Source organism: Amblyomma mixtum, chromosome 4 (genome assembly GCF_055824585.1).
Source record: "Amblyomma mixtum isolate Tamu chromosome 4, ASM5582458v1, whole genome shotgun sequence".
NCBI lineage: Eukaryota > Metazoa > Arthropoda > Arachnida > Ixodida > Ixodidae > Amblyomma > Amblyomma mixtum.
The window spans coordinates 43683754-43826408 of record NC_143015.1 but is presented as its reverse complement, the minus strand read 5'-3'; the positions used below and the strand labels follow the sequence as shown (position 1 = coordinate 43826408).

General features: G+C 50.1%; 5 protein-coding genes across 5 annotated transcripts; 2 read left to right on the top strand and 3 right to left on the bottom strand.

Moving 5' to 3' along the window:
- Positions 1–36089: 36089 nt before the first annotated feature.
- Positions 36090–45105, bottom strand: LOC149346347 (uncharacterized). Its single transcript, XM_089541304.1, has 2 exons — positions 44778–45105; positions 36090–36862 (listed from the first exon to the last, which is right to left on the bottom strand). Exons 1-2 carry the CDS (start codon positions 45103–45105, stop codon positions 36090–36092), a joined length of 1101 nt encoding a protein of 366 aa, XP_089397430.1.
- Positions 45106–55133: 10028 nt separating this feature from the next.
- Positions 55134–71471, bottom strand: LOC149346346 (BTB/POZ domain-containing protein 1-like). Its single transcript, XM_089585387.1, has 4 exons — positions 71336–71471; positions 63691–63770; positions 58878–59101; positions 55134–55850 (listed from the first exon to the last, which is right to left on the bottom strand). The coding sequence occupies exons 1-4, from the start codon at positions 71340–71342 to the stop codon at positions 55262–55264; spliced, it is 900 nt and encodes a 299-aa protein (XP_089441513.1). The 5' UTR covers positions 71343–71471; the 3' UTR covers positions 55134–55261.
- Positions 71472–81449: 9978 nt separating this feature from the next.
- Positions 81450–87660, top strand: LOC149346345 (uncharacterized). The gene is made up of 3 exons (XM_089541303.1): positions 81450–82456; positions 82803–83219; positions 87405–87660. The coding sequence occupies exons 1-3, from the start codon at positions 81450–81452 to the stop codon at positions 87658–87660; spliced, it is 1680 nt and encodes a 559-aa protein (XP_089397429.1).
- An 11000-nt stretch (positions 87661–98660) lies between these two features.
- LOC149346344 (BTB/POZ domain-containing protein 2-like) lies at positions 98661–122210 on the top strand. Its single transcript, XM_089586371.1, has 4 exons — positions 98661–98780; positions 106442–106524; positions 118190–118410; positions 121234–122210. Exons 1-4 carry the CDS (start codon positions 98774–98776, stop codon positions 121817–121819), a joined length of 897 nt encoding a protein of 298 aa, XP_089442497.1. The 5' UTR covers positions 98661–98773; the 3' UTR covers positions 121820–122210.
- A 9985-nt stretch (positions 122211–132195) lies between these two features.
- On the bottom strand, positions 132196–137847 carry LOC149346343 (uncharacterized). The gene is made up of 2 exons (XM_089586370.1): positions 136394–137847; positions 132196–132390 (listed from the first exon to the last, which is right to left on the bottom strand). The coding sequence occupies exons 1-2, from the start codon at positions 137567–137569 to the stop codon at positions 132247–132249; spliced, it is 1320 nt and encodes a 439-aa protein (XP_089442496.1). The 5' UTR covers positions 137570–137847; the 3' UTR covers positions 132196–132246.
- Positions 137848–142655: the final 4808 nt, after the last annotated feature.

Here is a 142655-nt window from a genome sequence, read left to right as displayed (position 1 = left end):
CGCTGGAGAACTCGAAGACGCCATCGAAACAATTTAGCTGTCTCGAACATAAACGAACCCGAATGTCTTATACGTAAGGTTAAACGAGCACACTCTATGCTAACTTTTACGCACCCTGCACAGCTCTGTTGCCTGATATTATGCTTCACTCAAGGAAAGACTGTTTCGGCAGGAAATACTGGCGACACTTTAATTGTGCTTTGAAAGACTAGGATGCAATCCTTCGCAAAATGTCTCTTTCACAAAATTAAAGGAAAATCTACGGTAATCATCTCAAGCTACTTTTTTTGTCAGATTCAGGTTACTGAATTTTTTAGCAGCATGTGACTGTAATATATGTGGTTGAGGTGGCAATTTTGCATGTGCCTAAATAATAAAGGCGCGCGCCCAAAACTAACATAGCTGATGTCCTGTGCATTTTCGTCTACTTTGTGCAGGTCATGGACCGAGACTGTTCCGGGCTAAAGCGTTGTTTGGAGCTGTTATGAGGGACTGTCACAAAGAAATCTTACATGTGATGCAATATATACCCCCCACAAAGTTCAGAGTGGTAAGCAGCGTAATCTTCTTCTCCATTTTTCATCGAAACACTTCCGGAAAGGTATCTCATGCACTTTGCGCTTTTACTGATTTTCACGGATATGGCGCGCTTGTTTCCTCCAACATTCCACATTTTCCGCTAAAATCAATCTGGAGCATAGAACGATGGTTTTTTCTTGAATATTTCATTCCTTTCGCTAGCGAACTAAGCCAGCGTAAAATAACGAGAATTATTACAGCTAACCGCTACGGCATCGCCTGACCGATGGATTTCGGGGACCACGACAGCTACGGCATGCCGATTGTGCATGCCTTAAATCATGCCTGTGACAAGGACTGCATTCATGGCGGCTTAGGGGCGCATTTGATAGCCGCCAGTCTGAATGCTCTACCTCAATTCCTGGTTCACCACGGGGCCAGTAATTTTGTTGAGCACATCTCCCTTACTGAATCCTGTGACGTGCTTGTCCCGTTCAAGCAGACTGTCTTTCCTTTTTTTACGAAAAACACATATGCCGACACAGTTCATGAAGTGAGGCGTCTAGTGTTCATGTTTCCAAAGGAATGCCTACCAGGTTTGAAAGCTGTGTAACGAATTATGGTATGAGCATGTGGTGAAAGACAAAAATTTTCACTGCAGCACTTCCGGTATACCTGCGCAATAATGGAAAGCTGCATGGATACCATACCAGAGAACACTACACTGGTGGCAAGTACATCATAATTCTTTTTACTAATGATAGAAGTACACTGCAATTCACGTTAAAGCTTTAAGGGTGGATTGGAATGTCTATAATTAAAAGCATTTCACCCCTAGGAAAGGGCAATATTTAGGGGGCACAGCTTCCTTATAAAGGAAGGTTTTCTCCCAATTTCACCCTTTCTGACCAGGAACCGTCAAACATGTCACTGATACCCTTTAAAATGGGTGTAACAGTCATAATTCACCTTTCACAGTCTTTTTGCATTTTGCACTTTTATGCAGTGCCAGTCACCCTAGAAATATTTCATCGCATCAGTCGACACTGTAGCCGCCCACACATGCACTATGTGGTAGAGACAGTAGCTCGTTTTTTCTCTGCGTCCTGAACGGCCAAGAGCATCCCAAGAACATTCAGTAAGGGCATGCACATGACACATGCATTACTCGGTAACTATTTATTGATGTGAACCAGCAAATGAAACTTGATGCACTTACAAACAGCGTCGGCTAATGCCCTTTATCTCAGGCACAGTCACCCAAAAGTAGCTGTTTGAATATGCAACACACTTTATAGCCTCCTCATTCGTAGCTCATGTCCAAAAGAGAGAGAGAGAGAGACTCTTTAATGAAAAGCAGAGAATTTAGCCGGCGTTTAAAAATCGCTGGCATGCTACTCTGCGTAGGAAGGGGAATTTGGGAGAAAAAGACAGAAGGAGAGCAGCGTGGAAGAGGTAAAAAAAAAACCCGAAGATAAAATGCGGCCATGAAATGGGTACTAAGGATGCAATGGCGAGTATTGATGTAACCTATGGAATGATGGAGCGCATAGTCTGACAAATGGGCTGACGAAGTTCCCTGCATGAAGAATGCATGAAGGTAACGTGCAAGTGAATTTAGAGCTTATCAAGATGTCCAATGTCTTTTAAATATGTAAAAAGAAAGTTCATTGCAAGTCTCTGTTGCCTGAAGCAGGCTAAGGGACCTAAAACTTTGTCCATTGTTAGGGGCACTGGGCAGAGCTTCTGCATGCAATGTTCATAGTACGCACGCTCGTTAGCATACGCAGGGCACACAAGTAGGATATGTTCCACAGTTTCTATAGAGGCACAATTGTCACAATGCGGACTGTTCGTTTGTCCAAAACGGTATCGCAAGCCGTTTGTATATGCAGAATTCAGACGAAGTCGGTGATAAAGTGTTTCCAGTTGTCGAGGAATTCTGGGTGAGAGTCTTGATCTAAGATGTGGGTCGATTGAGTGAAGAAATTGGTACTGATGTGTCGGCAAACTCCAAAGCCGATACGTTTCTTCGTAAGCAAAACTTTTAGCCATTTGGGACGCATCCGATTTCGTGAAAAAAGTTCGCATGTATCTCCGATGTTGATGGCCTTTACGGGCCGCCTCATCTGCTTTTTCATTAGCCAGAATGCCACAGTGAGCAGGTACCCACTGAAATGTTATGCAGTGGCCTGCGGCAGTAGCTAAATGATGTATATACCCGATGTCGAGGGAAACTGGCTGGTGATTCGTTTTCTTCAGCAGGTTGGCCAGGATCTGCAGAGATGCTTTTGAATCGGTGAAGATAACCCAATGGCCGGCGGTTCGGCGCAGGATGTAAGAAACAGCTTCCTTAATGCCGTGAAGCTCAGCTGTCGTAGAGGATGTCCTCCGCTGCAGCCGGTAAGAAAGGGCATGGTTTGTTGAGGGCACATAAAGGCCACAAGAAGAGGTTTCTTTAGTAGTTGACCCATCGGTGAAGATATGGATGTGCTGCGTATATTTCTCCGTTAAGTAGGCGAGAGAGTAGTTTGCAGAAGCGCTGCCTGTGGCATGTGGCTCTTTGCATTCACACCTGGAACAGCCTTCTTCACCTTTAGAGGAGAGAGTGTCCATGGAGGAAAGGCCAGAGGTAGTAGCTTCTGTGGCTGATTAATAGTAGGAAGGGGCAGGAGATGTACTGCCTGGCCAAAGCTAGAGTTGCTGTGAATTAGATGGACACGATGTAGGAAGTGTTTCTTCCCTTGCAGGACATGGCGGAGATGGGTACGCATAGTCTCCTGGGCGGAAATCACCTCTAGTGGGAGACATCCTGCCTCCGCTACTGTTCCTGACGCAGAGGAACCTTTTGGGAGGCCAAGACATATTCCCAGGCAGTTGTTCCGTGCGGCATTGAGAGTCTTATTGCTAGATGTAGATAATCTTTGAAGCACTGGTAGACAGTAGCGCAAGGTTCCTTCAACGTAGGCTTTTTCAAGCAGAAGCATTGATCGGCAGTTGCTACCCCACCTTGTTCCCGCCATGAACCTGAACACTTGCGATGCTGCAGTAATCCTCTGGCGGAGTTTTTTGATCTGAGGTGACCATGACAGATTGTAGTCGATTACAACACCCAGGAATCGCTGAGATCGTACATATGGCAGCGATCGTCCGCCTAGGAGCAGCGGATATCGGGTCATCGTTTTTCTTGTAAACGCCATTGCAACACTCTTTTCTGGCGATAGACGGAGACCTCTGGAAGCCAGGTACATTGAAACGTGCATTAGCGCTCGCTGAATACGTTGCTGGGTAATATAGCGCGAACGTGATGCGGTCCAGATGCAGATATCATCAGCATAAATTGTTATGCGGACCCCTCGCGGAAGGTTTCTTGTTATGTGAATAAAGACAATATTGAACAAGAGAGGGCTGAGCACCGCTCCCTGTGGTACGCCCCTCTCCACTGCGTGAAAGCGTGTTGGACCGTCTGGAGTGGACATAAAAATTTGCCGTTCTTTTAAATAATGCCCAATCCACTTGTATAGCCTTCCTCCAAGGCCAAGACTGCCAAAGGCTGCGAGAATTGCATGGTGAAAGACAGAGTCAAAGGCGGCCTTGATGTCTAGGAAAACGGCTGTCGGGATGTACCCAGCATGAAGGTACTGGGCGATGATATTGTCAGTCGCCGACCTGTTTTGACGGAACCCATTCATTTCTTGGGGGAACTCATTTCGGCTTTCTAGGAACCAAATTATGCGCTTGGAGATCATGCGCTCCATGAGCTTACCTACGCAGCTCAGTAGGGCAATGGGCCGGAATGATGCGTAGCTTGTTGGCTGTTTACAGGGCTTCAAAACAGGCACAATTTTTGCCAGCTTCCATTCCGTGGGCACCTCACCAGCCATCCAGGAAGAATTGTAATACTCCAGGAGTCGAAGACGGGAGGTGTGGGGTAGCTTAGCAATGGCGTCATAGGTCACCTCATCATGACCCGGAGACGTGTGTCTGTCTCCGCGATAGCTGTGGATAGTTCTTCCATTGTGAAAGGCAGGTCTAACGCTGGCACTGCCGCCTTTGGGATGCCTGTTTGACCATCTGCGGAGAGTGTCGAATGCCCTGACCCTGTCGACAGTAGCCTGCAGTATTCTTCTGAGACTTCTTTTATAGATTTTTGCTCGTGAAGGGAGAGTGCAGCGAAGGGGTGGAGTTGTAGAAGTGGCGTGCGCATACCTCTAACTATCCGCCAAATGTTGGTTACTGGTTGGCGCACATCCAGCGTAGAACAAAAGTCACGCCACTTTTGCCGATTCAGTTTATCCATGTAGCGTCGAATGTGACGTTGTGCCCGTCGGCATGCACGTAGGTCATCGAGGCTGTTTGTGCGCAGAGCTTTCCTTTCAGCTCGCCTGCGTATAGCGCAAAGCCTTTGGAATGTGTCATCATTTGAAGGTAGGTTATCATTTTTAGCTGTAATTTGTGTACTCGCTCTCAGGCAATACGCCATTGTCGATGCTAATTCCTCATTGCGAGTTGCCGCAGTAACTCCTTTGCTTACAGCGTCCTTGTATGCGTCCCAGTCTGTAGATTTTATAAGGAATTTCTTTGGGTTCCTTAGCGCATGGAAAGCCGATATGAGGATTGGGTAATGGTCGCTTCCGCGTGTCTCCAAATCAGTGCACCAGCCAAAGTTGTTGGCGAATGAACTTGTGACAAATGTCACGTCGATGCTGCTGGTAGTCGTCGGGCCTCGGAGGTAGGTGATGCTGCCGTCATTTAATGGCTGAACTGAATGCTTGGAGAGAAGTTTTGCAAGCTTGGCACCTCGGGCACATGTATGTGAGCTGCTCCAAATTTCATTATGAGCATTGAAGTCTCCGCAAATAATATGCGGAGAGGGCGTCCTTGATATCAAATTTTTGAAGTCTCAAAGCATAAAATGGCGTGCCTGGCTCAAGATATACTCCAATCAAAGTGTACTGTTGTCCGGCAATAACTGTGACAGCGCACACGTATTCATTGTCGCTGTGAGGCGGGACATCAACCGGTGAGGCCGGGATATCCTTGCGAAAGCCTATCAGCAATCTGCTGACGTTATCTGGTGATTGTGAATGATGGAAATAGTATCCATGGAGTCGGAAAGTTTCCTCGACGCGTGATTCACAGATGACTATGAAGGGGAAGCGTTACGCTCGCACGAGCTGTCGGAAATCTGAGAGTTTAGAGCGTAGCCCGCGAGCGTTCCACTGGAAAATGGTGCATGTACGAAAGATGTTGTTGATTGTCAGCTGCGGTGAAGTTCTCGCTGTGGAAGCCATGATTACTGAAGTGTGGTATTACGCCCCTGCGGAGCGTAGGAGACCGACACCAACGGCTCCATTGCAAGGACAGCTTCTACTTCTGGGAGTCCTCCTGACGAGGGGTTTGCACGGATAAGAGCTTTGATGGCTGCAAACAGCATCGGAATCAGCAGGCATGTGACATCTTGTTCAGAGCTTCCGGTTTGCTGCCTGCCGCTGATCTTCCTGTCATGTTGTGGCGCCTTAGGCTCAGAGCGAGCGCCGCTGTTTGTCGGGTCTTGTGCAGTGCGTTGCAGCAGCTTTGATGAAGGAGGAGAACCAACAGACTTCCCACGCTTCTTTTTTACCGCATCTGCGTAGGTCTTGTCAGCTGCTCTGCCACGCTGTGTTGACTGCTTCTCGGAAAGAGCTGCCGTAGGCGTGAAAACCACGTCGGGGTTAGGTGGTGGTTCATGGCGCTTAGGGGGTTTCCCTTGTGTTTGCTCTGCCGTGCGAGCAACTGTGGCTGCTTTTTTTTTTATAACACCCTCCATAGGAAGCAGGGTGTGGGCCACCGCAGTTAGCGCATTTAGGTTGCGCTCTCGAAGTGCATTCTTTGTGCGAGTGGGGGCCAGTACAGACTTCGCAGCGCACGGGGCCGTTACAGTGTCTTGATATGTGGCCATGCCTCTGACATTTATAGCATTGAGTTGCTGCTCCGACGTATTCAGTTACAGGGTAACTACAGAACCCAAGCGTTACTCGTTTTGGTAGCGGCGCATCTTTTGCGAATTCCAATATAACTGCGCGACGGCGTACCTCTTTGATCTTTCCACCATCCTCAGGAGTGTAGGCGGTTAGCCTCCTCGCTGACAGGACACCTTGGTCGCGTAGATATTCGTGCAGATCTTCGTCTGTGTAGGTGACAGGTACATCTTGTATTTTGCCATAGCTTGCCATGTAAGAGTATGGGACTCGGGCCTCTACAGCCACTCCAGCCAGCTTAGTTACCGTGAGCAGACGGTTGGCGGCGGGCAGCGTCGATACTGTAACCATCAGGCTCCCATCCCTGTGAATGCGATGGCTGAGGACTTTTTCTTGAGCCGATGCTACAACCGCCGAAGCCACAATGTTGGGGTTGGCTTTCCATAGGCTTCCTCCTTCCTCGGTGGGCCTGAAGACGACAGGAACACCGGTAGCTCTCTTTTTCTTGTACGATACAACTGTAAATGATGCTTGATCCATGTCCTCTGGATGGTCGGTCAGAGGCTCGTTGCTGGCTTGGTCGTCACGCCGTCTCTTGTTTGCCGGGCCCTGGTCTGTAGCCGCAACTACAGGGGCCGCTGGACCCGCCGCTGCCGTTGCTGCCACCAGTGCAGCATGGAGTTCAGCTGGTGGTGATGTTCCGTGTCGGCGTTGATACGGCGCACAGCGCCGAGGAGGTCGCTTGACGTGCTTTTGCCGGCGGCCAGGGACCCCCAGGTCGTCGCACGTCGAGGACACACTCCAAAAAAAAACTGGAAAACCTTTGAAGTGAGAAAATAAAGCCGAAAATTACGGACCGGTGTCAGACAGCCGGCCCACTAATCATCGTCTTCTTCTTCCTCAACTGCCAACTCTCATGTCCAACTGCCCGAAAGCACCCACAATGCGTCTGCGCCCTGAATAGCGACTTTTTTTATTCGACTGAATAGCAGTTTTTTGTTTTTATACAAAGAGTTTAAGCTTTTTCGCAGATTCAGGAACTTCAAGCTAATTCGCCGGCTGCACAGCTCCTTTATTTAACTACGAAGTTTCTGAGAAATGTGTATAGCTTTCCTTTGAAGCCGTATGGCTGCGCTCGGGTGGATGTCAATGAGTAATTACTCGCTTATTATAAATCTACTTCATCATGAGCGATTCTCCTAAATATTTCACCAGCACAGTTCCCACATCGAGCTATTGATCAATCCGCTATGGCCCTACCATACAGTTGCCGTCCCGGCTAGCTGAATTGGTAGAGCGGCTGGTCCAGTGAAGCGGTGGTCCCAGGTTGAAACACCGGACCAGGGCGAATTTTACTTCAACTACAAAGTGTCGTAAAAAGATCTACAGCTTTCCTTCGTAGCCGAATAGCTGCGGTCGAGTGGATGTCAGTGAGTAATTACTCCCTTATTACGTTAGAAGCATTATAGGACTCCACTAGGCTATATTTGCGTCCTTTTGAGATGCCACAGTTGCAACGCAGAATGCTGTAGTACTACAATGCACAGCCTTCGTAAAGCAAAAATGGTTGACCTGCTGATCGGACAGACAAAAAGAAGAAAAAGAACATCGCACACGGATGTCAAACTGTTGCGGCAAGTTTGTTTTTGTTTTCAGTTATTTATACATTATATATGACTTATATCGAACTTTTCTGTGAATTTCATAGCTTGTTTTCTTTTGGTTATACTTGCTGCTAGTGCTTTTTTTCATATTGATCAACCGGAAGAAGGGGCTGAGAGGAAAGGAAGCCACACCTTCTCGGGCATATTGACGCCAGTGCTCGTGCAGATGGAAGCGCCTCTCAAGAAGAAGAGGAAGTGTGTGCGTGTGTGAAAGTGGAAGTGATCTGGAAGCGCACGTCTGTTGACCCGCTGTGGACCCTCAGCCGCTGCTTACCAACGTGACATCTGGTGGAGGTGCGGGGTACGTCGTTAATGCACCGTACGCCCCCTTCAAGCCGCAATTCGAGCCCCGTACAAATACCGAAGGTAGACACGCCAGTCCACCAGGGCAGTCGCCGATTACAGGGCTTACCTCCCGAATTTGGACTGCTCCCTGTTTCCCATTGTTCACGGAGGGCAGGTCCTACAACGATGAATCCTTCAGCTACGGTGTCGCCGGTCCTGCTCCACCACCAGCGAGAGCCACCCCATTTTCGCGGTCAACCACACGAGGACGCCGAAGACTGGCTGGACCAGTATGACCGGGTGGCCATCTACAATGGTTGGGGCGCTGACTGTAAGATGCGGCATGTTTATTTCGCCCTTGAAGACTACGCGAGGACCTAGTTTCTGAACAATGAATCTGGCCTTGGAACGTGGGATACGTTCAAGACAGAGTTCCTCCAAACCTTCAAGGACAGCACGTCGCGCAGGGAGAAGGCCGACCTGCTTTTAAAAGCCAGACATCAACTCCCCAGCGAGAGTGTGACGGTGTATGCCGAGGAAATAAAGAGGCTGTTCCGGCGTGCCGACCCAAACATGTCGGAGGAGAGGCAGGGGAGCTTCCTTATGAAAGGTGTTAAGGAGCAGCTGTTCGCCGGCCTGGTTCGAAGTCCTCCAGTCACGTTAGCTGACTTCGTAAAGGAGGCGAGCACCATCGAAAAGTCTTTGGACATGAGGGCCCGGCAGTACGATCGTACAACAGCGTCGATACTCACGGCCACTGTGGAGAACGCCACGGTGAAGTCGGCAGACTCCTTACGTGAGATGATACGATGTATTGTGAGGGAGGAACTGGCAAAGCTCTTTCCGGACAAGGAAAAACCTCCGCCTAGCACTCTTGCTGACGTTGTCCGTGAGGAGGTGCAGCAAGCTCTAGGCACTTGTACAGCACTACCTGTTGCCGGCCCTGTGCAGCCTCAGCTCCAAATCTCAGATACGCCGCCGTCACACGCCGTTTTATTCCATCGCAGCCGAACCGACGTTACGACACACCTGCCTCCGCCGCTGCACGAGCTCCACCTCCCCAGCCGAATTCTCCACAGCGGCTAGGACGCCGCAGAACGGATGTCTGGAGAGCGACAGACAATCAGCCGCTGTGCTACCACTGCGGTGAGGCTGGACATGTTTATCGTCGCTGCCCATACAGAGAGCTGGGCCTTCGAGGATTCCCCGTCGGTTGTCATCGTCCGATGTATGGAGAACGACCGCAGGAGATCGCGGACTACATCTCGCAAGCGGACTCCGTACAGCGCCGTTTCTCTCGATCTCCATCGCCGCGTCGCTACAGTTCCCCAAGGCGAGGCCAGTCTCAGAGTCCCCGCAGGGAAACTAGATGCAGCAGCCTCTGGAGGTGCGGCTGCTCAACGACAAAGTATAAAAGATCCTCCACCGCCACACGACAGTTCTCAACCAACGCCGAATTCCGTAGCCGTACCGACGATTCTTGAGCCCACGTACCTCAAAACTAGCCGATGTCATGACGCACCCCTCCATGGCCACGACACCCTTCCTCGATGCCGAACTTCTTCGACGCACCGCAGCCGAAACCGAACGCCTCGACATCCCCAAAGCAAGACACCACCAACCGCCGACTTCGATATTTTGGTTGACGGCGCCGATGTAACCGCGCTGGTGGATACAGGTGCCGATTATTCAGTACTTAGTGGACAATTCCCCGCGGCACTAAGAAAGGTCAAAACCGCTTGGGATGGCCCACAGATGCGTACTGCAGGAGGACATTTAATTACACCTTCGGGAACGTGCACGTCGAGGGTAACCGTGCAAGGCCAAACATTCTTGGCGACGTTCGGAGTGCTCCCGAGACGTCATACTCGGTATAGACTTTCTGACCGAAAACGGTGCAGTTATTGATCTGCAATCGCAGTCCGTCAAGTTCTCGACCGAGAAGGCCATATCCGTGGGTGTTCTCCCAGCGGCGCTGCACATTCTGGACGAACACGTGACCGTGCCTCCACGCTCCAGTGTGATGGTAACCGTCGGTTCAAAGGACATACGGGAACTTGAGGGTGTCGTCGAAAGCAAGCAGCTGTTGCTACTGGACAGAGGAACTTCCGTCGCCAGGGCGGTTGTCTTCCTTGAAGATGGGCGGTTGTCTTCCTTGAAGATAGCAAGGTCAACGTTCTTCTCACCAACTTCAGCAACGAACACCAAGACCTTAACCAGGGGACGACTGTGGCGTATATTGACGCTCTTAGTGAAAATAGGTATGTGCATAGTTTAACACCTGCTTCAACAACTGAGCCCGACGGACCTGCTGGTGTTAAGTACGATATTAACCCAACCTTGCCACCCGGCCATCGAGACAAAGTACGGGAACTGCTCAGTCGCTACCGTGTTGCCTTCGCGTCCTCGCCACGCGTCGGGCGGACGCATCTTGCGAAACATCGCATTATTACAGACGAAAATGTTCCGCCACTCCGACAGTCACCTTATCGAGTGTCTACCAAAGAACGTGAGGCTATTACCACACAGGTGAAAGAAATGCTCGCAAACGACGTTATTCGCCCTTCTAGGAGCCCGTGGGCGGCACCTGTAGTGCTTGTGAAGAAGAAGGACGGCACCTTACGATTCTGCGTTGACTACCGTCGGTTAAACACCATCACTAAAAAGGATGTGTATCCGCTGCCCAGAATTGACGACGCCTTGGATCGCTTATGCACACCAGATATTTTTCTTCCATGGATTTGAAGTCTGGATATTGGCAAATTGAGGTAGACGAAAGAGACCGCGAAAAGACGGCTTTCATCACTCCAGACGGGTTGTGCGAGTTTCAGGTGATGCCATTTGGTCTTTGCTCGGCACCCGCGACTTTCCAAAGGCTCATGGACACCATCCTTGCGGATTTGAAGTGGCAAACTTGTCTGGTCTACCTGGACGACGTCATCGTTTTTGCCCCGTCTTTCGAGGAGCACCTTCGTCGCCTCGAGGAGGTCTTGCAGGCCATAACATCATCAGGCCTTACTCTCAAAGCCAAAAAATGCCATTTTGCTTATGAAGAGCTAAAGTTTTTGGGTCATGTCGTCAACCAAGAAGGGGTTCTTCCGGATCCTGGAAAAACATCCGCCATTGCCAATTTTCCACCGCCGCGTGACCAAAAGGAAGTTCGTCGCTTCCTCGGGCTATGCGCATATTACCGCCGCTTCGTGGAGAATTTCTCTAAAATTGCTTCACCCCTTACTGATCAGACAAAAGCGCATGTACCGTTCAAGTGGGAACCTCCGCAGCAGAAGGCGTTTCAAGAGCTTCAACGCCGCCTGCAGTCACCCCCCGTGCTGGCGCACTTTGATGAGCTTGCTGACACACGGGTCCACACCGATGCGAGGAACGTTGGTTTGGGTGCTGTCCTTGTTCAAGTTCAGCGGGACCAAGAACGTGTCATCGCCTATGCCAGCCGTGCACTCTCCAAGACAGAGGCCAACTATTCTGCCTCTGAAAAAGAGTGCCTCGCCATCGTGTGGGCAGTTTCCATGTTCAGACCATACCTTTATGGCCGATCCTTCAAAGTAGTGACCGATCATCACGCACTATGCTGGCTGACCAATCTCAAGGATCCTTCCGGCCGCCTAGCTCCGGAGCCTCCGACTTCAAGAATTCGATATCACCGTCATCTACAAATCCGGTCACACACATGCAGACGCAGACTGTTTATCTCGTGCTCCCGTGCAAGCTGCTCCGGATGATGCCGCTGACGACGAAGAAATATTCCTGAGTGCTGTCCATACCAACGATTTCGCCGAGCATCAACGCGCCGACCCCGATCTTCGCGACGTCATTCGTTATCTTGAATGAGCCAGCAGCACAGTTCCTAAAGCCTTCAGGCGCTCTTTGTCGTCTCTCTGCATACGTAACGGTGTTCTCTTTAAGAAGAACTTCGCTGCCAACACTAGGCCGTACTTGCTGGTCGTCCCCGTGTCCCTACACAATGAAATTCTTCACGCCTGCCATGACGAACCAGCTTCCGGCCACCTTGGGATTACTAGAACACAAGCCAGAATTCAAGAGGAATACTACTGGCCGCGCCTGGGTCATGACGTTGCACACTACGTCCGCACTTGCCGGGATTGCCAGCGCCGTAAGGTCCCGCCCGTGAAGCCAGCCGGATTCCTCAAGCCCGTTGAGCCGCCTTCGCAAGGATTTCAACAAGTCGGCATGGACTTGCTGGGACCTTTCCCTACATCAGGCTCCGGGAAAAGGTGAATAATAGTAGCCACTGATTATCTCACGCGTTATGCAGAGACAGCATCCCTTCCGAATAGCACCGCCCTCGAAGTAGCCCAGTTCTTTGTGCATCAAATCGTCTTACGTCATGGAGCTCCACAAGTTTTGATTACGGACAGAGGGGCTGCCTTCTCCTTTGAGCTCTTGCACCATATTCTAGTTTTTAGTCACACCAGTCACCGTAGGACGACTTCTTATCATCCCCAAACTAACGGACTGACGGAACGTCTAAACAAGACGCTTACAGACATGCTTTCCATGTACGTGGACGTGGAACATAAAACATGGGACGACGTCCTGCCCTATGACACGTTCGCGTATAATACAGCCGTACAAGAAACCACCAACATAACACCCTTTAGCCTCGTTTATGGCCGTCAGGTGACGACAACACTCGATGTCATGCTGCCCCATGACGAAGACCACCCAAATGACGACGTTGCATCCTTCTTACAACGCGCCGAAGCTGCCCGCCAACTCGCACGGCTTCGCATTCAAGATCAACAGGGCCAGGACGCGCAACGCTACAACCTACGGAGACGGCTTGTTGAATACCTCCCAGGTGACCTCGTCTGTGTTTGGTCCCCAATACGACGACGCGGCCTAAGTGAAAAGCTCTTGCGCCGCTATTTCGGTCCTTACCGAATTGTGCGACGCCTTGGAGCCCTGAATTATGAAGTCGTCCCTCACGAGCCCCAACAATCTCGCCGCCACTCCCGCCCCGAGGTGGTCCACGTCGTTCGCCTGAAGCCCTACTACGAAAGGGCGCACTGACTCTTCTCGAGACCACCCCTGCGCCCGTGGCGGCATCGGGACGATGCCTTCGCAGGAGGGGGGCTAATGACGCCAGCGCTCGTGCAGATGGAAGCGCCTCTCAAGAAGAAGAGGAAGTGTGTGCGTGTGTGAAAGTGGAAGTGATTTAAATGCCACCTGGTCTCGTTTGCATATTCCGCAGATATGTTTCGTGCAGTCTCTCCTCGATCCCTTAAACATTAAGCTCACAGATATCCATCCACTGCATACCATCTCACCTTCAGTCGAGATTGCATTTGATAACATTTTCTCATCGAATGCCAAGCTCCAGCCCTTTCCTCTCCTTCTCGGTTTGTTACAGGACCACCTAAGATCCTTTCCTTTTCATATTCTCATTGCTACCGATGCCTCGCAGGATCGTGAAAAGGCAGGTGTGGGCATTTTTTCACCTGCATTGGGATGGTCCTTTTCTCTCCGTCTCCCTGACTTCACTCCAATTTATCTGGCCGAATTATTAGCTGTCATTCTAGCTTTACGTAAATTAGATCCTGCCGTTTCAAAAGTCATGATAATGACGGACTCTCTATCTATTTGCTTTTCATTATCATCACCCTCTGAGTCTCGGGCATTACGCCTCTTTAAGCAGCTGATCCCGCTTCATCTAAATTCGGTGAGGTTGCTTTGGGTACCGGGTCACGTGGGCATTCAGTTAAATGAGGTTGCTGATTCATTAGCAAGGGCCTCTCTCTGTGGCCCAATAATTGCGGTCCTGCCAACCTGCGCATATACAGCTGCGGTGCGGTTTCGCAGTTACACAATATTTCAGGAATTTTCAGCCTCGGCGCTTACTTCATCCCCCGAATACAAGCATCTTCTACACCCTTGGAGCAGCAAAGACTGGAGTTCGCGCAGACTGGAGGTCTCTTTCACGCGTTTGCGATGCCGAGTTCCTCTGCTAAATTTCTACCTTCACAGATCTGGTCTGGCGGTTTCTCCACTGTGCCCATTTTGTGCCGAGCCTGAGACAGTGGATCACTTCCTGCTGTTCCGCCGCCGATTCTCTTCTTTGAGGAGGCGCCTATTAGAAATTCCGTTTCATCAGCTGGGTCTGCCTGTGTCCACTGAGGTTGTTCTTTCCTTTGGCGCTACTTCGCTTGGACGAAGCAACAGGAGTGCGCGCTGTGCAGTTCAAAAATTTCTTTTAGAAACACAGCGACTCCCATGCTAATATTTTTTTTACTTTCTTTTTCTTCTCTTTTTTTATTTTTTTTTCTTTTTTTATTTTATTTATTTATTTATTTATTTATTTTTTCTATTTGTTTTCATTTTTATGATTATCAAACTTTTAATTTATTATTATTATTTTTATTTTTGGTGTCTCCCTTTCAGTCAATACAAAATTGAACCATTCCAGATGTTGCATTCAAATTTGCACATAATGCCGTCCTCCCATCTTCGATCTCCCTGCTAACAGGTCCCCTTTCGTTGCGTCGTCCAATCTGTCAGCCTATACCCTATTAATACTCCTTTTCCTCTAAAACTCGTAATCATTCCAGCAGTTCACCGCCTGTGTCTTGGCCACTCCCCCGTAGTGGGTATGTGCCATTCTACTTGAGGCCAACCAACCAACCAATCTGGAAGCGCACGTCTGTTGACCCGCTGTGGACCCTCAGCCGCTGCTTACCAACGTGACAATAGGTACTATGGTGAGATACAACTCAAGAATGAAGGGGCATATGTCCCTCGGAGGAGGTCCTTAATACAATGGCATAGGCCATAAGCTGTGGTTAAGCCCCTCTTATCTGCCAAGACTTGCAATGACATGCTAAATGTTTAAATGATATTCTCGTCAGTGTCATGAAAATCGGTTTACCCCACTCATTTCAGCGGTTTATGGCGTTTTTCTTGAGTGTATTGGACTATATGGTACTGTATGTTGAAGTCAATTACAGTGTGCCCCGCCGCGGTGGCTCAGTGGTTACTGCGCTCGGCTGCTGTGCCGAAAGACGCGGGTTCGATCCCGGCCGCGGCGGCTGAATTTCTGTGGAGGCGAAATTCTAGAGGCCCGTGTACTGTGCGATGTCAGTGCACATTAAAGAACCCCAGTTGGTCGAAATTTCCAGAGCCCTTCACTACGGCGTCCCTCATTGCCTGAGTTGCTTCGGGACGTTAAACCCCAATAAACCAACCAACTAATCAATTAGAGTGCTTTGTACACAAAATATATGTGCACCAGTAGATGGGCTCTTACATTGCAAAGAGAGATGGAATATCTCTGCATATACAAATCTCAACAGTACTGCAATTTCACTCTTAAGACACGTGTTTTGTAATGGGTTGTAGTTTCACAGCATTTAAAGTGAAGTAAATGCATTGGAAGTTGAAGAACTGGCATGGCAGCATAGCCATGGCGGCCAGGACTATTTAACTGCTGTGGTGTCTTTAGTGTGTGAGGTGAGGGAATGAGGAGCCTATTGCACAATGCAAAAAAATAGAGTATATAAGATACCAAAAATGATGGGAAAGCTTATCTCAGCGCAGTAACGTTCTGCAGTGCTCTTCGATTTTGTGGTGCCATTCACGCACTCATTTTTTTTAATTCCTTAGTCCCATGGTGGCCGCGGTGGCTCAGTGATAATAGCGCTTGGCTGCTGACCCGAAAAACGCTGATTCAACCCATGTGCGGCGGTCGCATTTCTATGGAGGCGAAATGCTGTAGGCTCAAGCATTGCGTAATATCAGTGCACGTTAATGAATCGCAAGTGGCCGAAGTCATCCGGAGCCCTTCACTATGGCGTTTCATAGTCTGAGTCGCTTTAAGACGTTAAATCCCGTAGACCATAAACCATACCCCCTGATTCTTTTTTAAGCTGTCTTCCTCATGATAGTGTAGTAGCAACCGCCGAAGACTCTGCAGTTCCGAAGTCACTCTTCCTGGTATGTTTTCGAATCATAGAAGAGAATTTTCACGACTCCTCCTGTGTCGAAGGAAGCAATGCGGTTCTTCCCCATGCACATCATTCAAGTTCGGGCTGGGTAGAATCTCTCCATCATCTGAACTGAAGGGAAGAAAACCCGGCACCACGACAGAGGGTTCCACCTAAGTCTTTCTGCAAATTCTGAAAATAGGTGTAATGATTTACACGAGCGGTTTTTAGGCATAGCAGTCTCAGCGTTATAAGCCACCGGATTACAGCTAAGACTTGCCAACTAGCAACCTGATTAATTAATATTCAGTCGATAACTTTTTAACTATTACTCTAAGGTCCTCATTATTAAAAGTCATTCGGAAACACAGTAACCGTCTACGCTATGACGCAACAAATACTGGCTTATCGGGTTCCTTGCAGTGGAAAGGTTACTTTGGCCGCAAGCTTCTCGAAAGCGCACGTATCTTGGCGCGATGTCACCAAAATTTGTTCGGCCACAGCGCCAAGGGTAACCGCGTTTACCAAATCGTAAAAACTGACATGGATATTAATTAGGGGAAGGGGGCGGGGTTAAAAGAGACAGCGTCGTAGGCTGCTGAATCAGACTGAGTACTGTTGAGACCCATTTCGCCTAGTCAGCGCTATTTTCGCATTGGGGGAAGTTACTTTATTATTGAACACCAAGTGGCTAATTTTTAACTAATTGGTTTGCACTTAGTGTCAATTTGAAAGTTGTAGATTTCACCCAGAAAACCACTGAGAAATATGTTTAAACACATGTAACAAATATGACAAATTATTAAATGTCAGTGTCGTGTCCGGTCGCTGTGTTGAATGCAGCGAAAGACGCACACGGTACTTTTAGACTTCGTTTATTTAAAGCCGATGAGGGTGCGACCAGCGTCGACCGAGGCAGGAACCGAACTGGCCGCCCGAAGAAAGGAGGGAGTGGAGAAGCGTCCACGGCAGGGAGTGGCTTCCCAGAACAGGAGGAGGGTGCGGGGGCGCACCGTGGGGGGGCATCCGGCGACAGCGTGCGACGAGGGGCAAGCGGTCGTTAGAAGGAGGATTGAGTGGTCGTTAGGAGGAGGATGCGAACTGTCGTTAGGAGGGGAATGCGAGTGGTCGTTAGGAGGGGGCGCACACACACAAAAGCAATACGGGGACACAACACTTCCTTCCCCCTTAGAAAGTTGCCTGGTATCGTGCAGGGGGTCGGCGCTCACGCGTGGAGGCGCGCTGGCTTTGTGCGCTCGGGGGAGAAACACTTGTAGGCTGGCTGTTGTTCGCTGTGTCTCCTAGGTCTGTCCTGGGCGAAGTCTCTTTTTCCGAGAAGAGGTGCCAGGCTATGTGGGAAGATGGTGCACGTGTTCTCTCCGCTGGCGGACAGCTCTCAGACGGCGTCGTAAATCTACGCAGCTGGTTGAGATGTCGGCGTGCTACTGTGCCATGTATGTTGACGAGCCAAGAGCGCAGGCCTATGCGTCTGACAATTGTAGCTTCCTCCCAGCGTGGCTTTTTCAGAAACTGTCGGGCGAGGACGCGCTGCCCCTCATTAAGCGTGCCGCAGCGCGGAATTGCTTTTTCTTCCCGGAACGTCTCTGCCTTTGGCTCGGGGAGGATGGCTGTGAGCTGGGTTCGCATTTCACGCTCGAACATCATTTTCGAGGGGGTCTCGCCTGTTGTGCTCTGAACCGTCGTGTGCTGCTTGAAGAGAAAGCGCGCAAGGCGGCGCTGCAGCGAGCCTGTCTGATCTCTTTCAAGGGCGCGTTTTAGCTCGGCTACGTAGCGCTCGGCTTGTCCGTTTGTCGCTGGGTGGTAGGGGGCCGATGTAACTGATGAGATCCCGTTGTCGCGATAAAACTTGAGGATCTCCGCAGACACAAACGGTGTTCCGTTGTCCGACACTACCTTGCGCGGCAGGCCGAACGTTGCAAATAGTGATCGGAGGTTGTCAATGACTGCTGCCGAAGTCGTCTGTCCCATTTGCCTTATCTCAAGCCACTTTGTGTAGGCATCTACGACCACAAGGAAAGTGCAGCCCTCAATTGGTCCTGCAAAATCAATGTGCAGTGTGTGCCATGGTGTGTCTGGCTTTTCCCATTCTGGGACAGGAGCTTTCGGCGGGGCGCTCCGGCTGCTCTGGCAAGGCTTGCATTCTCGCACCACTGTTTCGATGTCGTTGTCAATGCCAGGCCACCACATGTAGCTTCTGGCACACTTTTTCATTGCAACGATGCCCCGATGTCCGGCGTGGATGAGAGACATAGCTTGTGCGCGTAGTTCTCTCGGCATCACAACTCGGGACCCAAATATGATGCAGCCGCGATGGGTGCTCAACTCTGTAGCTCGCCTGCGGTAAGCGTCGAAGTTGTCCCCTTTGAGTTTATGCACGTTGCCTTGTTGAACAGCTGTGTAAACTAGCCGGAGAGCTGCGCACTTCTGCGTAGATGCTGCAACTGTGCCTGCTGTAAGCGGAGGTTCTGGCAGTGCTTCGAACATCAGAACGTCTCCTGGTGGAAATGGTTCGTCAACAGTTGCGTCTAGTGGCAGACGGCTTAGCGCATCGGCGTTTTGATGTTTACTCCCATTGCGGTAGACCAGAGCGTAGTCGTACGCTGAGAGTTTGATGCACCAACGTGTCATTCGCGGAGACAAAGTTGGTGGCATAGGCCTTTGTGGTCCCAGAATGCCCAATAGCGGTCGGTGATCGGTTATAAAGGTCACCTTCCGGCCGGCAATGTACTGGTGAAAATGTGTCGCCGCGTAGACGATGGCTAGCCCTTCTTTGTCAAGTTGCGCGTAGTTGCGTTCTGCTTGCGACAACGTACGTGAGGCGAAGGCGATGGGAGCTTCCCTTCCTTGCTCGTCAGTTTGCGATAGAACCGCGCCGACTCCGTACGGTGATGCGTCGCAAGCCAAAAGCAGAGGCTTCCTTTCGTCGTAGTGGCGGAGGACTGTACATCTTCGAATCAGGTCTTTCAGGGCATCGAATGACTGCTGATGGCGTGGCGACCATGTCCATGTCACATCTTTCCGAAGGAGTTGGTATAAGTCGTTGGCCACGGTAGCTCTTTGTTCCAAGAACCGGTCGTAGAACGTCAAGAGTCCGAGAAAAGCCTGTAGCTCCTGCTTGTTTGTTGGAGCTCGTGCTTCTGTGATCGCTCGCACTTTGTCCTCGGTAGGGTGAATGCCTTCCGCATCAATTCGGTGTCCCAGAAATTGCACCTCTGGCACCGCAAAACAGCACTTCGATTTGCTTATGCACAAATTAGCGTTTGCTAGCCTTTCGAGAACGAGCTCTAGGCGCACTGCATGCTCTTCAGTGGAAGTGCCACTGATGATGACATCGTCAAGGTAGACACAAACTCCTGGGATGCCCTGAAGCACTGTCTCCATGAATTTTTGAAATATGGCCGGGGCTGCAGCTACGCCAAAAGGCAGTCGCTTGACTTTGTACAAGCCTTTCAGTGTGTTAATTGCCAATAATTCAGCAGTTGACTCGCTCACCTTCAGCTGCTGATACGCCTGGGTGAGGTCCAATGTGCTGAAGACTCTTGCGCCACGTAGTACACTGAATACTTCTTCAGGTGTCGGTAGCGGGTAAGAGGACGCTTTAGTCGCAAGATTGACGGTGCTCCGGTAGTCTCCGCAGAGGCGTATGGTTCCGTTCTTCTTGCGAACTACGACAAGTGGTGTGGCCCATTCTGAATGCTGCGTCGGCTCGATGACACCTTGCTGCTCCAGTTTGTCCAACTCTTTTTCAACTGAAGCTCGGAGAGCAAACGGCACCGGCCTGGCCTTCAGAAATTTGGGTTGCGCGTTGTCCAACAACTCCAGTGTGACCGGGGGCCCTTCGTTTCCTGGAATCTCTTCCGAGAATACTCTTTCGTATTTCTCTTGCAGTTGCTCAACCATGTTCTGGCTCGGCGTCTGGTGTATGCCGCATATCATCACGCCTAGTGGAGAAAACCAGTTTCTCCCTAGAAGGCTTGATCCTGTGCCCTTCACAACAAGCAGAGGTAGCGTATGGGTCTGGCCGTTGTAGTTAACCTGCACGTTGGCAGAGCCCAATAGTGGCAGATTCTGTCCTGACCACGTTCGCAGGTGCGTGTCGTCTTGTTGCAGGGCGGGTGCGTCAGATGGCCATGAAGTTCGGAACGTGTCCTCACTGATCAGAGTACAGGCTGCGCCGGAGTCCACCTCGAACTTAATCAGCTGGTGATGTACGCTTACTTCTGTAAAAATCTTCGGTCGCGTGCCGAGATTCATGGTGTTCAGGTCGTACAACACAGATGGTGTTGCTGATGTTGTTCCATGGAGATCAGATAGCGGCGTATTCTCTGAGGCGTTGACGCTGTGATTAGGCTGGGAAGGTGACTTTATCTTGGCAAGTCTCCGTTTCGTAATGCATGCTCTTTCGATATGCCCTCGCTTGTGGCAAAAATTACACGTGGCTGACTGGAATCGACATCCCTGGGGGTTGTGTTGGTCGTCACACCGCCAGCAGCGTTGTGCCTTTTTGACCGATTTTACAACAACAGAAGGCTTGCGCACCTGGTTGCTTGTCTGGTGTACCGGCTCGGTGTTCCGGCGAATCCCTCTCTGCTGGTGACCGGCGCTCTCCGCTCGAACGGCGATGTCGTAAGCTTTGCTGAATGTGAGGTCCTTCTCAGCGAACAGGCGCTGCTGCAGTGACTCGTCACTCAGTCCGCACACAAATCTGTCGCGTAACATCACGTCCAAGGGAAGCATGGTGGTGTTAGCAGAAGAAGCTGCGTCTCCCTCCTGCCCGGTAGCTGTTGTCGACAGCGTTCCAAAATTGCAGTCGGCAGCGAGCTTCTTGAGCGCGGCTACGTAGGCGCTCACAGTTTCTCCTTCCAGTTGATCTCGTCGTTGGAAGCGAGCCCGGCTGTAGACCTCGGATGGCCTTGGGTCGTAGTGCTTTTGCAGCGCTTTTACGATGTCGTCGTAAGACACTGCCGCTGGTGTGCTTGGCTGAATAAGGGCGCAGACAGTATCGTAGGTCTGCTCCCCGCACAGCGTCAGCAGGTTGGCCCTCTTCAAGGCTGGGTCTGTGATGTTGTTAGCTTCAAAGTAGAACTGAAGGCGTCCAACCCACGATGACCACGATGAGCCGTTGAATTCTGGTATCTGATTGGGAAACCCTCGCGTAGCCATGGCTTGTCAATAGCGTTGCGTAGCGCGGGTCGAATCCACTTTCTCGTCGCCACTGTCGTGTCCGGTCGCTGTGTTGAATGCAGCGAAAGACGCACACGGTACTTTTAGACTTCGTTTATTTAAAGCCGATGAGGGTGCGACCAGCGTCGACCGAGGCAGGAACCGAACTGGCCGCCCGAAGAAAGGAGGGAGTGGAGAAGCGTCCACGGCAGGGAGTGGCTTCCCAGAACAGGAGGAGGGTGCGGGGGCGCACCGTGGGGGGGGCATCCGGCGACAGCGTGCGACGAGGGGCAAGCGGTCGTTAGAAGGAGGATTGAGTGGTCGTTAGGAGGAGGATGCGAACTGTCGTTAGGAGGGGAATGCGAGTGGTCGTTAGGAGGGGGCGCACACACACAAAAGCAATACGGGGACACAACAGTCAGCAAAGTGCTTTTTAAGGAAATCTTTTTACTGGCTAAACCATCCCGTCAAAAACCAAAACTCGCACGCGGTAGCCTTCTCCAGAATCCAATCCGCTCATCTCCGTAGCTCTGTCACCAAGGTGGGTTTGCGTTTGCAGCTGCGGGAGAATATGCGCGAGCAGATGTGTAACTCAATGGCAGGCGTTCTTCGTCGAGCGCTAAGAATACCTACATGAATGTTAGCTTGTAGAATTTAAGTACGCTGTTTCTGGACTCGATATACAACTTCGTTATTGATACTTTTGCGAAGTTAAACTTAGAGAGTCAGCTAATTAGGCTTTAAATGTTAACTTGCCTTTCAAAATGACAAAAAAAAATTCTTGTAGTAGGCCCCACAACTTTCATCGGCACTCATTTGGTCTCACACACCCCCGACTAATCCGTACCTTTTTCTCTTCGCGGTCGAATTTCGTTGGAGGCGAAATTCCAGAGGCCCGTGTACTGCGCGATGTCAGTGCATATTAAGAACCCCAGGTGGTCGAAATTTCCGGAGCCCTTCACTATGGCGTCTCTCATAGCCTGAGTCGCTTTCGGACGTTAAAGCCCATAATCATAATGGATAAACCAGTCTTTTAGGTACCATTGATTTTCGACCCCCCTTATATTGTGCTGATGTGGCCGTATTGCCTGTGTCTAGAATTTCCATATTTCTGCCACTAACCAAGGTTCCGCACACAATCACGTGGGTATGAATTTGAAGCTATTTAGAAGCGCTTCCTATATATAATACATAACGTTAATGAATAAAATGGCACTTTAATCAGATACCGTTTCTATATTAACATGTGAATCCTATCTTTCAGCTTCTGGACTGCCTCGACAGAGCGTTTAGTAACAAGGTATGTTCTTTCTGCGCTACCCGTGCAGGCTTGACTTATTTAACACACTTTGACGTCCCCAGTACCTTGTTCAGATCTAATACAAATGACTACAAATCTGCACAGGTGGGGTTATTTTGGCAATGTTGAGAACTTCAGCACATCTTACCGTGCTATACCCTCAACACTTTCAGCACAGTGTGTCGACAAGACCTCTCGCACGCAGTATTAGTGCTGCCGCAACCTAAGTATTTTAAAGACAGTTTCTAGGAGTATATAGGCTCCACGTGGTACTATGGCCATCATGCTTTTAGATGTGCACAGAGTATTCCTCAAAACAGTATGCAGTAACACGATACAATTTATAACTCAAAGGAGGGAAAACCGTGATGTCCTAGGTTTTGCAGGAGAAAGCAGCAGATATTTAATGGATAGCAGCCAGCGAGAAGCGACATCTGGCTGCTTCGTATGTCTATGAAACAGACTGGAGCGTGCTCTTTGTGCTATGTAGAGATGCTCCTAGTTACATATGACAGCACTGCACTGGAATAATAAATGAGTATATGCAGCCAGGCTCAAGTGTGCAGAAGAGGGGTAGAACGCAGTGGTCTTCTGTGGTGAAATATTGCAACGAGAATAGATTTTATTGCGCGTATCTGCACTTGCGTGCTCCCGGTTCTGTGGCAATAAATAACAGATACGAAAAAGGCGGTAAAGTTTGGAGTAACAGCTTCCCAAAAAGTGAAAAAGATTTATTGCTAGCATTGGGGACAGAAAAATTACAAATATCTACCGGTGAGATACTGACTGCCGGCAAAAGTAAATGTGCATTGCAGACACCTGCAGTGAACATACACTCATGCATGATCAACAGATATTGTGCACAATGTAGCGCGTGCGCAGGCTGCCATAATAACAACATATTCCATCCCATCAGACAGAAAGAACAACTAACGCATTTTGCACCGTTCTGTTCGGCTTAGGGAGCTATTAACAGCTTTTGCGAATTATGCAACCTAGCCTTTAGCCACAGTCGCTATATTGTAAAAACATTGACGGGTTTGGTTCCGTGAAGTTTAATGTCGCAAAGCGGCTCAGGCTATGAGGCACGCCCTAGTGGAGGGCTCCGAAAATTTCGACCGCCTGGTCTTTAACGTGCACTGACATCGCACAGCACACGGGCCTCAGGCATTTTGCCTGCATCGAAATGCGACAGCCGCGGCCGGAACCGAACCCGCGTATTTCGGGTCACCTGCTGAGTACCGTAAACGCTGAGCCACCACGATGGCGTAAACTGCCAGATTTCAAATTTCCACAGTGCTAATACATAGATAACCTCAATATGAGCTTTTCGTCGGCTCGTAACGCTTAAACTTTCTATTGCTTCTAAAAACACCTTTTTCGGAGATGGAAGCCTCTCCATCTTAATTAAAACGAGGTATGAAGCTCCATTATGCAAATCTCCAAAGCGAATGAAATTAAAGGGGGTCTAACAGCTCCTGAGGAGACTGAGCATTAGCAGGGGGAGGGGGGGGGGGGGGGGCGGACATTCAGGTTTTTCTTGCTTTAAGATTACACAAAAGGCAGAATATTCTAAGCTACTGAAGCCAATTACACTGTTCTGCACCATGCACAGCTACTGCGTACTCTATGCACAACTGTAGTCATTACGCACAGTACGGCTGTTTTCGGTTGTGACGGTTCTGCATAGCAAAGTCATTCGACTAATTCTGGCGTGCACACGGCTAATCATTTCACTTTTAATACTTTGTCGAAGATCCCTTGACTCCAAGCAACATCCCTGAAAAAAAAGTTCGGTCAGACGCTTGACTTCGATTCCGTAACGTGTGGTACCAGTCAAGAGGGATCTGTTTATGCCGCTATTCCCCCAGTGAACGGCCCTGCGCATTACCGAGAACTTGTCCAGGACTCCTTCCACTCCAAAAGCATGATGTGCAGTACTTCTAAGGAAAATGTAGAGGTTTTAGAATACGACGAGCTTAAAAGGGTCGAATTTCTTTAACTTTCAAAGAATGCGAGGTCGTTTTGGGCTAGCATATGAAATGGCGACGCAATTGCCGATTAAAATCCCACCCGCATTTAAGCTACTTCGCAGAACACAGCACCAATGGGGGGCGCATGATGAAGTCATCTACGATAATGGCACATTTCCAACTCATAAACGCTTGCTTTACTTACGCCACTAAAGACAGAGCCTGCTGAGTCATGTTTAACAGCATCCAATGACGCGTGGCAGGGTATTGTTAACGGCAGCGGAAGTTTAAACCCTTACCGTCTATGACTTTAAAGTAAGCTTCACTGCCCGCCACGTGTACTGTGAGAATGAGCATAAAATTTAATCGCCGAATATATAATCATTGTAAAATCTACCGCCAAAAAAAAATCTTGACATGCTTTACCTACAGCGTATACACATCCTTGAATATCTGTCGCAGAGTTCAGAAAAAGTGATGCAGTAGACCTTTAAAAACCATGGGATACAAGGGATTTAAATTATTTACATGCTGAGACTCTCGTTATCGCGTATGTTCCTTGCCCTTTCCTATCCTCCAATTCGTCCTGAAAGCCGGTTAAATAACTCTGGAAGGTCCAGGATGCAACTATCATTTAGCATTCATTTGAATGTGCCTACGCCTAAGCTAGTTGTTTCTATACTCTCATTTAGACGACATCAAATAATCCAGCGGTTCTTGGCTAGGACGCCATCGCCGTCGTGCAAACTGTTGAGTTCCCCGTGTTCGGGAGCATCGGATGTGAAACTTGAAAATCATTCTCTTGCAGCTCGTGCAGTGACATTTTGTCGCAATCAAGGCGCCTTGTCTTCAGGGCAAGTTGTCTTGCAATACAGATAAATTGTACACGTGTCGTGGAGACACCCCCTTTGTTGGGATAGGTCCAGGTGCGCATGCGTCTACTAGTGAGACATTACATTAGAAGAAACGGCCGAACTCGCGTCCGCTCCGTGGCCACACATGTGAAAGCGACAGTGTTTCTTTTTTTGTCTGTGGTGATTTCCCAGAATTCAAAACCCATTTAATGAGTGCTTCGCACAGATAAATTATGAAACGGTACTTTTGTCCCATGCCACTGCCTTCCTTTATTGGTGTTAATGGAATATAATATGCAGTGGTTGTGGGGAATAATTTTTTTAACTTTCTTCTGTAAGGTGGGATTTATTCGGTGAAGCCTCTCAACGGGATTAGGGCTGACAGCAGTCCGAGGTCAGGCAGTGGAGCCAGGAGCGTGCACCAGGCGATGGCCATGCGGCTCGCGCGTATAGCCGCCGTCTTCCTTACAATGGCCCCCGGACAGAAGAGGAGCGATCCTGGCGGCTTAAGGGGTGGACAAAACAGCGGGGTCGTGGTATGTCTTGAGTCGGTTGATATGGACAGCCTCACGGCCGCGGCGTCTGAGATCGGGTCACGACGTGAGGGGTTCAACTATATTGTCACGTTGTAGTGACGGCACTCCAGCGGTCAGCAAGACACCAACCAGTCTTGGAAATTTAAGCTCTTTATTTGGGCTGACTTGCGCCTGCAAAAGAACTGAATCACTCGGCGGCGGCGTAAGCTGCAAACGTGCTCGTCGGTCGTCGAACTACGAATACTTGCCGCTCGCGGCGTCGCTCAATTTAAAGCCAGCAAGGAAACTTCGAGATCATCTACAGTAATCTAGAAAAACATAGATGCAGATCTTCGTGGCTGTGATCAATCGAGATTAGTCCGGTCGCTTCTCGAGTCACAAACAAAAATGATAACAGCCCTTTCCTGCGGCCTTGAGCGCGAACGAACGGACACTACAATGATACGTGGAATTACCCCCCTTCCAAAGAAGCGTCGCCTCCACGCTTCAAAAGTGAAAAATAAATGCGGAGAATGTAAACATCGAGTCCATTAGCGTTCATAGTAAGGTTTAAGCCGTACGACATGTACGACTTCCAGGCGTGTGCGCCGTCGTTGAGAACCTGTAGTGCCGTCGGGGATGACTTCACAGTCGAGGTCACCGATGCAACGGAGAACCCTGTACGGGCCAAAGTAGCGTCGCAACAATTTTTCACCCAATCCACGGCGGCGAAATGGCGTCCATATCCAAACACGATCACCTGGCTTGTAATGTGTGTCTCGTCGGCGCAGATTGTAGGGTCGGGCGTCGGTGTGCTGCTGGTCTTTAATGCGAAGCCGCGCAAGTCGTCGAGCTTCCTCGGCGCGATCAAGTTAGGCGGCGACGTCGTGGTTGTCTTCGTGTGAAACGTGCGGGAGCATTGCGTCGAGTGCTGTCGTGGGCTTCCTGCCGTATACAAGCTGGAATGGGGTAAACCTGGTAGTCTCCTGGACGGCAGTGTTATAGGCAAAGATCACGTACGGCAGAATGGTGCCCCACGGCTTGTGTTCGGCGTCGATGTACAGCCTTTGTCAAAAGTTTGGAGCCCAGGGGGTTTGCTTCTGAGCCACACTGTGTGGTTCGTAACGCATCTCCAGCGCTCCAAATTTCCTGAAGATAAAAAGATTTCTGGTCCTGTCTTCTCCAATGGGTAGGGCTGCCACGAATGCTTCAGGAGTCCCACTACAAGGCTTAGAAGCAAACCCCCTGGGCTCTAAACTTTTGACAAAGACTGTACATGGAGAGCATATCTGCGATAGTTTTGTTCCGACGTTCTGTGAGTCCGCTGGTTTGCGGATGATAGGCAGTTGTCCTCCGATGGCTTGTCTGACTGTAGTTGAGAATGGCTTGCGTCAGCTCCGCTGTAAACGCCGTTCCTCTGTCTGTGATGAGCACTTCGGGGGCGCCGTGTCGCAGGAGAATTTGTTCGACAAAAAATTTAGCGACTTTTGTCGTGGTACCATTAAGCAACGCTTTTGCTTCGGCGTATCGGGTCATGTAGCCGGTGGCCACGATGATCCATTTCTTGCCCGATGGTGAAGTCGGAAAGAGGCCGAGGAGGTCCATCCCAATTTGCTGAAAGGGCTTAGTTGGGGGTGGTATGGGTTTCAGGAATCCGGCTGGTCTAGTCGGAGGCGTTTTGCGTCGCTGACACTCACGACACGTTTTCACGTAATGGGAAACATCGGCAGCTAGCCGCGGCCAATAGTACTTCTCCTGGATACGGTGCAACGTGCGAGCAATCCCGAGATGTCCTGCAGTCGGCTCATCATGGCATGCCTGCATAATTTCTTGCCTGAGATTTTTGGGCACGACAAGAAGATGGACTGTCCTGTTGGACGCGAAGTTCTTCTTCAGGTGGACATTATTGTGAACGACAAAGGACGACAGTTGGCGCTTGAACCCTCGAGGAGGCGATGCGGTCTTGCCTTTGAGATAATCAACTAGGCTTTGCAACTCAGGAGACATTCTTTCTCGGTCGTCGAATAGCTGGCTTCGGCTTTCGACAGTGAACGACTTGCGTACGCGATAGCTTTCTCCTGTTTGCCATCTTTCTGAACGAGGACCGCTCCTAAGCCCACACTGCTTGCATCTGTATGAATTTTGGTTTCGGCGTTTTCATCAAAGTGTCCGAGCATAGGAGGGGACTGTAAGCGGCGCTTCAGCTCTTTGAAAGCTTCCACTTGCGGCGTTTCCCATTTAAAAGGCACGTCAGCCTTTGTAAGTTGGGTCAAAGGTTCAGCGATGCGCGAAAAGTTCTTGATGAATCGCCTGTAATAAGCGCACAGTCCAAGCAATCTGCGTATAGATTTCTTGTCATTAGGTTGTGGAAACTGTGCGATCGCAGCCGCCTTCTGAGGGTCTGGGCGAACACCAACCTTGCTTCCGACGTGACCAAGGAACAGCAGCTCCTCGTAGGCGAAGTGGCAGTTCTCTGGTTTCAGTGCTAGTACTGAAGACTTGATTGTTTCCAGCACTGTCCGAACCCTTCTGAGATGGTCTTCAAAGCTTGAGGAGAAGACAACAACGTCATCCAAGTAGACTAGACAAATTTTCCGCTTCAAGCCTGCGAGCACCATATCCATTACTCGCTGGAACATCGCTGGGGCAGAGCAGAGGCCGAATGGCATCACCTTGAACTCGAAGAGTCCATCTGGTGTGATGAACGCAGTCTTCTCGCGATCTCTTTCGTCGACTTCAATTTGCCAGTACCCGCTCTTCAGGTCCATCGATGAGAAGTACTTAGCGGTGCATAGCCTATCCAATGTTTCGTCGATGCGGGGGAGGGGGTAGACATCCTTCTTCGTAATGCTGTTCAAGTGGCGGTAATCGACGCAAAAGCGAAGGGTGCCGTCTTTCTTTTTTACTGGGACGAATGGAGCTGCCCAAGGGCTCCTCGATGGCTGGATGACGTTGTCATGAAGCATTTCCTCAACTTGCTTGCGAATAGCTTGGCGTTCTAGCGGCGATACGCGGTAGGGGCTCTGTCGCAAGGGTCGGGCGTGTTCGTCCGTGACAATGCGGTGCTTGGCAAGCCGGGTTCGTTGCACATTCGATGCTGATGAGAAGCAATCGCTGTACTTTTGAAGAAGACTGCGTATTTGGTCTTGTCTGCTCCGTGGTAATGCCGGGTTGATATCAAACGTTGGTTGATGGCCTTGGTCAGATGGTTCTTCGGGTTGGTCGGGTAGGGCAAATATGTCTCCGATGTCTGCCAGCTCGTCGAGGAAAGCGATCGTTGTACCTTTGTTTACATGCCGGTATTCTTCGGTAAGTTGGTTAGCAGCACCTGGCTTGGCCATTTCGGATTTGGGCGACTCCCCTTGCGACGCCCAGTCCTCGATCAAGGAGTAACTGGGTGTTCCCCTCGACGACGCCTTCGGCAGTTTCGATGTCTCCTGTATCAATGCAGGCGACGATGCTTGATCGGGGCGGCACGCTCAGTGCTTCGTCGAGGACGTTTAAGGCAACGCGATGAGTCGCTGTCGTCGCTTCAGATATGGCTTTGTCCGTGGAAAGCTTGATCGACTTGGCTCGAAGGTCGATGATCGCCCGATGTTCATTCAGGAAGTCCATTCCCAAAATCACGTCTCGCGAGCATTTCTGTAGGACCAGGAAGGTTGTAGAATAGGTTCGCCCATTTACTGTAACTCTCGCAGTGCAGCGTCCTGGCGGCGTAATAAGGTTACCACCTGCGGTGCGGATTAGCGGACCATCCCAAGTTGTCACTTTCCTGAGTCGGACAGCGAATGGCCCGCTCATGACGGAGTAGTCAGCTCCCGTGTCGACCAAGGCAGTAACCGCGTGACCGTCGACCGTAACTTCAAGGTCATTTGTTCGCGTTCTTGTATTGCACGTTGTCTTTGGTGTCCGATCTCGGCTTCGTCGGGTAGTGAGGCTGCGGTGGGCGCGCTCCAACGTTACTGCTATGGGCATCGGTAAAGGCGTCAAGTCTGGCCGCGTCGTCGTCGTCATCGGTGTTGTCGTCGAAGTTGTCGTCGAAGATGTCGTCGAAGTTGTCGTCGTAGGTGTCGTAGGAGGTGTCGTGGGAGGTGTCGTCGCAGTTGTCGTCGGTGCAGGAACTCTGTCCTTGCGCTTAGAAGCAGCCTCACCTCCAGAGGCTGCTTTATTCAGTTTAACCTTCGGGGGCTGGGGGAGCGACCACGCACGGTGTAGACTCGGCTAGGAGATACGAAGCGCGGTGACGATGGCGACGGGGAACGTGATAGGCGGCTGGGCGTTGAGTATTCTTTCCGAAGCAAGAACTCTTCGATTTCGGCTGGTCGCTGGCCGGGTCGGGGTCGTGGGGCGTCGTAAGAAAACCCTCGGATGCCCATTTTCCTGTATGGGCAGTACCGGAGAATGTGACCGGCTTCGCCGCAGTGGAAGCATAGTGGGCGGCGCTGGTCGGGAGTTCTCCACTCGTCACATTTCCTCGGCTGTGTGCGACGCTCGTAGGACGGGCGGGTTGGGGCGAGAGGGCGGCGGTCAAACGCAGCTGGCTGAGGGCGATAGGGGCTTGAGTGCCGTTGTCGAGGTGCAGGACGCCGCACAGCTGCGGCGTCAGTCATGGCTGGGGGCTCCATAGGCTGCGTGGTGGTCGGCGTCACACCCAAGGCCTATTGAACTTCGTCCCGGATTACGTCAGTAAGTGATGCAACCTGCGGCTGCGTTCCATTTGGCGGCAATCGTCGGAGCTCTTCTCGTACAACTTGGCGTATAATATCCCGCAGGTTATCGTTGTTAGCGGTGTCCAGGCAGCTTGCTGAGAAAACGCTCTGCTGGCGGTCATACTGGCGGGCTCGGGCATGAAGAGTTTTTTCCATCGTGGATGCCTCTGCTACGAATTCCGCGACGGTTTTCGGTTGGTTGCGGACGAGGCCGGCAAAGAGTTGCTCTTTAACTCCTCGCATAAGCAACTTCACTTTCTCTTCTTCCTTCATGCTCGCGTCGGCCCGCCGGAAGAGACGCTTCATTTCCTCAGTGTACACTGCAACGGTCTCGTTTGGGTGTTGTATGCGAGACTGTAGCAGCTGCTGGGCTGTCTCCTTTCTCACGAAGTTTGTGAATGTCTTGAGAAGCCGCTCCTTGAAGGATTCCCAGTTGGCAAGGCTGTCTTCCTCATTCTCGAACCAGACTCTTTCTGGTCCTTCCAGGGCGACGAAGACTTACCTAAATTTCATGGCATCGTCCCAGTTGTTAAAGACAGCCACGCGGTCGAACTGCTCCAGCCATTCTTCGGGGTCGGCGCCAGGCGAAGCGTCGAAGGTTGCTGGCACCCGGGGCTGCTGCAAAATGATTGTAGTGGTCGTCGGGGGCAAGCTCATGGTGGACGTTGCTACTTGCTTTCGCTTCCGAGTAGGGTTCAGCAGAATCCGTAACTCAGGTGCGTCCCCTAGCAGACGTCGGCTTGCGCGGTGGACTGGACTCAGGTCCTGCAGTGAATGACTCAGAGGGCTGGCGTCACGACTTGTAGGGGGTGTCCGGAACATGGAAGGCTACCCCGCACCTCCACCAGATGTCACGTTGTAGTGACGGCAGTCCAGCGGTCAGGAAGACACTAACCAGTCTTGAAAACGAACCTCTTTATTTGGGCTGACTTGCGCCCGCAAAAGAACTGAATCACTCGGCGGCGGCGTAAGCTGCAAACGTACTCGTCTGTCGTCGAACTACGAATGCCCGCCGCTCGCGGCGTCGCTCAATTTAAAGCCAGCAAGGAAACTTCGAGATAACAGGTCAAGATCATCTACAGTAATCTAGAAAAACGTAGATGCAGCTCTTCGTGGCTGTGATCAATCGAGATTAGTCCGGTCGCTTCTCGAGCCACAAACAAAAATGATAACAGCCCTTTCCTGCAGCCTTGAGCGCGAACGAACGGACACTACAATGATACGTGGCAATATAGTTGACTGGAGATGTTTGCTTCAAGATGTGGTAGGGCCCGTGAAACCTAGACAGCAGTTTCCTGGAGAGGCCCGGAGTACGGTGAGGTATCCACAGCCAGACAAGAGAGCCGGGCGAGAAATGCTGGGGAGGTCAATCTTCATCGTGGCGGGTTTTCTGAAGGGTCTTGGTAGCTGTCGTGAGTGACCGGGCGATGTGGTGGCAGTCTTCGGCGTGCCTGGCGGCTTTGGAAACGGCGGTGCACTCAGATGCGTCATGGTGGTAGGGGAGAACAGTATCATTGGGGACGGAGGGATGTCGGCCTTAAAGGAGAAAGGAGAAAATCCGGTTGTAGACTGCGTAGCCATATTGTACGCGAACGTAATATACGGGAGAATGAGGTCCCAGTTCGTGTGGTTCGAACCAACGTACATAGCCAGCATGTCCCCCAGAGTTCGGTTGAAGCGTTCAGTGAGACCGTTTGCCTGAGGATGGTAAGCGGTGCAAGTCCGATGGATGAAGTTGCACTCGCGTAGAAGAGCTTTGATGGCGTCAGATAGGAAGACGCGGCCTCTGTCGCTGAGGAGTTCACGCGGGGCATCGTGTCGAAGGATGAATCGACGCAGAAGAAAGGATGCCACATCCTGTGCCGTGGCAGCAGAGAGCGCGGCGGTTTCAGCATACCTCGTTAGGTGATCGACGGCAACAATGACCCATCGTTTGCCTAAAGCAGTATACGGGAGGGGCCCAAATAAATCAATGCCAGCGCGGTCGAAAGGGGAGGCGGACAAGATAGCGGCTGCAGCTCACCAGCAATACGGTTGGTGGGTTTCTTACGGCGTTGGCAGCCGAGGCAGGAGCGTACGTACTTCAAATCAAAATTGTACATGCCGTGCCAGTAGAAGCAGAGCTGGAGGCGCGTGTAAGTCTTGAAAATGCCGGCGTGACGGCATTGCAAATCAGCGTGAAAACAAAACATGAATAGATATAGGACCGGAGGTGTCGAGGTATGACGAGGAGTCATTTTCGTCAATCAGAATGATAATTAGGGCGATAAAGCAGGTTATCTCCGATCTCAAAATGTGAAGCTTGACGGCGCAGGGCGCGGGATGGTGCAACCGCCGACGGGCCGGAGAGAATGTCGAGAAAAGCACGAATCCAGGGATCCTTGCGCTGCTCAGAAGGCAGGTCACTGATGGTGGGAGACGGAACAGGGGCGTCGATTTCGCAGAGGCTGGCAAGTTCGGCGGGGAGCGGGCAGCGAGACACTGCGTCGGCGTCCTGATGCTTGCGGCCCGACCAGCACACGACTCGGATGTTGTATTCTTGAAGACGCAGTGCCCATCGCGCCAGGCGGCCGGAAGGATCCTTTAGTGAGGAAAACCAACAAAGGGCATGATGATCCGTAACGACGTCGAAAGGACGGCCATACACGTAAGGGCGAAACTTGCCTAAGGCCCACACAATGGCAAGGCACTCTTTTACAGTCACAGAGTAGTGAGACTCAGCCTTGGTAAGTGTATGGCTGGCATAGGCAACGACATATTCGTCGAAGCCAGATTTGCGCTGGGCGAGCACTGCACCAAGACCAATACCACTCGCATCCGTGTGGACTTCAGTGGGGGCCGCCGGGTCTAAATGGCGCAAGATTGGTGGTGCCGTGAGGAAACGCCGCAAGGTGCTCTAGGCGTCGTCGCATGTGGGTGACCAATCCGAAAAACCTACATTGGTGCCGAGCAGTGAGTCAAAGGGCCAGCAATTGAGGCAAAGTTGCGAATGAAACGCCTAAAATAAGAGCAGAGCCCTCAGAAGCTGCGAAGTTGCTTAGTTGTGGAAGGCTTGGGAAACTCAGTCACGGCTCGAAGTTTCGCAGGGTCAGGGCGTACACCATCTTTCGCCACAACGTGAACTAAAATTGTCAGTTCGCGGGCAGCAAAGGTGCATTTTTTTAAGTTCAGCTACAGGCCTCCGTTTCTGAGGCATGTCAAGACGTGCTTCAGGCGACATAGATGCGTTTGAAAGTCGGGCGAAAAGATAACTATATCGTCCAGGCAGCACAAGCATGTCTTCCACTTGAGGCCACGCAAAACGGTATCCATCATTCGCTCGAAAGTAGTAGGAGCGTTACAGAGGCCGAAAGGCATGGCGTCAAACTCCTAGAGGCCGTCAGGGGTCACAAACGCGGTTTTGGCACGATCTGCAGCTGCCATTTGGACCTGCCAATAACCAGAGCGCAAATCAAGGGAAGAAAAGAGATCCGCCCCTTGTAGACAGTCCAGAGCGTCATCAATATGGGGCAAAGGGTAGACGTCTTTGCGTTTGACCTTATTAATGCGGCGGTAATCGACGCTAAATCGAACGGAGCCATCCTTCTTGACGAGGACAACCGGTGATTCCCAGAGGGTGGTGGAAGGTTGAATAACGCCGCTCTGAAGCATGGTGTCTACCTGTTCTTCAATAACTCGTCGCTCAGTGGCGGAAACACGAAATGGGCGCTGTCGCAGAGGGGCATGGGCGCCGGTGTCAATGGGGTGCTCGACAGTCGTCGTGCGCCCCAAAACAGGTTGGTGGCAATCGAAGGAGGAGCGAAACTCCTCAAGAAGCGCAAGAAGCTGGGTTCGCTGAGTTGGCGGAAGAGTGGCGTCAATAGAGCGAAGGAATAGGTCGGTCGACAACGTGGCGGGCGCAAGCGTAGGTGAGCTAAGGGCGTCCATGGCGACCGGCGGTGGTTCTGCGGCAGCATCGGGGTGGTTGAAAACAGAATCAAAGAGCTGCGCGGTTCCGACGCATTCCCCGCGGCGCAATGCGAAGGGGCTGGAAAACGTGTTTAAGACCCACAGTGTGGTGAGACCGGCGGATAAAGTGAGCAGGGCATAAGGCAGCGGCCGACAGTGGCGGCGTAGAAAAGTAGGAGACGGCGTGAAGATCACACTGGCATCGCGAAAACTGTCACAGGAGAGAGTCATAATCACGGAAAAGCACGCAGGAATATCGGTACTGTCAGCGACAAAAGCTTTGGCAGAAACAGGGGCACCACAAATCTCAGTCTCTGGCACGGGATAAGGCAGCGTAGAGAGCGCTAATTGAGCCCGAGCACAGTCGGTGACCGCGTCGTGGAGCGATAGGAAGTACCATCCCAAGATAATCGAATGCGAACATGACGGCAAAACGATAAACTCGACCAAATATAAAATGTCTTCTAGGACTACTCGAGCAGTACACGCTGCTGACGGCTGGATAGAGGTGCGCACTTGCAGTTTGTAACGAGAGGCCAGAAAGGGGCGTCTTCACTTTCCTCAAAGAGCGGCAAAGCGCTGCATCCATGACAAAAACCGCAGCACCGGTGTCGGCAAGCCCCATGACAGATACGCCCTCTACAAAAATTTCAATCAAATTTGCGGCAGACAAACGAGGCCTTTTCAAATTTCGACGACTGCACCAGTTTTCCTCTTGAGTGGTCGAGGGACGCCATCGCATTGAAGAGATGGAGCGCCGACGTGGAGAAGGCGAACGGCGTCCAGAGAAGGCGGTGCGCTCAGGAGACAGAGAACGGCTTAGAGGCGGCTCTGCAGGAGGCGAATACTGTCGCTGGGACCAGTAACCGGAAATTTCAGGAGGTGGTCGTGAGGCATTCATGCGTCGACGGCAAAGCCGCGCCACATGACCTGGCAAGCCGCAGAAGTAGCAGATCGGGCGGTTGTCAGGCGTGCGCCAGGAGTTGCCCAGTTGAGCTGGCGGTCGAATGTTATCAGGCGTGCCCCAGGAGGTTCGCAGATGAGCAGGCGGTGGAATAAAAGCAGCAGGCTCTCGAACAGGACAAGGAGGTGGAGCATAGATAGGTGGTCGAGGTCGCGCAACAGCTCCGCATACGTCAGCGGGACCGCGAGAGGTGTAGGCTGAGGGGCTTGCGGGAGAGCCTCAGCGACCTGTTCTTGAATGATTTGCCTCAGATTTGGAGTTATGTGTGGTAATGGCTCTTGATGGCTTGAAATAAGCGAGAGCTGCGAGCAACTTCTTCACGGATGAAGCTCTTGATGTGCGGCAGGAGCGATGACTGGCATCTTGCATCGTTCAGGCCAGCAAGCGAGTCGATGCTCGTGGTGTGTTCGCGTTTCAGAGCCCTCTGCTTGCGTAGTTCGTCGAAGCTCTGACATAGGGTGACGAATTCGGCAACGGTGCGCAGGTCTCGCGCCAACAACATCAGAGATGCGTCGTCATCAATCTCCTTGAGAATGTGCCTGATCTTGTCGGCTTCGGACATCTGTGCGTTCACCCTCTTGCATAGGTCCACGACATCCTCGATGTAACTCGTGAAGTTCTCTCCCACCTGCTCCGACCGCGCACGCAAGCGCTGTTCGGCACGAAGTTTTCTGACAGCCGGGCGGCCGAATACCTCTGAGAAGTTCGTTTTGAAAACAGACCATGATGTAATGTCCGCCTCGTGGTTCGGATACCACACATTTGCCACGCCCGTCAGATAGAAAATCACATTGTTCAGCTTGGTTTCCGCGTCCCACTTATTGTATGCGCTCACCCACTGATACGATGTGAGCCAAACTTCAACATCATGGCCGTCCGTGCCGCTGAAGATAGCAGGGTCCCGCTGGCGGAGAGAACCAGCACAGGCGACAGCGGCCGGGCTCACTTGTACGGCTTGGTGGTTCGAAGACACCGCGGTAGGAGGTAGCGTTCGGCTGCGGAGATCCAGGGCGAGAGGATATTCTCCACCACCTGCACCAAATGTAAGGTGGGATTTGTTCGGTGAAGCTTCTCAACGGGAGCAGGGAGCAGTCCAGGGTCAGTCCGAGGTCAGCCGGTCGAGCCAGGAGCGTGCACCAGGCGATGGCCATGCGGCTCGAGCGTATGCCCGTCGTCTTCCTTGCACTTCAAATAAATGTGAATAACAAAGAAGTGTCTCGTTTTTCACCATTTCAATCCAGGTTGCTCCTCCCCAGCTTTTATGGGAACTTGCAACTAGCGCCATCTGTCGGCGGCATGTAGCTAAGAACGCGCATTTTATTGCGGGTATTTAAATTTTGCAATTAAAAAAATAGAGTCCGAAATGATTCTGTGCTAGCGTGGTAATTATCATGGCTGACTCCTCTTCCGCGCAGCAAAAAAATCCTCCCTGCGCTCACGCCGACTATTTCAGACGGCCATAGATCAATGGGATCGACCAAACGTTCGAAATCCCCGCGTTGCGTTTATGTGTTCACCGCCGCTCGGCATTCCAGCCGTGCTAAATACAAGCGCTTGTCCAGATATCATGTGCTCGTATTCGCTTTTTGTTCTTCCTAGCGTATTCATTTTTTCCTGTGGTGAAAACTTCATCACTTCGGCAGCGCTCGCACTTATCGAGGATACCGGTTGCAGTAGCTTGCTAATATTTGCAGAAGACCACCATATTTCTTGTGTAAAGGGGCTTTCCTAGCTCATTTGAAGACACGAACCGCACAAACCAGAACTATGCAATTTCGCGCAGCTTTGGCAAAAGTATTATTAAAGCGGCCTAGCGACATCCAAGGGCGGCTAAAATTTCACAAAAGCGTCTCATGGATCAGAACCAAAGCCTAGAAATCACCCTAAAGTAATATCGAGAGATACGTAGGGAAGCCACGAAAGAAGCAGACTTGTTCTTTTCACATTTAACTGAAAAAAAAGGCTTCCAAAGCGCTTGCAGAGATTCTGCTATGGTGCTAACTAGAATGCAGCCGCACGCTGTCAATATGATTACCAACACATGAAGGTTACTCTATTTATTATATAACACTGTACCGACGCGCGTGGCCAGCGTCAGCGAGGTGACGAAGAGGACGATGTGTCTCCAGTACGCCTGGGTTAAAAAGCTATAGTTGGATACAGCCTAAGTCTGCAGTGAAGCTCCGCCTACATTCAAGCCCGCCGCAAGGAATTCCTCCACGACGAAAAAGTAGTCAATTGTTGAAACTTGTATACGTGAATAAAAAGCTTATAACAAGAAAAATTATAAGCTCTAGAGTTTTGATATCTGGCTTGTTTAATAAAGTTAAAAAGCTGACTTACGACAAACGTTAAACAGCTGACTTCGATTGCTGTTACGACTGGCCAGCGGAGTAATAAAGGACGCCGCGGTCGGTGACCTAGTGTTAGCAACTCCTGTTTTTTTTTTCAGTTGTGTCCTACAAAAAAGATCTAGGCCTTATCCGAACGCTGCCGTAACCGCTCCGCTGAACTCTGTTATTCTCCAAGTCTTCTAATAAATGAGGCCATGGTCTCATAACAGGTGTTTTCCACGGTATCTAATAGCTGTAAAAGAACAAAATACCATCTCATATATAGATATAACTTCATAGTTTCAAACAAAATGATGCAAGCTTTTATTGTTTCGCTCGAATCAAAATTTGCCCAAGATCTCTCCTGATGTTAAATATACAAACGCGTCAGATTTTTTTTTTTTTTTGCATGCAGTTAGTTACCTTTCGGACGTTTTTGTAATCTCCTAATTCCAGAAGGTTTCAATAACCCTAACAAAAGTAATAAGGGAGTAATTACTCACTGATGAGTAGTAATTACTCATCCTAACAAAACATACAAGTACGCGTTTTAACTTTACTTTCCATGAGGGCAGCACAAAGAACAGATCAGTACTCAAGGAAGGCTTCAGCATCAAATTCTTACTCCATGTTATCCATAACAGTCCTGAAAAATATTCATTGGTCTTTTTGAACACTGCACGGTTTTAGTGTTGCAAAGGCTAGTTGATTATATGAAAGGCAAGACCGCATCGCCTCCCCAAGGGTTCAAGCGCCAACTGTCGTCCTTCGTCTTTCACAGTCATGTCCTCCTGAAGAAGAACCTTGCACCCATCAGGACAGTGCATCTTCTTGTCGTGCCCAAAAAGCTCACGCAAGAAATTATGCAGGCATGTCATGATGACCCGACTGCAGGGCACCTCGAGATTGCTCGCACGTTGCACCGCATCCAGGAGAAGCACTCATGACCGCGGCTAGCTGCCGAATTTTCCCATTACGTGAAAACGTGCCGTGAGTGTCGGCGACGCAAAACGCCTCCGATTAGACCAGCCGGACTCCTGAACACCATACCACCTCCAACTAAGCCCTTTCAGCAAATAGGGATCGACATCCTCGGCCCTTTTCCGACTTCGTCACCACGTAACAAGTGGATCATCGTGGCTAACCGACTCCATCATCCGCTACGCCGAAGCAAAAGCGTTGCCTAACGGTACCGCAACAGAAGTCGCAAAATTTTTGGTCGAACAAATTCTCCTCCTCAGGACGGACTGGCGGGCTAGTTGGTTACGGATCTCAAAAATTTTAACGAGCGCACGAGAATGAAACAAGGACTGAAAGAAGACACACATCACAAAGCGCCGTACTGCAAATGATTTATTTTGCATGCGAAGCGCCAAAATTTATGCAATGCATCACTGGCAAGGAGTAGCCAGACGTATCACCGTGATGTTTGTTTTATGTTTGTTCTTTTTCCACGAGTGCCAGTGATGCATTGCATAAATTTGGGCGCTTCGCATGCAAAATAAATCAGTTGCAGTACGGCGCTTTGTGGTGTGTGTCTTCTTTCAGTCCTTGTTTCATTCTCGTGCGCTCGTTAAAATTTTTGAAATTCTCCTGCGACACAGCGACCCCGAAGTGCTCATCACAGACAGAGGAACGGCGTTTACAGCGGAGCTGACGCAAGCCATTTTAACAACAGTCAGACAAGTCACTAGGAGGACAACTGCCTATCATCCGCAAACCAACGGACCCACAGAGCGTCTGAACAAAATCATTGCAGACATGCTCGCCATGTACATCGACGCTGAACACAAGACGTGGGAAACTATTCTACCCTACGTGATCTTCGCCTATAGCACCGCCGTCCGGGAGACAACCAAGTCTACCCCATTCCAGCTTGTATACGGCAGGAAGCCCACGACAACACTCGACGCAATGCTGCCGCACATTTCAGACGAATACAGCCTAAACGTCCGCGCCTACCTTCATCGCGCCGAGAAAGCCCGAAGACTTGCACGGCTTCGCATTAAAGACCAGCAGCACACCGACGCCCGACCCTACAATCTGCGCCGACGAGACACACATTACAAGCCAGGTGATCGTGTTTGGATATGGACGCCATTTCGCCGCCGTGGATTGGGTGGAAAATTGTTGCGACGCTACTTTGGCCCGTACAGGGTTCTCCGTCGCATCGGTGACCTCGACTATGAAGCAATTCTCGACGGCACGAAAGCACCTCAGTGATGACGCACCTGCCCGGAAGTCGTACGTGTCGTAGGCCTTAAAAACGATATTGTGAACGCTAAATAACTCGAAATTTTCATTCTCCCTGTTTATTTCCATTTTAAATCATCGAGGCGACGCTTCTTTGGCAGGGGGGCAATGCTACGCGTCATTGTAGTGTCTGTTCGTTGCGCTCAAGGCCGCAGGAAAGGGGTGTTATCATATTAGTTCGTGACGCGAGAAGTGACCGCACTAATCTCGATTGACCAAAGACATGAAGAGCTGCATCTACGTTTTTTTTTTTTAAGATTACTGTAGTAGATCTTGACCTGTTATCTAGAGGTTTCCTTGCCTCTTTTAAACTGAGCGATGCTGCGAGCGGCGGGCATTCGTAAGTCCGACGACTGAGGAGCACGTTCGTTGCTTACGCCGCCGCCGAGTGATTCAGTTCTTTTGCGGGCGCAAGTCAGCCCAAATGAAGAGTTTCGTTTGCAAGCCTTGTTGCTGTCTTCCTGACCGTTGGACTGCCGTCACTACAACGTGACAATATTTCAAGGGCAAGAAATGATTTCTGTGTTGCATCAATCATAAACACAAGCAAAATCAAAAATGCGACGTTATCCAGCTGTTCAGATATATGATTTTTTAAAACAAAAGTACATCGTTCCCTACCGAGCTTAGGATCATTAATTCCTGCTAACACATTTTACAAACACATGAAAATGTTACGAAGCACAAAATGATCACATGACCTTGATTACCGACCTTATCTGAGCTCATCCAATAAGGTCTACGACATCAAGAGTGTAATGTCCTCAGCGAACTTCTTCCCGTAGATATTGTAGCAGATGATGTAATTCTTTTTTGTGTTGCTCATGTTCTCCGGCAGAGTGCTGAAGCGTACACAGTGGGCAAGATTCCCTATGCCCGTGGAAAAGGAATACTCCGCCTATTGGTGAGTGTTCTTTAATTGATTTTGCCGGCTGAAGAAGGCCCCATGTCATTCACCGAATTTGTATCTTTTGCTTGTATTTTTGTTTGCTGACCTTTTTTTTCTCACTTTTATCGTAACAGGCGTGTTTTCGAGAAAGATTTGGCAACACATCCTTTGAGACTGTAACAGACAGCAGGGCCTACGCGGTGAAGGCAGTCAAGGAATTCGGTTGGATGTAAACAACGTTCTGCGCTCCAACGATGACTTAATAAAATGTGCAAGAGAATGCCACCTGACACGGTGTATTCGACGCGGTATGGGGTGTCCGGTTTAACATCCCGCGTTAACAAATGGACGGTGACAGACCGTGTTGTGGACAACTCAGGATTCATTTTCACCAACTAAACTTCGTCATGTGTGCTGATTGCGCAATAAGCGGGCATGTCCGCATTTCGACTTCATCTAAATGCGGCTAATGGGATGAATTCGGCGCAAAAACCAGTCGAGGGGCACAAGGAAACACATATGACACTGATATACATCTGTTTTACCTTCTGTAGCTGGTTTGTATTTCCCTTAATTGATCCAATATGCAGCACAAACTAGTGTAATGTGTGTTAAGGCGGAAACCTTTAATGCCTCATCGTTGTAAGCAGGGGTTGTCGAAAGAAATGTCGCGCTTTTCAGTTGGTCGAAACGGTTATGGCATCACAGTGCGCGAATTTCAAACGGGACAAATTGTATCTTGGCTAGTAACCACGCAACCAATTAAGGCGATCGTATATAATAGTGATGCACCAAGCAAGTGGAAATAAGTTTAGTTAATTGCTTAATTACCCAATTAGCCTAATTAACCTGTCTACTCAGGCCAGATAAATAAATAAAACCGAGTAGGAAATTGGTCGAGTTCGGGAATCGAACCCCGGTCTCTGGAGTACGAGACGAGCATGCTAACCACTCCGCCATGCCAGCTCGATGGTTTGGAATGAACAAAGGCGCGTCTAGTGAATACCGTGTCTTCGGTCACTCCCATCTTCTTCCCTTCCGGTTGCGGCGAGGTTCAGGTGTCCACCGAGGTATGCGAGACAGATAAATTTCCATTCCCCAAAAACGAATTTACCGGCGAGCATCCTGGGGTTGGAGCCATCGTCGCCCTGCATCTGCAAATCGATGGCAGGTGCGTAAACTGCATGACACCTTCGTATGCGCCTCAGGGCATTCCCAGTGATTTGCAGGCCGACTTTGCACACTTGTTCGCCGGGAAGCTAGGGCTGGCTAAGAACTTCATTCACAAGGTGCGAGTTCGTGAAGGCGCAACTCCAGTTGTTGCGAAATTGCGGCGATTGCCGTTAGCAGTAAGAGACCAGGTGTCTGAGGAACTAAATCGTCTTGAATGTGAGGGTATCATTGAAAAAATTGACAACTCTGAATGGGTATCGCCGCCTGTCATTGTGCGGGAAAAGGACGGATCAATATGCTTATGCGTGGATTTACGTGAGCCCAACAAGGCAATTGTCGTCGACAAGTTCCCGTTACCACACACAGAAGAGCTCCTGAATAAGCTGCATGGTGCAAAATACTTTTCGAGATTGGATTTGGCTGCAGCGTACCACCAAGTTCCACTGAGCCCAGAAAGCCGTGATTTAACAGCCTTTATCACGGACCATGGATTGTACAGATTCCGACGTGTATGTTTCGGCCTTGCTTCAGCACCGGCAGCATTTCAGAAAATGATGACTGCGATTTTACAATCTTGCAGGAATACCTTCTGCTACATTGATGCCATCATCGTTTTTGGCAGCTCACTCGAAGAACATAACGCGAACCCTAGGCAAGTTTTGCATCGCATCAGTGACAACGGGCTGAAGTTAAATCAAAAGTGCATTTTCAGTGTGAGCGAACTTCCATTCCTTGGTCAACTCGTGAGTGATAAGGGCGTGCGACCATCGCAGAGCAACATGGAAGCCATTCAGAACGCGCCTGCGCCGACGGACAAGGCGACGCTACGTTCCTTTCTTGGAATGACGGGCTATTACGCGAAGTTCATTCCGCGATACGCCGAGATGGTCGAACCTCTTCGTGAGTTGCTGCGAAAAGATTCAGAGTTCCAATGGGATTCGAAGTGCCAAACTTGCTTTGATGAAATGCGTCGTTTTTTGTCTGACAAATGCTTGCAGCTGTTTGATCCTGCCCTTGAGACCATCGTTACAACTGATGCGTCCGGAATTGGCCTCGGAGCAATACTGCAGCAGCGGCGTGGTCACGAAGTGGTTTCTGTTGCTTTCGCTTCCAGGAGATCGACAGATGCGGAAAAGAAGTATTCCACTGGCGAGCTTGAAGCTTTAGCGTGTGTATGGGCCTGCGAACATTGGCGTGTGTACCTGTGGGGCCGTTCGTTTATTCTGCGCACGGATCACCAGGCCGTGGTAACTCTGCTGACAACAAAAGGGGTGGGTCGCAGACCCTTCAGAATTGCAAGATGGCATGCTCGGCTACTCGATTACAACTATACAATAGAATTTCAGAAGGGCAGTGAAAATGTTGTGGCGGATGCGCTGTCACGAATACCCCAATCTGCACTCGGGGGGCACATGGAACCGGAAGGGCCTGATGACGCAGTGTGCGTTGTTTCGTCCTGCATAAGCCATGAAGAGTTCGTGGCTGAAACTTCGCAGGATCGAATGCTGCAGGACGTCATGCAGTGGACTACCTCGTCATGGCCGCCAAGTAAGGATCTACCATCATGGGCACACCCCTTTCAGCGTATCCGAGACGAGCTGTCTGTCGCTGGAGGGATTCTTCTTCGTTGCGAGCAGTTTGTTGTGCCTGCATCGCTAACTGGGCGCCTCCTGTCAGCAGCTCATTAGTCGCACGCAGGTATTTCACGGACTACGCAACGGCTACGTGAGACGTACTGGTGGCCAGGAATGGACAGACAGGTGGAACATCTGATTCAGTCTTGCGCTGTCTGCCAATCCGTGGACAAATCGGCGCGACGAGTAGTGCCCCCGTTACAGCCGGTAGAGTTCCCTTCATGTCCATGGCAGAAATTGTGCATTGGTATAGTTGGCCCATTTGCGTATGCGCCCGCAGATAACCGGTTTGCCATCACACTAATCGACTACTTTAGCAAATGGCCCGAAGTGTGTTTCACGGCTAACGTCACGTCTTCAAACGTTGCATCATTTCTACGCAGTCTATTCAGCAGGGAAGGCTGCCCCGAAGAACTTGTGTCCGATCATGGGCCTCAGTTCACATCAACCGAGTTTGAAGAATTCCTGCAAGAGAGAGGTATAAAGCATACTTTTTCCGCTGTCTACCATCCACAAGCGAATGGACAGATCGAACGGTTTAACCGCGTGCTTAAGGATTACGTCCAGGTGTGCTTGCAGGAAAAGCGGCCCTTAACGGATGCCATCACAGAGTACCTTGGAGTATACCGGTGCACCCCACAAGCGACGACAGGAGAAAAACCTGCCCTGCTTTTGCATGGGCGTCACCCAAGAACTAAGCTGGATGTAGTCGGAGCTCCAGGTGCCCAGCTCTTCCAGAGGCCAGACATTGAGTTGCAAGCGTTGCGTCACAGAGTGGCCGAACATCAGCAGGCAAGCAAACAATAAACGGATAGGCGACGAGCTGCCCAACACGCGGCGCTTCAGCTTCAGCCAGGCCAACGAGTACGGATCAAGTTGCCAGGGCACATTCCCAAAGGTGCTCTTTGGTATTCCCAGCCCTTGACGGTTTTTAAGCAGTGGCACCAAGACACCCACGAACTGGAAGATGGCCGCAGGTGGACCCGAGAGCATTTAGTGCCGTACCATAGGGAGCATCTGCCCGCTGCCGTCGCGAGTTTTCAGTTCGGCGCTACCCGGAACTTCCTTGGGCCTCATTCGACAACAGCACCGTCAACAGAAAGCTGCACAGCTCAAGCATCACCGGCGAGAACGGAACCACCCGTAACTTTGCGACGATCAACGCGAGAGCGAAGGCAATCCTCGTGGTTCGCGCACTATGAAATGTGATTGCTGACAATGTGAAGAAGTCAAATGAGCCGCCACCTTGGCTCATTTTTTAGAAGGGGGGATGTTATAGTTATGTTAACCTATCCTGGAGGGCGCCACGGGCTACCCTAGCTGTGTATATAATGACGAAACTAATCTGTTAAAGAGGCCTTCTTCGTTCGGCTACTGGCGTCCTGCTTGTTTGGCTGGCTGCTGCTCTGCGTGTGCCAGCCGGCGATACAACATTATTCTCCATATCTAAGCAACTTAGGCCTCTGTTGTGAATATTGATACATGCATTCGAAGAAGAGACAGAAGTAGTGCATGCGCTAGAAGAGGAAGAAGTTAGTTGGCTCTCTCGCGCGCGCTCGAACCACTGGGTGACCGCCGCAGGTTTTTCGTCTCTGCGCGGGTGTTCTTTTTGGCGTTGCACGCTACAGTTTGGTGGAGCAGTGCTGGGTACGCTTCCCGACCTGCAAACTCCGTACAGCGTCACTACGGACCTCACACCGGTTCACCAGCGACCCAGCCGCCGTCTCCGCGGAGAGTCGCCTGAATTTGGGCCCCTTCCCCCGCCAACAAGGACGACGCAGCCTCGACCGCCGAGTCCAACTGACATGGCCACTGACACCAGGACCCAGCCGCCGATGCAGCCTCTACCGTCGAGTCCAACTGCCATGGCCGCTGACACCAGGCCCCTGGCGCCGATCCTTTGCCACCCACCGCGAACACCGCCATCTTTTCACGGTGACGTGTTCGAAGACGCTGAGGACTGGCTGGAGACGTTCGAGCGGGTCGCACGCTACAACGGCTGGTGCGACGAGCGCAAGCTGAATAACGTCTACTTTGCCCTGGAAGAGTCTGCTCGGACGGGGTTTGAAAACCACGAGGCTACACTTCCCACCTGGGAGACGTTTTGCCGGAGTCTCCTGGCTACGTTCCCCAACGCTGACCGCCGGGAGAAGGCTGAAGCTGCGCTGCACTCCCGAAATCAGCGCACGAACGAAAGCGTGCGCATGTACACCGAAGACATGGCCCGTCTTTTCAAGCGCGCCGACCCCAACATGACAGAGGAGAAGAAGCTGCGCCATCTCATGCGTGGGGTTAAGCAGGAGCTGTTCGCGGGCCTCGTGCGCAGCCCACCCCGCACGGTGGCGGAATTTCTAACCGAGGCGACCACGATGGAGACGACGCTGCAACAACGGGCCCGCCAGTACAACCGGGACATCAACTGCATGGTGCCCGAAGGCTTTTCGTCGTGTCTCGGCGGCAGTGCAGACACCTTGCGTGAACTAATTCGCTCCGTTGTCCGGGGGGAACTGCAACGGATCCATCTGCCTCAGGTTGCACCTGCGCCGCTGGCAGCGCTGTCCGAAGTTGTCAGGGACGAGGTGCGACAGGCTGCGCAGGCACCTCCTGTCCCCGAAGCGCCATCCCGGTTCGATGACCGACCCACGTACGCATCTGTTGTACGTCGCACGACAGGCTACGGTCCCATTGCCCCAACGCCTGGCGTGAGCAACATCGGCACATGTCACGCAAGCGTGCCTGGCTACGGTGTGACCCCGTCGACCTCTGTGAGTAACATCGCCACGTATTCTGCAACCGCATCTGCTACAGCTGGGCCACGCCCTCGCAAGTCGGATTTGTGGCGTACACCGGACCGCAGGCCTCTCTGCTACCACTGTGGGGAGCCTGGTCACCTCTACCGCGCCTGTCCGTACCGCCAAGTGGGCCTTCGCGGTTTCCATCCCGACGCACCCTGCCCTCAGAACGGCGAACGACCGCATGAGATTGCACAGCATCTCTGGGCACGCCAGAACCCTGCCTACTCTGGAAGGCGCGAGTCCCGTTCCCCTTCGCCTCTCCGTTATCGCTCTTCCAGCCCTGGCCGCCAGAGTAGCTCTGCTGGCCGTCGCTCGCCGAGTCCGCGTCGGGAAAACTAACACCAGCGACCTCTGGAGGCAAGGCCGCTGACGTCGGGACGTGTCAAGATCCTCCATCGCGGAACCCTCGAGCCGACGATACCCGGACAGAGATAGGCAGCGACAGTATCAGATACGCTGCATCCGATTTGCGTGTGACAATTGATGGCACTGACATTACCGCGCTGATCGATACCGGTGCTGATTACTCTGTTATGAGCCGTGCCTTCGCTGGAGAACTTAAGAAGGTTCTGACACCGTGGACGGGGACCCCCATTCGCACCGCTGGTGGCCACCTAATTTCCCCTGTAGGCAAGTGCACGGCTAGAGTTGGGATTAGTGGTTTTACGTACGTTGGTGAATTTGTCGTACTCCCCGAGTGTTCCAGAGACTTGATTCTGGGGATCGACTTCCTGCAGTCGAACGGCGCTGTGATTGACTTTCAGGAGGCACGTGTCACGTTCTCGACCAAACAGGCCGTGGCGCGCTTTGACTCCCGCGATCCCTGCAGCAACGCTCTGCGCATTGTCGAGAACGACGTCACGGTGCCGCCGCGGTGCAGTGTTCTGGTGCTCGTGCGGAACGACCTCTTTCATGACTACGAGGGCCTAGCGGACAGCCATAGTCCACTGCTGCTTAAGCGGGGACTTGCCGTTGCAAGAGGTCTCGTCCAACTACGTGACGGCCGCACCCACGTCCTCCTGACTAACTTTGCCAACGAATATCAGCACCTGGCCAAAGGCATGGCTATTGCCTTCCTCCACGACGTTGCTGAGGTTCCAGGTTTGTGCAACGTGGGAGGGCCCTCTCCGGAGTATGCTGGCCCACATCACGTTCTTCAGTCAGTCAGAATAAATCCTGCCTTGCCGTCGGTTCAGAGGGATCTTCTGTCGGCCCTCTTGGCAGAATTTGCGGACTGTTTCGCTACGTGCTCGAAGGTCGGCCGAACTCCACTCGCCAAGCATCGTATCATCACTGACGAGACTACGCGACCCGTCTGCCAGCGCCCATATCGTGTTTCCCCGGTGGAGAGAGAAGCCATTCAGAATCAGGTTGCCGAGATGCTTGCAGACGATGTCATTCAGCCGTCCACCAGTCCGTGGGCATCGCCTGTGGTTCTTGTCAAAAAGAAGGACAATACTCTGCGTTTCTGCGTGGACTACAGGAAACTTAACAGCGTGACCAAAAAGGACGTTTACCCGCTGCCCAGGATAGATGACGCGCTCGACCGATTGCGGAACGCCAGATACTTCTCGTCATTGGATCTTAAAAGCGGGTACTGGCAAATCGAAGTGGACGAGAGAGACCGGGAGAAGACGGCTTTCGTGACGCCTGACGGCCTCTATGAGTTTAAAGTGCTCCCATTTGGTCTGTGCTCAGCACCGGCCACTTTCCAACGCGTGATGGACACTGTCCTCTCCGGCTTGAAATGGCAGTCCTGCCTGGTGTACCTGGACGATGTCGTTATATTTTCGCCCACCTTTGACCAACACTTGGAGCGGTTGCGCATTCTGCTACAAGCGCTCAAATCCGCGCAACTCACCATCAAAGCCGAGAAATGCCATTTTGGCTTTGAGGAACTTCGCTTTCTTGGTCACGTTGTCAGCGCACAAGGTGTTCGCCCGGACCCTGACAAGACTGCTGCCGTCTCAGGTTTTCCACGCCCAACTGACAAGAAGGCCGTTCGCCGGTTTTTAGGCCTGTGCTCCTATTATAGGCGCTTTATTCAAGATTTCTCGAAAATCGCGGAACCGCTGAACGCACTGACCCGTGACGACACGCCCTTCCTGTGGGGGACCGACGAAGAGGCTGCATTTGTCGAGCTTCGCAGCCGTCTGCAAAGCACTCCGATACTCGGCCATTTCGACGAGCATGCTGCCACGGACATCCACACTGACGCCAGCAATGTTGGCCTTGGTGCAGTACTGATCCAGTGGCAAGACGGTGCAGAACGGGTCATCAGTTATGCTAGTCGGACACTTACGCGCTCCGAGACCAATTATTCTACGACGGAGAAAGAATGTCTTGCAGTGATATGGGCCATCTGCAAGTTCCGACCGTACCTCTACGGACGACCCTTCCGTGTGGTAAGCGACCACCACTCCTTATGCTGGCTGGCGAGCCTCAAAGACCCCTCAGGACGCTTGGCTAGATGGAGCTTACGCTTGCAAGAATACGACTTGACAGTAGTTTACAAGTCTGGCCGCAAGCATCAGGATGCGGATTGTCTGTCGCGCGCGCCTATCCCAATCAATACCGAAGAAACCACCGATGATTTTCCTTTCCTGGGCTCTGTTAGTACCACCCAAATGGCGCAGCTTCAGAGGGCGGACACGGAGTTGGCGGCGCTCATCGATTACCTCGAAGGCAGTGAAGCTCCCATTCCGCGTGTTTTTCTTCGAGGGCTTCACACCTTCACTTTACGGTCTGGTGTTCTCTACAAGCGCAACTTTGCCAACAGCGAAGAAGTGTTCCTACTTGTCGTACCATCACAGCTGCGGTCTGAGATCTTGAGTGCCTGTCATGATGCACCATCCGCCGGCCACCTTGGAGTCAGCCGTACACTCGCGCGGATTAGACAAAAGTATTATTGGCCCAGGTTACTCCCATCGGTGCGGGCCTACGTCAAAACATGCCGTGAATGCCAACGTCGGAAGACTCCTCTATTGAAACCGGCCTGATTTCTTCACCCCGTCGATCCACCGAAGACCCCTTTCCATCAAGTGGGCATGGACCTCCTTGGCCCATTTCCGAAGTCTTCGTCTGGAAAGCGTTGGATAGTCGTTGCGACTGACTACCTCACACGGTACGCTGAGACCACGTCTCTTGCCAAAGGCACTGCTGCTGAAGTGGCGCAGTTCTTCGTCCACAACATTGTCTTGCGTCATGGAGCACCCGCCGTTGTTGTTACTGACCGGGGAACTGCTTTCACGGCCCGCTTAACCCAGTCCGTGATGACTCTGACGCACACGAGCCACCGACGTGCTACGGCGTATCACCCGCAGACAAACGGGTTGGTAGAGCGACTCAACCGCACACTAGCCGACATGCTATCAATGTACGTTGACGTCGAGCATCGAACTTGGGACGCCATTCTGCCGTACGTAACGTTTGCGTACAACACCGCCCTGCAGGAAACAACCCGACTGACCCCCTTTCAGCTTGTCTTCGGTCGCCAGGTGACCACTCCGTTGGATGCTATGTTGCCCGTCGACCCTTACTGCGACTCTGACGCTGACATCGACGTAGATACCTTCGTTCAGCGTGCTGAGGAAGCGCGTCAACTGGCCCGCCTGCGCATCCACCGTCAACAGGAGGCTGCCGCCACTAAGTACAACTGTGGACGCCGTTTCGTCAGTTATGCTCCCGGCGACCTTGTGTGGATTTGGATACCTGTTCGTCGCCGCGGGCTCTCTGAAAAGCTGCTGCGCCGATACTTCGGCCCTTACGAAGTAGTGCGCCGCATCAGTGATGTGACTTATGCAGTTGCTCCCGCCCCGACAGCTTGTTCATCGCGCCGGTCGCACCGAACTGAAGTCGTACACGTTGTTCGCATGAAGCCTTACCACGACCGGCTACCTGACTGAACTGCGGTCCACTGCAGCTGTGTTCTACCCTTTCGCTGACTTTTCTCTCCTAGCCGCATCGTGTCGATGCTGCAGACGAGGGGGGCAGTGATACATGCATTCGAAGAAGAGACAGAAGTAGTGCATGCGCTAGAAGAGGAAGAAGTTAGTTGGCTCTCTCGCGCGCGCTCGAACCACTGGGTGACCGCCGCAGGTTTTTCGTCTCTGCGCGGGTGTTCTTTTTGGCGTTGCACGCTACAATATTATTTTTTTGTGACATAAGGCTAGACGTAAATACGTCAAAACGACCGCAAAGGGCAATAATTGAACAAAGAAATCGGATCTTTCCGGTTAGTTCGGTTATGGGCCATAAACAGCCTTGGGTCCATGTTGTTCTAATGGCTTATTAAACAGTCATTTACTGGAAAATGCGAATTTCCGAAACTTTTATTTGTTCGGTTTTTTTTTCTTGACACACTCCACGGTTTTGTGCCAGAGGTTGTATCCAAGTGCTCTATTATTGACGCTGCCTGCCTCGTATTTAGCACATCCGCGACATGGTTCTAAAGTTGAACTTCAGTGAATCAGTTTCAATATACAGACACACGGTTGTGGCTGTATAAAATTTTTGTGCGGTAAAATTCTGAATAAAGCCTTGTATCGACCGTCGTGTAGCCATCTGTGTTCACTGTAGCTGCGAACAAACGACTCTCCATAGCTTTCCATGGTGGGATCCGACAGCCATAGCTCAATTGGTAGAGTACAGGACGTGAAATTGGGACGCCGTCGGTTCAAATTACACCAGCGGCATGTAGATGTTTTTTTTTCTCCTCTTAATATCCACAAATTCATGAAAAACTACAAATCCAAAAAAAGGCATCCCCTATGACCCTTCATTTCGGTGACAGTTGCCTTTTGTTATGTATATCATAACGAGCACGACTTTCCATTCCCTTGCCTGCTCGATAGTTTCAGGGCCTCGAACCTGGCACTCTTGATGCCACAGACAGCATAAGAGGGATCTTGCACAGCTTCCACCCTCGCCATTCGATCACTTGCCTAAGTGCACACTGGACTTTTACGCAGCTATAGACTAGAGTGGCGCTGCTTAACACTGAAGAAGTTCAGTTACAATACAGACAAATACCACCATAAGCAGAATATTAGACAGAAAGCGTACGCCAGAGTACAAGGTCATCCTGTAAGCTGGTAAATAGATTCTAATAGTTTACTTTTTAAGTGTAGCAAACAAAGTCCAGGTGGCGATTCGATATTTGTAGGAGGCTGTCGATTATTGCCATTAAGTCTTACAATTTTGAAGATGCTATTACCGTTGGTGCTGTGGCTTAACAAATTTTGCTCAACTCATAACAGAGAAGTGAGCTCGTAGCAATTTGGTTTATTGTTTTATTGGGGTTTAACGCCCCAAAGCAACTCATGCTATGAGTGACGCCGTAGTGAAGGGCTCCGAAAATTTCGACCAAATTGCGGGATCTTTAACGTGCACTGACATCGCACAGCACACGGGCCTCTAGAATTTCGCCTTCATAGAAATTTAGCCGCCGCGGCCGGGATCGAACCCGCGTCTTTCGGGCCAGCAGCCGAGCGCCGTAACCACTGAACCACCGCAGCGGGGCATACGTAGCAATTTAGTCCCGCACATGCCACGCGATTTCATGGGAATCCCTGATCGCGCTATTAGAGCGAAGGCTCCACTTCTCGCGTACAAACCTTGAAGGTAGGTCATATTACGGTGCAGATATCACCTTGAAGCGGCCTCAATAAAAAAAAAAAAAACAAGACAATTGCGGTGTAAATCGAAGCATTCCGAAGTCACCCGGGAATCATTCTTAGCTAGCTCGTCTTTCATTTGCTACGGCTACGCACCATATTCTCGATTTAAAGCACAAATACAGTGAGTTGACCTGTGCATGAGTGGTCGCTTGAAGTTTGTTTAACAGTACGTCGCACTACACATACTTGTCCTGCAGAAGGTTCACTGCTGCCGGTAACAACCTCGAACATTTACTTATGCTGCAAAATCGACACCGCCACGAGTGTTCTCAAGAGGGACGGTAGGAAGCAACCGCAAATTCTACTTCTAGCAAAGCAGGCAGCTTGTCACCGTTGCATCAGGCAACTATAGCTGAGTGTTTACGTACTTATAAGCTTGAATGAAAGTTTTTCAGGAACCGAATGTTGAAGACGAAGGTGCCTGTTGTGCTGACAAAAGTGTGCTAAGTGAGATCCGCACGCGTTACAGTTTTCTACCCTACGGTGCACACTAAACGTATGAATTTTCCTCCACGAACAGTAATGGGGGAAATGGATATTGCACAGTCCTGAGGGACCGGCACAGCCGAGCAGCCGTAACCACCCGCTATACTTACCTCCGTTTATTATTGGTTTGTCTTTTGGTCGTCCTATATCAATGCAGTGCAATGGGCAGCTGCAAACAAAACGTAAAAGCCTTATATTTGTATTGAATGTACAACTGAGGTACAGCCAAGACGTCATCGATAAAGGCGCGAGCAAGAGCGCGTGCCACCTGGCTGGACGCCAAGGCAAGAGAGAAGGTACCACACCACCACAGCCGGCCGACAAAATTTTTTTTTAAAAACGCGGCAGACAGCACGAACAATCAGAGGCCGCCGCATTTTTTGTCTCACTCACATATTCTCCCATCAAGAGACTTAAACAAATATAACCGGACTGCATTTATTTGGCAGCCCTTTCCACCTCTAATTGTACTGAGAGTGACAATACTCCACAAAAGGAAGAAACTCCCGCCACCTGGCGTTAGTGATGGCTCGCCTTGCCGCAGTTTCTTCAAAGTTGCAGAGAAAAACTCTGTTTTTAGCAGTTTGTTACGGCTTTGTTGAAATCGCGCAGGTTGGTACACTGTAAAAAATTTTGCACCCTAATGGATGTATTTCCGTGTCTATAACTCACACCCTCTCAAAAGGGTGCAAAGTATGATTGTCGCACCCATAGTAAGGGTGGGATCATTGGAGCTACACCCTTTTTCCGACTACTTGACTTTCATAGGCTTGGTTGCTTTAAAAGGCGCTGATAGATGTTTTTCGGGTGCACTCTGGAAGGGAAGCTCAGCATTTCCTACGGAGAGCAGCCGACGGCCTGTCTAACTTTGCGCTACAGTTACGGCATCTCCAACAATAATTACAATACATATGTTTTTCGCGGTGTTTCTCAACCTCCTTGCTGTGGAGTCACATTTGTTAAAAATGAGACAGAAAAAGGGCTTGCTAAAGGAGGCGAACTTTCAGCAAACCCGCTCGCACAGTAACACGATGCTATAACGTGGAAAATATATTTTGCCAAAGGAACATAAACAGATGTTAGGTTAATTGCAATGAGTCATACAAACTACTGAGGGAGCAAATTCAACACGGAAGGCACAACTGCTCTGCGCAGTACTTGCCTTAACGCGCACACTTTCTCCAATTTATATATGCCATTTCAGCGAGCCCCTATTTGGAGTCAGTGACGCTTAGCGCTTCACCTAAAATAATTCAATTAATTATCACATTATGGGGGCTCAAATCACAGTCATAGCTGCTCGCATCAAGGCTGAAACTGTCATTTAATGAAAAGCTCGAATAGCTCACATCATTTTGAAAGCACGCTTGATTGAACTACTGGAATGTTGATCGGCAAGTCAAAGAACACCCGTACACCCTCATACACCCTTGCACCCGAAGGAGCTACAACGGCTTTGCACCCGTGCACCTTTGAAGGGTGCATGGGTGTATTAAAGGTGCTAATGCGGTCAGCAAACACTTTAAAAAAATAAAAAGAAATAAGGGTGTGAAAAGGATGCAGTCATCAGCCCTGCATCTTTAAGGATGCAAATTTTTTTTACTGTGTACCTTTTTCCCATCGCTGAGCCATACAAAAAAAAAACGGCCCATGAAACATCGCATAATCAGACATAAGACCTGAAAAGGTTTTCTTTTCACATATGTCAGGAAATCCATACCTTACCTTGAGGCAACAAATTACGCCATGCACCGAGAATATACCTGAGGGGTTACTGATGAAGGCGCTAGCGACTTTTACAATGGCAATAAAAAATAAAAGCGCAAGCAGGAGAACAACTCTTTATTTTTTTGGCTTATACACGCCAGAAAGTCTTCGAAACATACTATAAAAACGTGGCATCAGGTATGCTTTGACACGTAACAGGAATGGTAAAATGCCGTCTCGCGTGAAACACTATACTATTCGCGGAGAATGCACAGGAAACAACATTCCAGAGCTCCACCATATCGTGTAGCACCAAAGCAGAATGCTTATTTTGAAAACAAGTTCGTACAAAAAATGCTGGATATTGGCTATTAGGACGCATACCCTGTACACTGAAGAAAGCCTAGGAAGTATCTTAAACCATATACAGATTCGTAACGTGCTTTGCTGAGCACTTTCAACCAACCTTGACCTAGCCCGGGTCTAAGAGCGCATCTCTCGAATTTTGCAGAAACCGGGAGGCACATTGCCGGCGTCGTGGTCAATGATGTTGCTCAGCAATGTCAGCGCCTCATTGTCATCGAATATACCCCACGAAGCGGGGCCTCCTGCGAAGTCAGTCGCTGAAACAGCGAGAAATCGAAGCTTGCCGAAGAAACCCCGCATCACTTCTCGAACGCCGACAGTTGGGCCATCGTCCTTCTGTTGCCCATTAACGCACTGCTTTTGCGCCCATTGATGCACAGCCGAGATCACAGCCATTTCAGGGACACCGGCGACGTGGTCCAGCACGTAATTGACGGTGCACTCTAGGCACGAGACGAAACTGCGCGAGGTCAATACCTGAAGGCCTTGCTTCCGGAGCACGTCTCTTGCAGGCGCATCTGCCTCTTGTTCACCCGTCGTGAGAATGTTGTCTAGAAAGGGGCACACGTCATCAGGCTGTATATGAAAGCCCACATACTCTAGGCATTCCTGTGCAAGTTCTGGTACCATATACTTGACAGCCGCTGTTCGAGTGTAGAATGCTTCGCTGACATTTGCTGCCTGCAGTCTGCCACTGTAGAAGTACCTGCGATGTAGAGAAAGGCCAGGATTTCAAGATGAATACAGGTGATATACTGGAATTTCCGACAAAATGAAAGCCATGAGATAAATGTGAGAAAGGAAGCACAATTTTTTTATATATTTTGCAGACATTTCAAGCTGTCAACGGAATGTTTCTGCGATTTACCATTTTGTGCCAATACTCAGATTTGAAAGCGGCACAGTCTGTCGAAATGCCCATCGATACTAATTGGTTCATCAAAAGGTGGATTTTCAAGATGGGCCAAATACCGTTTCATTTCTGCCAGAACCGAGCGTCACGGTCCTCACTGGAATCGCATTATCCCGGGACATGATGCTTGGCGATCGCACTTTTTGAGCTTTATTACCGCCTCTTTACTTTACTCGCGCGCTGACTACATATTTTACCCATATACGAGGGGTGTTCAATAAAGATTTCTTCTGACTCACTTCTAGTTATTGCAGGATGCTGAAACTGCGCATGATTAATGACTCAGGTCACTATAGGCCACGTGCTATTGTGCAACTCTTAAGTAATAACGGTCTTTATTTTATAGGTGCTGAAGTGGTGTGAGGTGTGAAAATGGATGCAGTGTAATACAGAGCAGTCATCAAGTTCCTGTATTTGAAAGGCCGCACTTGAAGGGAGACGTTCGGTGAGATAAGAGGTTTATGGTGAGGATTCCCCACCATATGATGTAGTGAAGAACTGGCATCGTCAATTCAAATGTGGTCGGATTTCGGTGGAAACAGCTCCGATTGCAGGACGACCCCACTCCGTTATCGATGAACACGCCATCCAGCAAGTGGAGGCCGCCATATTATAAAATCGCCCCGTAACCGTTGGATACCTAGCCGAAAATGTCAAGATTAGTGTGGGGTCCGTGTAAAACATAATCTTCATCTGCTTAAGGTATCCGCTTACTGGGTTTCCCGGCTGCTGACACCTTTCCAAAAGCAGGAACGAGTCGAATGCTCCCAGGCTCTTTTGACCATATGCCATGGAAACCAGGAGGATGTTTTCAACAGACTGAATACACGGGATGAAATCTGGACCCATCACTATGATCCGGAGACTAAAGTCTAGTCGATACAATGGAAGCACTTGGACTCACCGCCTCCAAAGACCACACGCGCCCACCCCTCGGCGGTCAAGGTCATGCTCACAGTCTTTTGGAACCAGCACGGAGTAGTCTTGATGGATTTCCTAGCAAAGGATGCCAGGTTATTGGGGCATACTATGCTTCACTGCTGCGGAAGTTGCGGAAGGCCATCAAAAGCAAGAGACGTGGCATGCTCACCAAAGGTGTCCGCCTTCTGCAAGACAAAGCCCCAGTTCAGAACTCACATGTTGCCCAGATGGAAGCACGCTGCTGCGGCTTTCAAGTTTTACCGCATCCGCCTTATTCACCCGACCTCGCACCATCGTACTTCCACCTCTTCCCAACAGTGAGGTCATGTTTGAAGGGCAAGCATTTTCCAGATGATGAGACTTCTTTCTGAAGTCACAACATGGCTTTTGGAGCAACCTGTCGACTTCTACAAGCGAGGTGTTTGCAGTTGCATAAAAAGATAGGAGAAGTGTGTGTCCCTGGTTGGCACCTATGTAGAGAAGGACTAATAAATCTGCAAAGTTTCGTTGCTCTCCGTCCACATGAAGTGGGTCGAAATCTTTATTGAACGCCCCTAGTACTTCGGATCTGCCGTTTATAGAACATGATAGAAGTCAGGCAAGACGGTGGTAGAACAGAAGAAGACTATCTTCTGCTTTTTATTCGTTGTAGCGTCCTTTTGCCTGCCATCCGCCATACACACCTACCAAATCGCCCAGTACATATTTACTCCTGCAATGCACATAAAAAGCAATGACATAAAATAACTTGAAGCAAAGAATGATGAAAAGTGTTGCATAAAATAAAGATGAGCCTGATACTCGCAAGAGCTTTAGTGGAGTAACTAACAAAGTACAAATTCGAGCGGCAACCTGGTGGAGGTTACCCGGCTACATTTTTTTTTCTTTGGCGAGCCTTAAAAAAATTAAAACTGAGGACAACTCATATGGTTATTCTTCTCAGAAGAAAATTACAAGGGTCTTTCTTGGTATTTAACGCTTTTCCGGCAACCAGAAAATAGAATAAAATTTATTCTCGCTTACTAGATTCAAACTGGCCACTTCTACACCGAGAAGGATTGATTTCCCTCGTTGTGGAGTGAACAGCACTCTAGCTGATCCTAAGGGATCAGCGCGGAAAATTTTTGTGTGAGCCCAAGCAGGTTTATAGCAAACTGGACGGTGATAGTAATACGTGATTTTGGTGTTTTTTGTGTTTTCTAACTCAAAAAGCCTCTGTTTTCGTGAGGGTCGTCTTTCTCTCATTCCAATATGGCAGTCTATCGATAGAGGCAGACCTCGAACTGTCATCGGTGTACTTTAAAACACAATATGGACAAAAACTGACATCGGGACCGATGGCTACCACTGATGACGTTGCCTTAAACCCTCACACTCGCTGCGTTGATCATAAACACCACGCAGCGAGCGTGAACGCGCAAAGCAACGTCATCAGCGGTAATACCAGAGCAAGAAAGCGCCAGCAAGCGCCGGCGAACGCAATGCCACCTAATGACCACGCTCCCACTCCCAGACCGTTCGCGCCTTTCTGGATACTTTTGACAAAGACGGTTCCGTTTGAAGCAGTGCAGTGCCTGCATCAATAAAGAAAATTCAATTTAGCTGCTCTTAGAAAAATGAGTATACAAAAAGAAACATGTAAACAGTGACATTTTAGGCTCTGTGTGAGCCGCAGCAAGCGTGCCAGTTTGCTGTCTTACCGCAAGTGTAGCCTTGCATCTATTTAACCAATTTTTCGTTTTTGCAGAGAATAGAGGTGGTATAATCCCCAGGAGAAACCTCTAAGAACCCTGTCGTCAACATTTCTCCTTTGCAGAATGTCGCGCAATAGCACTCAAGAACAAATCGATGGCAATTCATAGCTATTTTCAAGTTCCCCCCAGAAAGATTGACTCATACCGAAGCAAGCCATGGAATCCATCTGGGTGCAAGTCAGTGATCTCGATCTTGTCTTCCACTTTAAATCCGCCGTAAAACATTGCTCTGAAGGCTTCATTCTGCAACGCCAGGATGAGACGATGGGCTTTAAATGAGCCTCGATTTCCGGGATAGTGTTGCGATTCGACGGTGAACTCCACGTCAGCAAGCTCTTGAGATCCAAGAAACGTCGTCAGGGAGAACTCCTGTAAAAAATAATTCACGTTACATTTGTCCTAAAGGAGGAATGTGCAGATAATGAAAGCACTGAACAAGCGTCTCCGGTGCCCTGTTCTCCAATAGCAAGCGAGCGTAAATGTTATCAGCAGCGCAGTTTGTGCTCCAGCCTCCCACTCATAAAAATGGCTGCCCTATGAGAGGTGTTCTTGATAATGTAAACTTATGGACCTTGACACCAGAGCTTGCTTGAATTATTAGCCTCACGGCAGAGGCGATAACATCCCACGGATTTTGCTCGCATTTAAATCGGAGGAAACTTTTCAATTCGCGGAGAAACAATACAGGGCTGTCTCTTTTGCAATAAAAGGGGGTGAGCTCTCGTTTAACCCTTGAAGCACCAATGTCGAGCAATGATGCGGCATGCATGGCCCATTCCAGGTGGCATGTGATCTTTTCTTGTCAACTTGCAGCTGTAATCGCAATCGCATCAAGCACCTTAAGTGGTTGCTGATGTCAAGCGCTGAGCGTTAGCATTAGAACTTGCCATTGAGCAAGCCATTATGCGATGTGGCTGGTTAATGGCCAGAACTGTATCCAATGCGACCGATCATCTCATGTTTCAAATAGTTTATTAGAATTTTAAAGGTGTAGGGTGCGCCAGTAAAAAGCAAGTGGAAAGGCTTCATAGAGCTCAACGTACCCGACCGAGACTAGACAGTAGTGTCTTATATTACTCATGCATGAATACCGCAGCAGAACAGCATGAGAGCATTTAGAGATCAAAATGCTAGCAAAAACCATAATGACATGCCAGACTAAGCAGTGGCTACCCTTAAATAGGGAGTTTGCGGTATAAGGTGGACGCAGCTCGCACACTAGGGCATCGGAGAGATATGGGAGTGGTCTTTCTCCTCCTGAGGGTTCAGGCTGATGATGACGACCTATCATCGATTCCGGTAGATTAATTAGTTGATGACGAAGAGTGTAGGACAACATTTGGCAAGCATTATTTTTGTGGCAAAGAATAAAATGAACAAGGCTCGAGGAGGAGCCATAGTTATCTAGCAACAAGAAGACATGCTTCGTCCGGGCGAACGGATGTCCACATTCCAACACGTTGGCAAGCGGACTAAGGCTGTACTTTTGCTCTTGTTTTATTTTAAGGCGACAGCGTTGAAGGCTCCGCTCAGCTCAAAATCCAGTGTCGGCGTTGTGAAGTGGTACCTGGGCAATGTGACCCTGCAGCGGCAAATACAGCTTGCCCACCAGATAGTAAGATGGCAGTTAAATTAATGATCGGTCATTCGGGAAGAACAGCCTAGCCTCCATAAGGCCCATCGCTGGGGGAGCTTGCCATTTCAGGGCAGTGGCATAACGCTTAAACGCTGCACCACTGCGCCAGCAGGGGAATGAGGACTCCCAGGGATCTATGAATGTAAGGCAGAGAATGACCTTTTTGCAGATACGGAAATTTACCCATTACTCTATCGCGTCACACCCTTAATGCGGAGCTGAAGTGTCCCCTATTATTGCTCTCTTCCTGCCTCCTGTCTGCCGTCGATAAGTTGCAAGGGTTCTAGCTGTAAGCCATGAGAAACCAGCGTGATACGTGTACCTATGCTGCTTAGGTTTTAAAACTGGCAGGTTCAGAATATAAAAAGATACTTTGTCTGAGATTTGGTTTAGAGTGCTTCAAAAGTACACCTTCACATATCTGTGGAAGAAGGGTGACGCCACATGCCGCAGATTGACTCGGTACGTTCAAATCACGAACAATTAACAATATTTATGACAGTTTTATAATAAAATAGATCCAAATATTTATATCACTAAATTATTATATTACGAAATTATAACCTAACTTTCTGCCATCCTCTTCTACGCTTGCGTTCTTTTCGAATCTGCTCCATTATCCTTAAGGACCAGCGGTTATCTTGACTTCGCGTTACATGCCTTGCCCAAGCCCGTTTATTCCTCTTAGTTTCGACCAGGAAGACACTAACCCGCGTTTGTTCTCCCACCCACTCTGCCCACTTCTGGTCTGTTAACTGTACACATGTCAACTTCCTTTCTATAGCTCGCTGCGTTGTCCTTAACTACACTTTTCCTTAGCCTCTACGTTTCTGCCCTATAGGTGGGTACCGATAAAATACAAGTGTTGTATACTTTTCTCTTGAGGGATACTGGTAAATTCGAATTCATGATCTGAGCGAAGATGCCATATGCGCTCCACCCCATTCTTATTATTCTAGTTACTTCCCTCTTATGATCCGGATCAGCGGTCACTACCTGCCCTAAGAAGATGTACTCCCTTACCACTTCCAGCACCTCACTAACAAATGTGAACGTCTGTTCCATTGCTAGACTGCTGAAAATTACTATGGTTTTCTGCATGTTAATTTTTAGATCCGCCGTTCTCTACTCTGCCTGTATAACTCCTTGATCACGCTTTGCAGTTCATCTCCTGACTGACCTACCAAAGCAATGTCACCAGTGAATGGCAGATTACTTAGGTGCTCTCCATTAACTCTTCACATCAGACATCTACTCCCTGATTCAGAGTAATTCCGCAATGCTTGCATGACTGCTGAGGTTTCCACTAGGTCAACTGCTTTCTCGTAATCAATGAAGGCTACATATAGGAGTGGATAAAATTCTGCACATTTCTCTACCATCTTACTGATAGTGCGAGTATAGTATATTGTAGGGTATCATTTACAAAAGCCTGCTTGATAATTTGGTTGATTAAGTCAAGTCTAAGCTTGTCCTCACTCTATTAGAGATTACCTTAGTAAATACCTTGCAGGTAACAGAGAGTAAGCAGATCGAACTGTAATTTTGTTGCAAAAGCAATACTCCGACAGCCAAAGCGAGACCTCGGTTGGCCGCCATAGTTATGCTTACCTTGTTTCAATTGGTCGAAATGGTCGTGACGTCACAGTGCGCGAATTTCAAGCGGGGCTAATTGTACTTTGGCTAGTCACCCTGCAACCAGTTAAAGCGATCGTGTAGTGATGCTCCAAGTAAGTGGGACTGAGTTTAGTTAACTGCTTAATTAATCTATCAGCCTATTAACCTTTATACTCGGAACAGATAAATAAATAAAATCGAGTACGAAATTGGTCGCGTTGGGGAATCGAACCAGGGTCCCCGGAGTGCGAGACGAGCACGCTAACCACTCCGTCATGCAAGCTCGATTGTTTGGAATGAACAAAGGCGCGTCTAGTGAATATGGTGTCTCCGTTCACTACCATCTTCCTCCCTTCCCGTTGCGGCGAGGTTCAGGTGCCCACCGGGATATGCGAGACAGATACATTTAATTTCTTCAAAAACAAATTTCCAGACGAGCAAGGCGTAGAGCCGAACGGGCGAGGCCGTTCTGTGGACTCCCTGGCAGCGCTGCAAGGCGCTGTCGCGTTCCACTCTTACAAGCGAAGCTTAACATCTTAACTACAGATCAGTGACGCAAGCAGCAAAACCGGAAGGCTTTCGCCTCTACCGCACTTTAGGTCAACAAAGTGCCCCCGTGAATTTTTCCAGTCCTTGACGTCTCTTTTCTTATGAATTAAGATATTGTTAGCGTTCTTCCAAGCTTCTGTAATGCTAGAGGTCTAATCCATTGCGCAGGTTGGCTAGTTTTCTAACACACTCCGTCCTCCGTCCTCCACCAGATCTGCTGTTACATGCCCCTCACTACCTGCTTTCCTGCCGTGCACAGCTCCTAAGGCTTTCTTTACTTCCTCTTTCGTTTATGGCGGGATGTCCCATTGCTCTGTCCTACTCGCTTTCTCATTAACGTGCTGATTACATTGACTACAATTGATTACTTCAAAATTTCACCAGCGCTGCGACGAGGAACAATAACAGAGAAGGAAGGACAAGGACAAGCGCTTGTCCTTGTCCTTCCTTCTCTGTTCTTGTTCCTCGTCGCAGCGCTGGTGAAATTTTGAAGATGTACCAACTAGCTCAAACCACGATTTTGTTCCAGTACAATTGATTACGATTCATATCATTGTAAACTGGTGCAATGTGCTGTTCTCTGGAGTGGGCCAACATTTAGTAACGCTTACAGTTTTTGCATAATTTTAAACCATATGCATTTGTTTTTGCAGCAAATATAACAAACAGCCAGGTAATTAGGCGTGGCAGCCACAAACTATAAATTCTCTGATGCCTGGTGATATTTGAAAAAGCGCTTGACCCCTGCCAATAGCGAACACGTAGTAAAGAGAAGCAACGCTTTAAGCTAAAGTCCCAGGCTGCATTGGGTACGCGCGGACAGTACTGACAGAAATATCAGTACTGCACTCCCCATACTCCCATGCTTATACCTCAAGCGGCACAGATAATCGGCCCGACATTGAAAACGTATTGGCAAAGGCCGGTCCTACAAAGAACCAGAGTAGCACCATCCATTTGCAATAGTGGTTCGATTGCTTGCGCTACTTCGGTACTTCTCCAGCTTAGTCCCAGCTGGATAAAATTCAGTTCAGCCAGCTCAGGAACGCACGACCATTCGGTCACCACACAACAGTGTAATTTCGAACCCATTCATACTGTATTAAATCGCTCCTAAAGCCCCCTGAGTAATGATATAATTGGATTTAAGACTCACCTCAGATTTGCACGTCTGGGTTGCAGCATTGTAGAGGCTGACTCCTTCGCTGTAACTGCCACATACTTTGCAATAGTAAGCTGAAATGAAACATCGCAAACGCAAAGTGCTAGGGATCACATACGAAATTTCTAAAGCTTGCGTGCTATGATTATCAAGTACGTATAACATGACACCAACATTAGCAAAAATGTTCCAGTTTTGCTACACCTCTGGGGAAGAAGTGCACCCACTTAATATGTAAGTGGTACGTTTGCAGTATAAGCGAAAAATTATCAAGGCATTTTTTGCATCGCAAAACCACGCTATTAAATATCCTGGGAAGTGTTTTTTTTTGTCTTTGTAATCCCAGCGATGCCAAGGCAGGAACTAGGAAAACGTTCTCATTTATTCCACGTGAACAGTTCTGACATTCTGAATATATAATACCCAACAACCGCAAGCAGTGCTTTTGTGCCTTTCATGTTCGGCTGCTGACAGCATGTTCACAGGTTCTACAACAAGCGGCACCGGCATTGCATTCGAGACGAACTGCAAAAAAGAAAATCATTGTTCTGTGCGAAATCGAGCACGTTTAGAGAATCCACGGCGGTCTTAATTACTCTGAAGTCCTCCGTAATGCAACCAACCCCTCATAGGCCACCTGGTGTTCCGGGACGTTACATCCGACATTCCTTACCCTGCAAGTATTGCAACCCAGGCACCCTTCAGAGCGTGCAGAACGATGATTACCGATCACATACGCCTGCAAGGGGTAAGGACGCTCTGTCCCGCAATTGTCCGCGAGAATGAAACGTTGGGGCTCCCTTCGCAAAGCTCAATTTTACTGCGTAAAAGAAGAGCGCTGTTTTAAACACCAGTGCCAACACATCATCGCGATTTCTCGTCAACATAAAAATAAAAAAAGGTTGAGCGAAAGTAGAATAACCGAAGAAACCGTAACCGAAAGTAGAGTAAGCATGAAATGTTTACGGGCATAACACATTGGTTGTAGATGGTACTAGTCAAAATTTTGAAATGGGTCTAGTGTTCAACCCACCACACCACACTCTTCTTGTTGCGTCGAAGCGATCACCTGCAATAGTGCGGGCTTAGGTAGGCAGCCGCGAACCGTGGCGGCCTTGTCGCTTTCGGGAGCGGCCGCATAATCATGCCGTTGTCGGCAGGGGTGAGCAGTCTTCGACTGTGGCATATCACACGCAAAGCGATCGCTTTCCGCAAGACGCTTCCTACCTCTCCTTTCATCGGGCTCCATTGCTCGGCTTAACCAGCTGTGACGGTGGCGGCACTGAAATGCAGGACGATGCAGAAGCGTACGCGGACACGACGAGACGCAGGCCTGACAAGAATGTATATGCAGCGCGTTCGAATACTCCGCGTGCGTGTATACATCTGCCTGCCAAATGGGGAAGCGTCATGAGCTGAAGGCCCAGCGGCCGGTCTTTTACATACGTGAGTGTGGGACCGCAGCGCCATCCTTGGGGACGGCGCGGAAGCAGTTTTTCCGCCGAAAGCCCTTTTCTACCTGGAGCTCCTCCCTTACTCTAACTGGCCCTCTCTCAAAGCCCCTAGCAGATCACATATGAGTCTCGCTAAATCTCGTACGGTGCCCTAATGTTCTCGTTTCAGTGCCCGGATGAGTGGAATTCAGTGTCGGGATGTTGGCTCTCGGTCTCGGCGTGACGTCACCACACTGCCGACAACGGGAGCTAAAAGCATTTCATGCTTAAAAAGCACCCTCCGCGGTGACTCCGAGTATAGTGCTCTCATCTACAGAGCTGGAGGGCCTGGGTTCAATCCCAGCCGCGCCTACTGCGCTCTTGATGCCTGCGCAACAGAAAAGGCGTCCGTTTGCTGTGTGATGACAGCGCACGTTAAACAACCCCAGATGGTATAATTTAATCTGGAGGCCTCCATTACGGCTTACCCACCATCCAGTGAGGCGATTCGGGACGTTAAACCCACATCATCATCAGCCAGAATATGCCTACTGCAGGCCATAGGCCTCTCCCGTGTCTCTCCATATTAACCCTGTCCTTCGCCAGCTGCGGCCACCGTATCCCAGCAGACTTCTTAATCTCATCCGCCCACCTAACTTTCTGCCGCCCCCTGTGACGCTTGCCTTCCCTTGGAAATTTCTGAAGAAGAGAGTTATGCTACAGGAAGTAAGCCCCTGTTGTCCAATGGCCTCAAGAAAAGCTCTATGTGATGCTGTCAAGTGATGTTGTTGCAATGCATGCAATTTTGCTTCGTTATGTATGGCGGAGGCGTCACTTAAATTAAAAATTACCGACGATTACGTTACTTCCTAATGCGAAATTTGAGCGCAGCAAATAAGCTGTTTCACCTTTTCGATAGATTGAGGCAAAGAAATGGAGCAACACATGTATGCGCTATCACAGAATTTTTTTTTTAGCAGACGGAGGACTTCCATCGGTCGTCTCGCTCATGGCTCAGAAAGAACTGGCAGATAATTTCGCAGTGGCGAACGGCAGCGGCAATTTCGGCTCGGGCGGTGCACATATACAGATCCGCCGCCACCGATCTGGCTCTCTGATTGCCACCGCACAGGGCGAACAGCAGCGGCAATTTCGGCTCGGGCGGTGCACATATACAGATCCGCCGCCACCGATCTGGCTCTCTGATTGCCACCGCACAGGGGTTGCATTGGAGGAGGAGCGAAGAAAGGAATTAAGTTCGAGCCGGCGCTTTGACAACCGGAGACTCGCAGGAAGAGGGGGGAGGGGGGCGGCGTGTACACCCAGCGGCAAACGATGGGGGCAGAAGCGCGCGCAGCAAGCGGACAACACGATAAAGGGAGGAGGGAAGAGATAGCAGCGACTGACTGATGCCGCTGACGCCGATAGTGAGTCAACCCCAGCTGCGGATGAAAGGGGGGCGGAGCTGGTTACGAGGCCGACGACAACGCCGACGACGACGCGAAACCCAGGAACGGACGCCAAAGAGCTGCGCTCTAAAATTTCGAGCAGACACGCTCGCTTTAACACGATTGCAGAGCCGCGCTTCCAACGCAGCAGTTTGGCAGTTACCAGTGGTATTTGTGCACGAAGGAAGGAGGAGGTTGCCAGGGTGCCGTTCAAAGAATAACGAAGCAGTGGATGCCAACAGAGGAGCATTTTCTGGCTTTTATTTTCGAGAATTCTAGAGCAGCCGTTTGTTCCGAGATGTTCCGTTCTAAATTTTCACCTCCATCCGCGAAACTGGGCATGCAAGAGGGCGACGGTATGCCATAGTGTAGAACACGGCCTTTTAAAACAAATGAATATATTTTTAAAAGTTGTTAGGACTTACGTGAAACATCCGGTATATATCTCCGGTATATATATATATCTCCGGTATATATCCGGTATATATAAAGTAACTGTAAAAGGGTTCTGTTGAACAAGCGTTACCTGATCGAACTGCATTCATAATCTTCTTGGCCATCGGAAAAGCAGAAAACGCACATTTAATGCCACAATAACCTGACAGCTGTGACAAAACGAAGTTAGCACACCGGCAGCCAGCGCTGACACCACAGTGCGCTTTTTCAATCTTGTGGCTTGCCGCAGGCAGTTAGCGAGACCTCTTCCAAGCTGCTCGGTTAGGCGGCTAATCTATGCTACGTCCATTTTTTCTGACATCGCTAGGGATAACCTTTGAAAGGTTAGAGTAAAAGTATTGACCTGACTTGGAGTGTTACGAGCCGTGTATATCACATTTCAATACACTACGTTAAACATGTGTGTTTTGCCGCACGTTAGGTGAGATACCTGTCAGTGAAAAATGTGCTCAAAACCATGACTTCAGCCAGTGCTTGTGATGAAGGGAGGGCATGAAAAAAATTGGCTATGGTTCAGCTCAGGTTAAACCTGGTAGTTCCTACGACGAGCCCTAGCTTCCTCCGAGCTGTCCATTTCTACCACAGGCTCCGCATCATTGTAATATTTATATACCCTCCACATTTCAAACGACACTCCGCCCATGCGCACAACTGACAAGGCAGGCAGCTAGAACTTTGAAGGAGGCTAAATTCCAGAGGCCTGTGTACTGTAAAAATTGGTAAATTGGTTTTTGAGGAAAGTGATTGGGGCAGTATCTGTCTCGCATATCTCGGCAGCATGTGCTGTAAGTGAAGGGGGAAGGTGGGAGAGAGAGAGAAAGAGGTGCCGTAGGAATAATTTCGACCACCTGGTGATCTTTAATGTGCACTGACATCGCACAACGCACGGGCGCCTTCTGCGTTTCGCCTCCATCGAAACGCGGCAGCCGCGATCCCCAGGTGGTCGAATTTTCCAGAGCCGTTCTCAACGGCGTCCTTCAGCCTGAGTCGCTTTGGGACACTAAACACTCATAAACCATTTCTTTGATCATACTGTTTATCCCTTCTTCTATGGCGTGGTTCTGGTGTCCATAGAGTAATGTGAGATAGTTACTGCGTATTCCTTTTCCTCAAAAACCAATTTTCAATTTTACGAAGGAACTTCATCGCCCGTTCGGCGCACCGCCATGCCCGTGTTGCCACGGCTCAGCGAGCAGTCACGCTGAGCTCGCAAAGCGGCTGGCGTAGTGAAGCTCTCACTACAATATCAATCAATACAATATTATACAATATCCAGGCTATTAGTAGCGAAAGCTACATTGGCCGCGAACGTGGGATTTCGCTGTGGCGGTGCTCCGAAGAGGCACAGAGACCGACCTTGAGACGTTGCTAAGCAACCGCCGCAGCTGGCGGACGCCGCGCACTCGACGCCCCATCTGGCATGACGTCACACCGCGCGCCTCGCCGCAGAGCCGCCGCCGTTTGGTATGATGTCTAATCGCTGCGCTCGCTTTCGCTACGTATATCCTGGCATAGCCGAGCTAAGCCACTTCCAACAAAGCCGCGCGGAAACTAGAATCCAGGTTTCCAATATTTTAGAAATAAGTGTGCATTTCGTTTCTATTTCACTAGTTCATTTGCGATTAGCCGCTGTATTAGCCGGCGGGTGAGTTACACTGGTCGTGGCGCAGGGCCATGATGTGGCTTGTCTGCATCAACCCAGTCCCACACCCATGTTGTGTGCTAGCGCGGCGCCACGATCAGACCGGCCGCACCTGTGATTGGTCAGTCGCTTCTACACCTCCAGTTGCTCTCCTCACGATTAATGTCACCGTCAAATAGGAGTTAATCCAGAGGCCTTATTATGCATCAACCCATTATCTATTTCATTTGGTGCCACGTCAGCTTGACGGCTGCATCAGATCAATGCAGCGAGCGGCTAATTACATAAATCACAACATTTCCGGTCCCTGCTGTATCGAAGGACGACAAATAGAGTAATCGTAACGCAAGAACAGAACGAAAATATTGCAGTTTTCCGCGCGCTATATTTGTCGTAATGAGTTCCGAATTGCTCCAAACAGCTACCCTGTTACCGAATTTTTTCAGTAAAAATAAATAATAACAAATTAAATAAATAAAAAATAATCATAAAAGAAATAAATGAATAAATAATAATAGATAAATTTCGTGAAACACATCAAATAACATAAGGAAGAAAAAATAACCCCTATTTCTTGTCAATGTAAATTGGTTTTTGAGCAAAAGAAATGGCGCAATATCTGCCTCACAGATCTCGGTAGACACCTGAACCAAGCCGTGAGGGCTGGGAGGAAGGTGAAAGTGAGAGAAGAGAGAAAAAGCTGTCACAGTGGAGGACTTCGGAACGATTTCGACCAGCCACCATCCGCTGCGATATACCGTTCTGCAGCTATTTAAAGCCGCGGCTGCACCACTCTACAAGAATGACCAATGCCAGAGGATAAAATGAATCCGAAATGAAAAATTATAGACAGGAGTTAGACTATTAGGTTCAAATGGAAAAAGAAAACATAAAAGGTTAGGTTAGGTTTATGTGGTTTAACGTCCCAAAGCGACTAAGGCTATGAGAGACGCCGTAGTGAAGGGCTCCGGAAATTTTGACCACCTGGGGTTCTTTAACGTGCACTGACATCGCACAGTACACGGGCCTTTAGAAAACATAAAAGTACGCCGAAATAGTTTTTAAGAAACGGTTTTAACCAAGAAAAGGTCAGTATTCTTGCCATGCAAAGCATAGCTAGCTGGCTGCTGAGTAGGCGTTACACTCAGTCAAAGCTGGAAGTTAATTAAGGAAGCCAGGGCCGTGCTGCGACGGTGGTTTTTGTCGGATACGCCGTGCAGTTCGATTTGAGGCATTTTTTCGTTTGATTACACGTATGTGCACACCAGGAAGCACCATCTTCTCGCAAGCTATAAGCACTGTTTGTTCACTATCGCCGCTCGCTTAGCGCAGTTAATTGGTTAAGTAGGTTTACCAACAGCATTTAGGGTATACTGATACGAAATCGGCCATCGTCGTCAGGAAAAGTATCGTGTTTGGGCTGCCGTTACAAACGAGCCCCAGTTCCATTGCTGCCGTAAACCGCAGACCACGTGATGCTCCACAATCTCACGCAACTCAGCACAACCAAAAGCTAACCTGTCAGCCTACTCCTTGAATTTAAACATCGTCTTGGGTTTTCATCTGCTTCTGTCTCATTAAACTTGCGTTACTTTTTCAACCACGAAAGCACCTCCAAGTGCGAATTACTAGTAAATTATGCTAATTACTGGCAAACGAACTGCTTATGCTGAAAAAATGACAAGCTACACTGTAGGTGATTTTTGATATCAAATAACTGCTACTTTAAATCACCGAAAGGAATGAGTAATTCATTCGTCGAAAATATCACCCGCAGAAAAAAAAAATTGCACTCTCAAATAAACATCGCAGAAAGTCCGCCGAATTCTCGAAAAATAACCAGACTGTGAAAAAACCGATACCTGTATTTATACAATATGGTCCCAGATGAATCGTTAGGAAATGCAGCCCCAGTCTGCTTCGATATACGGCTGTAGTGCAATAGTGATAGAGTGCTAAGGACTCCTGCCGTGGCCCCCTCATGCTTGATTGCCACCATAGGCGTGCACAGGTCTTTGCATAGGAGGTGGCGAAGGTCATGGTAGTGCCTCTTCACGTCTTCTGGGTAGCAGGAAAAACTGGGTAAAACTTGCGTCCACTTCCATCATACCGATTAGGGGGTGGGGCACTGCACCCCTTTGACCCCCCTCATACACGCCTATGAATGGCACGAAGTCAACTCGCCCTGTGATAATTCTAACGGCAATAATACGACTTGCTTATCACCCAACGTGTTGACTGCAGGGCATTCAGCGCACTAACTCATCTTCGTTGCGGCCAATATTGCGCTTAGACAATAAATCACTCAGGCCAAACCGAGCAGCCTAAGGATCTAACGAATGCTAGCGCGACCACGCTACGCTTTCTAACTTCTACTAACGCCGGCTATGACAGGCGTTTGGCGATGCCGCTGCCCTGACTACTGCGCACTGATTGAAAACATCTCAATCGATAAGGGATTTCATCGATGAGCCCAACTGATGGCACTACAGCCACGAGCGTTTTCTATAAGAAGCACGAATACGTGGCTAAGAATTTAGCATTCCCTGAATGTATACATTCCATAGGGAAAATGACAAAAAAACGGACACCCGAAACCGTAATGAAACAAGGCATGGCAAAATCCGAAGAGAAAAGAAAATTAAGCAATTTTTACTCACAGGGCATTATTGCTTTAAGAAAGAATGTTCCCAGAGCTCTATGAAACCGGTGTTGGTCATGCGAAAACGCCGCAACTACGCCCGTTCCTCGTCGCTCGAGCACAGCGCACGCCACTCCAACAGAACCGACCGACCCAACGCCACGTCGAACGGCAGCAGACGCCTGATGCAACTTGCAGTGGTATTAAGCAATACCAAACAACCTCAACCGAACTGTTTCTCAGGGCACGGCGAACCTTTCTCCTCAGCATCGCTGCCGCCGATTGGCCCGTGGCCATCACGTGACCTTTTGCTCACCTACTCTCTAAGAGTAAGGCTTCTGTATTTTGCTTTTTCTAAACCATGGTTGAAAAACTGCGACGACAGACGCGCCGCGGCGCGTTCTTGTGACCTCGTGTACGGCGCGGCTGTTGAGAGGAGCAAACTAAACGAAGACGGTCGCTCTGCTCGTACACTATAGAGCTTCTTTGACTGCGCTTGGCCGAGGCGTTTGATTTACCACGGTGGAAGGAAGAAAGCTGATCGAAGGTAGCGCGAGCGCGGCCATTTTGTGTGTCTTTTACGCACGGCGCGCGGCAAGGACATGCCCTCCGTACGGGGGCCTCGTTTGGCGCTCGTTTTGCTGCCGCTCCTATGGGCGCGCCTGGAACGGGCACTTGATTTCGATGCATATATCACGATCGCCTGCTTGAAACAACTCTTCTTGGTTGGAGAGGCGTCCCCTATATTTCTGCCCACATTCCGGGCTATAGTTCGACTCGAGGCCGCCTAAGTAGCCGCTAAACAGGTGGCGCTGACACCTGCCCTCTCAGCGCACAGTTGCGTTTGACTGTAACATTGAAGCTTCGGAGAAACATGGTTAATATAATGATTGAGAGCAGTCAATTGAGCACAGTGTCACATGCGTTCAGACGGGCGCGAGGGCACCAAAGAAAAAGCCTACACAGCTGCCAACATGTTAAAGCCGTGCTTTGCTCCAGTTGTCACGGGTCTCGTTTTACGGCACAGACTGAAAGGTGTATTAATTGATTTCTGAACTGCGTACATAATGCAATAACCAGAAGAAACCTTGTAGTAGCTATGTTTTAATTTTATGTTGAGAAAAGTAGTGTCAAACATCACTGACCTCGTGTAAGGAAACGGGCATCCGTCTACTTGAATGCTTAAAACAAAACTTCAAAACATCACTCATCTTGTGTAAGGAAACCGGCATCCGTCTACTTGAATGCTGAAAACAAAACTTCAAAACATCACTCATCTTGTGTAAGGAAACCGGCATCCGTCTACTTGAATGCTGAAAACAAAACTTCAAAACATCACTCATCTTGTGTAAGGAAACCGGCATCCGTCTACTTGAATGCTGAAAACAAAACTTCAAAACATCACTCATCTTGTGTAAGGAAACCGGCATCCGTCTACTTGAATGCTGAAAACAAAACTTCAAAACATCACTCATCTTGTGTAAGGAAACCGGCATCCGTCTACTTGAATGCTGAAAACAAAACTTCAAAACATCACTCATCTTGTGTAAGGAAACCGGCATCCGTCTACTTGAATGCTGAAAACAAAACTTCAAAACATCACTCATCTTGTGTAAGGAAACCGGCATCCGTCTACTTGAATGCTTAAAACAAAACTTCAAAACATCACTCATCTTGTGTAAGGAAACCGGCATCCGTCTACTTGAATGCTGAAAACAAAACTTCAAAACATCACTCATCTTGTGTAAGGAAACCGGCATCCGTCTACTTGAATGCTGAAAACAAAACTTCAAAACATCACTCATCTTGTGTAAGGAAACCGGCATCCGTCTACTTGAATGCTGAAAACAAAACTTCAAAACATCACTCATCTTGTGTAAGGAAACCGGCATCCGTCTACTTGAATGCTGAAAACAAAACTTCAAAACATCACTCATCTTGTGTAAGGAAACCGGCATCCGTCTACTTGAATGCTGAAAACAAAACTTCAAAACATCACTCATCTTGTGTAAGGAAACCGGCATCCGTCTACTTGAATGCTTAAAACAAAACTTCAAAACATCACTCATCTTGTGTAAGGAAACCGGCATCCGTCTACTTGAATGCTGAAAACAAAACTTCAAAAACAAAAAAAAGCTAGAAGCGAAGCACAGAAACACAACCAACATCACAAACAATTGGTTTCTTTGGCCCATGCACGTATACACTGAGCTAAGGTTTGTCCGTTAAACACATCAGCGAGCACATTCCCTCGGTGTCTTAGTGATCTTTTAAAGCTTGTCCGCAGCTGTTCGATTTCACGCTACCGCGCACTGTCATGCGAATGAGGGGCCCTTGGGTTGGCGACTCTTTCGGGCCCGCAGGTCCCGTCACCGAAGGATGGCGCCGAACCCTGTTATGAAGGAAACTGTGCAATAGGATTATTTTCACATATTCCCAGTCCTGATAGAAGTGTATCGGTAACAGACCATCAGCCCGTTAAATACAGTTAGTATTCATTAAATCCCTGGCTGGGGAATAAAGTTCGGTGAACTACGTCCAATCAGGTGGGCAGTTGTGGACACCGGTGGTACCTCCCCCGCCAGGGGGTGGTGCTGACCCTCTCTCGCAGCTTGGTAGATGGAAAGGGGTAGACACGGAGACATCGAACACTGTTATGTCGATTTCACCACTGTAGCAAGTCTTCTGTTCGGTGCCTCCGTGGGAAAGGAATTCCCCGCATTCACGTAGCAGGTGACTGAAAGACCTCGTAATCCTCCGTACGATGTCGGAAACACAAGAACCCTGACGAGGCCCGCAGCCGCCTTTCATTTAACACCACCAGCTTGAGCTTTCAATAGCATCAAGCTCCGTGCACGACCCGAGGGCATAATCGGCCACTTGAGGTTGCCGCCGGCAGTCCATGCCGCCTCGTTGTTTCTTGGTGACTCATCCACCTGCACCTGGGTGTGCTCAAAAATTTTTTCCGGGCCCGAGTTTGAAGCCTCGTCGAAACCGCGGGAGGTGGCATCTCATTCGACCCTTCGAAGGTCGGCTGTTTTAACGAAGATCGTATTTCAGATTTGACACCTCAGCTGCCAGCTTCCGAGCTTCCTCAAATTGCGCGACTTGCTGTTGACAGATCCCTTTTTTTGTTCGGCGAATTGCTGCATCCTCATTGAAACGCAGCAATTAAGAAGATGCGCTGTTATACCCAATTTGTGTTCAGTGCATGGAATGCGATGCAATAACATTTCATCGATGGTGAGGTTGTACACCTCAGTTTTCGCCGAGTCCTTTAGAAAAACTGCTTCAGCCGACGTAACCAAAGTCGAAATTATTTGTGCAACCGTAGTCACGAGAACACGGTGGGGAATGGGCTTTCGATACGATTCCAGGGAGCTGCTTCTCTGCCAGGCACAACAAAATTTTTGTCCCCATATCATAGGTGCACTAAAGAGGAATCTGAACTCGTAGTTTTTACCGCACGAGCTCGATTACACGTTGCGAGCATTCTTAGAAACAAGGAATTATTGCCCTATGAGGCCGATTTCCCTAATTTAAATTGGATTAAACGTCCCAGCTCCCACCTTTTTTTGAACTCACCGCGTGAAGGTAGGGGAGTCAACTGAGGCGTGGAGTGCCTTTTAGGCAGTCGCGTGGCGGCTGCGCTTTCACTTTTATTTTTTTTAGGTTTCCGTGAATAAATAGATCCAGTCAAAAAGTACATAGCTGTAAATTAGGCCCGCGGAAATAAAAAAACATTGGCTGTTGCTTAATTCAGTTATGCCTGCATGTGTGCAGCGAAAGGTACGGTTGATCTTATTGTTTAGCTTGGTGCTTTGTTATCTCTATCGTTACATCGTTATCGTTTAGCTTGGTATGTGTCAGTGTTTAGGTTTTGTTGTTACCTAGCGCTAAGCTATGGTGACACCGAACACTTTATTCTTCTGTCTCCGCAGCTCGTTGCCTCCTCCTGGTTTCATTCCGTCGTTGATCCGCGGCCCTGGCAGGAGATGCCCAACTAGACAACGAACCATCCTCATCGGAATCCACTCGCCTGGCCTCTTCGTACTTACGACGCTTCTGGAGGCGTGTGGGTCGTTCTTCCTCCGTCTCCTCGGCTCGCTGCCTCCTCCTCCTGGTTTCGTTCCGACGACGAAGCCTGGCTTCTTTCCATCTCTTCGACTCACTTTCCATATCTGCTGACGAATCCCACCGAGCCGCCCCTTCACTATATACGATGCAACTCCGGCACATCCTCTGTTGTTGCGACGCGGTTTCACCAGCTCCTCCTCTGACGTCATGCCAGATGGCGCGGCGAGCGGCGCTGCCAGCTAGATGACGCGTTTCTAGTGTCCGAAATCGGTGTATTTGGAGAGTGAGCAGCACGACAGCTTCTACCTGCTCAGAAATAGGCGCTTGGTTATATAATAAAAAAAGCATATCTATAGTTTGGGGTGTTTCAACGCTGACTGGTGCTTTGTGCGAGTGCCGCTCCTCCATAGAAAGCACGCAGAATCAGCGGAGAGGGTAGCCCATACAGCCCATAGCCACCTCAACATGTGCTGCCCCTAGCGGCGGCGCTCACTTCCAGTCACAATATAAGGCCGGACTCCCGCCCACCTGCCGCCTCAGCGCGCCCGCGCCGTGGGAGCACCTGTATCTTCCACCATGCTTTGGTACATATTTTGGCGAACGCCAGCTTCTAACGGCTCCTCTAGGTTGGAAGGTGTTAGTTCCTCACCTCAACTCTGCATCGCCGGACGACTAGCGCCAGCTACGAATAAATGCGAAATCGAAGGGGAGGGAATGAACATCCAGGAAATGTACTCACTGTATATGTTGGCGATTTTCGCGAACTGTAGGCAACGCCGCAGTCGAGCCATTATGGCAACCGTAAAGAGGATTCCGTCTATGATCAGCCTGGCCGCATTAACAAGTTTCCTTCAGTGCACGCTCACTCTTTTTCATTGCGTTTGAGCGCTTACTTTTAACCAAACATTCTGTACTAGTCAGCGCAAAGCACGGAACCGGTGACAACTGCTATCGTCGACATTTGGCTGCAAACGTGCGCCGCGCAGTCGGAACCGCACACGGTCGTCGCTCGCCTCCAGGACATTTTTAGAGATGTCAAAACCGCCGGCGCTGAGTTAAAATATGGCGGGAAAGTCAGAACATGCAAGCATGTCTTGGTTTTCCTGTTGAATTGTTGCAGGTAAGCAAGGCTTTGCAAAATCATTGCAAAACGCTGAAAGCTGAAACGGTTCGCGGTGGTATCGCTTTCGACCGTCATGCACTTGGGTTCCAGTCCAGCAGGCTAACCCCTGTAGCATTTACTTGTGGCCATCAATTTACCTGAGAAAAAACATCCTTGCATATACATTCGTAAGCAGACCTATTTACAGAGCTGGAGCGTTGCGCTGCGGAACACATCCTACAGCGCACGTGCTGAGGGTTGTGCACTTATTTGTTGCTTTTAATTTTGTTGCAGCTTCACTTTAGCCCAACCACTTGCCCTGAAACCCAGTACCTGATGAGAAATTTTGCTTCCTTTACTCTGACAGGACCTCTCGAGCGCTCCGAAATAAGCTTGTTCACATTTTTGCGTGCGCCGTGGCTCCCTTGGAGAAGCGATGGCGTGTGTGAGACGCAGGATCCTGCACCTGCCTTCATTTGCCAGTAGCCCAATTCCCAGTGTTGGAGCTGATGAAATGTGATTTACTGAACTGGTCTAGCGCATAACCCTACCCCTTCCCAGCAGGTTAACTCGACCTGCCTCGATACTTTATTTTTTATTTCCCACAGGCTCACTTCTTCTCAAATGGGCGTGTTTCTCGCCGCTTTGGACTTTTCGCGTTCGGATTTTACTTCAATAAAACTTGGCGGGCCGCGAAACGCCAGTGCTTTGAATGAACGACAGCAATGCGAAAATGTAAAATGCAGAGAGGAAAAAACATAACGCTGGTGCTTTAGCTGCTGCTGTGGTTACGACGAGGTACAATTTTGTGTGTATTACGGTGGAATCGCAGCAGCAATTACAGCGGCCATACACGATTGTTGCCATAGTCGTTAAAAGCAACGAAATTAAAAGAAGAAAAAAAATTTAGAACAAAGAAAGCTATCCCGAATAGCACTGAGTCCTTGCATGGAGGAAAGAGGTCTACCTGACGCGAATCTATGCCCCCTAACAGCCCAGTATTGGAAACGAAAGGTATCACTCTGGTCCTTTGTAAGACCGGCCTGAGCCAATGCATTTCCAATACTGGAAGTGTGTTGGTTGTTGAAATTAGGTTTGGTTTGGTTTGATTTATTGGGGTTTAACGTCCCAAAGCAACTCAGGCTATGAAGGACGCCATAGTGAAGGGCTCCGGAAATTTCGACCACCTGGGGTGCTTTAGTGCGCCCTGGCGTCGCACAGTACAGGGGGCCTCTAGACTTTCGCCTCCATCGAAATTCGGCCGCCGCGGCCGGGATTGAACCCGCGTCTTTCGGGCCAGCAGCCGAGTGCCGTAACCACTGTGCCACAATGGCGGGGCTCTTGGGACTACCATCGACTCTGACACTAGCTTTCTAATCCGCAGTTTCTGCACCCACAGCTTGCCTTCTGTTCAGGTTGCTAGCTAGCGGTGATAAAGCAGCAGAATGATACGTCCTGGCTTTTCCGTCTCGCTGACAAACAAAAATGAACGCAGCAGTGCTGCCGAACATTCTTTTTGTCACCACGCTCCGAGGGCGGCATCCGAAGTTGCCTTTTATACGCAGCACCAGAAGTACGCAACGCGAATCGGTTAGGGGAGCTCTCTTTCGACCGTATCGCGGGGCTTCTATGTCGTGCAAATAGCCAACATTTTTGACCGAAAACTATGGCAAGGTTTGAATGCTCCGACGAAGCTCCCGCAGCGTGGCATCGACTTCGTGAAGAAGAACAGATCTGCGGTGGAAGTTAGTAAAAAGCAATTGGAAGATTGGTGGCTCAAAAGCAGAGAGGTGACATGAATTTGAAAGTTTGGTTTGGTTTGTTGGGGTTTATCGTCCTAAAGCGACTCAGGCTATGACGGACGCCGTAGTGAAGGGCTCCGGAAATTTCGACAACCTGGGGTTCTATAACGTGCACTCACATTGCACAGTACAGGGGCCTCTAGAATTTCGCCTCCATTGAAATTCGGCCGCCGCGGCCGGTATCGAACCCGCGTCTTTCGGGTCAGCAGCCAAGCGCTGTAACCACTGAACCACCGCTGCGGGGCGAAAGTTTTGGAAAACTTATTTAAAATAAAAATGGCGAATTTTTATGACACTTTACAGCATAGTTAAGACGGATTCCCAGCTTTACATTCGCCGCAGTGGTCGCATTGTTGGTCTGCCACCTTGTGTGCCTATGATGTCTCTGGACGGCGACACTCCGAGGCCTGTGCCCAGCAGTTTGCGGCAGCATTACCGGGAGCCACAGCCGTTCACGGGCTCATCCAGCGACGACATCGATGAATGGCAAACCCATTACCTGCGGGTGAGCTAGTTGCTACAACAAGTGGAACTCTTCCATCCGGCTTGCCAACGTCGTGTTTTTCTTAACCGACACGGCCCTAACGTGGTATGACAAACACGAGGATTCTTTGACAACATGGGACCGCTTTGTAGAGGAGCTCAAGAAGTGCTTCGGTGACTCAGTCACAAAGAACAAGCGTGCGGAACAAGTGCTTGCACAAATGGCTCAGCTTCCTGAAGAGAACTGTACCAAGTACACTGAGGAAATCGTGAAGCTGTGCAAGGTCGTCTCTCCTGCGATGACAGAGAAAGACAAAGTTGCCCATCTACTTAAAGGGTTTGCCGAAGACGTCTACAATTTTCTTATCGGAAAAGAAAGTCTCGAGTCCGAGTCTGACGTCATCCAGCACTGCCGCACTGTCACAGAAGTGGCGGCAGCCAGTAAATTACTTTTGTTTGTATAAAACTGATGCGTCCGCGTTTCTTTGTATGTTTCTCGGGAAGAGCAAGAATGCATGCACGCTTTTTTCAGTTATGTAGACAACCCCTCGCGTTGCGAAAGCGGAGGCGGCTCAAACTCATCCCCGATACTGCTGGTCTAGAGCTGACCATTAGCGGGAAAGACGTTGCGGCCTACGTGACTGGCTTTTTGGTTGTGTTTTACTTTTTTGCGTTTCCAAGGTCACCGAATCGAGAGTCGAAGCCTGGGGCTTCTTTTTAGTTGTGCGTTAATTTTTTCCTCCTCCAAGATGGCAGCCATGCAGAGTCAAAGTGTAGGTGCCTACGTGCTCTCGTTGCGCTTTTTGGTGTTTTGTTTTTTTGACGCCGACGCTGTGGCGCCGCGAGTGCTCGCTCGCTAGCGCCCGAGGGCTTTAAAAGGGGGCCGTATGGAAACGAACTTCAGTCCGCTCGTCGGTGGAAACGCTGCCGCCGCGAACTCCCGGGTCTCCGAGCCGCCGCACCGCATCCTCGAAACCGCAAGCTGCCCTGGACGGACGTCGCCTTCGGGGGCCGCACTGACTGCGTGTTTTGTGGATGGACTGCAGCCGCGCTTCCCGGTTGACTGTATGTTTGTTCACCTTCCGACTTTTGATCGACTTTATCTAATTGGCGTATCACTTGTGTTCTGACCTGTGTAGAAATATTCAATGTATAACTTAATTCAGTGTGTTTACTGCTATGTGCTTTCCGCAATTGTTTTGTAGAATGTAAATTATGTGTCTGTAAAAGCTGCCGCATTGTTCAATCGAAACTATAAACGTTGTTTTGTTGTTGTTACCTCTTAAACACGCCTCGGTCTCAGTCACTGCGTTTGCTTACCGGCTACGCCGGGCATCAAACGGCCACCCCCTCATTGTCCGGACTCGGTGATGATGTCGACTAGTCACCGAACCCGTGACAATTAACTGGCGTCGGCGACAGGACGTTTGATGCGAAGAGAACGTGGTGAACTGAGAAGGAGACTTGTTGAGGTGTTGAACTGTGCCGACTTTAGAGAGGTGTCGTGTATCAACAGGATTTGCTTTGTGCTGAGCTTGTGGCTGTGTTATTGAAAGTGTGCTTGGAGAAAGAAGCATGGATTTGGAAGGGTTGATAGCTATGGGTAGCCAGTTGGGGCTGACAAACGCTGAGCTCAGAAAATGGGTCGAAGATAAGCTGCGCGAAGAGTGAAAATGGGCCGAAGATAAGCAGCGCGAAGAGCGGGCGTTTGCCAGAGAGAGAGCGGAGCAGGAGCGCGCAGCCGCGGAGGCGGAGCGCGCGGCCGCGGAGGCGGAGCGCGCGGCCGCGAAGGCAGCTGACGAACGTCAGATGGAGATTATGCGTTTAAAAATAGAGAGTCAGCGACTAGAGAAAGAGACAAGAGAGAAAGAAGGGAGCCAGGACAAAGGTGATTTGAGTTAAACACAAGTAAACTCCTGATCCCATTTGACGACCGGAAGGATGATTTAGATGCGTATATCAGACGATTTGAAAGCATTGCGAAGAGCCAGAAGTGGCCGGAGAGCCAGTGGTCGACAGCGCTAGCTACTTGTCTGAGTGGGGAAGCCCTTAGTGTTTATGGGCGTTTGCCGCCGGGTGATGCAGCGGATTATACGAAGGTGAAAACCGCCCTTTTGAAGAGATTTCGTTTCACCGCAGAAGGAATTCGAGAGAAATTCAATACAGGAAAACCGGCGGATGGCGAAACTGCAGCTCAGTTCTCAGCGCGTCTCAGCCACTATTTTGACCGCTGGATCGAACTTTCAGGCATCAAGACAGAGTTTCAGGAACTCAGAGAGCTCCTCATTAAAGAAAGATTCCTACAAGGCTGTCATTCCAACATGGCACTTTACCTGAAGGAGAGGAAAGCAAAATCGCTAGGAGAGATGTTGGACCTAGCTGATCAGTTTTTAGAAGCACAAGGAAGCCTGAATCTCTCCAAGTCAAAGACAGACAGCCGAGACGATGCCGGGCGGCCCGAAAGCGAAGGAAAGAGAATCAATCAACGAGCACCGCTTCGCTGTTACCTTTGCAACCGCATTGGGCATCAGGCTTCACAGTGCCGTACCCATACCAGTAACAGTACTAGCGTCACCTGTTTCAAGTGCGGTCGAAAGGGACACAAGGCGGATGCGTGCCGCTCAGCGGTAAAGGATAGGCCACAGGCATCGTGCGTCTACTCACCCGCCATGAACGTTGATGAGGCGAGGATTCGCGATGGCTACCTGGAGCTCAAAAATGGGGATAAAATTCCCGTTGTGAACGCGGTCATGCAGACGCGACCGAAATTCCTCGTTGAAGGACTGCCGGTGGTGGCTGGAACGTTGGGAGGCAAGAGCATATCGGTACTGCGGGATACCGGATGCAATACGGCGATCGTGAGACGAGAGCTCATCAACGACGACCAGCTCACAGGAGAGAAGAGGCCAGTTTACCTAGTGGATGGAACAGCTAAGATGCTGCCTGAGGCGCGGGTTCCCGTCGACACCCCGTATTTTTCTGGGATTATATCGGTGCTCTGCATGGAGGAGCCGCTGTATGACTTAATTCTCGGAAACATAGAAGGCGCCAGAGCTCCAGATGACCCGGAGGAATTGGTTGAACAACCGGTCAGCAACGAGCTCGCTGAAGAGGAAGTTGCAGCGGTTGTAACAAGAGCGAAAGCAAGGGAGCAAAGCAAGAAGTTCCAAGCGCTGAAAACCCCAGGCGTCGCAGTGGAGCCAAGCAGGAAGAGTTATGCAGAGGAGCAAGCCGAGGACCAGTCGCTCAAGCACTGCTTCTCCCAAATTGGCAAGAAAGTGTCGTGTAGGGATTCGCAAGGCAAAATAGAATTCCAGAAAGAGGATGAAGTACTGTACCGAATCTACACCGAGAAAACAGGGCGGATCGTGCGCCAGCTCGTCGTTCCAAAGTGTCATCGAGAGGCGGTGCTGAAAACTGCGCACGACGGAATAATGGCCGGACATTTAGGCGCCCAAAAGACGAAGGACCGGATTTTGGAAGATTTTTTCTGGCCGGGTATCACCGCGGACGTGAAGCGATTTGTCGCCTCCTGTGACATCTGCCAGAGGACAATCCCGAAGGGCCGGGTCGCCCGGGTGCCGCTGGGGAGGACGCCGCTCATCGAAACGCCATGCAAAAGAGTGGCCATAGACATTGTGGGCCCAATCCAGCCCCCTTCCAAACATGGCAACCGGTACATCCTGACCTTAATGGATTATGCTACCCGGTACCCAGAGGCCGTAGCGCTGCCTAGCGTGGAAACTGAGAGGGTCGCTGAGGCACTGGTCGAGATGTTTTCTCGATTTGGAGTCCCTAACGAAGTCCTATGCGACCGGGGCACCAATTTTACTTCTGACTTGATGAAGGAGGTGGCCCGACTTCTCTCCATACGCCAGTTGCATACCACGCCGTACCACCCCCATGGCGAACGGGATGGTCGAAAAATTCAACGGCACCCTGAAATTGATGTTGAAGAGAATGTGCGCCGAAAAGCCGCGAGACTGGGACCGCTATCTGGCGCCGTTGCTCTTCGCATACAGGGAAGTCCCACAGGCAAGTTTGGGCTTTTCACCCTTCGAGCTTTTATATGGGCGGCACGTGAGGGGACAACTGGCCATTTTGAAGGAGCTCTGGACAAACCATCACCTCGACAAGGAGGCGAAGACCACATACCAGCACGTCTTTGACCTCCGTAATCGACTGGAAGACACGTGGAAGCTAGCGCACGAGGAGCTCGAAAAGGCCGGGGCGCGCTACGCAAAACTGTACAACCGGAAAACCAGAGAGAGGATGTTTGATCCGGGAGACAAGGTCCTGATTTTGCTGCCTACGGACAACAACAAGCTACTGCTTCAGTGGAAGGGGCCCTTCGAGATCAAGGAGAAGAAAGGAGAGGCCGACTACGTTATCGAGACAGCCGGAGGGAGGAAGATTTTTCACGCCAACCTGCTTAAAAAGTACGAAGAGCGGGAAAGCCAGCCAATAGAACGCGTGTGCCACGCGATCTGCGGCGTCACCGAATCGGACAGCGAGGGAGCCATTCCTGTTCCGGCGCTTGAACAGTCAGAGGGCGAGCGAGATGTGAAGCTTTCTAATGATTTGACGGCGGATCAACGGAGACAGCTCCGAGAAGTGATATCAGAGCACTCTCGCATCTTCTCCGACATCCCGGGCAAGACGGACGGGGCCGAGTGCCGCTTAGAGCTCACTACCCGCACTCCGGTCCACATAAAACAATGCCCACTCCCGTTTGCGACGAGAGAAGCCGTAGAAAGAGAGATGCAGCAAATGGAGCGACTGGGAATAATCGAGAAGTCCCAGTCACCCTACAATTCACCGGTCCTCTTGGTGAAGAAACCAGACGGCACGAACCGGCTTTGCATTGATTTCCGACGCCTTAACGACGTCCTGGTTGCCGATTCGGAGCCAATGCCCAGAGCGGACGCGGTTTTCGCTGCAGCTGGAGAGAAGAAATACTTCTCAAAGGTAGACTTTGCCAAAGGATATTGGCAAATCCCATTGACTGAAGAGTCCAAGCCCAAAACGGCGTTTTCAACGACATCGGGTCTCTTTCAATTCCGTTTTATGCCGTTCGGCATAAAAACTGCCCCGGCAGTATTTTCAAGATTGATGCAACGAGTGGTGGAGGGAATTCCCGGAGTGCAGCACTATTATTATGATGTCCTCGTTGCCAGTGCTACGTGGGAGGAGCATCTTTCTTCGCTGAGGCAGCTATTTGCGAGAATCGAGATGGCCGGCCTGACAGTACGACCAAGCAAATGCGAATTCGGGATGGAAAGCATCGAGTTCCTCGGGCATCGCATTAGCAGAGGTGAGCTGGCACCACTCGGGAAAACGCTCGACAAGATACAGGCGGCGCCAACTCCTCGAACAAAGCGTCAGGTACGCGCTTTCCTTGGCTTGTCGGGGTATTACCGCGACTTCATCCCCGACTACGCAAGAATAAGCGAGCCCCTCACCCAGCTGACGAGAAAAGGAGAGAGGAATGTCGTAAGGTGGACGCCGGCCCATCAGGAAGCCTTCGAAGAGCTCAAGCGACGGGTCTCAAGCCCTCCGATACTACGGCTGCCAGACTTCTCCAAACAGTTTGTGCTGCGCACGGACGCCTCTGATACCAGCCTTGGCGCGGTACTAATGCAGCGGCATGACGGAACGCTTCACCCGGTGGCATACGCGAGCAGAAAATTGCTCCCCAGGGAAGCAGCTTACAGCACAATCGAGAGGGAGTGCTTAGCATTAGTTTGGGGAATACAGAAGTTTTCCACCTACCTGTATGGTGTACCGTTCTTAGTTCAGACGGACCACCAACCACTGAGCTACATCCAAAGAGCCAAACAGCCAAACAGCAGAGTCCTGCGCTGGAGCTTGCTGCTCCAAGAATATCAGTTTACCGTCGAGCATATAAAGGGCAAGGACAATCTTGGTGCTGATTTTCTTAGCAGGCTGTAGATTTGTCGCGCGGTTAATTTTCGCTATTAATTTATTCAAGTATTATGGTGCATGTGTACACGCTGACTTGAATTGTGTGCTAGTTTTATATGTGGTTATGTCACGCGCTGTATATCTGTGCACAGGCCTGCTCGCCGACTTCTGTGGGTCTAGAATATTATCGGATAATATTCCGAAAGTGGGGGGCCGTGTCACAGAAGTGGCAGCAGCCTGTAAATTACTTTTGTTTGTATAAAACTGATGCGTCCGCGTTTCTTTGTATGTTTCTCGGGAAGAGCAAGAATGCATGCACGCTTTTTTCAGTCATGTAGACAACCCCTCGCGTTGCGAAAGCGGAGGCGGCTCAAACTCGTCCCCGATACTGCCGGTCTAGAGCTGACCATTAGCGGGAAAGAAGTTGCGGCCTACGTGACTGGCTTTTTGGTTGTGTTTTACTTTTTTGCGTTTCCAAGGTCACCGAATCGAGAGTCGAAGCCTGCGGCTTCTTTTTACTTGTGCGTTAATTTTTTCCTCCTCCAAGATGGCGGCCATGCAGAGTCAAAGTGTAGGTGCCTACGTGCTCTCGTTGCGCTTTTTGGTGTTTTGTTTTTTTGACGCCGACGCTGTGGCGCCGCGAGTGCTCGCTCGCTAGCGCCCGAGGGCTTTAAAAGGGGGCCGTATGGAAACGAACTTCAGTCCGCTCGTCGGTGGAAACGCTGCCGCCGCGAACTCCCGGGTCTCCGAGCCGCCGCACCGCATCCTCGAAACCGCAAGCTGCCCTGGACGGACGTCGCCTTCGGGGGCAGCACTGACTGCGTTTTGTGGATGGACTGCAACCGCGCTTCCCGGTTGACTGTATGTTTGTTCACCTTCCGACTTTTGATCGACTTTATCTAATTGGCGTATCACTTGTGTTCTGACCTGTGTAGAAATATTCAATGTATAACTTAATTCAGTGTGTTTACTGCTATGTGCTTTCCGCAATTGTTTTGTAGAATGTAAATTATGTGTCTGTAAAAGCTGCCGCATTGTTCAATCGAAACTATAAACGTTGTTTTGTTGTTGTTACCTCTTAAACACGTCTCGGGCTCAGTCACTGCGTTTGCTTACCGGCTACGCCGGGCATCAAACGGCCACCCCCTCATTGTCCGGACTCGGTGATGATGTCGACTAGTCACCGAACCCGTGACACGCACTTTCGAGACATTTAAAATGTGTCGCATCACACCGAAATTTAGACGTTTGGCTGGAGTGACGACGGTGGCAGCTGTAGACGCACCATCGTCATGTGATATGGCTTCCATAACCCGCCAGATCGTTCACGAAGATATGACGAGGTCGCTGGAACACACTCGGAATTCCTCAGCGCTCCCTCCACGCTAATGGGGTGCCTGACTAGGCATCCCACCTAGTGGTTGTAAGGACGTGACCTTTCAGGTCACGACCCCCAACACCTCTCCCTATGATTAAATAAATGTTTTCACCACCACCACCACCCCCTTGTGTATCTCACGCCCCCTACTCTGCCAGCCGCCGTTAACGCAGCGGACTTTGAGGAGCACCTGGTACCCCGAGGGCTACGACCGAGCAACATACCGCGATCGCCCCCGGAGTACAGGTCCCGCTTTTACCAGCCTACGCCGGCCACGTAAGACGAGAAATTTCGGCCCAGTCCTTGGTATAATTAATTGCTGGCGCAGCCTGCTCCCGGTCCCTCTCTTGTGCGTTACCGCTGCGGTCAACCCGGTCACATCTCCCGATTTTGTCCCCGCCGACAACCATCCCGTCACGGCTCCTCTACCTATCCCCCGCGGCCGGATTACCAATCCGTTCCTTCTCGGCAACCATCCTACCCGTGTGATTCCGGCAACCCGTGGTCTGCAGAAATGCGGAATCGTTCGCCGGCAGCGGATAGAAGTGTGACACCGCCTCCAGCTTTACGCACTCGTCGCTCTCCGTCGCCCCGACGCCGTTCCTCCTCGCCTCCGCCGGAAAACGAGTCGGCGTGACCCATGGGGGTGAGGTCGCTGGAAGTCTGCCGCCGGAAGTGATACCCCTGCCTGTAGTTGTGTTACGGAACAAAGTGCATGTGGTAGTGGATGGTGTACCTGTGATGGCTTTAGTGGATACCGGTGCTACTGTTTCAATTATGAGTGCTGCGTTTAAGTGTCTCCGAGGACGTAAACTTTTGTTTCGATAGGACAAAAATGTCCAGTTTTGTGGTGTGAGTGGCGAACCGTTGCCAGCTGTTGGAGTGTGTAGTGTTAAGGTTTCCTTGAGTGGCGAAGTGTTCAGCACGGAAATGGCGGTGGTCGCCCGGTCGACGCACGACGTTATTCTTGGCCTCGACTTTGTGGCGCTAACGTCGACTGCCACAACGGTTAACTCAGCGTCGGCAAATGTTCCACCACTGGCCTTGTGGACGGCTCGTACAGTGGAGAGAGTGTGTTCTGCGTTACCCGAGATACTGTCGTGCCTCCTTCTTCGGCTGTATGCGTACCAGTTTCCTGCCCCGATGCCACTCTCAACGTGTTTGATGCGACTGTGGAACCGAACCACTTGAACTGCATGAAGAAGAACATCTTAGTTCCTCATGCCATGGTTTCGTCACCAACGGAAGCACTGAACTGTGGACAATGAATTGTTCAACAGAATCTGTAGTTCTGCCTGAAGGCCTGAAACTTGCGTCATAGCCATGACACGCCGGTATCCATTGCCTTAGTTACCGACGTCTTGGGCACAGCGGCACCAGAGCTTTACGACGAGTCGCAGTTACTCCGCATGATCGACAACTCGCTTTCCACGCGTGAGCGCCGTGCACTGTTGGCCATCCTCCTGCGATACTGCACTGTGTTTGTCTTTTCAAAGCACGGCGGCCCATCTTCCATTCGCTCGTCTCGGACCCTGCACAGGGTTGACACTGGTGCCTCGCATCCGATCCGCCACTGATCCGCCGAGTGTCACCGTCTGAACGCAAGGTTATCAATGAACAAGTGCAAGATATGCTAACCAAGGGCGTTATACAAGAGTCCTCAAGTCCCTGGGCTGCTCCAGTAATCCTTGTTGGAAAGAAGGATGGTTCATGGCGTTTCTGCGTGGATTACCGTCGTCTAAATGCCGTCACAAGAAAAGATGTTATACCCCCTCCCTCGAATCGACGATGCCATCGACTGTCTTTTTTCAGCCTCCAACTTCTCTTCTATTGATATCGAGTCGGAGTATTGGCAAATCCCTATGCATCCCGCGGACAAGGAGAAAACAGTCTTCATTACAGCTGACGGCCTTTATGAATTTAATGTAATGCTATTCGGCCTTTACAATGCACTCGCCACCTTCGAGAGAATTATGGACACTGTACCCCTTGGTTTGAAATAGGAAATGTGCATGTGCTACCTATACGATGTTGTATTCTCGGAAAGACGTTCAGTGAGCACAACGACCGTTTAGCTCTCGTCCTGGACTGTTTGCGCAAAGCAGGCCTTGTGCTTAATTCTAAAAAGTGTCACTTTGGTGCGCGTCAAACATTAGGGGTTGAAAAAGACGGCGTCAGACCTGATCCAGCCAACACTGCAGCTGTCGAGTCGTTCAAGCCACTACAGTCTGCCAAAGAGCTGCGAACTTTCTTGGGCTGATGTTCACACTTTCGCCGCTTTGTTCATCGCTTTGGTCATATCGCATACCCCCTGACAGGTCTGCGTCAGAAAGATGTGGCTTTCAAGTGGACCCCTAAGTGCGACTCCGCCTTCCGCCAACTAAAATTCCTTCTCACGTCCCACCCTGTACTTCGCCACTTCGATCCCTCCGCCCCTACAGAGATTCATACCGACGCCAGCGGTGCTGGTCTGGTCGCTGTGCTCGTCCAGCGCTGCGACAACAAAGAGCAAGTTGTTGCGTATGCAAGTCGCCCGCTCAGTGAGCCGGAGCGCAATCATACGGTCACCGAGTAAGAATGCCTCGCCGTTGTCTTCGCCACGCACCGTTTCCGCTTATACGAACACCCGTTCACCATCGTCACCGACCATCATGCCCTCTGCTGGCTCGTTAACTTTCGTGACCCGTGCGGGCGCCTTGCACGGTGAGCTCTCCGACTACAAGAGTTTTACTACAGTCACCTACAAGAGTGGTCGCCGGCACGCTGACGCTGACTGTCTTTCGCGGTTGCCCCTTCCTGAGGCGGAGTCTACAGAGTCTAACATCGATACTTTCGACCACTGCGTCGTATTAGTGTCACTGTTTTTTCCTGATTTCGCCACAGTCAAAGCGGAACAGCAGAAAGATTCAACACTGTGGTCACTCCTCGCGGAGGCTGAAGACCCCTCCGGTGCAAACAACTTCTGTGTGCGAGATGGTCTCCTATGGAAGAAGAACTAATCTTCAACAGGCCAGCGCTTCCTCCTGGTAGTTCCGAAAAGCCTGTACACCTCTTTCTTGCAGGACATGCATGACGGCCCACATCTGAACATCTTGGGTCGGCACGCACGCTCCATCATTTCCAGGCACGCTTCTATTGGCCGAAAATGCGGGCTACGACTGAGAGGTACGTCGCCAGCTGCACTCAGTGTCAACAATACGAGCGCCCCACTAGCGTTCCATCTGATCAACTTCACCCTATGACACCACCTGCCGCACCCTTCGACCAAGTGGGCATAGATATCCTAGGCCGATTTCCCAAATCCTACCATTGGAACCACTGGATAATGGTTTGCGTTGGCTAGCTTACACGGTATTGCGAAAGGGCAGCCCTACCCTCGTCTAAAGCGTATCATGCGCCCTCTTTTATGTTGCGCTCTATAGTTCTGCACCATGGACCTCCAAAAGTTATCATCAGTGACCGTGGTCGCCAGTTCACCGCTGACGTCGTTGAGCAGCTTCTCCGTTCCTGCGCATCGCATTTTCGCCATTCCTCGCCTTACCATCCCCAGAAAATGGGCTAACTGAGCGCACGAACCGAACGATCTCTAACGTGCTGTCTATGCACCTTGATTCAAAGCACAAAAACTGGGACAGCGTCCTGCCGTTCATCACTTACGCATTTAATACCGCGCGACGTGAGACTACTGGCTTGAGCCCCTTATTTTTGCTATATGGTCGCCCCCCACGCTATACCCTGAACACCATCATACCATTTTCTGCCGCGCCTCATGAAGATCCCTCCATCGCCCAGACACTTTGTCTCGCCGAAGAGGCCCAGCGGCTTGCCCCCACTTCATATTCTCGCTTCCCAAGATCGGTCCAAAGCCCTGTACGATGCTCACCGCCGTCACGTCACTTACAGCCCTGGTGATTTGGTCTTGTTGTGGCGTCCTGTCAGAAAGCGGGGATTGTGCCAGAAGCTGCTGTGCCACTACGATGGACCCTACGTTATTATTGAGCAAATTAGCGAGCTCAATTACCGCATAGCGCGTCTCACGGCAAGCGGCCGTCGTTCTGCACGAACTAAGTGACACTCATGTTGCCCGGCTGAAGCCCTATTCGCGCGCGGTGCTTTTCAACTCGCCCGGCGGGCTTCGACTGCGTAGGGGGAAGTGTGACACCCATGAAGAACTCTACCCTTGATCATGGCGGGCGCCCCTAGAAATAGGAAGCATCCGCGAAGCAATTCGATCCCTATTCAAATTGTACAGTGGAACTGTCGCGGATTCAAGGCACGCACAAAGCGAGCCGATCTACGCCTTTTCCTTACAACTTTCCAAGAATTACCTGCTGTGGTGGCCCTTCAGGAGCCAGGAAATGGCGCCACCCTTGCCAGTTACACGGTGTACCAGCAGGATGCGCAGAGCTGCCTCTGCGTACATAAAGATTACACGGCCTCCCAGGTTGACCTGGATCTTAGCGCTAATTTCTCCTATGTAATGGTGACGATCCTTCCGCTACGCAAACAGGACCCCCCATTGCACATACTCAACATTTACTGTCCCCCAAAGCTACCAAATGTTACATTCGCAGATGTCTTCAGCCGAGCTTTGAAGGTCGCGAATCGGGATCCCCTCATAATCGTTGGGGACTTTAATGCTCCCAGCACCTTATGGGGGTACACACGTGAAGAGAAACGCGGACGCAAGTTGGCGGAGCTTGTTTCCGCACTGGGCCTTACTCTTCACACGGATCCCGCGCAACCCACTCGTATAGGTAACTTCGTTACACGCGATAAGTGTCCGGACCTCACCTTTACGAAAAATATTCGCTATGCAGATTGGAGGAACACCGAGGAATCCCTCGGTAGCGACCACTGCATAATTACCACTACAATCCATACCAAGCCACTCACAAGACCACAGGCCAATGCAAAACTACCCGACTGGACCAAATTTAGGAGCAGCTACACCAATCCTCAATCGATAATGGACCAAGGATACTCAACGTGGTCCCAACACCTAGTATCCCACTTGAAATCAGTCGAGCAAAATGTTCAACTCTCAGAGGCGAGCCCGGCGGTGGATAACCACCTCCTCCACCTCTGGGAGGCACGACACAGCCTAGTCCGCCGCTGGCGTCGTCAAAAACACAATCGGAAACTCCAAATTCGCATCGCGGATATCACCCAACAGGCGGCACAATACGCGGCCCAACTCGCGGACTCCAATTGGGTGCACCGATGCAACACTGCAGCTCGGCAAATGTCGAGTCGGAGTACGTGGCGCCTCTTCCGCGCCCTTATTGATCCGGCACAAACCCGTACTGAGACACAAAAACAGCTTCAAAGGGCTATACATAACTTCACTGGAGACACGGCCAAACTGGCCGACGCGCTCCGCGACAAATATTTGAGTATACACCAGGATCCCCGTGGTCAGGCGTACTCGTATGCAGGTTCCGAGAACGCGGATTTGGATCAACCGTTCCAGCTCCATGACCTAAAAGCGGCCCTGGCTAAAATAAAGCGAAGTACAGCACCAAGCCGGGAGAAGGTGACGGTAAAGCTTATTGCCAACCTCCCAGATCCCGCCTACGAAACTCTCCTCGATTACTTCAACACTATCTGGATTGGAAGCACACCACTCCCCATAGATTGGAAAACGGCACTAGTAACTTTCATTCCCAAGCCAGGTAAAGCCATTAACACCGACAACCTTCGGCCCATCTCCCTCACTTCGTGTGTGGGGAAGCTGATGGACACTATGGTCCGCGAAAGATTGTCGGCTTTCCTGGAACAGCAAAACATTTTCGCAGACACCATGTACGGTTTCCGCGCACACCGGTCCGCACAAGATGTCCTGTTGCAACTTCACAAGGAGATTCTCGACCCCGTCGAGCACCCCAGCAATAATAAAGTAGTCGTCGCACTTGACCTGCGGGGGGCTTTCGACAATGTGACCCACGAGATCATCCTATCCCACTTGTCGCAAACAGACTGTGGGCGCAATACTGTCAATTATATCAAACAATTCCTTACAGATCGCCAATCCTATATCAGGCTGCAAGACACAGAATATGGCCGATATCAACTTGGCACACGAGGGACCCCACAGGGAGCTGTCCTCTCGCCATTACTATTTAATCTGGCCATGATGAAGCTCCCTACCCAGCTGGCGGAGGTCGCCGGTGTGCAGCACGCTCTGTATGCGGACGACATCACCCTCTGGGCAACACAACAATCGGTTGGAGACATCGAGACCAACCTGCAACAAGCGGCAGCTATTCTGGACGAATACGCTCGTCGCTGTGGTCTTGAATGCTCCCCGAGCAAATCGGAATTTGTGCACATACGCCCCAACTCAAAGTGCACAACCAAAATTGCCCTTTCCCTACTTAGCGGACCGATACCTGAACACGAGGAAATCCGGGTACTGGGGCTTTTCATTCATCATAGGCGCAAGATAGACACTACCCTAAACAAGCTACGTAAGGTGGGGGACCAGGTGGGTCGGATGCTCCGCCGGGTGTCCAATAAAAGGGGGGACTACGATGCAAAGATGCCCTGCGGCTGGCCAATGCATTCGTAACCAGCCGGATTTTATATTCGGCTCCCTACCTCCACCTACGCAAATGCGATGAGAATGCCTTAGAAGTAGTTCTCCGCAAGATTTATAAGAGAGCGCTCGACCTCACCATAACGACGTCCAACAAGCGTCTCCTCGGTCTGGGGATGACCAACACCTTTGGGGAGTTACGAGAAGCTCATCTTAACAATCAATACTTGCGCCTAAGCAAAACACCTGCGGGGAGCCGCCTTCTGACCCGCTTACACATATCCTACGCAACACATACAGAAGAACGGGTCCGCATCCCTGAATCCTGGCGCTTTGCACTCCAGGTGCGACCCCTTCCGAAGAATATGACTGCAGACACCCATGATGGTCGCCGTCTCGCGCGGGCGGAGGCTATTTCTCAACAATATGGCCATAAGCCAGGTGTCTTCTATGTGGATGCGACCGGCCCACACCATGGGGGTTGGTACACGGCGGCCGTCATCCACCAAAACACTACAGTTCAGGGCCTTACTTTCCGTGCCCCAAACATTACATTTGCGGAAGAGATCGCCATTGCACTGGCCGCCGCAGATCCAGAGTCCCGAGTCATTATTACGGACTCCAGGGGCGCCTGCCGCAATATTGAGCAAGGGTATATTCCAGACCGTGCTTTCAAAATTCTCCACGCATGCGAATACACAGGGTTTCCGACCCATCGCACCATCGTGTGGGCTCCGGCTCATGCGGGTCTTGAGGGGAACGAGGCAGCCGACGCTACCGCCCGCGCGCTTACTCACCGGGCGTCGCCTCATCCGCAGCCTGATCCGGAATTCAATTTCAATCCGGCCATCACCTTTAAAGAGATCTATCTCTTTATCAAAATTTTCATGGTCTCTATACCCCTCCCTGTAAAGGCCTCACCAGGGTGGAGGAGCGCTGGCTTCTCCGCCTCTATACCAATACTGTACTGTGCCCGGCAGTACTTAAGCATTTCAATTCTTTTTTCTCGGGCGCGTGCCCACACTGTGAGGAGGAGTTTTCGGACACCTACCACATGGTGTGGGCATGCCCTTCCAATCCTGCCTACCCACCCCACCTCCACCCCACTCGAGAGGACTGGGAAGCTGCCCTGCGCGGCTGCTCCGAACTCCATGCCCAACAGGCATTGGTAGCTAGAGCCCGGGCCGCTGCGGAAGCTACAGGGATCCCGGACTAGGGATCCCTCCTAGTGTTTGTAAAGGGCGGGCCCTTCCGGCTCGCCCCATCGACCTCTCACTGTAAATAGAAATAAAAGTTTTCCTCCTCCTCCTCCTACGCAGAAGATGAGGAGAACAAGGTGGATGCGTCTCGTGCTCGGCAAGCGAACCAAGCTGGGTCTCGGTCGCCCGTTTTAGTCTGAATACACCCCTGGTCGTAACAATATGTATATATATATATATATATATATATATATATATATATATATATATATATATATATATATATATATATATATATATATATATATAAGTAAAGAGCGGAACAGCGCGCAACGACGACAAAACAGAGAGGAGAGGACACACAACACAGCGTTGTGTCTGTCGTCGTCGCGCGCTGTTTTTATGCGTGTTTTTATGAATTCGATTTTAGCGAGTCGAGACCGGTTCAACTGCAGCGATCAAGTGTCGAGCAGCGCATTGCAAGCGAGCAGTGGCCTCTACGACTGCAGCCCGCCACCTATGTTTCGGAGGGGCGACGGCGCAAGCGAAAAACAAGGTCGCATTTATCCCCACCGCTACCACTAACCCTACTCTTCGACTGGACAGCGTTTACAAGCACGTCGGGGCAAGCCGAATTGAGTCAACTTAGTCCTTGCGGCCAGTGGCGTAGCCAGAAATTTTGTTCGCGCGGGGAAGGGGGGCTCATATTGCAGCGCGGCCTCCTCATAGATTTTGTGGAGGGATCAAACGCAAAAATAATAACTGCATTGCCATATTGGCAATGCCATTATGTATTAGCTAACGCTACGCACTGTCTAGACAAGTGAAGTATGTATTTTTTGAAATAAAAGAATGCACTCGTAAGTCTTAAATATCATGGCAGACATAACTGGTACCAATGCTTCCTTGTTTCTGCGTATTTAATAAGTAAAGAAAATATCACATGAAGTCTAGAACTATATCAGTCCGAAACCAGCAAAGCAGTGCATGTCGCTGATATGAAAAACGTAAAGGCCGTGAAATAAGCAAATACATGACAAATATTTTAATGTGTCATTGTCGTTGAAGAACCTTTACGTTTTTGTACATATGAAACGGCTAGGGAAAAATGTCAGGCGCTGCCCTTCGTTCCAGAGTACTGCGCCGCAGCAGCTGCCACCGGTCATGTATTGCGAGTAATTGCACCGAATTTTTAGTCGCCAGAGCGAGCGCATATATAAACGAGGAGTTCTGCAAAATATATATGAGAAGTGCGAAGGGAAGAAAAAATAGAGCATTAGAAATGCGCAGGTACAAGTTGATAAAGCACAGAAAAGTGTCACTGGAAACAAAGTCACTGTACGTATACACAAAACCTCGCAAAAACATATTTTAATAGACGTGTGTCTTCATTAAATCTGCCTGTCTAAGAAATAGTAACTATGTATAATGCGTCAAACGAGGCAAATAACCATCTTGCGCAATCACAGATGGTAAACTTTGCACACGGAAAGACACACCATCCAAGCAAGAAGAAAACTGTGATAGCAGAACTCGCGATATGTACTTGAGCCATGCTGCGGTCGGTGACAGTTCGAAAAAATTTCGGAGGGGGGGGGGGGGGGGGGGGGGGGCTGAAGCCCCACAAGCCCCCCCCCCCCCCCCCTCTGGCAACACCCAGCTTGCAGCGGACTTGACTGGACCCGACCCGACAAGCGTTTACTTGAACCCAGTAACCGGTTTTCGACCCGATAACTCGACTCCACCAGGCCCTGTCGGATTCTTGTAACAGCTGCTATTGGCAGGAGGGCCTACTTTGAGGTGCGTCCTTGACTTGTATTGTCACCTGATTCATTGCAGCCCTACGCTGGGGAAGGAATAATGCCGTCCTCGCACATTGTCCTGAATGCGGAGGCATCTTCCTGGGAGTCACCTGTGTTTTGGTGCTAACAATGCGTTTTTGTGTGGCGGCCGAGGCGGAGGGAAGGGAGGGCCGGAGGGGGAGAACTTTTGGGTATCGCTTTGCACCCAACTTCCTTTTTGAGGTTTGAGACGCAAAAGAAGAGGTACCCTCGCTCCCAGTACTGGCGATCCTGCTTAAGGATAATTGCCAGAAGATTCCTCTCTGTACTCTTCTCTCCTTGTTCCACATCCTATAGCTAAAACAACTTTCTCGCCATCCGTAAACTTCTCGCTCCTCCATCTCCTCCGCGACTTCTTCTATCTAAGGCTGCACACTGGACGGCCCCCCTTTCAAAGCTAGCGAAGGAGCCGAAGGCGTTTCGAAGCGTCAGGTGTTTCAACTGAAAATGTTACTTGAAGCCAGCATTTCACTTTTTTTTTTCTGAGAACCATACTTTGCAATGCATCTGGAAGCATCAACATGAAGATTAAGAACCTGTTTCTCTACATTCGTAGCAGCTTAATACGCTGCAGTTTCAGTACATTTAAAAGAGAATGTGTTTTAAATACTTGAAATGCTTAGTTTACCATTAGCAAGAAGAATAAATGCTACGAACACTCATGATAGATAGGTTACGTAATAATGCAGAATTGATTTTAACTGAATTATACTACGATGACTGTTCACTAAGAGGACCAGACATATGCTAGGTAGTCGGCGCTGTAATAGAAGCGTCTTGTAAAGCGCCATAATAAAGATGAATTTCCTTTACGAATATCCAGCAATGCGCATTCGCTGCCATAATAGGTACAGGGAACCACACTAAGAACTTGCAACGGTGCCTTTCGCTTGTATCGTTTTTTTTAGTAACTTCCAGAAGTATGATGTTCCGAACCATAGATGCAAAATCATATTGGTGTGCTTAAACCAGAGCCTTGTATAGTTATGAATTCACACCCCGTGAGTACACAAATTTCTACTCCGCCGCCGCGGTGGCTCACTGGTTATGCTGCTCGGCTGCTGACCCGAAAGTCGCGGGTTCGATCCCGGCCGCGGCGGTTGAATTTCTTTGGAGGAGAAATTCCAGAGGCCCGTGTACTGTGTGATGTCGGTGCACGTTAAAGAACCCCAGGTGGTCGAAATTTCCGGAGCCCTCCACTACGGCGTCTCTCATAGCCTTAGTCGCTTTGGGACGTTAAACCCCATAAACCAAACCAAACCAAACAAATTTCTACTCCACCTTTTTACGTGATGATTTGATAGCCTGAAAATGGGTAACCTTTTAGAACGAAAGCTTGTCACAACCAATAAGTATGTAATTTTAGTGCTAGCAGGATTTTTGTTACAAACGGATGAAAACTATCTGCGGACGCAGAAAAAAAGCGTCAACACTACTTGCAAAAATCGGTTCTGCAAGAATCAGCCTGCTAAGCTCGTGTATAAGGGCTGATGCAACACAGAACCGAGCACAGAAAAACACGAAGGAAAAATGAACGATAACCCTTTATTAACTCAAAGTGTCTGCGGCCGTTAGGAATACGACAACACACCAAACGCTGCACCAGCGAGACTCTCTCGGGGAAAAAAAGAATGAATGGTATCGAATAGAGTGTAGTGCACAAGCAAAAGACAGTGTCCCCGCGGCAGCGCGGGCTTCAGACCAGTACTATGCTGTATACCGCACTGTGTACCATGAGTATCATGCTGCGGTACCGCGCCCGCCTCATAGACGCATCGATTATCATGCTTGCTTTTCCACAGTAAGCGCCTAGGCATACATCCACTGTCTGGCTTTTAAACAGAGGCGTAATAGCACTGGCGTGGGCCGAAGTAGGATTTGTACTGTAGACCTGAGACAGAATTAAATATAATAGCAAAAGACATTGCCATACCTAGCAACGTACAGGTATTACTCGCTTCAAGCGCAGCCGGCAGCTGTGCCTTCTTATCGGCACAGCAGAGGAGGTACGGCATCTGTCCAGGGACATAGTTCCGTTCGAAATCTTAAAATTGCTTCCGGAATGCACGGGTCAATTTCGTGGCTGCCATGCCTGTTCTAGACGATCTGTCTTTATGCCCACCGCTTTGGACGGCCACATCTCTGAGAAACCTATGCGGACCTAAAGCCGAGAGTGAGCAATAAGCACTCTGAATATGAAATGCGAGGATTCATTTCAATTTCATGTAACGTTCTCACAAAAGATCAAATAGAAAATCCTGCGCAGGAAAAAAGCTGGTTGATTAGTGTGCTTTCTTTCTACTGGAAATGCCAGTGAAGGGAAAAAATATCCTCTTTAATATAGAACGTTTCCCACAGCCAGTGAACGCGTCACACGTCTGTTGCTTTGCTGAAGAAAGAAAAAATACGGGGTAAGTTGACGTGCGGTTACGCAGTGGTACGCTGCGCTACCACCGAGTCAGGGATAGAAGGATCATTCTCGTACCACGCCGCAAGGAAATACATAAGGTGGGACGCCTCAAATGTCCTCTGGATGCAGCGCACAGGCGGCTGCGTGCAGACACCCGATGCTATAGATTAAGTCATGGAGGAAGGAAAAAATGATTCCGTTGGCCTTCGGCGCGGGATGGTAGAGCGCGGAAGAGGCTAGCAGCGCGCTAAGAAGAGAAGTGAAAGAGGAGGAGACTGTCTCATGTGCCGGTCCTGGTCACGGAGCTAGGGTAGCGTGGAGACCTCATGAAAAGCGACGTCACGCAGTCTCTTTAGAATTTTTATTTCTCCGTGGCTGAAGCGAATACAACTCAGGCACCACCCACGCGGGTCTGGGTTTCCACCCACGTGATAACCGCTGCCCAATCAACTCCATCGCCGATCGGAAGAAAGAGAGACCGCACTCTACTTATACTCGGTGTCAGGCACCGCCCAGTGTTCTGCGCAGGGTTGCAACTGGTTGCGTCAGACGAAGCATTGCTCTCGGCCAAAGCTCTCGGCGCTTGATACTCAGATAACCTGCCTCGGATAGCTGTTCGGTTCATTGTGCGCGCGCGTTAAAGCGTCACGCTCGGACTTCTATCCCCACTGGTGCTTCGAATCTTCGCGTTTGCCTGGCAGAATGGGTCGTAAGTAGCCACCGTTTGCATGGAATGTTTATCTTTCTATTTTGATGAGCTGCTTTATCGCTTTATCGCGTTCCCGCGTTGGTAGAGGCTGTGGCTGCCACGCGCATTGTGACGAGATGAAGTTTTCCGGATGTGTTTGTATCTGTGTTTGAGTGACTAATCCATGTACCATCGCGCTCAGTATGAGCTACACCGCGCGAGCGTCTAGCCGCTGAGCAAGGTTTTACAGTGGTGCCGATTGTGCCGTGTTTCCCAGACATACGGAGACAGCGTAGCTGTTCTTGCGAGCGCCCATCACCTTCACTTGCTTGCTTTCACCTTCACCCTCGCTTAGTCTTGCTGGGATATCAGTTTCGAAAATGATAACGGCAGCCGTCGATTGACTCCCACATTTCGTGCTCGGGCCCGTCTCGATTCATACAATCGGGGATATTTAGTATGTCACTTTGCGCTTCATCATTTTACTGAACGGGAAATGCTGGAATGAAGAGCCGCAGACTAATGTGCGTGAATTTGGCAGCTTATAGTGACCAGATTAAAGAGGAATACTTTCGTCACCTCGCAGCTTGTTCCGGGTGCCCAATACTGCTGAAATCATGTCTAAAGCAAAAGCGCTCATTCCCTGGCAAGTTTCGCACGCCATGTCTGGTCGGTGACAAAAATGCTGTATCATCTTGCGGTTTCTTCTTCAGCGAAAAGAAAGTGAACAAGAAAAAAAATTCTACGGCAGATTGCACTCCCATGTAAGACTGGTGACACAGCGATGCTGCTTGAGTTTGGTTCGTCTAAGATTGCTATAGCGTTTTTGCTGTCGTCAACAGCGTTCTTCATTCGTTTTCTATGGCAGCCTTAAGCACGTACTTGATGCGAGCGATGGTCGAACTTTTATAAGGTTTCGCTACGCATCGAAAGAATCGACCATGACATTCAATGTTTCGACAGCAGTGCCTTAAAACGTTCTACAGTTGTGTCACAATTAAAATTGGTGTCCTAGAAAATCCTGAGCTTCAGCTGTATTCGCAGTAATAATGTCACCCACGGACGCTTGACGCCCCCATGTCGGAGCTGACGACAACTATTGTACGGACGGCTGACGTGCCTTGTCGGAGCGGATGGAAACTATTGTAATAGTTGTCGTCCGACAGGGGGCGTCAGCCGTCCGTGGGTGACCTTATTACTGCGAACACAGCCACCGCTACGCACGAAGAACATGACGCTGCGCATGACTAACGGAACAACCTCCGGCTTAAGCAGCATCGCTGTCAAAAAATTACAGCAATGTCCTTCAGATGAACGGGGTCGAGGGGTTCCAGCGCGCTTGCTGGAACTGCCAAATTCTCTCCTGATAAATCGGAAACACGTAATGATCGGCGCCACTGTACGACATTTCGAAGCGCTCGCTTGGTCACGCGCTCGTGCGGTGTAGCTCATACTGAGCGCGATAGTACATGGGCAGACCTTAACGCGGCTCCGAGAGCTCGGAAGCATGTTACGGTGAGACGCATATTTACTAAGCGTTTGGTTTGCTGACATTTGTAGCGCGTGCTGTAAATTTTCCTCAATGCGACTGTGTGTTCGAGCCGCTGCGCTGGCTTAGTCAATGTTGTGTTCCCGTCGTCGGTATCGAACGCCCGCACCGGCGTCCGCATTTCGATGGAGGCAAAATGCAAGAACTCATTGTGATCTGTGATACAAGTGGTGGTTGAAGCACCCGTGGTAGTAACAGTTATTCCGGAGCAGTCTGCTACGCGGTATCAATAGCCTATGTCATTATTTAGGACATTAAATTCCACACCCCAAGAGCGCTGTGTGTTTACAAACTTAAATGAAACTGGTAGAATGTTCCATTTATAGTGGTTGTATTTCCATTTTTTAATAGTAGGCGTTAGCCTGAGAATACTCTGAAATGCGCGCAGTAGAATTCTCGGCACAACATCTTTTGAAATGACGAACGACGTCGGAAATCGGCCTTGTGAACCCGAGCAATCGCTTGCTGCAGGTACACAGATGCACAGGGTAGGGTAAAATTGCTAAAGAGACCCCGCCGCGGTGACTCAATGATTACGGCGCTCGGCTGCTGGCCAGCAAGACGCGGGTTCGATCCCGGCCGCGGCGGCTGAATTTCGATGGTGGCGAAATTCTAGAGGCCTTTGGACTGCGCGATGTCAGTGCAGGTTAAAGAAACCCAGGTGGTCGAAATTTCCGGAGCCCTTCACTACGGCATCCCTCATAGCCTGAGTCGCATTGGGACGTTAAACTCCAATAAAACTGTGGGATGTTGTTTCTGCTGAAGGGCGAATCCCAACATCGAGGCGGGCATCGAGTGGGGCGACCACATTATCGTTGCGTGTCCGGGCTTGTGTGATGTGTGCGAGGGAGTACGGGGCCTCGACTTGGGCGAACGACACCTCGGGGGAGTCTGCCCAAAACGGCGGAAGCTTGACAGCGACACGCCAGACGTCGTGCGGGATGCCGCCTGCCGGGGTTATGACGTCCTTGGCGGAGCCGGCGGGATGATGCTGCACGGAAGCATCGAGTAGTTGGCCGTGCCGTTCCTGAAGCTGTTGCTCTTGCTCGTCCATGGCGATGCGTCATTGTCCGTTGTCTGGGTCGCCAGATGTGGGATGTTGTTTCTGCAGAAGAACGAATCCCAACATAAAAACGTAAAAACTGTTTATTAGATTAGCGGCGGCAGCGGACAAGCCTACAAACGCCACTCTCGTCTCGGTAGCGGAAGGAAAAAGCCGCTCTTTCCAGCCGGGCAGCCTGTTTATCGGTGACGCAAGCTTCGGGTGGCGCAGCGGTGGCGCTGAGTTTTAAGGCGAAAGCCTTTAATGACTCGTTGTCGGCAGACGGTTGACAGGAGTGGTGTGGCGCTTTATCAGTCAGACCAGAAAAAAAATTCAGGGGGCACTTCGGCTCTCTAAATAGGGGCCAGGCGGCTAGGGATGCATATGGGTCCCGTGAAGAGGGAACCACTCCCATCGACGGCGTCTAAGCAGACGTCGTATTTAGCTCGAGCAAATAAAGTTGTTTCTCTCTCTCTCTAAATTGTTGGAAGGTGAAAGCGTTTCATGGCGCGCTGTTTGTTTTATTCATATTTATTTGATATTTTTAATTTTTGTTTCTTGTCATGTTAGATCGTTGTTGTTTCTTGTCATGTTAGATTACCTAGTACATACCTTGCAGGCAACAGAGAGTAAGCACATCGATCTGTAATTTTGCTGCAAAAGCAATACTCCGACAGCCGAAGCGAGACCTCAGGTGGCCGCCATAGCTATGCTTGCATTGTTTCAATTGGTCGAAATGCTCGTGACGTCACAGTGTGCGAATTTCAAACGGGATCAATTGTACTTTGGCTAGTAACCATGCAACCAATTAAAGGGATCGTATAGTGATGCTCCAAGTAAATGGGACTGAGTTTAGTTAATTGCTTAATTACCCAATTAGCCTAATTAACCTTTCTAGTCAGGCCAGATAAATAAATAAAACCGAGTAGGAAATTGGTCGAGCTCGGGAATCGAACCCCGGTCTCCGGAGTGCGAGACGAGCACGCTACCACTCCGCCATGCCAGCTAGGTGGTTTGCAATGAACAAAGGCGCGTCTGGTGAATACGGTGTCTTTGTTCACTCCCATCTTCCTCCCTTCCCGTTACGGCGACGTTCAGGTATCCACCGGGGTATACGAGACAGATACATTCCCTTTCCTCAAAAACCAATTTACCGACGAGCAAGGCGTAAAACCGAACGGGCGATGGCGTTCTGCGGACTCCCTGGCAGCGTTGCAAGATGCTGTCGTGTTCCACTCTTAGAGGCGAAGCTTAACATCTTAACCACACATCAGTGACACAAGCAGCAACACTGCGCTTAAAGCTTTCGCCTCACCGCACTTTAGGACAACAAAGTGCCCCCTGAATTTTTGAGCTAGTGTGTGTTGCAGCTAGAGCAATGGCCACTTCTACCGCAGCCAGTATGTCGTGGCTAGCCAGTACTAGTCCGTCGACTGTTGTATTTTGGTGCACTACCGCGACGGCCGTCATTCCCTGCTCGGGACCCGCAGTATCGACATAGAACACGGCCTCGCGCCCGCCGTAGTGTCTTTAATGGCTTCGGCTCGTGCTTGTCGTCTTGAGTGGTTAAAATTGGGGTGCATATTCCTTGGTAGTGGAGCTGCCTTAAGTTGTCCTCTCCATGAGGCTGGGATGTCGGTTTTGGTGTCTAGCTGTCGGGGGCAATTGATGTTTAAATCACTCAGGACTTGTCGGCCAGTGCGAGTTGTGGAGAGCCGTACCACCTGCGCCGTAAGGTGTGCCTCTATCAGCTCATCGATCGTGTTGTGCACACCCAGTCTTAAAAGCCGGTCCGTCGATGTCGCAAGAGGGAGTCCCAGGGCCTTCTTGTAGGCTGTTCTGATTATGATGTCGAGGTTTTTGATGTCACGCTTCTTGAGGCGGAGGTAGGGCGCTACGTAGACGACGCGGCTTACAACGAAAGCCTGCACCAGTCGCAGAGTATCGTCTTCTCGCATCCCTGATTTGCGCGTAGTTATCCTGGCGATCATCCTGGCGACTTGCTCGCTCAAGAGCCGTAGTTTCTGGAGGGTGAGAGGGTTGTTGCCGTTGTTATTTATGTACAGACCCAGTATCTTGAGGGTCTGAACTTCCTTGATGGGTGAGTTGTCTACGCGGATGTTGATGGTGTCTTGATTCTTGCGTTGACGGAAGACTATGAGTTCGGCTTTTTCGGGTGAGCACGTTAGTCCACACGTGCGTGCATAATTTGCAATTTTGTCGCCGCTGTTTGTAGTTGTTTTTCAATCATTCCCATACTTCCCCTGGTTGTCCAGATGATTATATCATCAGCGTACAGGGCGTGGCGTATGCCTTGTACCTGATTGAGAAAAGGTGGGAGATTTAGGAGTGCAATGTTAAGAGAAGTGGTGATAGTACTGCCCATTGCGGAGTGCCTGTCGTGCCCATCTTCACTTGCGTTGTGTGTTTTGTGCCGGTGCTGATGTTGACGGTTCTGTCCGTAAGGAAATCGCAGATGTACGAGTAGACTCGCTGACCACATTTCGTGCTGTGGAGGTTGTTGAGGATTGTGGAGTGTTGGACATTGTCAAACGCTCCCTTGAGGTCGAGTGTTAGAAGCGCTCGGTTACTGTTTGTACGTGCGGGATCAATGACGTCGCGTTTGATAACAGTGCAACACCGGCATTACGTGCCAGGCCCTGCTGATAAAGAACAAGTTGCAAACAGTGGGTCTGGGAAAAATCGACAAGATTGTTAAATTCAACTTATCCGCTCTCTCCTGTATCTCTTTGACCTGTCTTTTCTAATACTGTTCACTGTCTCGGTAAGCATCGAGCGGAACACCCATGTACTTATACCTGCATGTAGTTATCTGGTGTCGTCGTCCAAGGCACACTGGCGGATGGTAGCGGGCGAGCGTTTACGTGTGTTTGCATTGAACACAGATGTTCTGCTTACGCTGACGCCCCTTTGTTGTCGTGAAGGGAGCGCTTTTTCCCCGTCATTGGTTATGGATTCCTCCTTGTCTGACAAAGGGACACGCGCGGAACAAAGCACCGGGCTTAGCCATTCTTCTGCAGATATGTGAATGCGACAGCTTCGTCCTTCCTTCTTTAGCTTTCTGTGCATCAGGTGGACTTCTCTCTTAACAAAAGTGTTGAGACGAGGGAAGCCTTACGGTTTGCCGGGGTGAAGCATGTGTCAAGCTTCGTGTGCACACAAAGCTCCTGGTCTTCCTTTTTATTAGCATGTATAGGAACGACAAGGTGTTTTCTCCTTCTACTGTGGCCTAGTTCGCTCTCTCGAAAGAGTTGAGATGCGCCTCTGCTTTCTTAATGTGATAGCGTTTGAATTCGTGTAAGAAAATCCGCCATCCTATGTCACGAAATTCGCCGGCTGGTCGAAAGAAGTCACGTGACATTAGGAAGTCTTCACAGCCTTCCTGATGGGCCACATAGATTGGTTAAGACGGCCACACGAGCTTACGACGTCATCACAATCTGCCCACTTGATGTGAGCAACTTAGCTTCTAGATAGCAGCTTAGCATTAGACTTCACGTCAGGAGCAACCCGAGTCCATCCGGTGTCATGAAATTTGCGTATAGAGCGGGAGAGTATGACGTCACGAGGTCACGTGATCACCGGACGACCCGACCATGGCCCCTTCCAAGAAGAGGCAAATTCAAAAATGAATGTAAATCAATATTGATACGTAGTGTATTAATAGTGATTAGTGTACAGATTAAAGTGATTCGTAGATACATTTAACTGAATTAGTAAAATCATTAGTAAGGATTTTTGGTAGGAATAAGAAATTATGGATTAGTGGTCACTTGAACACGGCCATCAAGCAACTACCACGACGAGATCGTAAGACACGCTACAGATGCGTCAACAGTGCTGTGGAGATACCTACGACTCATTACAGTTGCGACAAATGTGAAATCTGATTCTATCGCATTCCACGCTGAATGTAAATTAGGCGTCCCCATAGTCATGCAGAAGCAGTCGTCGACAGAGCGCATGCATAGTTGTTTTTTTTTTCCTGTTTTTTGCTGAGCAGACTCTAGTGCCTCCATCGATTGCTGCCATTGTCACCTTTGGTAGCAGTTAGCGAAACGGCAGTGCCCATGGCGATAGCACTTGTTTGCCCTTATAATGCTCCTTTAGAAGTTAAGAACGTGCCATTTGGGAATAACTCCAAAAGGCGATTGAATTCGTCTGTCTTAAGGCTTGTCGTGGATCTGATGTCAGCAGGAACACTGTTGAAGAGCAAGACCACGGGGAAGGACATCATGGATCGGTCTGAGCACAGCTGGCGTGGCGGAAGCGTTCAGTGAGATCGCCGGAGTTCCACACGAGTGTCGATGCATCGCCTGTCAAGGCAGTGAAGGCTCGGGTGAGATTGGAGAGCACCGCAAGCGGAAAGGCGGTGATGTCAGCGAAGGGTAGGATAGACGTCTGGTGCCTAATGCTCGTGCTTTCCATTAAGACGCCCCTGAAAAGGGACCGCGTTTGTCTCGAACGTTGCAGTCTAATTTTGTGAACCTTTGGTGGTGCCAGTCTCTTGTCTATATCATCTTATATGTGCTTCTTAATCATTTAAGCGACGGATCAGATAAGAAGGCTGGCCTTTTGAACTTAACTGACACTCAGTTCAAGTGCTTCAAATAACAGAAGGGCTGGCGCAGACAAAATACCTCGCTTGGGATCATTAGGGCTGGGTAAATGTTCCAATCTACTTGGTTGTATTCTGGCCGCCTTTTTTTGTGTAAAGTAAGATTTAACTCCTTGATATCTTGAGAGGAAAAAGATGAAAATTGGTTTTTGAGGCAAGTAAATGACCCAGTATCTGTCCCACATCTCGGTGGACAACTGAGTTGCGCCGTAACGGAAGGGAGGAAGGTGGTAGCGAAAGACCAAAAAGAGAAAGAGGCGCCGTACTGAAGGGCTGCGGAATAATTTCGCAGAGCACAAGGGCGCCTTTTGCATTTAGTCTCCATCGAAACGCGTCCGGATTCGAACTCGGGTCTTGAGAGGCAGATAATGTGAGCTCTGAAGATAAAGCATGCGTTATGGGTTCCTAATATTCCACCATTGCCGCATCACACCGACGGTGTCCCGTTTCAGGCTATTGCACCCGCTGCAAGCGATACGGTGACGGGCTCGTGAGGTGCGACGCTGAGGCGCAGTGTGCAAGAAATCTACCAGAGGTGAGTCACATCTGTCAGTGCTTTTCAGTTATCTCTGACATTTGTGAGTGGTCATCTTTGTTACTTTTGGAGCTCTGATCAAGTCAACGCTCTCTCTTTACTTCAATAGTTGTGTACGGAAAGTTGCTCAGAAAAAGCTTTAGGGCGTCATCTACATAGTTGTATAGATAGATTGCACATGACGTCACTTCCTCCCCCCATAAAGCGCTGGCGGCCATGCTGCCGCACCATTCGACCGTCCCTGCCCGTCCGCCCTGCGATGCGTGACCGCTGCTGCGAAGGTTTGGGTTATTTTCTTATCATTTAGGGCGCGATGCCTACTCCACAGAGGAATGAGCCGTTCAGTGCAGTCTATACCACTTTGAAATTAATCGATCGGCGCGCGTATGCTACGCAGACAAAGCGAACATTTGCGACAATATGGATCCGTACACGCTGCCACCGGGAGTAGGCACGACGATGGGCGTTGGTGAGTCCCCTGAAGTGACACAGGGGGATATCGTGTACTCTTCCAGTTTTGTGACGTTGGAAGAAATGAAAGCCTTCGAATCAATGGAGGCACACAGCGATTTCTCCAGCAGGTGGGTTCGAAGCTTGTCTGCGATGCGCCTAAGAGACGAAAAGCGCGGCCTTGGCACGCCGCTTTCTCTGCCGTCGTTGCCCGCTGCGGTCGTGGCAATGCGAACCGGCTTGTCTTGTGCTGTAGCTAGGGTGCAGCCATGCTGGACGCAGTGTGGGTTTGTGCTGTGAGACAAATCGGATGATGTCAATCAAAACAGCAACATTCACTTCAGGGTGTAGCCATTGCTTAACGCGTTTTTGCAAACATAGTTCACTGCCGAAGCCTCTTGCTGGTTACAAAGTGCGCTACGCACAAAATTAAATTGGAGTTGTCGGCGTCCAAATCGTCGCTCTTAATGCCAGCCAGCCACAGCCCGCGCCGATTCGTACTGAGAGTCTTGGAGCGCTCGCACTTGCATGCCTACGATTATCTTACGAATGCGGAAGAATTTCGTGTTAATCGGCTTCTTCTCTCGCCTGGAGCTGCCGATATGGTTGGAGCAGCCAAGGGTGGCACATAAAAGCGTATCGAAGGTACGGATGGACAAGAACCAACACGATGCGAGCTAACAGAGAAGGCGGTAAGCTGGAGGCTGTCTGGCGGTGGTTCGGCAGCATGGCCGACTGGCATCCCACGGCCATCGGATGGGACGTCGGTGCAAGCTATGTATAAAAAGTGAACTTAGAGATTTTACATCGAAAGCTCTAATAGCTTTGTATAAACCATTTAGTAAAATGAACTAAGAGGGTGCCACGGCAGCCGTATAACGCGTTAGGCGCAATGCGTGTTTCTAGGCTGACACCACCGTGACGTACCTCAAAGCGTGATTGAGGTGTCCATCTTCCCAGGCTGCCAGTTATGAGCCTTTTGTTTCCTCAGAATCAACGTAGGCTAAACCCTGCACTGGTTTTGAGAAAAGGGAAGGCGCATTACTGCCTTCATTTGGAGTTTGAAGTGGGCGCCTGTGCTTGTCGTCCTCTTTTTTTTATGTGTGTCAACGTAGCGCCTTGGTTCACATTTGAAAATGCCAATGAACTCTTACTGATTAATGTGCTAAGCCGGTCAGCTTTGTGTCATAGTTTTTCTTGAGAGAGTGTGTTTCGTGGTCCAGTGATTTCTTTGTTTCAGTTTAATTTCGCAACGCTCATATGCAAAAGTAGTCTGTTTTGATGGGAACTAGCTAACGCTATAAATAATGCACAAAGCATCCAGCTTGACAGGATGCCCTCTTGCATATCCATGCGAAATTTGTCATCCTTGGGCAGGGCATGTAATGCGAAGGCAAGATAACCGCTGGCCCTAAAGGGTAACGGAGTGGATTCCAAGAGAAGGCAAGCTTAGCAGGGGCGGCAGAAAGTTAGGGGGCGGGTGAGATAAAAAAAAAATGCGGGTATACGGTGGCCGCAGCTTCCAAAAAGAGGCCTTTGCCTTGCAGTGAGTTTAGTTATGCTGATGATGGTGATGGTGATGAACCTGAAGTTTTAACGATTTCGGCATTTTTTACAATTGTTCTTTGTGCCCATGAAATATAGTTATTTTCGTTGCAACCCTAAACAGTTCGGTTCCTTGTAGCCTGGGGAGTCTGCAGTATATAGGCGACAAAGCGTTTGTGCGGCTTCGGAAATCCGAGCAGCGCCTGAAAGGTTTATTTGCCGTCGCTGTCATGAAAAGTAAATGTTTTTACTCGATTTGTGTCTAATGATATTTTCCAAGAGGGCCTCTCAGTCGGTGCGCGCTCTAATGTGGGTTTCGAATTGTGCTATCCACATGAGCTTTTTACGTCTCTTCTTTTGCTTTTGGCTATCCACGTGGGCTGGTGACTTGCACAGTGCATTGCAACTATGCCTAGCTTCCATGGACATGAAGCAGCTATGTTGGCTGGCATTGCAGCGAACGCCGCGTAAAATCAACTGAGAGATTTTGAACTAGTAACTATGGAAAAGTAAGAGAGTCCCGAGTAATTTTCGCGGACGTAGTAATTACCATGGCCGACTCTTCGCCATCGCTGCAAAACCTGGTCTATAAAATTCTTTCCGCGCTCACGGGAACCAAACTGGATTGTAAAACATTTTTATGCGTGAGAAAATCCAAATGAAGCCAAAATCGATGGGTTGTACAGGACAATCGAAATTCCCGCGGCAGTTTTCAATGTTTAGCGCTATATGCGCCTCGTGGTGGCGACCGGGCAAGCTAGAAATGTTTTTCCGGGTTTCCTTCGTCCTGAACAGCCTACGAAAATTGTATTCTCCTGCGTAAAGAACTTCGGTATTTACTAAATGTTTGGTGACATTTCAGAGCGAGTAAGCGGTCGCCATGCATCGCATGGGTCTCGCTTTTACCTGCTCCCTCTATGCTTGCAGGCTGTTTCACTGAGGGCGGCTGGTAGTACTTACGCTATTGTAAGCGCGCTCTTTTTATAAATTTCGCGCCACGCCTGGATTCTAGGAAACAGAGAGAACTTAGTAATTACCGTTAGGCTCCTCATAGTATATAGACATTTTAATTCGCAGTCAGTAACAGCTATATCAGTTTTTATATTTAAGCAAATACGAATGTGGTCTGCACTGCAAGGCACGTATTGTGGCTCGTTAATATTCAAAAATAGGAACCAGCCAACAGAAAACAGCAGAAATCAGGGGAACACGCAAGCGTCGGTTACTCGGCTGCGCGCGAGTATATGATGCTTTCTCGGGAGGCCTCGGCCTGGATTGGTGAGCGGGACCTAGGTTGACTTTGTATAGTATTGCCATGGTCTGCGCGGCGTCCTGGCTCTGGTATGAGGAAGAGCATGGTCTTGTCTCTGAGTTTGGCCAGGTTGTACATCTTCAGGATTTGTAAATCTAGGTAATGCAAAGTGGCTCCAGAGATTGCCTAGGAATCTTTCTATGGCCACGCAGAGTAGAGACGAGCCGTCGCTTGAGAGCAGACGTGGACTGGAAAAAGCTGCGAAAACCGGACCTGGTTCTGATATGCGGGGAATTGGGCATCGGTTGTGGGTCGATCCATAGGAAACTGCTCTTAATTGAGGCCATTGAGGCAAGGGGTGCAGACGCGGAGGACATAGCCGGATGTTGGGAGGACATTCAGGAGTCATTAAAGGGAAAATGGGTGCGACAGGTGCGAGAAAGGGCGCGAGAGTGGGATGAACCAGCTCGGGAAGAGCGGGAAAGCAACGCGAAAGAGAGCTGCGGGAGCTCACGCGTAAGCTTAACTCGATCAGAACGCAAAGAACACGATCTCGGTTAAGTGTTTTCAGAAGAGGCGAAAATTTCAGGAGTTCTCTTGAAAATTTCATCGCTTTGCCCTTGTTTTGTGCCCATCAAGCTTCTCCAGTCGGCGCATATGAACGCACTGATTGGTCTTGTCGCCCGTCAGGGCGGGATCGATCGGCGGTTAACTAGTTTCAGTGCTACGTTCTAATACCTTTACAGAGTCGCTACGTTCTTTAAATGGGTGAAGGTCACGGGGCGGCGAGCAGGTGCTCTGTGCTTGCGGCGGGGCGCTCCGTTTTTCGACTAAAGGGGCTGGTTTACGTCGCCCTCTCGTTCGCTGTCACATATTTTTGCGGTCACAGTTCGTTTTGTTTAGACTTAGTGATTTTGCCGCAATCCATATTTTACCTGTAGCGCTGCCCTTGCTTCCTAATAAGCAAGTATTCGTTAATTGTGCGGCCTTTATGTATCTGGGCTTCACTGTATTTCAAAATTGCTTTTCTACGAGGCTATCTTCGAAATATTCTAGAAATTACTGCTGAGCTTAACTAGCGGCGCCCAATAGCGAAACTCGCCCTGGTCAGGTTTGAGTGGTCCACTTGTAATTGATGCGTTCGCGACAGCATGCGCAATACGGTGGCTGTCCTTCCTGAACAAGTTTAGCTATATCTCTTTAGGGAACTGCCTTTTCCTAAATGTGCACGTCTTCGTTGTAGCTGGGATAGGAAAACCAAGCCAGAGCCAATATCAGGCGGAGACTTTATTAGAGTATACAGTGGACCCCACTTATAACGAATCCGACGGTCGTGCCTATTCCGTTCGTTGTATCCCAAGCTCCTACTAAATGGACTTCCCATGTTACAGCGAAAAATGCAAAATCGGGGAGTGTGGCATTTAATTATTTAAAGCGTCCGTTATGCGCCTCTGCTTATTCAATCTAGAGCCTATTATGTCCCTTCTTAATCTCTCCAGCGCATGCGTATGCTCCACGCCGATTTTCTTGCTACCAACAATCTGCTTTAAGGACAAATAACCCATCCGGGTGGAGATTCGAACTGTGAGGTCTCACATTGTTGGCCAATTCTTGCCAGTACGCACTGGTGGCGTGCCGCTGTTAGCTGGCCTTGAGCCTGTGGATTATACCCATGTGGAATAGGTGATCTTGCGCGACGCGCTCGGTGGCAAAATACCGGCATCGCCGAATGTAGTGAAGCCAGCGCATGGAGTCGTGCACAGTAGTCGAGCACGAACAGTACTTTTCTGTTTTATTATTGCCATGTAGGTTGAACTGATCATGCCAATGGGTCACGTGTGATTTTTATATCCGATCTAATCTTACGCTTAGAGGCACACTCGTCAAAAAGAAAAAATTGGCAGACGCTCAGCTTGGTTAAGCCCGGAAATTGCGAAAGCAACTTCATCCGTTTCTTCAGCCCGCATCCGCCGTGTCTACCGCCGCTCTTCGCCGACGGCTGTTGTTGTTGTGACTGGGAGAGGGATGAAAAAAAAGTGCACGGGCCTTGTAAGGGATCAGCAGTGTACGTGGGGTCATTGGAACGCGGCTAGGGGCGCTCAAAGCGGAGCGTCTTCTTTCTTGGAACGCGACCGCTCGCGAACGCGCCGGGAACTACGGGTGTCCACCGTCCCGCGGTACCGATTCGCGCAGGTGCTGGCACGAATGTATATTTGTGTTTGTTTTTATTAAGCATGAAATGCTTTTAGCTCCCGTTGTCGGCAGTGTGGTGACGTCACGCCGAGACCGAGATCCACTCATCCGGGCACTGAAATCCACTCATCCGGGCACTGAATTCCAGTTATCCGGGCACTGAATTCCAGTTATCCGGGCACTGAAATCCACTCATCCGGGCACTGAATTCCAGTCATCCGGGCACTGAATTCCAGTTATCCGGGCACTGAAATCCACTCATCCGGGCACTGAATTCCAGTCATCCGGGCTCTGAAACGAGAACATCCGGGCACCGTACGAGACTTAACGAGATTTAACGAGAGTCTCTAAGCCCTCCTACGCGACCGGCATGCAAGCGCCGGTTGGTCTCCAAAGAAGACAAAAAATAACTGCTGCCAGTGCCTTCTCAATGTTTATCAAGATATCAGTGGAGCTGTGGGTTTGATAATGCACGGAATTATAATTTCCGATTTCTAATAACGCGTGAAAAAAGCACATAAATGCCACGTTACACTTCGTTGTCATACGTGATCCGGGGGAGAAGCGCTGCGTTCAAAGGGCAAGGCATCGCGCCGAACGGGTGGTGGCGTTCCTCCCTTCCATTACGGCGCGGTTCGGGTGTCCACCGAGATGGCAGAGAATTACTGCGCCATTTCCTTTCCTCAAAAAACCTTGCGTTCAAATGGCAAGGCATCGCGCTGAACGGGTGGTGGCGTTCCTCCCTTCCTGTACGGTGCGGTTCGGGTGTCCACCGAGATGACATTAGGCCCGTAAACATTTCATGCTTACTCTACTCTCGGTTACGGGAGAGGAAGAGAATTTTTATTTTATTTTGTGGCGGAGATAATGTTCCGACTCCGCACGTGCTGGCACGACCGTGCGTTTTCGTTTGTGGAAAGGGCGTTTTGCCCTACGGAAGCTGGAGGGCTGGCCATGCTCTCGGTAAACCAATCATGTGAGCAGTGCAACATGATTGGAAGCGGCCAAATGTGGGCCGGGCCTTTAAGGCTTTAAAACTGGGCCCCGGAGCCGGAAGCGGGGTTCTGCGCTAAGGTGAGATGCTATGCATCTTCGGCTACGCCGAGTAGGGGCCTCCCCTAGAATTAGCCAGTTCCACCTTTTTGTTGTTTGTCCTTTGCTGTTTTAATTTGTCTCTAGTGCCTTAACTTGTATCTATTGTAAATACTGTACATAAAATTTGGAGTGTTCGCCTTACCCCTGCGTCTCAACTGAACACAAGACCGTCTCTGACGGGGCACCCCTGGTGCAAGGAGAGTAGAAGAACCTGATCTTTACTGGCGCAGTCGACAGGATCCTGCGGCCATCGGAAGACGGCGCAGGAAGAAGATTGAACGCAGGGAGAAAGGCGACGACAAGGCAACAGCAGCGTTCGAGAAAGGACCTGCGGAGAGACGGCGGCAAGGACGCAAGGACCACGGCAGTAGTCCAGCGACGCGGGACTGCATACGGTCCAGAAAAGCAGCGCGTCGATAACTTGACGGTGACCGGCGGCGGACCAGCGGCGTGCGACAGCTTATCGCAGCGTCCGGGGAAAGTGGCGGTGGACTGCGACGCCAAGGAGCTGGCAATGCGGCTCGACGCATCGTAACCGTGAGTCTCCTTGGTCGCATTGTTCACGTCCCTGTGTTCGAGCTGGTAGGACAGCTGAGGGGTACGGAAGGCGGTATGGAGAGTTATCCAAGCCTGCCCTCACTCGATGTGAGGTACCAAGTGGAATTAGCGAAGGCGCGCTTAGCGTACTTTCAGGCTGAGCTTGCAAAAGTGAATGGAGGAAAGGCGCCGCTGTGCGAGGAAAAACCTCAGGACGTTAAGTGCGTCTTGGAGGTATTAGAAGCAAAGCGCCAGCAGCTAGCGCAGGAGCTCGCTGAGCTCAAGGAGTCTAGGAGAGCTAGTGAACTATCGAGGGACAAATACGAGTCTCGAGAGGAGAGGCCACCTGTGCTGGAAGGTAAAGCCTTATGCTTGTCAAGCACAGGCCAAGAAAACAGCCAGGCAGAAGTACAAAGTGAGTCAGATTTCTGCGAAGCTGGAATCGCAGTTGAAGAAAATATCGTGACGGAACGCAGCGTCGCGGTATCAGAGGCGGTGAACGCGCACTCCGACGATCCAGCTGCACAGGTTAGCTCAACCCCTAATGACACCAGGGACGAGGGCGCGAGTTCAGGAATAAAAACTCGGTCTCAAGCAAGCTACGAAAAAGAGCTTTTCGTTCAGCAGGAAACGGTCAGTGAAGACAGACGCCAGATCGGCGAGCGGGTGAAAGGAGGAAGTCTAGTGTTGCCGCAGCGGCACACCGTGTCGGGCATAGGGCATAAAGTGTCCCGTAGCGCTACTGATGCCAGGAACCTTCCATCCGAGGCAAAGAACGAAGGTTGGCCTGATGGGCCGACAGGACCGAGCGCCGCGCAGTTGCTGAACGCACCCGACGTGTGTCCCACCAGGTCCTTCGAGGACAAGGAGATGCGTGGCGACTTGCCACAAGGCAAATTAGGGTCAAGCAACTGCCAGGGAGCGCATGCAGCCTCAGACTATACCACGAAGCCGGCAAGCGCCGATCAAGCACGGAGCGGCAATTTGAAGGTTTGCCGTGCAGTAAAGGTACAAATGGCTCCAAGCGAGGAAGAGTAGCTGGAGGGAGGTGCGTGGCCTTCACGTGGAAAGTCAGCGCGTGGAGCAGTACGTTCCGTGCTGCAGTACGCCAAATCCCGTGTGGCAGAAGCGGCCGCACTGATATGATTACACTGGAGTGTAATCACGCGTCTCGTAAGGAGCACGCAGCACGCGTCTCGTATTGGTGCGCCGAAGAGAGCGTGCCCTCAAGGGCGTCGCGTGGTCAGGGATTTGGACCCATCGAGTACCACAACGTCTTTGATCCTGGAGGGCACCGGCTTTCGAGATCTCGCCCCGCTGTGGCACCAGCCTAATGAGCCGGGTGGCAGTTAGGCGTTAATCGTGTCGTTTGAGACACGTGTTGGCTCGAACGCACAGAGAGACGCTCGGTGCGACTAAGGAGACTCACGTGGCCACTTAAGGACATCGTACGAGTGTTAGTGAACGCTCCAGTTGCGAGTGTCGGTGTGTGTGTGTCGAGCAGGACGCGGGTGTGCATGCTGGTGAACTGCGTACAGCCCATCAACTTGGACTCCGTGTTACGGCGCACGGCAGGCATGCCACCGTGTGTATTTGTGGAATTTGCTTATGTTGTGCGTGCATTTTGCATTTTGCTTTTGGTTTTGTTGGTGCCAGCGCTGCTGTAGCTGCGGTATGTCACCCACAGGGTGGTTTTGTGACCCGTACCGATCCCTTCTTGTTATAATTCTAAAAGTGGCATTTGAGCCCTTTGTAGAATCTTGGGAAGGGCGTGTAAGGGATCGGCAGTGTACGTGGGGTCATTGGAACGCGGCTAGGGGCGCTCAAAGCGGAGCGTCTTCTTTCTTGGAACGCGACCGCTCGCGAACGCGCCGGGAACTACGGGTGTCCACCGTCCCGCGGTACCGATTCGCGCACGTGCTGGCACGAATGTATATTTGTGTTTTTATTTTGTGGCGGAGAGAATGTTCCGACTCCGCACGTGCTGGCACGACCGTGCGTTTTCGTTTGTGGAAAGGGCGTTTTGCCCTACGGAAGCTGGAGGGCTGGCCATGCTCTCGGTAAACCAATCATGTGAGCAGTGCAACATGATTGGAAGCGGCCAAATGTGGGCCGGGCCTTTAAGGCTTTAAAACTGGGCCCCGGAGCCGGAAGCGGGGTTCTGCGCTAAGGCGAGATGCTATGCATCTTCGGCTACGCCGAGTAGGGGCCTCCCCTAGAATTAGCCAGTTCCACCTTTTTGTTGTTTGTCCTTTGCTGTTTTAATTTGTCTCTAGTGCCTTAACTTGTATCTATTGTAAATACTGTACATAAAATTTGGAGTGTTCGCCTTACCCCTGCGTCTCAACTGAACACAAGACCGTCTCTGACGGGGCACCCCTGGTGCAAGGAGAGTAGAAGAACCTGATCTTTACTGGCCTGCCTACTGGCTCCAGCCAAGCTACCACCGCTGCCACATGCAGATAGAAGAGAGTTGAAAGATATGAGGAGAGATAAACTCCACTCATTAAACTTGGCCCTGCACTTGTAGATGCACCCGCATCAAGCGATGTTGACCGGCGCGCTCGCCAGGCTGCTGAATACGCTGAATGGTACGCCGTACCGTTCAGCATGAACCAACCAGCCCGACTCAGCCCTCTCCTTGTTGCATACGCACGTTGTTTAGCTAGCCGTTCTGCCTATTCTTCGTCTGTTTCTTCGGCGCGGCGCCGTCGCTTTGCCGCAGCAAATCGTTCCAGCCTCGCCTTGTACACATCATCCGACATAGCGCACTGAGAGGAGCGCAGCTGCAGCCCCCCCCTTCCCCCCCCCCCCCCCCCGGATATAACTTCAGCCATTAAACTTGGGACGGATTCGGTGCAGTTTTCTTGAGATACGCCTTTTAATTTGTTTTTGCTGTGCATCAGAAACGCTGTAGATGGACCTCAGTAGCCTTCGAGGCCTCGTTAAAATGACTGAGGACAAAATAAAATGGCTGGGGTTCAACCTGGCTTCAACATAGTCATGCGACCGAAAGCTCTGTTAAGCATGGTCTCCACAGTCTCAAATCAGATCTCAAGGTCAAGGGTCAAGGTCAGGTGCCCAATGGCCATACTCATTATCACGTAGTCTTACTACCGTATATCATCATTAGCCTGACTACGCCCAATGCAGGGCAAATGCCTCTCCCTTGTCTCTCCAATTAACCCTGTCCTTTGCCATTTGCGGCCACCGTATCCCCGCAAACTTCTTAATCTCATCCGCCCACCTCACTTTCTGCCGCCCCCTCCTGCACTTCCCTTTTCTTGGAATCCTCTCCGTTACCCTTGAGGATCAGCGGTTTTCTTGCCTTCACATTATATGCCCGGCCCAAGCCCATTTCCTCCTTTTGACTTTGACTAGGATGTCATCAACCCCAGTTTGTTCCCTCACCCGTTCTGCCCCGGCCTCTCAGCGTTGCACCTACTACTTTTCTTTCCATAGCTCGCTGCGTTGTTCTTTACTTAAGCTGAACCCTTTTCGTTACCCTCTACGTTTCTGCCTCGTAGGTGAGTACCAGTAGGATACAGCTGTTGTATACCATATACCTGTATAGCCTGGGTCATACGACCAAACATTTAAGTTGGGTTTACCTTGTGAGGCATTGAAGGCCATTGTCGATGTGTGCACACTGTATCAAATAAAATGTCAAGGTTAGGCACCCAATGTTCATAGTCTTATGATCACGTGGTCATACTACCATAGCTTGGGCCATACCACTACACAGTTAAGTTCGGTTCCACCTTGTGAGGCATTGAAGGGCATTGTCGATGTGCCTAGTTTCTCAAATCAAATGCCAAGGTGAAAGGTCAAGGTCAGGTACCCTATGGTCATAGTCATAAGATCACGTGGTCACACTACACACGTGGTCACACACTTGGGCCATACCAACACGCAGCTAAGTTCGGTGTGAACTTGTAAAGCATCGAATGTCATTGTATCATCCACATCGAAATCGGAAGTTGTACTCGGAGAGCTCTTTTTGGAGCTCTCGCTCTGAAAAGTTGGGCTGCATTGACAACGTACCGCATTCTATTCACGAAACGGACTACTGTTACCGAGAACGGAGACCTATTATAAGGTAGGGATGACCCACGAAAGATGTAGCGGCGTCGCCATCGCCGGCCGGTTTCGCTGGCTAACTGCCATGCGTCAACAGATTCTTGGGGAGCAGATCCCAGAGGTTAAACTGCGCCGCCATTGACTACAAAACTGTGGCAACTTTTCCTTTTCGGTGAGAACGCCACATCTGTGAATCGGCTGGCCCTAATGCCTTAAAATCCAATAATCTCCCTGACAAATACGTCATAAGTGATCGGGTGAACGTCAGCACAGGCATGAAGAGCCATGGAATCTACGTTTTAATAAACAGCATAAATTCGAACTTCACTGCGGGTAAACACACTTAAGGCGGATGCTCCAGGGCAGCATTTCTCACTTTCAATGCTCAAGGAAGTACTGAGCCTAATGCCGCTCTTTTTACACATTCGCGGTCTTGACATCTAGTGCGTATAGTGGCTCTGGCCGTGCCTATGTTTTATCCCCTGTGGCCAAGTCATCTCTCTTTCATCGCAGTTCTCATTGGCCAAGTTTCTCGGATCTGAAGACCTCGCGGACGTGGAGTTCACCGTCGAGTCGGAGCACTACCCCGGAAAGCGCGGATCTTTTAAGGCCCATCGACTCATCCTCGCTTTGCAGATCGAAGATTTCAAAGCCATGTTTTACGGACAAGGTGTGAATGTAGAGAAAATTGTGATTACTGACTTGCACCCAGATGGATTTTCTGGCCTGCTTAGGTAAGAACCGAAGATTGTACACAGATATCTAAAACGCAGTTACCAGTCTACAAAACTATATGCTTAATTACTGCTAGTGAAAAATAGTGTTTCTGAACAGGGTTCTGCGGCAGGCTTCCCTCGGAATCTGTCTCTGCGGTTTCTGAGAACCAAACCCGTGAGGCTTTAATTATGTACCATGTGTTTAGTACCCCAGCTAATGTCATACAGAATAATTCTTTTTTTCAGTGCGCGCCCTCTGTCCCAGTGACATAGTGGTCGCTGGACACTTGGAAAACTCATTTCATTGCCGCTCTTTTTCCTTTTTTCTCTTTTGTTCCCCTCCCCAAGTGTAGGGTAGCCAACTGGGCATCGCCTGGTTAAACTCCCTGCCTTTCCGTCCATTTATCTTTCTCTCGCTCTGGATAAAAGGATTTTTGACCTGGAAACCATTGATGGACGCAGTTTTTTCATATATTGTAATATTTCACTCTAACAATAAATATATGCGCTGATCAGTCGACGGCACTCTTGCATTTTTTTCTGTTAACGTTTTGCTATCGTCAAAAGCTTTCCTCATTGGTTTTCTGCGGCTGTCTTAACTGTTCGATTCGATCAATGCAAACACTTTAAAAGGAAGATTTTGCTACTTTTCAGAAGAATGGACCATTGCCGTCAATAGTTTCATAAGAGCATACTAGAATTTTTCAATTTTGAAAATTTTTTTCTGAGAGTGTTGGACATGACGAAAGCCGGTGTCACGGGGTGTGGTAGTCACTGTGAATGATTTATTCAAATTAATGATTTAATCAATTCAACAAGTGACCCCAGCACCATGCAACCTTGTTCATTATCGATGAGCTCCAGACATTAAAAATCAAGCGTCCGAGACGTCGTGGTCGACCAACCCAGATTTGTTAAAAAAAATCGTGGAAACATCGCAACGTGTGTAAGTGAAGCCTAAAACGTTTATGCCGAAAAAACTATTCTTCAGGTGAGCGCAGTTTGATCGTTTCAAAAAGGCGCGAAAGCGGGCCAGGTATCCTGGTGTCCGATGTTAACTACGCTGAGCACTTCGGCCTGACGTTGATCACCTGTTTCTATATATCTTTTTACCACGAAAAATAGGTCTCTTTTTGCCTAGCTGTAATTTTAGGGCACGTTTGCTGCCCGTGGAGAATATATACACTGTTTTCTGTTTTCAATGTATTCAGTGTATGGTCTTGCAATGAGACCTGCAGTATTGTAAATAAAGAATAAATAAGTATAATTAGAGGCATGAAGCTAAACGAACCACGGCATTTTCGTAAAGCGAGATGTGTTCGTAAAAGTTAATTAATTCCTCTTTCTGCGTGTAACGTAACTTTAACGTAACCAATTCGTAATATCCACTGAGGGTTCCCTCATTATTCAAAATGTGATTACCGGCGTTGCTCCGTTGAATGACGCTCGCTCGGTGGATTAGTACCGGCCAGCGGTTTGCGGAAATCTCTTACGTTATGGTGCGGCTGATGCTTGAGAATTGACATAGCCAACAATTCTGTACAAAAACATTTTGAAACATGACAGTGTTTATGAAGGCGGTTTTTTTTCCGCCGGCAGGCTTGCATTTTTGTATATTAACTTTTTGCTGTCGCCGAAAACGCTCCTTATTGATTTTCTATGGGAATCTAAACTGCCAGACGCGAGAAATAAAAAAACATTAAAAGAACGATTTTGCCGCGCATCGCAAGAGGGGACCATTACCTTCAACATTTCCATAGCAGTAGCTTACAATATTGCAATATTCAAAATTTTCGCCCAAGAATGTAGGACATGTGGCGGTGTTCGGCCTTTAAAGGAGTACCAACACCTAAGGTTGGGTGCGCGTTTTCTACTTTTTAATGACGTGTAAGGCAACAGTACACGCGGATTGCCGCGATATTCACCTACGACCAGTAAGTAATTTATAATGAATTTTTCTCTTATGCTGTTTAGGTTTCATTGGTCCACCGGTGGCTGTGACATCCAAGTTGCGTTTGGGTCGCGCGAGACATGGAGGAGCTGCGATATAAACGAAGCTTGTTCAGTTTAATTCGCTACAATGCCAAATCCAGCCTGCTTCACTAGCTGGAATAACAAAAAATGAAGACGCAGTGATTATATTGCAATGTTTGCATGCCTCAGGTGCCCTATATGCGACGTTTACTTCACGGATTGGTTGAAACTGCAACCGAAAGAGCATGAGACAGGCAGGCCGGAAAACTGTTTCGACGAAGGTATTCGGGGCATGCAGGTCACTGGGTCCCAGCACGACCCCTCTGCTTCTTTGTTGATGTGCCTAAGACCCATAACACTGGCGGCCCTGCCGGTGGCGATGGTCTGCTAGGCAGGGTCCTCCGAGCGCAGCAGGGTCTCCCATTCCTCGCAGGTTTTGAGGTACTCCAGGCCGCTTGGAGGATGTTCCGCGGGGCAGAGGGAGAGGATGTGGACGGAGTGGTAGAGGGTTATAGGGTGCAGGCATGACGAAAAATTGAATTACAAAGTGTTTAAAGGTCTTAGGCGAATTCCACGTGGTGATCCATGTATACTAATGTATTAAGAATCAGTGCAAAGAAGGAAGCATGCCCCAAAACCAGATGTCTGTACTCCTTTAAGTACTCCTTTAATGTACTCCTCGAGTTCATTGATGTGGTACCCCGCCGTCAGTGCTTAGCGGTGACAAATGGGTGCAAAAATGATTGTTTCCTTTCCAGTGGCGCAAAGTTTCTTCTTTCGTTCGGCTGTACCGTTTGTAGAGATAATTGAAGGATGTACTGTTTATATATATACATAGTTAACAAGTCGTCTTCCTTTTTGTTCCAGATACATCTACACCGGGAAGCTTCAGGTGGAAAATGTCCCAGGAGCATCGTACACTCGAACAGCGGCAATCAAGTACAAATTGCCTGAGCTGGCTGGCAAATGCGCTGACTATATAGCCACCAAGATAGGACCAGACGACGTGTGCCCTCTTCTAGACAACATTCTTACAACGGGTGAACAAGGGGCGGACGCGTCAGCAAAGGCGTTGTTGCGTACTCGAGGCCTGGCCGTACTGAACTCGAGGAGCTTCAGTGCGTGCAGAGAGTGCACTGTGAAATACGCGCTGGATCACCTGAAGGGCGTTCGGGAGGCGTCTGTGATCGCGGCTGTGTACGCGTGGGCTCAGCACCAGTGCATTTTGCAGAACGAAGAGGAGGGGCGAGTTGTCAGCGTGCGAGATGTGATGCGACCTCTCTTCCCCAAGCTTCGATTCCTTGCTCTGACGGCCAAAGAGTTTGTGCAGGGTCCTAGAGTGTGGGGTATCCTGGATGACAAGGAAGCACTTGCGTTGCTGATGAATATCATAGAGAACGGCTCTGTGGTTATGCCTTCCGGTTTTTGCAAGATCCAGTGCCAGCGCTCGTAGGCTTCCGCTAACTCAAGGCTCTGCACAGTTACTTTTTACTCTACTCAATTTCGAAATAATCTTTGAGCTCATTCAGTGTATGGAGCATTCTTCCTTAGGGTGCGGAAAATAGCGGATCCTTTTAATAGTTTCTCCACTATTCATTGTACTTGGGTCATTTCGCTACATATCACGCCGAATGTGGTACAAGTTAGTTCGGCATTAAATACAACACGTTTTAGCCCAGTTTTGAGCGCTGACTATAAGAGCTTCTGTTATTTTTAATTAGTACATTACGGGGTTTTCCTCTATTTGTTTCCGTTTTTTTCATTCCGCATTTTAAAGCAACTATGTTGTTTCTAAAAATAATACCAGAAAGGTATGATGTGAAAGAGCCATAAATAAAGGCATGTGTTTATCTTCCGTAGTTATTTCACAGTGACACCACCCTCCCGCCTAGTGTGGCAAACAGTGTCAAACAGATAAGCTGCACTGTGGTGAAAGAAATTCGGAAAATTACACCAAACGGTCTCTTACACTCTACTTTCGAATTTACAAGGAGACACAAACTTACCTGTTGCCGCTGTTTCAAAATGTTCAGGTCCGTTGGCGCTCGCTTATAACAAAAATGAGTGCCACCCGGCATTGATTCCTTATCCTCCCAAGTTTAGAGAACACATTTATGAAAACTACTTCACAACGCTGTGTTCCATGGCTTGTATTTTCATGCCACTGCCCCTTTTCTCTCGCGCTCTAGAAACATGAGCAGCTCACGCGTTTATAGTCAGATGCAATTTAAGTCTGCAGTGAAGCTCCGCCCACATTCAGCCTCCGCGCACAGAATTCCTCCACGACAAAAAAGTAGTCCGCTGGTTAAACGTTTCTTGTTACCTAAATAAGAAGCCTATCACAAGAAAAAGAATATGAGCTCTAGAATTTTGATACGTGCATTGTTTAATAAGGTCAAACATTAAAAACTGCATTCCGCTTACTGTTGCAATTGGCCAGCGGGGGAATACAGAACGTTGCAGACCGCAGCTTAGTGTTAGCAGGTGCTGTTTTTTTTTAAAGTTTTATCCTACTTAGGGTCCGACTGATTGGCATCCACAGGCTTGCAGGTTCTCAGAATTTTCCGTTCGGCATGATTCTGATTGGCCAGCTGACCAAGCCTAGCGCGACTCGAATGATGGGAGGTTGCGTTTAATTATGATGCAAATGTTTGCTGGTATAATTCGCACGCGCAGATATAGCAATTTCCGCTTATTCGCCACATCGCAACTGGCTGAATATTGTCATTGCTAAGCGCTGACGATCGAGAGCTTATCAAAAGAGCTCGTGCCTATGCTACGCGCCGGTAAGGCAGCGACGCATAGAGAGAGTAGCACGCATTGCACACAAATTTATCGACCGTGTAAATGTCGGTTTGTGCTGTTGTAAATTTCGTTGGTGAGAATCTCACAGATGGCGTGGCCGACGGTGAAAATTGCTCCGAGATGCGATCCGCCCGTCCACTTTATAAGCTAAGAGCCATGTAATGAGGAACTTCGCGTCAAAAGTTATTTCTAGAGCTATGGCTTCGGCTTGCTGGTCTTGATGCAAGGTTTTTGATCTTATGTAACATTTGCTCTGAGTACCCCACGCAAAAATATGAAACCTGTCGCGGCCACCGGAACCATAGCGCGCGGGCTCCACGTCCGTGGAAGGCCACAAAGACGCCCGAATCGGTCCTGCACAGATAAACCGTGCTACGCTTTCCTAGTCTGCCTAAAGCACTGCCTCCTGATTATAATTCAACAACTCCAGAATGGTCAACTCCCGCTGTGTTCCGCTATATCAACAGCACGGATATCGCGACAGGAATGGTGAAAAGGTACGTCCGCGTTTCCTCTGTCCCGTACCGTAAACACCAATAAAAGTTTTCTGCTATCGCACTTTGCGGATCGCGATTTAAACTCTTTGCGCTTTTTTTCTGATGAACTGCAACTTCGAGATTCCGGAGTTATATGTATTTCGAAAACGACAGGACAGAAGGCAGGGGCCTCTGCCACGTCTCTCCGATTAGCCCTCTCCTTTGCCAGCAGTGGCACTGTATCCCCACAAGCTTCATATCTCATCCGCCCACCTAACTTTCTGCCGCCGTCTGCTACACTTGCCTTTCCGTTTATTCCACTCCGTTACCCTTAAGGACCAGCGTTTATCTTGCCTTCGCATTACGTGCCCTGCTCAAGCGCGTTTATTTCTCTTGTTTCTGAAATAACTATAGAAACTTAGGGGAGCGAAAATAACGACACGCACCACGTTATGAAGTGAACAGAAGACTGATGTTTATTGCATTGCGATTGTCCGATATGGATTCGGAATGTCCATGGTTGCCCGTAGGCAAAATTACATCCGCCGAAGTTAGTTTCTACATACTCCCCCCCAATGAGCCTTAGCTCATTCGTAGAGGGATTCGAGGGGGTACAACAGTTGCACTGGTCTTCGAACCACAGTTCCACTCGGTAGGCGCACCATGCAGGCCCGGGTCCGTCCGTCACGTCCGACTAACACCTCGATGACTTCTCCCATCTTCCAGAGTTGCCGTGGTAGAAGATGCTCGTATACTAGTACCAAGGTTCCTTTCTTGATGGCGTTCGATGCTGTCGGTATGTTGAAATGTGCAGTGCGCAGACTGTTCAAGTACTCCTTCTGCCACCTACGCCAGAAGTGGTCAGCCATCCTTTGACGATATCTCCAACTGCTGTCAAGGTTGTCTGACCGAGGCGGCTCTGATGCGGAACTAGAAACGGCGGGTAGGGAGGTCAGACGCTTTCCCACCAGAAAATGCGATGGAGTGAGAGGTTCCGGTTCAGTTGCTTCTGCGTACACGTATGTGAGGGGTCTGGAGTTGATGACTGCCTCAATTTCTGTGAGGACTGTTGCAAGCTCCTCAAAATTGCAGTAGCTGTTCCCCAACACTTTTTTGAGTGAAGACACGTCACAGATCGTACCAACCTCTCCCAAAAGCCGCCCCACCAAGGAGCTCTTTCGGCGATGAAGTTCCATTGGATCCGATGGTTCGCAAAATATCTTTGCAGCTCTTCTCTACGAATGGTTTTCCACATCTTTCTTAGATCCCGTGACGCACGTTGGAATGTTTTTGCGTTGTCCGAGAAAATAACTCGACACACTCCTCTTCTTGCCACAAATCTTCTGAACGCCTTAAAGAAGCTGGAGGCAGACATGTCTGTCACCAATTCAAGATGTATCGCCTGTGTGACAGCACATGTGAAAAGGAGAATGTAAGACTTCTTGTTTTTGCCTTGATCTTTGGTGTTGAGCGGACCGGCAAAATCTATGCCTGTCACCTCAAAAGGCAACGCTTGTGTTACCCTTTCAGGAGGTAAGGGAGCCACTGCTTCAGTGGCTGCTCGGCTGTTCAGGCGGTCGCAGGTCACGCATTTCTTCAGCACCCTTTTTACCACTTGTCTTTCCTTCATTATCCAGAACTGCTCTCTCAGTTCTGTGAGCGTTTCAAGTGGTCCAGCATGTAAAAGGCGCCTGTGCGTTCCGTCAACTAACAGCTGGATGAAGCGATGGCTCGCTGGGAGAACAATAGGATGCTTGGCATTGTAGGAAAGCTCGGCATACTTCAGGCGTCCCCCAACTCTTAATATTCCGTGATCGTCTAAGAAGACATTGAGGTCACGTATTGGAGACGCGTTCGGTATTCGCGCTGAGCGACGAATGCACTGGAGCTCTTCGGGAAAAGCCTCGCGTTGTACATCTTTGATCAGGCAAATTTGAGCGTTGTTCGTCTCTTCTGCTGTCAGATATCCGTTCCGTCTCTCGGTGGGATGTCTCGAGTTATACAGATATCGTTGCATCCAGGCAACAACTCTCACCAGCTTAAACACTGAACTGTAGCGTTTAAAAGGTAGAACAGATTCTTCCACTCCTTGTGTCACACTGTGAACATTAACTGGCTTCCTTTCTTCATCGACAGTTGTATCTCCAGAGACAATCCTCTCGCTGCGTGGCCAGTTAGCGCGGGGTTCGGTGAGCCAAGAAGGTCCTTGCCACCAAATCCTGGTTGACGTGAGCACCTCAGGGGAAACTCCTCGGGTAAGGAGGTCAGCCGAGTTTTCCTTTCCTGGGCAGTAGTTCCAGATGTCTGGATCAGTCAGTTGCTGTATTTCCAGCACGCGGTTGGCGACGAATGGTTTCCACTGTTGAGCAGAACCCCTCACCCAGTGAAGCGCGATTGTCGAATCTGTCCACAGAAACCACTCTTCCACTTGGAGACTTAGCGATCGAGTCAGGTAGTTTTTTAGCTTGGCGCCCATTAGCATTCCCATCAGTTCAAGTCTTGGGAGAGAAAGCTTCTTCAGCGGGGCCACTCTCGATTTCGCCAAGAGCAAGGTTACTGTCGGCCAGCCTTGTCGACATGCGCGCAAGTAGGCAACGGCTCCGTATGCCTTGGGGCTTGCATCCGTAAAGATATGCATCTGCAATTCGTCATCGGCAGCACTGAGGCACCATCTTGGAACAGTTATTGCTGTTAAGTTATGCAGCGCTGTGTGCCACTGCGTCCACGCTGTTTGTACCTCTTCAGGCAACGGTGCATCCCAGTCAGCGCCTAGTTCCCAGAGCGTCTGAAACATTAACTTAGCTGTCACAGTGACCGGGGAGATCAACCCGAGGGGATCGTAAATGCGCGCCGATGCCTGAAGGATAAATCTTTTTGTGTTGCAGTTCCGGTCTAGAAATTCCAAGACAGGTTCCATTGAAAAGGCCAAGCGATCTTCTTCTTTATCCCATACAAGTCCTAACACGCGCGTGGTGTTGGTTGTGGGACATTCAACGTGGCTCGTCGGACACCCAGTTTTTTCCTTCTCAAAAATCTCCTGTAGTCTTTTGGAATTTGAATTCCACTTTCGAAGAGTCATGCTTGCCTCTTTCATTATGCGCACTGACTGTCGATAGAATTCTTCAGCTTCTTCTTCTGTGTCTGTGCCTGTGATGAGGTCGTCGACGTAGAAGCTCTCTTCAAGCGTGGTTGCTGTGCCAGAACAGTCGTTAATCGTATGTAGATGGTGGCGTATTGTCGCGGCAAGTAGGAATGGACTGCTGGTTACTCCGAACGGGACCCTTGCCATTCTCCAGACTTCTAGCGGGGGGCTCGGGCTTTTCTTTGTGGGTACCTGCTCATACCAGAAGAAGCGTACAGCGTCACGATCGTCTTTTCTCAGTGAGATTTGCAGAAATGCCTTTTCGATATCTGCACTGAGTCCGATGCGGTGCGTTCTGAAATTCAGCACCATTTTCAAGAGGTCCGGGTTTAAGTTCGGTCCCGAATCTAGTGCTTCGTTGAGTGCCACGCAACCCGCATCACTCGATGACGCATCGAACACGACTCTGACCTTAGTTGACAGGCTATCAGGTCGTAGCACCGCCCGGTGAGGCATATAATACACTCTATTCTCCGTCTGACTGACTTCGTTCTTTGGGAGCTTCTCAGCGAATCCGTGTTCGAGGTACTGACGTATGGCCTCATCGTACTTATTCAGCATTGTCTCATCTTTCAATAGTTTCTTCGTGAGACTAGCCAAGCGTTTCCTCGCGACTGCTTCGTTGTCGGCAAGATGAAAATTCACTGGCTTCCATGGAAGAGCCACTTCGTACCTCCCATCGATATGTTTAATGGAGGATTCAAAAGCCTTATGAACTTCTTCATGTTCTTGCTTATGTGGAGGGGTTTCGGAAATACCCATGCTTTCCAGCTCCCAGAATGACCTGAGCTCGGTGGCCAGTGCACTGGTGTTTTCCCTTACATTGGCTCGAAGGACAGCTACGGTTGCACTGCCGTTGCTGTGGGGAATGGCTCCCTGAAGTGTCCTCCCGAAGTGTGTCCTAATAGCCACCAGACCACCCTGCATCTTCTGTACTTCGCCGGTCACTAGAGTCCAATAATAGTCAGCACCGATCAGAATACCAATGCCATTGCTTGTTAATTGTGCAGGTGGCAAGGTAACATCAGCAAGCTCAGTCACTTTAATTCTGACTTCTTGTACCACATCCTCAGGGATCAGAAGCTCGTCAGTACAGATTTCAGGTACCTCCAAGGCTTCCAAACAATGATCCCTTCGGTCGTACTGGCTCCTTAACCAAATTCGCACTCGTCTGCGCTTTTCTTTGATAATATTGCCTGTTCCACCGAAAGGATAGATGGTAATATCTTCCTCACCCAGTACCTCTAGATGTAGCTGGTGTGAAAGTTCCTCTGTTACAAAGGTTCTTTGACTTCCGCCATCAAAAAGTGCACGGCTGAGGACTCTTCGTCGGCTACCCTCCGCCCAGACCTGAGCTGTCTGGAGCAGCACGGCGGACGTCATTTTTGCCTTACTGTGCGTCGCAGAGTGCAACTCAGTCGCCGTGTTATCTGATCTCTTCCAGGTTGGATCGCACATCGGAGTGATGTGTCTTCTTCCACAATTTTCACATTTCACTCTTTTGTTGCGACACTCCTTAGAAGTATGTCCTCTGATTGCGCACCGATAACACCGACCTGCTTTACGCAACTTGTTTCTCTTTTCTTCCAAAGACAGTGATGCCTGGCACTCCCGTGCAACGTGACCCTTCGAAGCACAAAATGCACAGGCCTCAGTCTGTTTGGGTTGGCTAGTTAAGAGAGATGCTGCTGAGCCCCTGAGAGTGGCTGACCATTTGGGAGTTCTGGCCCTTTCCTTCTCAATTCTGGTTTTGTGACTGGCGTCATTGTTTTCCCATTTGCCAACTTGAAGTGCTTTCTCTCTACTCTCGACTTCCAACTTCAGGAACTCTAGCAATTTCTCTATCTTCAGATTGTCATTCGCTTTATCTGAAGAGCGGCACTTGTGATACTCCAGGACGAGGCCAACTGGTAGCATCCTAAGCAGTGCAGAGCACAACATAGCTTCGTAACTGCTACTCTGCACGCCTAGAGTCGTTAGTGCGGCCATATTACGCTGTAGGTGATCGTATAGTCGTCGTAAAGTGCTCACCTCGTTTGCATTTCGTACCGGTGGTAAGTCGAGTAGCTGCGTCAGATGTTCTTGAATCAGGACATCAGGCCGACCGAAGCGTTCCTTGAGGAGGTCGATGGCGGCGTCGTAGTTTTCTCCTGTCGCCTGAATGCCTGCCACAGCTGACAATGCCTTGCCTGTAAGCGTTGATCGCAGGTAGAGAAACTTCTCGGAGTTGGTGAGTGCAGCGTTGCCGTGAACGGCGTGCCGAAACTGTTGCCAGAACGGCTGCCATTCTGTTGTGGCACCACCATATCGTTGTAACTCCAATTTCGGTAGTTTCACTTCTGATGAAACGCCTATTCCTTCTTCCTTTTGGGGGCATGTCGATCTTTCGGCCACCGATCTCTTTTGTTGTGCCTCCTTCACTTCCTGGTCCAGCTTCGCCATGTATGTGACCATCTGGTCGTTTAACTCTACGGTGCGCACGTAGTCGTCTTCCGCGTTGCTGTCTGGTACGACCTTCTCTATGGCTGCATCCACTTCCGTTAGTTTTTTCTGCAAGGCGTTTAACCTTGCCAACAAAACAGTGAAGCTTTTCCCGTCTGCCTCGCTCTCGAGAGACGAGTCTATGGCAGCGAGCAGCGTCGTCACCTGCGTTCTCAGCGCTGCCCTCTTTGGGCTGAGCCGCTTCATAACTGCGTCTCAGGTTTCGTGGCGGAGAAGCGCCGCTGGGCCTCGCTACGCAGTTGCTGGGCGTGCGCTGTTTCGCACGTCTGCGGTGGCTGCCTCGTTGGTGATGCTGGTGGGTCGCGTTTCTTTGCGGTTCACAAGTCCATTGCTGATAAACTGGATCGACTCATCCCGGGTATTCGGCACCAAAATATAGAAACTTAGGGGAGCGAAAATAACGACACGCACCACGTTAGGAAGTGAACAGAAGACTGATGTTTATTGCATTGCGATTGTCCGATATGGATTCGGAATGTCCATGGTTGCCCGTAGGCAAAATTACATCCGCCGAAGTTAGTTTCTACAATAACCAACTCTTCTTCCCTCACCCACTCTACTCGCGTCCGGTCTGTTAAAGGCCTACTTGACCGAAATTTTTCAAACCGTAAAAAGGTTGTTTTTTCATAGTACACCCCCCTATTATGCTACCCACAAAACATTACGTTCCAGTTTCAAGCAGTTAAAGTGCCAACGGCGCGCAAAAATTTGAGTTTTCAATACCGAAACTGGAAAAACGGGCGCCATTGCCGCCCGCCGGAAGTGACTCATGTTTGAGACACGAGTCCGGACAGGTTCGGTGCGTCTGCTCGTTGCGGCTCGTGCAAAGCGCTGGTACCGGTAGTGCGTGCAGCACTTTGAGCAATAAATACTGGTTGTATGTGAAAACACGCATCTTAAAACGGATGAAACGCCCTGGAAAAAATTTTAAACTTGTTTTATTTTGCTGTAGGAGACTAGAAATCCTCGCTCAACGTAACCGAAGATGATCGCGCCGCAATGCTAGTGAGCGTTGTTTGCCTGGCGGTATTCGATTACACCTTGTGCAAAGTTCGGACATAGCAGAGGAAGGAAGCATATTCAAATGGAGGCCAAGTAGAAGAAGTGCTTGTATTATCAAGTCGGTTTTTTGGGCGGTCACGCGCGTGCTAACAGCACATGTGCGCTGTTGTGCATGCAATATGGTTATTGTCCTGATAAAAAAAAATGACCTGCCTTCTGCTTTTCCTTCTACTTTTCCTGCTCATTTTTCTTCCCCGTCGAAAGGTGTTCCTACTTGTGCATAGGAATTTGGAACAGGGGCTGTGAACGCGAGGTAATCAATGAGAACAACTGGCTGTCTAAAAAGGGAGCTCTAGAAATTTAAGCGCTGTATTAAGTGAAAGAATATGCCAGAAGCAAAATTTGTGTAGCGGAATAAATATATATTAAGCATGAAATGCTTTTAGCCCCCGTTGTCGGCAGTGTGGTGACGTCACGCCGAGACCTAGAGCCATCATCCGGGCACTGAAATCCACTCATCCGGGCACTGAAATCCACTCATCCGGGCACTGAATTCCCGTCATCCGGGCACAGAATTCCCGTCATCCGGGCACTGAAATCCACTCATCCGGGCACTGAAATCCACTCATCCGGGCACTGAATTCCAGTCATCCGGGCACTGAAATCCACTCATCCGGGCACTGAATTCCAGTCATCCGGGCTCTGAAACGAGAACATCCGGGCACCGTACGAGACTCAACGAGATTTAACGAGACTCTCTAAGCCCTCCTACGCGACCGGCATGCAAGCACCGGTTGGTCTCCAAACGAGACAAAAAATAACTGCTGCCAGTGCCTTCTCAATGTTTGTCAGGATATCAGTGGAGCTGTGGGTTTGATAATGCACGGAATTATAATTTCCGATTTCTAATAAGGCGTGCAAAAAGCACATAAATGCCACGTTACACTTCGTTGTCATACGTGATCCGGGGGAGAAGCGCTGCGTTCAAATGGCAAGGCATCGCGCTGAACGGGTGGTGGCGTTCCTCCCTTCCTGTACGGTGCGGTTTGGGTGTCCACCGAGATGACATTAGGCCCGTAAACATTTCATGCTTACTCTACTCTCGTTTACGGGAGAGGCAGAGATTTTTTTCTCTCCGAGGACCATGGCATCAATGCGGTGCCGATGGTCGGCTGGTTCATCATTTGCGCGCCTCGGTCGGGCAAGCCACTGCGCATTGCAAAATACATGCCGGTTCAAATGAACAAAGCCTTATGCACTGCGCTCATTACTGTATTTACCTAGAATCTCTTAAAGCACGTGAACTGCAGAGACGGAAATGTTTTTCTAATCTTTTCAAACCACACAGCTGGGCAGAACGACGTGGTTGCCGGACCCCTGTCGACCGTATACGCCTACCACGCAGACTGCCGGTAGTGTATCTGAATCGACTGAGTAATAATGCAGAACATGCAATCAAAATTACGTGTTGTCTTCCTTTGAAAATATTATCATTCAAATAATATGCTCTCAGTTCTCTGAGGTCTTGGAGACGCACCTCGGATATATTGCTGAAGCTTCCTGTAATCGACCTCAAGTATGAACGGCGCGAGGCAGTAAGAAATTCGACGTTTTCAGTAACGCCCATGTTGTCTACCAGGATTCTCAGCCCGGCTTGCGAATCTTCGAGGCAGCAGATTCACTCGGTGCACGATGGCATTATTGCGCATTGGGCAGAGCTGTTCCGCTAAGCTAGCTTGTGACGAGCGGTTCCCCCATCCTATTTATTCTCCAAATTAGAGACGCCTCGATGCCTTTCTTGTCCCAAATATAACCCTCTCGGTTCGTGGCATGCTTTGCCGATTGGGCCAGAAACACGTGCGTGCTCTGATGCATAATGTAGACCGGGAGGTGGTGGTGAAAAACATTTATGGGAAATTAAGTTTTTTACAGAAAGATGATTGGGGTAGGACCCTATTGGCCCTTTCCCCTTACAATACTGGGTGGAGCCCCTATTCCGGTGCCCCATTGGCAAGCAACGCCGCCCGCGTCCGTTGAACCAAAGCCTGTTGGCTTTTTAGGTCTTGACAGCCGAGCAGGGCCGCCTCCCAGTCCTCTCTGGTGGGGTTGAGGTTGGGGGGGATAGATGGGTTTGACTGACACGCCCAAACCATGTGGACGGTGTCAGCCACCTCCCCACAGAACTGGCACGCGCCATCAAAGGATGTATTGAAGTGTTTAAGCACCGCCGGGCACAGCACAGTGTTAGTAAGAATTTTGATGAGGAGGCGCTCGTCAGCGCGATCCAGACCCTTACAAGGGGCCGGGTAGCGCCGGTGCTCCTCCTTGTAGTAATCGGTGATTTGTTTGAATGTAAGGGCCAGATTGTCTGATTGGGAGTACCCTTCTAAGGACAGGGAGATAGCCCGGGGAGAGAGTGCGCGGGCGGCCTGATCGGCCTGTTCGTTTCCCTGGAGTCCCTGGTGACCGGGGGCCCAAATCAGGTTGCGTGGAGTTGGATCTTCGCATCGACAGCTATATTCCAGTATGCGCCAGGCAAGCGGGGGAGCCCAGCCCAACTCGTAGTTCCGACAGGCCCCTCGCGAGTCGGTGATGATGTGTTTTGACTTGGGATTCGTGAGAGCCAGAGCAATGGCAATCTCCTCCGCGTGTGTTGCGTTGTAGGCTTTGAAAGTGAGCCCGTTAACTGTGTTTGTGTTGTGTACGACTGCGGCCGTGTACCACCCCCCGTGGTGTGGGCCGGTAACGTCCACGTAATACACGTGTTCTTGGTTACCATAGTATCGCGCCAACGCTTCCGCGCGCGCCTGGCGACGACCGCTATGGTCTTCTCTGGACATGTTGCGGGGAAGGGGTCGGACCCGGAGGGCGCGTCTCCAGGGTTCTGGCACTCTCTCCCTTTCCTCAATGTGGTAGTCATGTTTGATGTGTAGCCGGTCCAAGAGGCGGCGACCGGACGTGGTCTGTGAAAGACGCGTGTATTGGTTGACTAAGTGGGCTTCTCGAAGCTCCCTAAATGTGTTCACCACGCCCAAAGCCAGAAGCCTCTGGTTGGACGTGGTGACCGGGAGATCGAGAGACCGCTTGATGACTTTCCGCAGGATGACCTCCAGTTGGTCATCATCGTGTTTGCGCAGGTGCAAGTAGGGAGTTGAGTAGAGGATTCTACTCGTTATGAAAGCATGGGCAAGCCGCAGTGCATCCTTGCTTCGTAATCCGCCCCGCTTGTTGGAGACCCGGCGGACCATGCGGCCCACCTGGTCTCCCACCGTGCGAAGTTTGGCTAGGGTGGTGTCGACTCTGCGTTGGTGGTGTATGAAGAGGCCAAGGACGCGGATCTCCTTGGCCTCCCGGATCGGTCCCGAGGGGAGACTGATGCGAAGCGGTGTTGTGTCCCGAGGGGAGGGACGTAAGTGCACAAATTCTGATTTAGCTGGGGCGCACTGGAGTCCGCAGTAGGCCGCGTAGTCGTCGACTAGGGTTGCCGCTGCTTGCAGGCAGGACTCCATGTGGCCCAGGTTACCTTGCGTGGCCCAGATTGTAATGTCATCCGCATAAAGAGCGTGATGTATCCCGGGCAGAGAAGACAATTTGGAGGGAAGACGAAGCATTGCCAAATTGAAGAGCAGGGGAGACAGGACCGCGCCTTGAGGTGTTCCCCTCGAGCCGATGGTGTATGGCCCGTGTTCCGCATCTTGTATGCGTATATAGGCTTGACGGTCTGTAAGAAATTGTCTTATGTAATGGAATGTTTTGTGGCCACAGTTGGTGTTACTGAGGTGGTCCAGGATTACTTCATGTTTGACGTTGTCGAATGCGCCTTTAAGATCCAAGGCCAGGACCACCTTGTCGTTGTGGGGACATTCTACAGGATCTAAAATGTCGTGGTGGAGCTGCAGAAGTATATCCTGTGCTGACTTGTGAGGACGAAAACCGAACATAGTGTCCGCGAAAATGTGCTGTGTTTCGAGATAATCGGAGTCTGTCACGCACCATCGTCTCCATCAGCTTGCCGACACAAGACGTGAGGGAGATGGGGCGAAGGTTCTCCACATCAATAGGTTTGCCGGCCTTCGGAATGAAGGTCACGAGAGCCGATTTCCAATCGAGAGGGAGAGGAGTCTCTCCGTCCCAAATGCTATTGATGTATTTGAGGAGCGCGGCGTAGGCTGCGTCGGGAAGGTTGGCCAAGAGCTTGACCGTAACCTTGTCGCGCCCGGGTGCAGTGCCCCGCTTCATCTTGCTTAAGGCCGCCCGGAGGTCGTGGAGCTGGAACGGAGTGTCCAGCTCCATGTTCTCTTCGCCTGCATAAGAGTACGCCGCCGGCCGGGGGTCCTTAGTGGTGCACAGGTATCGATCCCTGAGCGTGTGCGCTAGCTGTGTTGTCGATCCTTTAAAGTTGTGCAAGGCCCTATGTAAGTGGCGTTGGGCTTCCGTGCGTGTTTGTATTGGTTCAATGAGAGCGCGGAATAGGCGCCACGTGTTGCGGCCAGACATCTCGCGCGCAGCCGCGTTGCACCGGTCCACCCAGTTAGTGTCGGCTAGCTGAGTAGCATATTCTGCTGCCCGTTGTGTGAGTTCGAGGATGCGTTTCTTTAGGCGTCTGTTATGCTTCTGTTTCTTCCATCGTTTGGTGAGGCTGCGGCGGGCCTCCCAAAGGTGGAGCAAGTGGTTGTCCACGTCCGTTTGTGTTTCTGTGAGCTGTATCAGCTTTTCGTGTTGTGTGAGTGTAGACGTGAGCGATTTGGACCATGCGTCGTATCCCGACTGGACGGGGTCTACGATGGGTAGAGAGGTGCGGAAAGTCGTCCAGTCCGGGACACGAGCTTGTGTTAGTGGACGTTTCAGGGGACGCATGTAAATGGTTGTGTTGATTATACAGTGATCACTACCCAGAGTGTCCTCTGTATTCAGCCAGTCGGCATGGCGTATGTTGCGTGTAAATGTGAGGTCCGGGCAAGTATCTCGTTGAATCGAATTGCCGACACGTGTTGGGTTGGCGGGGTCAGTGTGTAAAGTGAGGCCAAGTGTGGAAAGAAGTTCCGCAAGCTTCCTCCCACGTCTGTCCTCCCGGGGGTACCCCCATAGCCTGCTCGGGGCGTTGAAATCCCCGACGATCAGAAGGGGATCCCTTCCAGCCACCTGCATAGCTTGGGTGAAAATTTCATTGAACGTGACGTTCTTAAGTTTAGGTGGGCAGTAAATGTTTAGAATGTGTACAGGTGGGTCAGACCGCTTTAGGGGCAGCACTGACACCATCGTGTATGGGAAAGGCGGTGTTGTGGGGAGCGTGACCTCCTGCGCAGTATACTGCTTGTGAACAAGTATACATGTCTGCGGGTTGTGTTGAAATGTAGTGTAGTTTGTTAGTTTGGCCCCCGCACCGGGTTCCTGAAGGGCAACCACGGCAACGAGGAACTCAAAGGTCTCAAGATAGAGGCGGAGATGAGTCCGCTTCGTGCGATTCTTGAGACCACGGCAGTTCCACTGCGTTAGTGTAAGCGGCTGAGTTGTTCTTGCTCGCGACTTAGGGTTGGGGGCCATGGTCGGAGGCGGAGGGTGGGGTTACGTTGTTAAGACTCCCCAGTCCGCTAGTGCCCGGCGCAGACGTGCAGGAGTCTTCCGAGAGGTCAAATTCATCGGGAATAACTCTGTTGAATTTGGAGGGGCGGTTAGCGTCCCTGATTGGCCCTACGCGTTTAAGGACGCGCGGATTGTCTTTTATCCATTTTTGGATAATGTGAGTTACGGCTTGTGTCACCTGTGCGATGACACTCTCCACCTGACACGCAATGGTATCGTGGATAATTTTGGGGAGGTCAGCCAATTGTGTTTCAATCGCGGTCACCCGGGTCTCCAGGGCCGCGGCGCGACTCTCCACAGGAGTAGGAATCTCCCTGTCTGTGATGTTTTCTTCCTCGCCGCTCGACGTGGGCGGAGTAGGGAATTGGGCTTTGAGCGAGTTAAGCTCGCTGGCTAGTTTTTCGTTTTGAGCGCGCAAGAGGGCGAGCTCGCGCTTGAGTTCCTGCGTCTCGGCGGTGCTGGTGGGGGAGGAGGGAGGAGGGGAAGGAGAGGAGGCGACCCTCGCCCAGCTGCCTACCTTGGGTTGGTTGCAGGCGGCGCCGCCAGATGAAGCGCTGAGAGCTGGGAACTCCGCTGCTCCGGGTGGTGGCGGTACCGTTGCTGTCTTGCCAGGGGGAGGCCGTGGCGTCTTCTGGTTGTTTTGCTGGCGGCCGTTGGCGTGACTGCCCCGTGTCGCGCCGGAATTGGCTCCCTTGGGTGGCTTGATTGGCGGCCTGGGCCCTGGCTGCGGAAGCCGGATGAATTTTCTTGTGCATTCGCGGGAGCTGGTGAGGTGCGGGCCCCCGCATATTATGCACACGGGATTGCAAACGTGGGGGGCCATCCCCTCAGTACCCACCCCCACGTTCTGGCCACAAAGGCCGCATCTTTCTTTGACCGGGGTGGGACAGTTGTCCACCCGGTGCCCCAGCGTGCCGCAACGGTAGCACGCTGGCACCGTTTTCTTATACTCCTTGACGGGAGTCAGTTCTGCGTTGTAGTGGACGTAGCGCGGAACGCTGCGTCCCTCGAAAGTTAGCACAGCTACATTCGATGTTCCCAGCTTGCGCACATGGACTAATTCACCACCGCGCCACTGCACACTATGTTTCAAGGATTCGCTGGTTTCAAGGTTATGCACAGTAATCACACCACGACACACATCACCGGTGAGCTTGAGGTGTCCGTGAAGCGGGAGCGATCCTTTGCTGGTGGTAATTTGGATGTCCGTCAGAAGCTTTTGAGCCACCTCGGGGTTCTGCGTGCCGCAGACGATGATATTTTGTTCCCAATTGGGAGAAATTGTAATCGCATTCATATGCTGTCTGCCGATGAGTTGCGAAATGGCAGCGCCGAGCTCACCGTGCTGAAATGCTGTCTTGAGGGCGACCGTACTGCGTGGCCTCAGCACGATCACGTAATCGTCAGGGTTCATCCTGACCGTTGGCTTAGGCGTCCACTTGGAGACTGGTGTCTTTTGTGGACATTTAGAAGACGGAGCGCGAGCGTCTCCTGTTGCTGAGTTGTCAAGAGGAGTCTTGGGCATTGCAGCTCCTCGTGCGTTCTGCCGGCGGCGGCGCCGGCTCTCAACGACTTGGAAAAGGGCAGCTTGCTGCGCCGAAATGGTGGATGGGCCATCCTCTGGCTGGCTTGCAGGGACAGACGACCACGACAGAGTCGTGGGGTCGTATCCGCGTTGTTCAGGCAGAGCCATGTTGAGAGGTTGACCGGCGGGCGTCTCCGCAGCCAGCGGCGGGGGAGCCAGAGCCGTTAGGCTCAGCTCGACCGCTACGTGGTGATGCGGAGGGTTGCTCGAAGTGGTCGAAAATTGGGCGTCCCTGGGTCAGATCGGTGTCTCCAGGATCCTGCTGACTTCACAGATGCAGACGCACAGGTTTGATGGGTGTTACATCAAATTGCCGCGGTTCCAGTCGAAAATCGACGGAGCCGATGTGCCACGCGTCCGATCGCTCCGCGCTCAAACGCGCGTCCCTCTAGACCGGGAGAGCTCTGTTGACAAAGCCCAACCCACAAAAAGGATTAGCTCGAGGCAGAAGCGTCAGTCGCCCACCATTATGTTTTTTGAAGAAGAGAGGGGAATTCACGTTAAAACCTGAGCTCCAGACAGTTGACATCAGCTTTCGAGATCGGGTGTGAAGGGCAGTGGCCGAGAGGTATGCATAGTGCTTTCCGCATTCCTCGTATTTCTTTCCGCGGCCACGCACTTCGCCGACATGATGCCAGCAGTTAATTTTTCTTGGACACCATCGAGCTTCGCGGTGAAAAGAGCCAGAAACGAGCCAGAAGAAGGGCTTACAAGCGGCGCTCACTCACTTCAGAACGCCTGAAACTGGCGAGCCGGCGATGCCGGTGTCTCAATGGTGCGTCATTTCCGGTCAGGTCTGTTAGTTGTTTAGCTCACCGCTAAGGGACTTTGTCGTCTGCTAAAGAGGTTTTGGAACGCTTCTAACTAAAATACTAGACGCTTCACAGCCCTAATGTTAAATATAAATATTGTTCATAACATGCACACTATATCGAGCGCAAAATTAGCCGAAGTAAACTTTCGGTCAAGTAGGCCTTTAACGTTACACCTAACATTTTTCTTTCCGAGCTCGCGGCGTTGTCGGTAACTTAAGCTGAACCCCTTTCGTTAGACTGAACGTTTCTCCCCATATATTAGTAACGGTAAGATACAGCTTTTGTATACTTTTCTTTTGAGGCGTATTCTTCAACTGCCTACCATGATCTGAGAGAACCTGCCATATGTGCTCAATCTCATTCTTCTACTTATTTCCCTTTCATGATGCGAATCTGCAGCCATTAACACTTCCAGCACCTCGCTACCAATTGTGAACTGCTGTTCTCTTGCGAGACTCTTGAAGATTAATTTGGTTTTGTGCATGTGAATTTTAAGACCTACTGTTCTGCTCTGCCTGTCTATCTCATTGATCATGCTTTGCAGCTCTTCTTGTTAGTGACAGCAAGGCAATGCCACCAGCGAATCGCAAGTTACCTAGGTATTCTCCACTACCTCCTATCGCCAGCTGTTCAAAATCCAGGCCTCGGAACACCCCCTGTAAACAGGCGGTCAGTAGCATTGGCGAGGTCGTGTCTGCCTGGCTGACGCCCTTCCGCACTGAAATTTTATTGCCGACTTTGAAGTTCTATGGTAGCTGTGCAGTCTTTACAGATATCTTACAGTATTTTAACATAACTCGCCTGCACCCTGACTCCGCAAAACCAGCATGACTGGTGTGGGTTTCTCTGAATCAAATGGTTTTGCGTAATCAATGTACGCTATATATATATATAGGGGTTGGTTATATCATGCGCATTTCTCTATCACCTGATTGCTAGCGCCAGTATGGTCCATTGTCGAGTATCCTTTACGAAAGCCTGTCTGATCATTTGGTTGATTGAATTCTAAGGTTGTCCTGATTCTATTTGCGATTACCTTAGTAAATGCCTTGTAGGCCACGGAGAGTAAGCTGATCGATCCGTAATTTTTCCAGTCCTTGACGTCCCCTTTCTTATAAATTAAAATAATGTTAGCGTTCTTCCATGCTTCTGCAACGCTCGAGGGGAAAAGCCATTGCGCAGGGCGGCGAGTTTTTTAACACATTCTTCGTTCTATCCTACAACAAATGTGCTGTTACATGGCCCTCACTACCTGCTTTCCCGCTTTTCACTGCTCCGAAGGCTTTCTTCCTCTTTTTTAATGACGGGATGTCCCATTGCTGTGCGCTAACGCCTCTCTCATCAATGTTCTCATTACTTTGGCTGCTGTATAGATTTGTGTAGACCTCTTCGGCTATTTTAACTATTCATCTATATTACTAACGATGTTGCCTTCTTTGTCTCTTAGCACATATATGTGGATTTTACCTGTGCCTAGTTTCCTCTTCTCTGCCTTGAGGCTACCTCCGTTCTTTAGAGCATGCTCGATTTTCTCCATATTAAAATTTCCTATGTCGGCTACATTGTGTTTATTAATTAAGTTTCATAGCTCTGCGAATTTTATTCTGTCCGTAAGGTTAGACGCTTTCACGCTTTGGCGTTCCTTGATCAATCACTGTACGCCATCATGTGTGATTACGGGGGGTAACAACTCGGTCGTTTTTACTTTTTATGTCTGGGTTTTTGCTTTTATGTCTAGGCTCTTTCTTTTGCCGCATGAACCCTGGTTATTAAACGTGACCACATGTGCCTCGTTGCAATGAGGAATAGCGAGAGGGGCTTTAACCGGCAAGCCAGTGCGTTCAGAAGACTCATAGCTCTAACGTTCCCCAGTAGAAAAAGTGGCACCAGCTACGATTCCTTGTGTTCAGCTGCCGATGTCAAGGACGGAAGAAAAAAATTTAGTTTTGGGAGCACGCTTCCGGACTAGTCGATGCTGCCCAATTGCTGAATTTAGCGCAAAGCCCTGATGATGTAGTCAAGAAAACACTTTGACACTAGTCGCTGCTCATAATAGGATGAATTTAGCGCAAAACCTTGACGAGGGACTCAAGAAAGCACATATGACACTAGTTCGTGCCGCATAACGGGATGAACTGAGCACAAAACCCTGACGAGGAGCAGAAGAGAACACATATGACAATAGTTAGTGCTGCATAATGAAATGAATTTCGCGCTAAAACCTTAGAAGGGACACAGGAAGACACATATGACACTAGCTGGTGCGGCATGATGGATCAATTCAGCGCAAATACATACCAGCTACAGAACGAAAAACCTATGTATATTAGTGTCATATGTGTTTGTTTGTTCCCCTCGTCTGGTTTTTGCGCTTAATTCATCCCACTGAATTACAATTAAATCGTCGAACGCATTTACATGAATTCGAAATGGGGACATGCCCGTTTGTTGCGCAGTCAGCACACACGATGATGTTCAGTTGGTGAAAATGAATCCTTAGTTGTCCACAACAGGGTCTGTCACAGTCAATTTGTTAATGCGGGATGTTAAAGCCCACACACCATACCACGTCGAATACACTGTGGCAGGTGACATTCTGTTGCACTTTTTTATTCAGTCAGTGTCGGAGTGCAGAACATTGTTTACACCAACCGAATTCCTTGACGGCCTTCACCGTGTAAGCCCTGCTGTCTGTTACGGTCTCAAAGGATGTGTTGCCAAATCATTCTCGAAAACACGCCTGTTACGACAAAAGAGAAAAATAGGTGAGTTAAGAAGAATAGAAGTGAAAGACCTTCTTTAGCCGGCAGACCTTGTTCCACTCGATGATTTTATCTCTCTTCTAAACTCCATATACGGGTGCGCCAAGGGCTAACACGAGTAACAGGTGGCCGGGTTGGGAAGGCAGGCGGCGGCGTCGGAGGATAGAACGGGACAGGCGCCTCGGCCCTTGGTCTTTGGACGGCGTCGGCGTATGTGAGCGGCACCGCAGCAGGAGCCGGCGGACGAACAGGTGGTAGCGCTACGGACACTTGCTCGCGAATCACACTTTGGAGGGTCGGAGCCAGGTTGGAGGGAGGTCCCTGAACCCCGTGAAGAACTGACAGACTCTTCCTCACGCACAAAGTCTTTGATTTGGTCAAGCAGCGAGCTGTGAGAGCTCGTTACAGCGAGGATGGAAAGCGAATCAGGCTGCACGGAAGGTGATGGCACCAAAATGCGCTGCTTGCGGAGCTCATCGTAGCTCTGACTCAGGGTGAATACGTCGGCAACGGTGGTAGGGTTCCGGGCGGCAAGCATGTGAAATGCATCAGCTTCGATGCCTTTCAGGACATGCTTGATCCTGTCCGCCTCAGACATAAACGAGTCCACCTTTGAGCAGAGGTTGATGACATCCTCGATATAGCTGGTGAACGATTCTCCCTGCAGCTGGGCTCTCAATCGCAGGCGCTGTTCGGCGCGCAGCTTGCGTACTGCACGGCGCCCAAAGATATCAGAAAAGGCTCGTTTGAAGGCCGGCCAGGTCGTAAAGTCTGCTTCATGGTTTCTGTGCCATAGGCTGGCCACGTCCGACGAGTGAAACACCACGTTGTTCAGCTTCATAGCATCGTCCCGCCGGTTGTGGCCGCTTACCGCGCTTACCGCTGGCCGCATAGGAGGGAAGGCAATCCTCCACGTCGTGGTCATCAGACCCGCTAATTATGGCTGGGTCCCGTTGTCGGAGGGCGCCAGGGCAAACGAAGGGCGTAATCAAAGGGGAAGATGACTGGCTAGCGTCGGTGGACGTTAGTTGACGCGATTGTTCTGCTGCAAAGCTATAGGACGGAGGCCAAAGGCTGTACCCAGCACCATCACCAAATTGTTGCAGGATTTCCTGGGAATTAGCCTAAGGACAGCTAGCCAAAATGGCGGTCCGATCTTCGTTCATCAACCCAACGATTTCGCGCCGTGCGCTGGCGGTGCGTCTGCCGCCGCTGCTCATCTTCCTCTCTGCAGTTTTAAATTTTTTTCTTCTCTTAATTGCGTTGCCTTTAACGACTATGGCGATAATCATGCACGGCCGGTGTAATTGCTGCCGCGATGCCAGCGTACACGCAAAATTGTACCTCGTCGTAACCACCGCACCAGCTAGAGCACCAGCATTATATTTTTCCTCTCTGCATTTTGCATTTTCGCAGTGGTGGCGTTCATTGAAAATACTGTCGCGTAGCGAGCTTCGCTGGTTTCGCGCGCCAGTTTCTCTGACAGGCTGAATGTGTTCTCCCCGCGGTGCGACTGTTGCTGTCCGTGTGCTCCCTGCTGTGCGGGGAGCCATTAGAGGGGCTCACACTCCGACATTTGGCAGAGCCGTTTTCTCTGGGGCTCTTTGTAAGCAGGCA

Excerpts from the sequence above, each read along its gene's own strand:
- LOC149346346 (XM_089585387.1), bottom strand. Across the intron at positions 59,102-63,690 it reads CCCAGACGTGCAAATCTGAG|GAGTTCTCCCTGACGACGTT; the intron begins GTGAGTCTTAAA and ends TATTTTTTACAG. Across the intron at positions 55,851-58,877 it reads GGATTCCATGGCTTGCTTCG|GTACTTCTACAGTGGCAGAC; the intron begins GTATGAGTCAAT and ends TCTACATCGCAG.
- LOC149346345 (XM_089541303.1), top strand. The coding sequence starts at position 81,450 with ATGAACGTTGATGAGGCGAGGATTCGCGATGGCTACCTGGAGCTCAAA. Across the intron at positions 82,457-82,802 it reads CCTTCCAAACATGGCAACCG|GGAAGTCCCACAGGCAAGTT; the intron begins GTACATCCTGAC and ends CTTCGCATACAG. Across the intron at positions 83,220-87,404 it reads CACGCCAACCTGCTTAAAAA|CCATGACACGCCGGTATCCA; the intron begins GTACGAAGAGCG and ends CTTGCGTCATAG.
- LOC149346347 (XM_089541304.1), bottom strand. The coding sequence starts at position 45,105 with ATGCTCTCGGGTCCACCTGCGGCCATCTTCCAGTTCGTGGGTGTCTTG. Across the intron at positions 36,863-44,777 it reads GACGCCCATGCAAAAGCAGG|GTGGTGGAGAATATCCTCTC; the intron begins GCAGGTTTTTCT and ends CATTTGGTGCAG.
- LOC149346343 (XM_089586370.1), bottom strand. The coding sequence starts at position 137,569 with ATGGCTCTGCCTGAACAACGCGGATACGACCCCACGACTCTGTCGTGG. Across the intron at positions 132,391-136,393 it reads CCGCCTGCAACCAACCCAAG|AGAGGACTGGGAGGCGGCCC; the intron begins GTAGGCAGCTGG and ends CAACCCCACCAG.
- LOC149346344 (XM_089586371.1), top strand. Across the intron at positions 106,525-118,189 it reads GTGCAAGAAATCTACCAGAG|TTCTCATTGGCCAAGTTTCT; the intron begins GTGAGTCACATC and ends CTTTCATCGCAG. Across the intron at positions 118,411-121,233 it reads GGATTTTCTGGCCTGCTTAG|ATACATCTACACCGGGAAGC; the intron begins GTAAGAACCGAA and ends TTTTTGTTCCAG.